The sequence below is a fragment of the Petromyzon marinus genome, chromosome 73 (genome assembly GCF_048934315.1).
Source record: "Petromyzon marinus isolate PM22_M1 ecotype Great Lakes invasive population chromosome 73, UKy_Petmar_22M1.pri1.0, whole genome shotgun sequence".
NCBI lineage: Eukaryota > Metazoa > Chordata > Hyperoartia > Petromyzontiformes > Petromyzontidae > Petromyzon > Petromyzon marinus.
The window spans coordinates 2,107,058-2,228,953 of NC_133739.1; the positions used below are offsets into that span (position 1 = coordinate 2,107,058).

Genomic DNA, 121,896 nt, shown 5'->3' on the forward strand with positions numbered 1-121,896 from the left:
ACTGTGTGTGTGTGGTGGTGGTAGTTACTGTGTGTGTGGTGGTAGTTACTGTGTGTGTGTGGTGGTGGTAGTTACTGTGTGTGTGGTGGTGGTAGTTACTGTGTGTGGTGGTGGTAGTTACTGTGTGTGTGTAGTGGTGGTAGTTACTGTGTGTGTGGTGGTAGTTACTGTGTGTGTGGTGGTGGTAGTTACTGTGTGTGTGGTAGTAGTTACTGTGTGTGTGTGGTGGTTACTGTGTGGTGGTAGTTACTGTGTGTGGTGGTAGTTACTGTGTGTGTGGTGGTAGTAGTTACTGTGTGTGTGGTGGTGGTAGTTTCTGTGTGTGGTAGTAGTTACTGTGTGTGTGGTAGTAGTTACTGTGTGTGTGGTGGTAGTAGCTGTGTGGTGGTAGTAGTTACTGTGTGCGAGTGTAGTGGTGGTAGTTACTGTGTGTGTGGTGGTGGTTACTGTGTGTGCGTGGTGGTCGTTATTGTGTGTGTAGTGGTGGTAGTTTGTGTGGTGGTGGTAGTTTGTGTGGTGGTGGTAGTTATTGTGTGGTGGTAGTTACTGTGTGTGTGGTGGTTACTGTGTGTGTGGTGGTAGTTACTGTGTGTGTAGTAGTAGTTACTGTGTGTGTGGTGGTAGTTACTGTGGTGTGGTGGTTACTGTGTGTGTGGTGGTAGTTACTGTGTGTGGTAGTAGTTACTGTGTGTGGTAGTAGTTACTGTGTGTGTGTGTGGTGGTGGTAGTTACTGTGTGTGTGTGGTGGTGGTAGTTACTGTGTGTGTGTGTGGTGGTTACTGTGTGTGTGTGGTGGTGGTGGTAGTTACTGTGTGTGTGTGGTAGTTACTGTGTGTGTGTGTGGTGGTAGTAGTTACTGTGTGGTGGTAGTAGTTACTGTGTGTGGTGGTAGTAGTTACTGTGTGTGTGGTGGTAGTTACTGTGTGGTGGTAGTTACTGTGTGTGTGTGGTGGTAGTTACTGTGTGTGGTGGTGGTAGTTAGTGTGTGGTGGTGGTAGTTACTGTGTGTGTGTGGTAGTAGTTACTGTGTGTGTGTGGTGGTGGTAGTTACTGTGTGTGTGATAGTTACTGTGTGTGCGTGGTAGTAGTTACTGTGTGTGTGTGGTGGTAGTTACTGTGTGGGTGGTGGTGGTAGTTATTGTTTGGTGGTGGTGGTAGTTACTGTGTGTAGTGGTGTTAGTTACTGTGTGTATGGTGGTTACTGTGTGTGTGTGGTGGTGGTAGTTACTGTGTGTGTGGTGATAGTTACTGTGTGGTGGTAGTTACTGTGTGTGTGTGTGGTGGTAGTTACTGTGTGTAGTGGTGGTAGTTACTGTGTGTGGTAGTAGTTACTGTGTGTGTGTGGTGGTGGTGGTTACTGTGTGTGGTGGTGGTAGTTACTGTGTGTGGTGGTTACTGTGTGTGGTGGTGGTAGTTACTGTGTGTGTGTGGTGGTGGTAGTTACTGTGTGTGTGGTAGTTACTGTGTGTGTGTGGTGGTTACTGTGTGTGTGGGGGGTGGTAGTTACTGTGTGTGTGTGTGGTTGCTGTGTGTGTGTGTGGTGGTAGTTACTGTGTGGTGGTTACAGTGTTTGGTGGTTACAGTGTGTGTGGTGGTAGTAGTTACTGTGTGGTAGTAGTTACTGTGTGTGTGGTGATAGTTACTGTGTGTGGTAGTAGTTAGTGTGTGGTGGTGGTAGTTACTGTGATAGTAGTTACTGTGTGGTGGTAGTTTGTGTGTGTGGTGGTAGTTACTGTGTGTGGTGGTGGTAGTTAGTGGTAGTGGTAGTTACTGTGTGTGTGGTGGTGGTAGTGTGTGTGTGGTGGTAGTTATTGTGTATGTGGTGGAGTGAAGCTGAGTGACTTACCGATGACCGGTACCAGCCAGTTTCAAGTGAAGGACGCTGCTACTCCTGGGAGAGACTCAGAGCCCTGGGAGAGACTCAGGACCAGTCTCAGAGCCCTGGGAGAGACTCAGAGCCCCTGGGAGAGACTCAGAGCCCCTGGGAGAGACTCAGAGCCCTGGGAGAGACTCAGAGCCCCTGGGAGAGACTCAGGATCAGTCTCAGAGCCCTGGCAGAGACTCAGGATCAGTCTCAGAGCCCTGGGAGAGACTCAGAGCCCTGGGAGAGACTCAGAGCCCCTGGGAGAGACTCAGAGTCCCTGGGAGAGACTCAGAGCCCTGGAAGAGACTCAGGAACAGTCTCAGAGCCCCTGGGAGAGACTCAGACCCCCTGGGAGAGACTCAGAGCCCTGGGAGAGACTCAGAGCCCCTGGGAGAGACTCAGAGCCCCTGGGAGAGACTCAGGATCAGTCTCAGAGCCCTGGGAGAGACTCAGAGCCCTGGGAGAGACTCAGAGCCCTGGGAGAGACTCAGGAACAGTCTCAGACCCCCTGGGAGAGACTCAGAGCCCTGGGAGAGACTCAGAGCCCTGGGAGAGACTCAGAGCCCTGGGAGAGACTCAGAGTCCCTGGGAGAGACTCAGAGCCCTGGGAGAGACTCAGAGCCCTGGGAGAGACTCAGAGCCCTGGGAGAGACTCAGAGCCCCTGGGAGAGACTCCGGATCAGTCTCAGAGCCCCTGGGAGAGACTCAGAGCCCTGGGAGAGACTCAGTGGTAGGGGTTGTGTGGTGGTGGTGGGAGTGGTGGTGTCGTGGTGGTGTGGTGGTGGTGGTGGTGTGGAGGTGGTGTAATGGTGGTGGTGTGGTGGTGGTGTGGTGGGGGTGGTGGTGTGTTGGTTGTGTGGTGGTGTCGTGGTGGTGGTGTGGTATGGTGGTGTGGTGGTGGCGACGTGTTAAGCGGCGATCGTAGGGCGGCCAGGCGGGAGCAGCGTCACTTTTATTTTACTCCAAGCACAGCGACGGGGGTTGGTTAGCAGAGTTCACGTCGCGCCTAGCCACAACTACTACTACCACTACTACTACACTACTACTACCACAACTACAACCACAACTACCACTACTACCACTACTACTACTACACTACTACTACCACCACTACTACTATCACTACTACTACTACCACTACCTCAACAACTACCACTACCTCAACAACTACCACTACTACCACTACTACTACCACTACTACCACTACTACTACTACTACCACTACACTACTACTACCACTACAACCACTACTACCACTACTACTACTACCACTACTACTACCACAACTACCACTACTACTACTACCACAACTACCACTACTACTACCACTCCTACTACTACTACTACCACCACCACTACTACTACAACTACTACTACAACCACAACTACCACTACTACTACCACTACTACTACTACCACTACTACAACCACAACTACTACTACACTACTACACTACTACTACAACCACAACTACTACACTACTACCACTACTACCACTACTACTACCACTACTACCACTACTACCACAACTACTACTACCACAACTACTACTACAACTACCACCACTACTATCACTACTACTACCACAACTACTACCACTACTACTACTACCACTGCTACTACACCACCACTACTACCACCACTACTACCACCACTACTACTACCACAACTACTACTACCACAACTACTACTACAACTACCACTAACACTACTACTAGCACTACTACTACCACAACTACAACACTACTACTACTACACTACTACCACTACTACTACCACCACCACTACTACCACTACTACTACCACCACCACAACTACAACACTACTACCACTACTACTACACTACTACTACCACTACTACCACTACTACTACCACTACAGCTACCACTACTACTACCACTACTACCACAACTACAACTAACACTACTACTAGCACTACTACTACCACAACTACAACACTACTACCACTACTACTACCACCACTACTACCACTACTACTACCACCACCACCACTACTACCACCACAACTACTACTACCACTACCACCACCACTACAGCTACCACTACAGCTACCACTACTACTACTACTACCACCACCACTACAGCTACCACTACTACTACCACAACTACTACTACAACTACCACTAACACTACTACTACCACAACTACTACACTACTACTACTACACTACTACTACTACACTACTACTACTACCACCACTACTATCACTACTACTACTACTACCACTACTACTACTACCACAACTACTAACAATACTACTACACTACTACTACCACTACCACCACTACTACTACACTACTACTACTACCACTACTACTACCACTACCGCCACCACTACTACTACCACTACAGCTACCACTACAGCTACCACTACAGCTACCACCACCACTACAGCTACCACTACTACTACCACTACAGCTACCACTACCACTACCGCCACCACTACAGCTACCACTACAGCTACCACCACCACTACAGCTACCACTACAGCTACCACTACAGCTACAGCTACCACTACAGCTACCACTACAGCTACCACTACAGCTACAGACTCCTCTCTCCAGACCTCACCCTGACTAGCTGAGGCTGTCATTGTCAGAGGAGTCGGAGTAATCCGGAACTAATGCAGCCAGACAAAAAGGAAGTCCCGTGTCTCCATGTCTCACCGTGTCTCCCTGTCTCAGCGTGTCTCCCTGTCTCACCGTGTCTCCCTGTCTCACCGTGTCTCCCTGTGTCACCGTGTCTCCCTGTCTCAGCGTGTCTCCGTGTCTCTCCGTGTCTCCCTGTCTCACCGTGTCTCCCTGTCTCAGCGTGTCTCCCTGTCTCAGCGTGTCTCCCTGTCTCAGCGTGTCTCCCTGTCTCAGCGTGTCTCCCTGTCTCAGCGTGTCTCCCTGTCTCACCGTGTCTCCCTGTCTCACCGTGTCTCCCTGTCTCACCGTGTCTCCCTGTGTCACCGTGTCTCCCTGTCTCAGCGTGTCTCCCTGTCTCAGCGTGTCTCCCTGTCTCACCGTGTCTCCCTGTCTCACCGTGTCTCCCTGTCTCAGCGTGTCTCCCTGTCTCACCGTGTCTCCCTGTCTCAGCGTGTCTCCCTGTCTCAGCGTGTCTCCCTGTCTCACCGTGTCTCCCTGTCTCACCGTGTCTCCCTGTCTCACCGTGTCTCCCTGTGTCACCGTGTCTCCCTGTCTCAGCGTGTCTCCCTGTCTCAGCGTGTCTCCCTGTCTCACCGTGTCTCCCTGTCTCACCGTGTCTCCCTGTCTCAGCGTGTCTCCCTGTCTCAGCGTGTCTCCCTGTCTCAGCGTGTCTCCCTGTCTCAGCGTGTCTCCCTGTCTCACCGTGTCCCCCTGTCTCACCGTGTCTCCCTGTCTCAGCGTGTCTCCCTGTCTCAGCGTGTCTCCCTGTCTCAGCGTGTCTCCCTGTCTCAGCGTGTCTCCCTGTCTCAGCGTGTCTCCCTGTCTCACCGTGTCCCCCTGTCTCACCGTGTCTCCCTGTCTCAGCGTGTCTCCCTGTCTCACCGTGTCTCCCTGTCTCACCGTGTCTCCCTGTCTCACCGTGTCTCCCTGTCTCACCGTGTCTCCCTGTCTCAGCGTGTCTCCCTGTCTCAGCGTGTCTCCCTGTGTCACCGTGTCTCCCTGTCTCAGCGTGTCTCCCTGTCTCCCCTTGTCTCCCTGTCTCACCGTGTCTCCCTGTCTCAGCGTGTCTCCCTGTCTCAGCGTGTCTCCGTGTCTCACCGTGTCCCCCTGTCTCAGCGTGTCTCCCTGTCTCAGCGTGTCTCCCTGTCTCAGCGTGTCTCCCTGTCTCACCGTGTCCCCCTGTCTCACCGTGTCTCCCTGTCTCAGCGTGTCTCCGTGTCTCAGCGTGTCTCCGTGTCTCAGCGTGTCTCCCTGTCTCAGCGTGTCTCCGTGTCTCAGCGTGTCTCCCTGTCTCACCGTGTCTCCATCCACAACGTCTGTCTCATCTCCCCCCCGTGTCTCCGTGTCTCTCCCCAGCGTCCCCTCCGCCTTTCTGCAGATGCTGCTGATGATGCTGCTGCTGATGCTACTGCTGCTGATGCTGCTGCTGCTGATGCTGCTGCTGATGCTGCTGCTGAGGCTGCTGCTGCTGCTGCTGATGCTGCTGATGCTGCTGCTGCTGATGCTGCTGCTGATGCTGCTGCTGATGCTGCTGCTGCTGATGCTGCTGCTGCTCATCATCATCTTCCTCCTCTTCAGGATCCCCAGGTCCCTGGGCGACACGCCGGGAACGCGACCCAGGCTGCGTTTGTGCGACGAGGAGGTGGAGGAGGTGGAGGAGGTGGAGGAGGTGGAGGAGGAAGTGGACCGGCGTAGCGTGGACAGAATCGCCGAGTGGCTCCCGGAGACGCCGGGAGATTCGGACTTGACCATCGTGGACGATGAGGAGGCGGTGGTGGAGGAGGTGGAGGAGGAGGAGGGGGTGGAGGAGGAGGTGGAGGAGGTGGAGGAGGTGGAGGAGGCGGGGGTGGAGGAGGTGGAGGAGGTGGAGGAGGCGGGGGTGGAGGAGGAGGAGGAGGAGGCTGTCGCGTTGCTAGTGAACCAGGGCCGGCAGGAGATGTCTCTGCGTGTCTGCCTCTGCCGGTCCTTGTACGCTGGAGAGGTGGGGAGGACACGCAGAGAGACACACACAGAGACACGGAGACACACAGAGACACACAGAGAGACACGCAGAGAGACACACAGAGACACACAGAGACACGCAGAGAGACACGGAGAGAGTCACACGGAGAGACACGGAGAGAGACACAGAGAGAGACACACAGAGACACACACAGAGACACAGAGACACACACAGAGACACGGAGACACACAGAGACACACAGAGAGACACAGAGAGACACACAGAGACACACAGAGACACGGAGACACGCAGAGAGACACAGAGAGAGACACAGAGAGAGACACAGAGAGAGACACAGAGAGACACACACACAGACACGGAGACACGCAGAGAGACACAGAGAGAGACACGCAGAGAGACACACAGAGACACGGAGACACGCAGAGAGACACACACAGAGACACGGAGACACACAGAGACACACAGAGACATGCAGAGACACGGAGAGAGACACAGAGACACACAGAGACACACAGAGACACGCAGAGAGTCACACAGAGACACGGAGACACACAGAGAGACACGCAGAGACACGGAGAGAGACACAGAGACACACAGAGAGAGACACGTGGAGAGATACACAGAGAGACACACAGAGAGACACGTAGGGAGACACGCGGAGAGACACACAGAGAGAGACACACAGAGACACATGCGGAGACACGCAGAGACACACAGAAAGACACGCAGAGAGACACGGAGAGTCACACAGACACACACTGTGTAGAGTGTAGAGTGATGAGTGACTCACTGTGTAGAGTGATGAGTGACTCACTGTGTAGAGTGATGAGTGACTCACTGTGTAGAGTGATGAGTGACTCACTGTGTAGAGTGATGAGTGACTCACTGTGTAGCGTGATGAGTGACTCACTGTGTAGCGTGATGAGTGACTCACTGTGTAGCGTGATGAGTGACTCACTGTGTAGCGTGATGAGTGACTCACTGTGTAGTGTGACTCACTGTGTAGAGTGATGAGTGACTCACTGTGTAGAGTGATGAGTGACTCACTGTGTAGAGTGATGAGTGACTCACTGTGTAGCGTGATGAGTGACTCACTGTGTAGAGTGATGAGTGACTCACTGTGTAGTGTGACTCACTGTGTAGAGTGATGAGTGACTCACTATGTAGCGTGATGAGTGACTCACTGTGTAGCGTGATGAGTGACTCACTGTGTAGAGTGATGAGTGACTCACTGTGTAGAGTGACTCACTGTGTAGAGTGATGAGTGACTCACTGTGTAGAGTGATGAGTGACTCACTGTGTAGTGTGTAGAGTGACTCACTGTGTAACGTGAAGAGTGACTCACTGTGTAGAGTGATGAGTGACTCACTGTGTAGAGTGATGAGTGACTCACTGTGATGAGTGATGAGTGACTCACTGTGTAGCGTGATGAGTGACTCACTGTGTAGAGTGATGAGTGACTCACTGTGTAGAGTGATGAGTGACTCACTGTGTAGAGTGATGAGTGACTCACTGTGTAGAGTGATGAGTGACTCACTGTGCTTGCTGTGATGAGTGATGAGTGACTCACTGTGATGAGTGACTCACTGTGCTTGCTGTGATGAGTGATGAGTGACTCACTGTGATGAGTGACTCACTGTGTAACGTGATGAGTGACTCACTGTGATGAGTGACTCACTGTGATGAGTGACTCACTGTGATGAGTGACTCACTGTGTAGCGTGATGAGTGACTCACTGTGTAGAGTGTAGAGTGACTCACTGTGTAGAGTGATGAGTGACTCACTGTGTAGAGTGATGAGTGATGAGTGACTCACTGTGTAGAGTGATGAGTGACTCACTGTGTAGAGTGATGAGTGACTCACTGTGTAGAGTGATGAGTGACTCACTGTGTAGAGTGATGAGTGACTCACTGTGTAGATTGTAGTGTGACTCACTGTGTAGAGTGATGAGTGACTCACTGTGTAGAGTGTAGAGTGACTCACTGTGTAGCGTGATGAGTGACTCACTGTGTAGAGTGTAGAGTGATGAGTGACTCACTGTGTAGAGTGATGAGTGACTCACTGTGTAGAGTGATGAGTGACTCACTGTGTAGAGTGATGAGTGACTCACTGTGTAGAGTGATGAGTGACTCACTGTGTAGAGTGATGAGTGACTCACTGTGTAGAGTGATGAGTGACTCACTGTGTAGCGTGATGAGTGACTCACTGTGTAGCGTGATGAGTGACTCACTGTGTAGAGTGATGAGTGACTCACTGTGTAGAGTGATGAGTGACTCACTGTGTAGTGTGACTCACTGTGTAGAGTGATGAGTGACTCACTGTGTAGAGTGATGAGTGACTCACTGTGTAGAGTGATGAGTGACTCACTGTGTAGAGTGATGAGTGACTCACTGTGTAGCGTGATGAGTGACTCACTGTGTAGCGTGATGAGTGACTCACTGTGTAGAGTGATGAGTGACTCACTGTGTAGAGTGACTCACTGTGTAGAGTGATGAGTGACTCACTGTGTAGAGTGATGAGTGACTCACTGTGTAGTGTGTAGAGTGACTCACTGTGTAACGTGAAGAGTGACTCACTGTGTAGAGTGATGAGTGACTCACTGTGTAGAGTGATGAGTGACTCACTGTGTAGAGTGATGAGTGACTCACTGTGATGAGTGATGAGTGACTCACTGTGTAGCGTGATGAGTGACTCACTGTGTAGAGTGATAAGTGACTCACTGTGTAGAGTGATGAGTGACTCACTGTGTAGAGTGACTCACTGTGTAACGTGATGAGTGACTCACTGTGTTTACTGTGCTTGCTGTGATGAGTGACTCACTGTGATGAGTGACTCACTGTGCTTGCTGTGATGAGTGATGAGTGACTCACTGTGATGAGTGACTCACTGTGTAACGTGATACGTGACTCACTGTGATGAGTGACTCACTGTGATGAGTGACTCACTGTGATGAGTGACTCACTGTGATGAGTGACTCACTGTGATGAGTGACTCACTGTGCTTGCTGTGTAGTGTGATGAGTGATGAGTGACTCACTGTGTAACGTGATGAGTGATGAGTGACTCACTGTGTAGAGTGACTCACTGTGCTCACTGTGTAGAGTGACTCACTGTGTTTACTGTGTAACGTAATGAGTGTAGAGTGACTCACTGTGCTTGCTGTGATGAGTGATGAGTGACTCACTGTGATGAGTGACTCACTGTGTTTACTGTGTAGTGTGATGAGTGACTCACTGTGATGAGTGACTCACTGTGATGAGTGACTCACTGTGTTTACTGTGTAGTGTGTAGAGTGACTCACTGTGATGAGTGACTCACTGTGTTTACTGTGTAACGTGATGAGTGACTCACTGTGATGAGTGACTCACTGTGTAACGTGATGAGTGACTCACTGTGTTTACTGTGTAACGTGATGAGTGACTCACTGTGTTTACTGTGTAGTGTGATGAGTGACTCACTGTGATGAGTGACTCACTGTGATGAGTGACTCACTGTGATGAGTGACTCACTGTGATGAGTGACTCACTGTGATGAGTGACTCACTGTGTTTACTGTGTAACGTGATGAGTGACTCACTGTGTTTACTGTGTAGTGTGATGAGTGACTCACTGTGATGAGTGACTCACTGTGATGAGTGACTCACTGTGATGAGTGACTCACTGTGATGAGTGACTCACTGTGATGAGTGACTCACTGTGTTTACTGTGTAACGTGATGAGTGACTCACTGTGTTTACTGTGTAGTGTGATGAGTGACTCACTGTGATGAGTGACTCACTGTGATGAGTGACTCACTGTGATGAGTGACTCACTGTGATGAGTGACTCACTGTGTTTACTGTGTAACGTGATGAGTGACTCACTGTGTTTACTGTGTAGTGTAATGAGTGACTCACTGTGATGAGTGACTCACTGTGATGAGTGACTCACTGTGATGAGTGACTCACTGTGATGAGTGACTCACTGTGATGAGTGACTCACTGTGTTTACTGTGTAACGTGATGAGTGACGCCAGTCTGCGGTCCTCATCGCTGAGCGGCAGGAGAGGAATGGAGACTCCGGCTCTCTTCTGCTCGGCCACCATGGAAGCCTCCGCATCACTCCGGGCACGCTTCTCTTCCTGTAGACGTGGTGGTAGTGGTGGTGTTAGTGGTGTGAGTGGTGGTGGTGGTGGTGGTAGTGGTGATGGTGGTGTTAGTGGTGTGAGTGGTGGTGGTGGTGGTAGTGGTGGTGTTAGTGGTGTGAGTGGTGGTGGTGGTGGTAGTGGTGGTGATGGTGGTGGTGTTAGTGGTGTGAGTGGTGGTGGTGGTGGTAGTGGTGATGGTGGTGTTAGTGGTGGTGGTGGTAGTGGTGTTGGTAGTGGTGTTAGTGGTGGTGGTAGTGGTGGTAGTGGTGGTAGTGGTGGTGGTCGTGTTAGTCGTGGTGGTAGTAGTGGTGGTGGTGGTGGTGGTGATAGTGGTGGTGGTCGTGTTAGTCGTGGTGGTAGTGGTGGTGGTGGTGGTGATAGTGGTGGTGGTCGTGTTAGTCGTGGTGGTAGTAGTGGTGGTGGTGGTGGTGGTGATAGTGGTGGTGGTCGTGTTAGTCGTGGTGGTAGTGGTGGTGATGGTGGTGTTAGTCGTGGTGGTAGTGGCGGTGGTAGTGGTGGTGGTGGTCATGTTAGTCGTGGTGGTAGTGGTGGTCGTGTTAGTCGTGGTGGTAGTGGTAGTGGTGGTGGTTGTAGTGGTGGTGGTAGTGATAGTAGGGGTGGTGGTGTAGGTGGTGGTAGTGGTGGCAGTGGTGGTGGTGTAGGTGGTGGTAGTGGTGGTAGTGGTGGTGTAGGTAGTGGTGATATTGGTGGTGTAGGTGGTGTAGGTAGTGGTGGTGATGGTGGTGGTAGTGGTGATAGTGGTGGTGTAGGTGGTGGTAGTGGTGGTGTAGGTGGTGGTAGTGGTGGTGTAAGTGGTGGTAGTGGTGGTAGTGGTGGTGTAGGTGGTGGTAGAGGTGAGAGTGGTGGTGTAGGTGGTGGTAGTGGTGGTGTAGGTGGTGGTAGTGGTGGTAGTGGTGGTGTAAGTGGTGTAGGTGGTGGTAGTGGTGGTGTAGGTAGTGGTGGTGTAAGTGATGGTAGTGGTGATAGTGGTGGTGTAGCTGGTGTAGGTAGTGGTGGTGTAAGTGGTGGTAGAGGTGGTAGTGGTGGTGGTAGTGGTGGTAGTGGTGGTGTAGGTGGTGTAGGTAGTGGTGGTGTAGGTGGTGGTAGTGGTGTAAGTGGTGGTGTAAGTGGTGGTAGTGGTGGTGTAGGTGGTAGTGGTGGTGTAGGTGGTGTAGGTAGTGGTGGTGTAAGTGGTGGTAGAGGTGGTAGTGGTATAGGTGGTGTAGGTGGTGTAGGTAGTGGTGGTGTAAGTGGTGGTAGAGGTGGTAGTGGTGGTGTAGGTGGTGGTAGCGGTGGTAGTGGTGGTGTAAGTGGTGGTAGTGGTGGTGTAGGTGGTGTAGGTAGTGGTGGTAGTGGTGGTGTAGGTGGTGTAGGTAGTGGTGATAGTGGTGGTGTAGGTGGTGGTAGAGGTGAGAGTGGTGGTGTAGGTGGTGGTAGTGGTGGTGTAGGTGGTGGTAGCGGTGGTAGTGGTGGTGTAAGTGGTGGTAGTGGTGGTGTAGGTGGTGCAGGTAGTGGTGGTAGTGGTGGTGTAGGTGGTGGTAGTGGTGGTAGTGGTGGTGTAGGTGTGCAGGTAGTGGTGGTGTAGGTGGTAGTAGTGGTGGTAGTGGTGGTGTAAGTGGTGGTAGTGGTGGTGTAAGTGGTGGTAGTGGTGGTGTAAGTGGTGGTAGTGGTGATAGTGGTGATGTAGGTGGTGGTAGTGGTGGTGGTAGTGGTGGTAGTGGTGGTAGTGGTGGTGTAGGTGGTGCAGGTAGTGGTGGTAGTGGTGGTGTAGGTGGTGTAGGCAGTGGTGGTAGTGGTGGTGTAGGTAGCGGTGGTGTAGGTGGTGGTAGTGGTGGTAGTGGTGGTGTAGGTGGTGGTAGTGGTGGTGTAAGTGGTGGTAGTGGTGGTGTAAGTGGTGTAGGTGGTGCAGGTAGTGGTGTAAGTGGTGTAAGTGGTGATAGTGGTGGTGTTAGTGGTGTTAGTGGTGGTGTTAGTGGTGTTAGTGGTGGTGTTAGTGGTGTTAGTGGTGGTGTAAGTGGTGTTAGTGGTGTTAGTGGTGGTGTTAGTGGTGTTAGTGGTGATAGTGGTGGTGTTAGTGGTGTAAGTGGTGGTGTTAGTGGTGTTAGTGGTGATAGTGGTGGTGTTAGTGGTGGTGTTAGTGGTGGTGTAGGTGGTTCAGGTAGTGGTGCAGGTAGTGGTGCAGGGAGCGGTGTTAGTGGTGTTAGTGGTGGTGTAAGTGGTGTTAGTGGTGGTGTTAGTGGTGTTAGTGGTGATAGTGGTGGTGATAGTGGTGATAGTGGTGATAGTGGTGGTGTTAGTGGTGGTGTAGGTGGTGGAGTAGGCAGTGGTGTTAGTGGTGTTAGTGGTGATAGTGGTGGTGTTAGTGGTGGTGTAGGTGGTGGAGTAGGCAGTGGTGTTAGTGGTGTTAGTGGTGGTGTTAGTGGTGTTAGTGGTGATAGTGGTGGTGTTAGTGGTGGTGTTAGTGGTGGTGTTAGTGGTGTTAGTGGTGATAGTGGTGGTGTAGGTGGTGGTGTAAGTGGTGTAAGTGGTGTTAGTGGTGGTGTTAGTGGTGTTAGTGGTGGTGTTAGTGGTGTTAGTGGTGGTGTTAGTGGTGCCAGTGGTGGTGTTAGTGGTGTTAGTGGTGGTGTTAGTGGTGGTGTTAGTGGTGTTAGTGGTGTTAGTGGTGGTGTAAGTGGTGGAGCAGGTAGTGGTGTAAGTGGTGTTAGTGGTGTAAGTGGTGTTAGTGGTGGTGTTAGTGGTGTTAGTGGTGGTGTTAGTGGTGGTGTAAGTGGTGTTAGTGGTGTAAGTGGTGTTAGTGGTGGTGTTAGTGGTGTTAGTAGTGGTGTTAGTGGTGGTGTTAGTGGTGTAGGTGGTGGTGTAGGTGGTGGTGTTAGTGGTGGTGTTGGTGGTGTAAGTGGTGTAAGTGGTGTTAGTGGTGGTGTAAGTGGTGGTGGTAGTGGTGGTGTAAGTGGTGGTGTTAGTGGTGGTGTTAGTGGTGCAGGTAGTGGTGTTAGTGGTGGTGTTAGTGGTGTTAGTGGTGGTGTAGGTGGTGGTGTTAGTGGTGGTGTTGGTGGTGTAAGTGGTGTAGGTGGTGTTAGTGGTGGTGTTAGTGGTGGTGTAGGTAGTGGTGTTAGTGGTGTAAGTGGTGTTAGTGGTGATAGTGGTGGTGATAGTGGTGTTAGTGGTGGTGTAAGTGGTGTTAGTGGTGGTGTAGGTGGTGGTGTTAGTGGTGGTGTTGGTGGTGTAAGTGGTGTAAGTGGTGTTAGTGGTGGTGTAGGTAGTGGTGTAAGTGGTGTTAGTGGTGGTGTTAGTGGTGGTGTAGGTGGTGGTGTTAGTGGTGGTGTAAGTGGTGGTGTAGGTGGTTCAGGTAGTGGTGCAGGTAGTGGTGTTAGTGGTGTTAGTGGTGGTGTTAGTGGTGTTAGTGGTGGTGTAGGTGGTGGTGTTAGTGGTGTTGGTGGTGTAAGTGGTGTAGGTGGTGTTAGTGGTGGTGTAGGTGGTGGTGTTAGTGGTGTAGGTAGTGGTGTTAGTGGTGGTGTAAGTGGTGGTGTAAGTGGTGTTAGTGGTGTAAGTGGTGTTAGTGGTGGTGTTAGTGGTGGTGTTAGTGGTGGTGATAGTGGTGTTAGTGGTGGTGTTAGTGGTGTAAGTGGTGGTGTTAGTGGTGGTGTTAGTGGTGATAGTGGTGGTGTAAGTGGTGGTGTAGGTGGTTCAGGTAGTGGTGTTAGTGGTGGTGTAGGTGGTGTTAGTGGTGGTGTTAGTGGTGTTAGTAGTGGTGTTAGTGGTGGTGTTAGTGGTGGTGTTAGTGGTGGTGTTAGTGGTGGTGTTAGTGGTGGTGATAGTGGTGGTGTTAGTAGTGGTGTTAGTGGTGGTGTTAGTGGTGGTGTTAGTAGTGGTGTTAGTGGTGGTGTTAGTGGTGTTAGTAGTGGTGTTAGTGGTGGTGTTAGTGGTGGTGTTAGTGGTGGTGTTAGTGGTGGTGTTAGTGGTGGTGATAGTGGTGGTGTTAGTAGTGGTGTTAGTGGTGGTGTTAGTGGTGGTGTTAGTAGTGGTGTTAGTGGTGTTAATGGTGGTGTTAGTGGTGATAGTGGTGGTGTTAGTGGTGGTGTTAGTGGTGGTGTAGGTAGTGGTGATAGTGGTGGTGTAAGTGGTGTAGGTGGTGTTAGTGGTGGTGTAAGTGGTGTTAGTGGTGGTGTTAGTGGTGGTGTTAGTGGTGATAGTGGTGGTGTAAGTGGTGGTGTAGGTGGTTCAGGTAGTGGTGTTAGTGGTGGTGTAAGTGGTGTTAGTGGTGGTGTTAGTGGTGATAGTGGTGGTGTAAGTGGTGGTGTAGGTGGTGTTAGTGGTGGTGTTAGTGGTGATAGTGGTGGTGTAAGTGGTGGTGTAGGTGGTTCAGGTAGTGGTGATAGTGGTGGTGTAAGTGGTGTAGGTGGTGTTAGTGGTGGTGTTAGTGGTGGTGTTAGTGGTGGTGTTAGTGGTGGTGTTAGTGGTGGTGTTAGTGGTGTTAGTGGTGATAGTGGTGGTGTTAGTGGTGGTGTTAGTGGTGGTGATAGTGGTGTTAGTGGTGGTGTAAGTGGTGGTGTAAGTGGTGTTAGTGGTGTTAGTGGTGGTGATAGTGGTGGTGTAGGTGGTGGTGTAGGTGGTGGTGTTAGTGGTGGTGTTAGTGGTGGTGTTAGTGGTGGTAGTGGTGGTGTAGGTGGTGTAGGTAGTGGTGGTAGTGGTGGTGTAAGTGGTGGTGTAGGTAGTGGTGTTAGTGGTGTTAGTGGTGGTGTAAGTGGTGGTGTAGGTGGTGTAGGTAGTGGTGCAGGTAGTGGTGTTAGTGGTGGTGTTAGTGGTGGTGTTAGTGGTGGTGTTAGTGGTGGTGTTAGTGGTGTTAGTGGTGATAGTGGTGGTGTTAGTGGTGGTGTTAGTGGTGGTGATAGTGGTGTTAGTGGTGGTGTTAGTGGTGGTGTTAGCGGTGTAAGTGGTGTAGGTGGTGTTAGTGGTGGTGTTAGTGGTGGTGTTAGCGGTGTAAGTGGTGTAGGTGGTGTTAGTGGTGGTGTTAGTGGTGGTGATAGTAGTGGTGCAGGTAGTGGTGTTAGTGGTGGTGTTGGTGGTGGTGTAGGTAGTGGTGTTAGTGGTGGTGTTAGTGGTGGTGTTAGTGGTGTTAGTGGTGGTGTTAGTGGTGGTGTTAGTGGTGGTGTAGGTGGTTCAGGTAGTGGTGTAGGTAGTGGTGTTAGTGGTGTTAGTGGTGATAGTGGTGTTAGTGGTGTTAGTGGTGGTGTAGGTGGTGGTGTTAGTGGTGTTAGTGGTGTTAGTGGTGGTGTTAGTGGTGGTGTAGGTGGTGGTGTTAGTGGTTGTTCAGGTGGTGTTAGTGGTGGTGTTAGTGGTGATAGTGGTGTAAGTGGTGGTTCAGGTGGTGTTAGTGGTGTTAGTGGTGGTGGAGTCAGCAGTGGTGGCAGCTCACGACCCCTCACCCGGAATCTCCGCCGTGCCAGGCTGTTGGCGTCCCCGTCGTGCCGACGTGCCGAGCGGAGGGCCACCAGCCGGGCCAGCGACGGGGCGGCGGCCGCAAGCTTGGCCCGGTCACGGTCGCCGTGCTCCAGGCGGTACATGGCGTCCGTCTCCAGCCGCCGCTTCTCCTCGTGTTCTGAGACACGGGGGGAGAGTGGGAGGGTGGGTGGGTGGGTGGGTGGGGGGGTGAGTGGGTGGGTGAGTGGGAGGGTGGGTGGGTGGGAGGGTGAGTGGGTGGGAGGGTGGGTGAGTGGGAGGGTGGGTGGAGGAGTGGGAGGGTGGGTGGGGGAGTGGGAGGGTGGGTGGGGGAGTGGGAGGGTGGGTGGGTGAGTGAGTGGGTGGGTGGGTGGGGGAGTGGGTGGGTGGGGGAGTGGGAGGGTGGGTGGGAGGGTGGGTGGGTAAATTGGTGGGTGGGAGGGTGGGTGATTGGGTGAGTGGGTAAGTGGGTGGGTGGGTGGGTGAGTGAGTGAGTGGGTGGGGGAGAGGGTGAGTGAGTGGGTGGGTGGGTGAATGGGTGGGGGAGTGGGTGGGTGGGTGAGTGGGTGAGTGGGTGAGTGGGAGGGTGGGTGGGAGGGTGGGTGGGTGAATGGGTGGGTGGGAGGGTGGGTGAGTGGGTGAGTGGGTAAGTGGGTGGGTGAGTGGGTGGGTGGGTGAGTGAGTGGGTGGGTGGGTGGGGGAGTGGGTGGGGGAGTGGGAGGGTGAGTGGGTGGGTGAGTGGGTGGGTGAGTGGGAGGGTGAGTGGGTGGGTGGGTGGGTGAGTGAGTGGGTGAGTGGGTGGGTGGGTGAGTGAGTGGGAGGGTTGGTGGGTGAGTGGGTGGGTGGGTGGGTGGGAGAGTGGGTGGGTGGGTGGGTGGGTGGGGGAGTGGGTGGGTGAGTGGGAGGGTGGGTGGGAGGGTGAGTGGGAGGGTGGGTGGGTGAGTGAGTGGGTGAGTGGGTGGGTGGGTGAGTGGGTGAGTGGGTGGGTGGGTGGGTGAGTGAGTGAGTGGGTGAGTGGGTGGGTGAGTGGGTGGGGGAGAGGGTGAGTGGGTGGGTGGGGGAGAGGGTGAGTGGGTGGGTGGGTGGGGGAGAGGGTGAGCGGGTGGGTGGGTGGGGGAGAGGGTGGGTGGGTGGGGGAGAGGGTGAGTGGGTGGGTGTGTGGGGGAGAGGGTGAGTGGGTGGGTGGGGGAGAGGGTGAGTGGGTGGGTGGGTGAGTGAGTGGGGGAGTGAGTGAGTGGGTGAGTGGGTGGGGGAGAGGGTGAGTGGGTGGGTGGGTGGGGGAGAGGGTGAGTGAGTGGGTGAGTGAGTGGGGGAGTGAGTGGGTGAGTGGGTGGGTGGGTGGGTGAGTGAGTGGGTGAGTGGGTGGGGAGTGAGTGAGTGGATGGGCGAGTGAGTGAGAGAATGAGTGAGCGACCGACCGACTGAGTGACTGAGCGACTGACTGAGCGACCAAGTGACTGACTGAGCGACTGACTGAGCGACTGACTGACTGAGCGACTGACTGAGCGACTGACTGAGCGACTGACTGACTGAGCGACTGAGCGATTGACTGAGCGACTGACTGAGTGAGCGACTGAGCAACTGACTGAGTGAGCGACTGACTGAGCGACTGACTGAGCGACTAAGTGACTAAGCAACTGAGTGACTGACTGAGTGAGTGAGCGACTGACTGAACGACTGACTGAGCGAGTGAGTGACTGACTGAGTGCCTGACTGAGCGACCGTGTGAGTGACTGAGTGACTGAGCGATCAAGTGATTGACAGCGATTGACTGAGCGATTGACTGAGCGACTGACTGAGCGACTGACTGACTGAGCGACTGACTGACCGAGTGAGTGACTGACTGACTGAGTGACTGAGCGACCGAGTGAGTGACTGACTGAGTGACTGAGTGACTGAGCGACTGACTGAGCGACCGAGTGACTGACTAACTGAGCGAGCGACTGAGTGACCGACTGACTGACTAACTGAGCGAGCGACTGAGTGACCGAGTGACTGACTGACTGAGCGAACGACTGAGCGACTGACTAACTGAGCGACCGAGTGACTGACTAACTGAGCGAGCGACTGAGTGACCGAGTGACTGACTGACTGAGCGAACGACTGAGCGACTGACTAACTGAGCGACCGAGTGACTGACTAACTGAGCGACCGAGTGACTGACTAACTGAGCGACCGAGTGACTGACTAACTGAGCGACCGAGTGACTGACTAACTGAGCGACCGAGTGACTGACTGACTGAGCGACCGAGTGACTGACTAACTGAGCGACCGAGTGACTGACTAACTGAGCGACCGAGTGACTGACTAACTGAGCGACCGAGTGACTGACTAACTGAGCGACCGAGTGACTGACTGACTGAGCGACCGAGTGACTGACTGACTGAGCGAACGAGTGACTGACTAACTGAGCGACCGAGCGACTGACTGACTGAGCGAACGACTGAGCGACTGACTAACTGAGCGACCGAGTGACTGACTAACTGAGCGACCGAGTGACTGACTGAGCGACCGAGTGACTGACTAACTGAGCGACTGAGTGACTGACTAACTGAGTGACCGAGTGACTGACTAACTGAGCGACCGAGTGACTGACTAACTGAGCGACCGAGTGACTGACTAACTGAGCGACTGAGTGACTGACTGACTGAGTGACTGACTAACTGAGCGACTGAGCGACTGACTAACTGAGCGAGCGACTGAGTGACTGACTAACTGAGCGAGCGACCGAGCATCCCCACCGGTGGCCAGGATCTGTTCGTTGTCGTTGCCGTCCCATCGCTCCTCCTTCCTGCGCGCTCCGCTCACGATGACGTAGTCACAGGAGGCGGGGTCTGTCTGCATCTCCAGGTAGTTCACGCACAGGTGGCACTTCATGCGGAACCTAAACAAACACACGCACACACACGCACACACACGCACACACACGCACACACGCACGCTCATATACACACACACACACAAACACACACAACAACAACAACCGCCATTCGCCACTAAGTGGCGGTGACGTCACCACGACGCTTGTGCCAGGCTATGTGCACCTTGAGGCCACGTGAAGTGTCGAACGCCCGCTGGCAGGAGGTCACGGGGCAGACCCAGCAGGTGCCACGGGTCGACTGACTGAGATGACTGGCTGATGCACCACCTGTGCCCCCTACTGTGCCAACCTGCTGTGCTTTAGCCACCCGGCGCTCCGCTCGTTGTTGTGAGCGTCGCTCCTCCGCCCTCCGTCGTTGTTGGAGGGCGACTGCCTCCAACTGCCCAGTAGCCTCCTCCACAGAGGCCGATCTTGACACCGCTGGTACCGGTCATCGGCAAGTCCACTCAGCTCCACGTCCTCCTGTACCACATCACTCCATCTCTTTTCTAGCCCGTGCCGCACCCGCTTAGCCCCCTCGATCCGGCCGAAAAAAAGCTGTTTCGGCATGCAGTGGCTGGGCATGCGGGCTACATGACCCAGCCATCGCAGCCTTGCCCGCCGGAGGAGCTCACCGATGGGACCTTGCACAGATCTTTCAAGGATTTATGAGCTCCTCACACAATCCAGTCTGGTTAAACCCAGGATGGATCGTAGGCAGGCCAGCCTAAATGTTTCTAACCAGCGAAGATGTTCCATTAGGGGGGTCCACGTTTCGCAAGCGTAGAGAAGGGAGGGAATGACCGTGGTCGAGAAGACCTGAAGCTTAGTGCGGAGCGACAGACCAGGTAGCTTCCACACAGCGTTACGCAACCGATGAAAAGATACTGCCGCTCGACTGATTCGGAGTGAGACCTCTGCTGTTAAATTGGAGCCGGTCATAAGCACACTGCCCGGGTATGGGAAACTCTCCACTCTCTCCACAACTGCACCATCACCGATTGGGAGTTGTGGAGGTGGAGTGTCCGATGGTACAAAATACCCAGGCAGGTGCTTAGTTTTGGTGGGGCTGATGGTAAGGCCCCACCTCTTAGTGGCACACTCCAGTCTCAGCAGCAGCGTCTCCAACTCCTCCTCTGACTGAGCAGCTATTACCAAATCATACATAACATGGTTGAGCAATATGGAGCTATCCCTTGACCGCACCCGGGCATCGATCAGCCTCCCATTATATCTGTACCAAATGGAGATTCTCCCGGTACAGCTATTGAAGGCTTCACGAACTACGTGGTCAAAATATATGTTAAATAATGTTGAAGCCAGAGGACATCGCTGTCGCACCCCAAGGTGTACAGGGAATGGCTCTGACTCCCGGCCACGTAGTTTTACCCGGGCCCGCTCACCATCATGAAGGTCCTTAATGATCGTGAGCAGAGGGTCAGGTACTCCAAAAGCACGAAGAACGACCCAGAGCCCAGGCCTACTGATGGTATCATAGGCCTTGACCAGGTCAATAAAGCAGAGATGTAGGTCTTGTTGGAATTCCCTACACCTCTGCTGTAGCAGACGGACAGAAAATATGGCATCTGTGCAGGACCGCCCTTTCCTGAAACCGCATTGGGGCTCCGCAAGCCTCTCCTCAGCATGCCTGGCAAGGCGATGCTGAATAATCCTTGCCAGGACCTTTCCCGGCACACTGAGGAGTGAGATGCCCCTGTAGTTGTTACAGTCTGTGCGGTCCCCCTTCTTAAAAAGGGGGACCACCAGGGCATCCTTCCAATCCTGCGGAACCCTTCCAGTGGTCCAGACTGTTGTTATGATGTCATATAGGGAAGTCTGTGCACAAACGCCACCCTCCCTCAGTATTTCGCTTGGGAGATCATCTCTGCCCGCTGCCTTTCCTGGTCTCAGACTCCGGATCGCCTTCAGTATTTCCTCAACAGATGGCACCTTAGCCAGCCACTCACAGGGGGTGACTTCTTCCAATATTTGAGGCACCGCAGCCTCAGCAGGGTCATCCTCACTTTGTGCCACGATGTTTTCCTGGCTGAGGGATTTTCCCTCCCCCAAGACCTCACAGAAATGCTCAGCAAATCTGCAAACCTGTTCCTGGGGGTCGGAGATTGGATCACCGTTTATTCCCCTAATGATGGTAATAGGTGTGGCGCTGCAGGTTACTTTTTTGATGGAGTTAAATAGAGATTTGTGATCACGGGCCACTGAGGCAGACTCCATCTCCTCAGCAACCTGCGACCACCACCCATCCTTGCAGCGCCTCAAGGCTCTCCGAACCTCCGAGCGAAGGCTGCGGTAAGCCTCCCCATTCTCTGACGTGGGATTCTGTAGCCGATGACAGTGGGCCTGTCGCTTGTTCTCAACCATCCTGAACACCTCCTCTGTCAGCCAGGGTCTCTGGGGAGGTCTGGACCGCGTACCTAAAGCAGCCATTGCAGCTGCATGAGTCACAGTCCTAAACCTCGCCCATTTACCCTCCACATCAGTAGGAGTCGGGGACGATGCCAATACCCAGCCGCAGGCGATGATGAAATTCTCGCTTGCAACTTTCATCAGATAACTGAGACCAGGCCACTTTAGGTCGGAATGGGGTCCTGGGTGTACACCCACCACCGGAGTGGAAGAATGGCAGGCGCATCTTACAGATGACTAGTCGATGGTCAGAGGGCAGATCAGCTCCACGGTTAGTCCTGGTGTCCAGGACATGGGCTCGCATCCGCTGGTCCGTCACTATGTAGTCCAGCAGATGTTCTTGCTTGGACCCGGCATGCATCCATGATGTTGTGTGGATGCGCCGATGCCGGAACAGCGTGTTGGTAATTACAAGCCCATGGGCTGCACAAAAATCTAGCAGCCTCCTACCGTTGTTATTGAGCTGATCTGGCCCATGCCCTCCAATCACTCCAGACCAGGTGCCAGTATCATGACCAACTCGGGCATTGAAGTCACCCAACATGATGACTCTATCCCGAGGGGCCACTTTAGCCAGCACCTGTGACAGGAGGTCATAGAAGGCATCTGACTCATCGGCTTTGCCTGCATCCCTCCACGGATGTTCATCTTCGGTGGGGGCATAAGTACCGGTCCAGCTCCCGACATTCACTCACACACTCACATTCACTCACACATACACACACTCACATTCACTCACACACTCACATTCACTCACACACACCAACACACACTCACACGCTCACACATACACACACTCACATTCACTCACACACTCACATTCACTCACACACACTCACATACACTCACACACTCACACATACACACACTCACATTCACTCACACACTCACATTCACTCACTCACTTACCACTCACACATACACACACTCACATTCACTCACACATACACACACTCACATTCACTCACACATACACACACTCACATTCACTCACACATACACACACTCACATTCACTCACACATACACACACTCACATTCACTCACACACTCACCACTCACACATACACACACTCACATTCACTCACACACTCGCCACTCACACACTCACACACTCACACATACACACACTCACATTCACTCACTCACCTACCACTCACACATACACACACTCACATTCACTCACACATACACACACTCACACACTCACATTCACTCACACACTCACATTCACTCACACACTCACATTCACTCACACACTCACATTCACTCACACACTCACACATACACACACTCACATTCACTCACATTCACTCACATTCACTCACACATACACACACTTACATTCACTCACACACTCACATTCACTCACACACTCACCACTCACACATACACACACTCACATTCACTCACACACTCACCACTCACACACACACCACTCACATTCACTCACACACTCACATTCACTCACACATACACACACTCACATTCACTCACACACTCACATTCACTCACACACTCACATTCACTCACTCACTTACCACTCACACATACACACACTCACATTCACTCACACATACACACACTCACACTCACTCACACACACTCACACACTCACATTCACTCACCACTCACCACTCACACACTCACATTCACTCACACACTCACATTCACTCACATTCACTCACATACACTCACACACACTCACACACTCAAATTCACTCACACACACTCACACACTCACATTCACTCACACATACACACACTCACATTCACTCAGACATACACACACTCACACACACTCACACATACACACACTCACATTCACTCACACATACACACACTCACATTCACTCACACATACACACACTCACATTCACTCACACACACACACACTCACACACACTCACACACTCACCACTCACAGGCACTCACCATTGACACACACACTCACCACTCACACATACACACACTCACATTCACTCACATTCACTCACACACTCACATTCACTCACACACTCACCACTCACACACTCACACACTCACATTCACTCACACATACACACACTCACCACTCACAGGCACTCACACACTCACATTCACTCACACACTCACATTCACTCACACACTCACATTCACTCACACACTCACATTCACTCACACACTCACACATACACACACTCACATTCACTCACATTCACTCACACATACACACACTTACATTCACTCACACACTCACATTCACTCACACACTCACCACTCACACATACACACACTCACATTCACTCACACACTCACCACTCACACACACACCACTCACATTCACTCACACACTCACATTCACTCACACATACACACACTCACATTCACTCACACACTCACATTCACTCACACACTCACATTCACTCACTCACTTACCACTCACACATACACACACTCACATTCACTCACACATACACACACTCACACTCACTCACACACACTCACACACTCACATTCACTCACCACTCACCACTCACACACTCACATTCACTCACACACTCACATTCACTCACATTCACTCACATACACTCACACACACTCACACACTCAAATTCACTCACACACACTCACACACTCACATTCACTCACACATACACACACTCACATTCACTCAGACATACACACACTCACACACACTCACACATACACACACTCACATTCACTCACACATACACACACTCACATTCACTCACACATACACACACTCACATTCACTCACACACACACTCACACACACTCACACACTCACCACTCACAGGCACTCACCATTGACACACACACTCACCACTCACACATACACACACTCACATTCACTCACATTCACTCACACACTCACATTCACTCACACACTCACCACTCACACACTCACACACTCACATTCACTCACACATACACACACTCACCACTCACAGGCACTCACACACTCACATTCACTCACCACACACACTCACACACACTCACATTCACTCACACACTCACATTCACTCACACATACACACACTCACACACTCACATTCACTCACACACTCACACACTCACATTCACTCACAGGCACTCACCACCGTGTGTGTACCTGTATATAGGAGTGGTGTAGTAGTTACCAACTTTCTTCTTCTCTGCATTGTATCGTACACCTACACACACACACAGACATACACACATAGACACATACACATAGACAGACATAGACACACACATATAGACACACACATATATAGACACACACACACAGACACACACACACAGACATACACACATAGACACACACACACAGACACACACACATATAGACACACACACACAGACACACACAGACACACACACATAGACACACACATAGACACACACAGACACACACACACACACAGACACACATAGACACACAGACATTCCCACACACACAGACACACACATAGACACACACACACAGACACACATAGACACACAGACACATATAGACACACACAGACACACACACAGACACACACACACACATATAGACACACACACACAGACACACACAGACACACACAGACACACACATAGACACACACACAGACACACATAGACACACATAGACACATACACATAGACACAAACACACAGACACACACATAGACACATAGACACATACACATAGACACACACACACACACACAGACACACACATAGACACATAGACACACACACACAGATACACACAGACACACACAGACACACACATAGACACACACACAAACACACAGACACACACACATAGACACATAGACACACACACACAGACACACACAGACACACACAGACACACACATAGACACACACACAAACACACAGACACACACACATAGACACATACACATAGACACAAACACACAGACACACACATAGACACATAGTCACATACACATTGACACACACATAGACACATACACATAGACACATACACATAGACACAAACACACAGACACACACATAGACACATAGACACATACACATTGACACAGATGTTGTAGGGTTAGGTGTAGGGGTAGTGGTATTAGATGGCGTCGTGGTAGTGGTAAAGTTGGTGGTAAAGTTGGTGGTAATGGTAAAGTTGGTGGTAAGGGTAGTGGTAGTGGTAAGGGTAGTGGTAAGGGTAAAGTTGGTGGTAAGGGTAGTGGTAGTGGTAAGGGTAGTGGTAGTGGTAAGGGTAGTGGTAGTGGCAAGGGTAGTGGTAAGGGTAGTGGTAAGGGTAGTAGTAAGGTGTAGTGGTAAGGGTAGTGGTAGTGGTAAGGGTAGTGGTAGTGGTAAGGGTAGTGGTAAGGGTAGTGGTAAGGGTAGTGGTAGTGGTAAAGTTGGTGGTAAGGGTAGTGGTAAGGGTAGTGGTAAGGGTAGTGGTAGTGGTAAGGGTAGTGGTAAGGGTAGTGGTAGTGGTAAGGGTAGTGGTAGTGGTAAGGGTAGTGGTAAGGGTAGTGGTAGTGGTAAGGGTAGTGATAGTGGTAAGGGTAGTGGTAAGGGTAGTGGTAAGGGTAGTGGTAAGGGTAGTGGTAAGGGTAGTGGTAAGGGTAGGGGTAGTGGTAAGGGTAGTGGTAAGGGTAGTGGTAAGGGTAGTGGTAAGGGTAGTGGTAAGGGTAGTGGTAAGGGTAGGGGTAGTGGTAAGGGTAGTGGTAAGGGTAGTGGTAAGGGTAGTGGTAAGGGTAGTGGTAGTGGTAAGGGTAGTGGTAAGGGTAGTGGTAAGGGTAGTGGTAGTGGTAAGGGTAGTGGTAAGGGTAGTGGTAGTGGTAAGGGTAGTGGTAGTGGTAAGGGTAGGGGTAGTGGTAAGGGTAGTGGTAAGGGTAGTGGTAAGGGTAGTGGTAGTGGTAAGGGTAGGGGTAGTGGTAAGGGTGGTGGTAAGGGTAGTGGTAAGGGTAGTGGTAGTGGTAAGGGTAGTGGTAGTGGTAAGGGTAGTGGTACGGGTAGTGGTAGTGGTAAGGGTAGTGGTAGAGTTGGTGGTTGTGGTAGATATGGTGGTAGTGGTAATAGTAACTCCACCACTACCACGTTGGTGGTAGTGGTAGAGTTGGTGGTAGTGGTAACGTTGGTGGTAGTGGTAGAGTTGTTGGTAGTGGTAGAGTTGTTGGTAAGGTTACCCATGCCGATGTGGTTTCCACAGCCGTCACACCAGATGTTGTAGGGCATCTCAAACCTGCACCACCACACACAGCATCACCGGGGTGAGCGGTGGTGAGCGGTGGTGAGCGGTGCTGGTGAGTTGTAATTGAGTGGTGAGTGGGTGAGTGAGTTGGTGAGTGAGTGGTGAGTGAGTGGTGAGTGAGTGGTGAGTGAGCGAGCGAGTGGTGAGTGAGTGGTGAGTGAGTGGTGAGTGAGTGAGTGGTGAGTGAGTGATTGAGTGGTGAGTGAGTGGTGAGTGAGTGGTGAGTGAATGGTGAGTGAGTGCTGAGTGAGTGGTGAGTGAGTGAGTGGTGAGCGATTGAGTGGTGAGTGAGCGAGTGAGTGAGCAAGTGAGCAAGTGAGTGATTGAGTGGTGAGTGAGTGGTGAGTGAGTGGTGAGTGAGTGGTGAGTGAGTGAGTGGTGAGTGAGTGGTGAGTGAGTGGTGAGCGAGTGAGTGAGCGAGTGAGCGAGTGAGTGGTGAGTGAGTGGTGAGTGAGTGGTGAGTGAGTGGTAAGTGAGTGAGTGGTGAGTGAGTGAGCGAGCGAGCGAGTGAGTGGTGATTGAGTGGTAAGTGAGTGGTGAGTGAGTGAGCGAGCGAGCGAGTGAGTGGTGAGTGAGTGGTGAGTGGTGAGTGAGTGGTGAGTGAGTGGTGAGTGAGTGGTGAGTGAGTGAGTGAGTGGTGAGTGAGTGGTGAGTGAGTGGTGAGTGAGTGAGTGGTGAGTGAGTGGTGAGTGAGTGAGTGAGCGAGTCAGTGGTGAGTGAGTGAGTGGTGAGTGAGTGGTGAGTGAGTGAGTGGTGAGTGAGTGGTGAGTGAGTGGTGAGTGAGTGGTGAGTGAGTGAGTGGTGAGTGGTGAGTGAGTGGTGAGTGAGTGGTGAGTGAGTGAGTGGTGAGTGAGTGGTGAGTGAGTGGGTGAGTGGTGAGTGAGTGGTGAGTGAGTGGTGAGTGAGTGAGTGGTGAGTGAGTGGTGAGTGAGTGAGTGGTGAGTGAGTGGTGAGTGAGTGGTGAGTGAGTGAGTGGTGAGTGAGTGGTGAGTGAGTGAGTGGTGAGTGAGTGGTGAGTGAGTGAGTGGTGAGTGAGTGGTGAGTGAGTGGTGAGTGAGTGAGTGGTGAGTGAGTGGTGAGTGAGTGAGTGGTGAGTGAGTGGTGAGTGAGTGAGTGGTGAGTGGTGAGTGAGTGGTGAGTGAGTGGTGAGTGAGTGGTGAGTGGTGAGTGAGTGGTGAGTGAGTGGTGAGTGAGTGAGTGGTGAGTGAGTGGTGAGTGAGTGAGTGGTGAGTGAGTGGTGAGTGAGTGGTGAGTGAGTGAGTGAGTGGTGAGTGAGTGGTGAGTGAGTGAGTGAGCGAGTCAGTGGTGAGTGAGTGGTGAGTGGAGTGAGTGGTGAGTGAGTGGTGAGTGAGTGGTGAGTGAGTGGTGAGTGAGTGAGTGGTGAGTGAGTGGTGAGTGAGTGGTGAGTGAGTGAGTGGTGAGTGAGTGGTGAGTGAGTGAGTGAGCGAGTGAGCGAGTGAGTGAGTGGTGAGTGAGCGACTCACGCCTTGCGGTAATGAGTGGTGAGTGAGTGGTGAGTGAGCGAGTGAGCGAGTGAGTGGTGAGTGAGTGAGTGGTGAGTGAGCGAGTGAGTGGTGAGTGAGCGAGTGAGTGAGTGAGCGAGTAAGTGGTGAGTGAGTGGTGAGTGAGTGAGTGAGGGGTGAGTGAGTGAGCGAGTGAGTGGTGAGTGAGTGGTGAGTGGTGAGTGAGTGGGTGAGTGAGTGGGTGAGTGGTAAGTGAGTGGTGAGTGAGCGAGTGAGTGGTGAGTGAGTGGTGAGTGAGTGGTGAGTGAGTGAGTGATTGAGTGGGTGAGTGAGTGGGTGAGTGAGTGGTTGAGTGAGTGAGTGGTGAGTGAGTGGTGAGTGAGTGGTGAGTGAGTGAGTGAGCGAGTGAGTGGTGAGCAAGTGAGTGGTGAGTGAGCGAGTGGGTGAGTGAGTGGTGAGTGAGTGGTGAGTGAGCGAGTGAGCGAGTGAGCGAGCGAGTGAGTGGTGAGCGAGTGGTGAGTGAGTGGTGAGTGATGAGTGAGTGAGCGAGTGAGTGAGTGGTGAGTGAGTGATGAGTGGTGAGTGATGAGTGGTGAGTGAGTGGTGAGTGATGAATGGTGAGTGGTGAGTGAGTGGTGAGTGAGTGAGTGATTGAGTGGGTGAGTGGGTGAGTGAGTGGTTGAGTGAGTGAGTGGTGAGTGAGTGGTGAGTGAGTGGTGAGTGAGTGAGTGAGCGAGTGAGTGGTGAGCAAGTGAGTGGTGAGTGAGCGAGTGGGTGAGTGAGTGGTGAGTGAGTGGTGAGTGAGCGAGTGAGCGAGTGAGCGAGCGAGTGAGTGGTGAGCGAGTGGTGAGTGAGTGGTGAGTGATGAGTGAGTGAGCGAGTGAGTGAGTGGTGAGTGAGTGGTAAGTGAGTGAGTGGTGAGTGAGTGAGCGAGCGAGCGAGTGAGTGGTGATTGAGTGGTAAGTGAGTGGTGAGTGAGTGAGCGAGCGAGCGAGCGAGTGAGTGGTGAGTGAGTGGTGAGTGGTGAGTGAGTGGTGAGTGAGTGGTGAGTGAGTGAGTGAGTGGTGAGTGAGTGGTGAGTGAGTGGTGAGTGAGTGAGTGGTGAGTGAGTGGTGAGTGAGTGAGTGAGCGAGTCAGTGGTGAGTGAGTGAGTGGTGAGTGAGTGGTGAGTGAGTGAGTGGTGAGTGAGTGGTGAGTGAGTGGTGAGTGAGTGGTGAGTGAGTGAGTGGTGAGTGGTGAGTGAGTGGTGAGTGAGTGGTGAGTGAGTGGTGAGTGAGTGGTGAGTGAGTGGGTGAGTGGTGAGTGAGTGGTGAGTGAGTGGTGAGTGAGTGAGTGGTGAGTGAGTGGTGAGTGAGTGAGTGGTGAGTGAGTGGTGAGTGAGTGGTGAGTGAGTGAGTGGTGAGTGAGTGGTGAGTGAGTGAGTGGTGAGTGAGTGGTGAGTGAGTGAGTGGTGAGTGGTGAGTGAGTGGTGAGTGAGTGGTGAGTGAGTGGTGAGTGGTGAGTGAGTGGTGAGTGAGTGGTGAGTGAGTGAGTGGTGAGTGAGTGGTGAGTGAGTGAGTGGTGAGTGAGTGGTGAGTGAGTGGTGAGTGAGTGAGTGGTGAGTGAGTGGTGAGTGAGTGAGTGAGCGAGTCAGTGGTGAGTGAGTGGTGAGTGGTGAGTGAGTGGTGAGTGAGTGGTGAGTGAGTGGTGAGTGAGTGGTGAGTGAGTGAGTGGTGAGTGAGTGGTGAGTGAGTGGTGAGTGAGTGAGTGGTGAGTGAGTGGTGAGTGAGTGAGTGAGCGAGTGAGCGAGTGAGTGAGTGGTGAGTGAGCGACTCACGCCTTGCGGTAATGAGTGGTGAGTGAGTGGTGAGTGAGCGAGTGAGCGAGTGAGCGAGTGAGTGGTGAGTGAGTGAGTGGTGAGTGAGCGAGTGAGTGGTGAGTGAGCGAGTGAGTGAGTGAGCGAGTAAGTGGTGAGTGAGTGGTGAGTGAGTGAGTGAGGGGTGAGTGAGTGAGCGAGTGAGTGGTGAGTGAGTGGTGAGTGGTGAGTGAGTGGGTGAGTGAGTGGGTGAGTGGTAAGTGAGTGGTGAGTGAGCGAGTGAGTGGTGAGTGAGTGGTGAGTGAGTGGTGAGTGAGTGAGTGATTGAGTGGGTGAGTGAGTGGGTGAGTGAGTGGTTGAGTGAGTGAGTGGTGAGTGAGTGGTGAGTGAGTGGTGAGTGAGTGAGTGAGCGAGTGAGTGGTGAGCAAGTGAGTGGTGAGTGAGCGAGTGGGTGAGTGAGTGGTGAGTGAGTGGTGAGTGAGCGAGTGAGCGAGTGAGCGAGCGAGTGAGTGGTGAGCGAGTGGTGAGTGAGTGGTGAGTGATGAGTGAGTGAGCGAGTGAGTGAGTGGTGAGTGAGTGATGAGTGGTGAGTGATGAGTGGTGAGTGAGTGGTGAGTGATGAATGGTGAGTGATGAGTGGTGAGTGAGTGGTGTGTGGTGAGTGAGTGGTGAGTGGTGAGTGAGTGGTGAGTGAGTGGTGAGTGAGTGAGTGGTTAGTGAGTGAGCGAGTGAGTGGTGAGTGAGTGAGTGGTGAGTGAGTGGTGAGTGAGTGAGTGGTGAGTGAGTGGTGAGTGAGTGAGTGGTGAGTGAGTGGTGAGTGAGTGAGTGGTGAGTGAGTGAGTGGTGAGTGAGTGAGCGAGTGAGTGGTGAGTGAGTGAGTGGTGAGTGAGTGGTGAGTGAGCGAGTGGTGAGCGAGTGAGCGAGTGAGTGGTGAGTGAGTGAGTGAGTGATGAGTGAGTGAGTGGCGAGTGAGTGAGTGAGTGGTGAGTGAGTGGTGAGTGAGTGGGTGAGTGGTGAGTGAGTGAGCGAGTGAGTGAGTGGTGAGTGAGTGGTGAGTGAGTGGTGAGTGAGTGGTGAGTGAGTGGTGAGTGAGTGAGTAGTGAGTGAGTGGTGAGTGAGTGAGTGGTGAGTGAGTGAGTGGTGAGTGAGTGGTGAGTGCGTGGTGAGTGAGCGAGTGAGCGAGTGAGCGAGCGAGTGAGTGGTGAGCGAGTGGTGAGTGAGTGGTGAGTGATGAGTGAGTGAGCGAGTGAGTGAGTGGTGAGTGAGTGATGAGTGGTGAGTGATGAGTGGTGAGTGAGTGGTGAGTGATGAATGGTGAGTGATGAGTGGTGAGTGAGTGGTGTGTGGTGAGTGAGTGGTGAGTGGTGAGTGAGTGGTGAGTGAGTGGTGAGTGAGTGAGTGGTTAGTGAGTGAGCGAGTGAGTGGTGAGTGAGTGAGTGGTGAGTGAGTGGTGAGTGAGTGAGTGGTGAGTGAGTGGTGAGTGAGTGAGTGGTGAGTGAGTGGTGAGTGAGTGAGTGGTGAGTGAGTGAGTGGTGAGTGAGTGAGCGAGTGAGTGGTGAGTGAGTGAGTGGTGAGTGAGTGGTGAGTGAGCGAGTGGTGAGCGAGTGAGCGAGTGAGTGGTGAGTGAGTGAGTGAGTGGTGAGTGAGTGAGTGAGTGGTGAGTGAGTGGTGAGTGAGTGGGTGAGTGGTGAGTGAGTGAGCGAGTGAGTGGTGAGTGAGTGAGTGGTGAGTGAGTGGTGAGTGAGTGGTGAGTGAGTGGTGAGTGAGTGAGTAGTGAGTGAGTGGTGAGTGAGTGAGTGGTGAGTGAGTGAGTGGTGAGTGAGTGGTGAGTGCGTGGTGAGTGAGTGGTGAGTGAGCGAGCGAGTGGTGAGTGAGTGGTGAGTGAGTGGTGAGTGAGTGAGTGGTGAGTGAGTGGTGAGTGAGTGGTGAGTGAGTGGTGAGTGAGTGAGTGGTGAGTGAGTGATTGAGTGGTGAGTGAGTGGTGAGTGAGTGGTGAGTGAATGGTGAGTGAGTGCTGAGTGAGTGGTGAGTGAGTGAGTGGTGAGCGATTGAGTGGTGAGTGAGCGAGTGAGTGAGCAAGTGAGCAAGTGAGTGATTGAGTGGTGAGTGAGTGGTGAGTGAGTGGTGAGTGAGTGGTGAGTGAGTGAGTGGTGAGTGAGTGGTGAGTGAGTGGTGAGTGGTGAGTGAGTGGTGAGTGAGTGGTGAGTGAGTGAGTGAGTGGTGAGTGAGTGGTGAGTGAGTGGTGAGTGAGTGAGTGGTGAGTGAGTGGTGAGTGAGTGAGTGAGCGAGTCAGTGGTGAGTGAGTGAGTGGTGAGTGAGTGGTGAGTGAGTGAGTGGTGAGTGAGTGGTGAGTGATTGGTGAGTGAGTGGTGAGTGAGTGGTGAGTGGTGAGTGAGTGGTGAGTGAGTGGTGAGTGAGTGAGTGGTGAGTGAGTGGTGAGTGGTGAGTGAGTGGTGAGTGAGTGGTGAGTGAGTGAGTGGTGAGTGAGTGGTGAGTGAGTGAGTGGTGAGTGAGTGGTGAGTGAGTGAGTGGTGAGTGAGTGGTGAGTGAGTGGTGAGTGAGTGAGTGGTGAGTGAGTGGTGAGTGAGTGAGTGGTGAGTGAGTGGTGAGTGAGTGGTGAGTGGTGAGTGAGTGAGTGGTGAGTGAGTGGTGAGTGAGTGGTGAGTGAGTGGTGAGTGAGTGAGTGGTGAGTGAGTGGTGAGTGAGTGAGTGAGCGAGTCAGTGGTGAGTGAGTGGTGAGTGGTGAGTGAGTGGTGAGTGAGTGGTGAGTGGTGAGTGAGTGAGTGGTGAGTGAGTGGTGAGTGAGTGAGTGAGCGAGTCAGTGGTGAGTGAGTGGTGAGTGGTGAGTGAGTGGTGAGTGAGTGGTGAGTGAGTGGTGAGTGAGTGGTGAGTGAGTGAGTGGTGAGTGAGTGGTGAGTGAGTGGTGAGTGAGTGAGTGGTGAGTGAGTGGTGAGTGAGTGAGTGAGCGAGTGAGCGAGTGAGTGAGTGGTGAGTGAGCGACTCACGCCTTGCGGTAATGAGTGGTGAGTGAGTGGTGAGTGAGCGAGTGAGCGAGTGAGTGGTGAGTGAGTGAGTGGTGAGTGAGCGAGTGAGTGGTGAGTGAGCGAGTGAGTGAGTGAGCGAGTAAGTGGTGAGTGAGTGGTGAGTGAGTGAGTGAGGGGTGAGTGAGTGAGCGAGTGAGTGGTGAGTGAGTGGTGAGTGGTGAGTGAGTGGGTGAGTGAGTGGGTGAGTGGTAAGTGAGTGGTGAGTGAGCGAGTGAGTGGTGAGTGAGTGGTGAGTGAGTGAGTGATTGAGTGGGTGAGTGAGTGGGTGAGTGAGTGGTTGAGTGAGTGAGTGGTGAGTGAGTGGTGAGTGAGTGGTGAGTGAGTGAGTGAGCGAGTGAGTGGTGAGCAAGTGAGTGGTGAGTGAGCGAGTGGGTGAGTGGTGAGTGAGTGGTGAGTGAGCGAGTGAGCGAGTGAGCGAGCGAGTGAGTGGTGAGCGAGTGGTGAGTGAGTGGTGAGTGATGAGTGAGTGAGCGAGTGAGTGAGTGGTGAGTGAGTGATGAGTGATGAGTGGTGAGTGATGAGTGGTGAGTGAGTGGTGAGTGATGAATGGTGAGTGATGAGTGGTGAGTGAGTGGTGTGTGGTGAGTGAGTGGTGAGTGGTGAGTGAGTGGTGAGTGAGTGGTGAGTGAGTGAGTGGTTAGTGAGTGAGCGAGTGAGTGGTGAGTGAGTGAGTGGTGAGTGAGTGGTGAGTGAGTGAGTGGTGAGTGAGTGGTGAGTGAGTGAGTGGTGAGTGAGTGGTGAGTGAGTGAGTGGTGAGTGAGTGAGTGGTGAGTGAGTGAGCGAGTGAGTGGTGAGTGAGTGAGTGGTGAGTGAGTGGTGAGTGAGCGAGTGGTGAGCGAGTGAGCGAGTGAGTGGTGAGTGAGTGAGTGAGTGGTGAGTGAGTGAGTGAGTGGTGAGTGAGTGGTGAGTGAGTGGGTGAGTGGTGAGTGAGTGAGCGAGTGAGTGGTGAGTGAGTGAGTGGTGAGTGAGTGGTGAGTGAGTGGTGAGTGAGTGGTGAGTGAGTGGTGAGTGAGTGCGTGGTGAGTGAGTGAGTGGTGAGTGAGTGAGTGGTGAGTGAGTGGTGAGTGCGTGGTGAGTGAGTGGTGAATGGTGAGTGAGTGGTGAGTGAGTGAGTGGTTGAGTGAGTGAGTGGTGAGTGAGTGAGCGAGCGAGTGAGCGAGTGAGTGAGTGGTGAGTGAGTGGTGAGTGAGTGGTGAGTGAGTGGTGAGTGCGTGGTGAGTGAGTGGTGAGTGGTTGAGTGAGTGAGTGGTGAGTGAGTGAGCGAGCGAGTGAGCGAGTGAGTGGTGAGTGGTGAGTGAGTGAGTGGTGAGTGAGTGAGTGGTGAGTGAGTGGTGAGTGAGTGGTGAGTGAGTGGTGAGTGAGTGAGTGGTGAGTGAGTGAGTGAGTGGTGAGTGAGTGAGCGAGCGAGTGAGTGGTGAGTGAGTGGTGAGTGAGTGGTGAGTGAGTGGTGAGTGAGTGGTGAGTGAGTGAGTGGTGAGTGAGCGAGTGAGTGAGCGAGTGAGTGAGCGAGCGAGTGGTGAGTGAGTGGTGAGTGAGTGGTGAGTGAGTGGTGAGTGGTGAGTGAGTGGTGAGTGAGTGGTGAGTAGGTGAGCGAGTGAGTGGTGAGTGAGTGGTGAGTGAGTGGTGAGTGAGTGGTGAGTGAGTGAGTGAGTGGTGAGTGAGTGGTGAGTGAGTGGTGAGTGAGTGGCGAGTGGTGAGTGAGTGGTGAGTGAGTGGTGAGTGAGTGAGTGGTGAGTGAGTGGTGAGTGAGTGAGTGAGTGGTGAGTGAGCGAGTGAGTGAGCGAGTGAGTGAGCGAGTGGTGAGTGAGTGGTTGAGTGAGTGGTGAGTGGTGAGTGAGTGGTGAGTGAGTGGCGAGTGGTGAGTGAGTGGTGAGTGAGTGGTGAGTGAGTGAGTGGTGAGTGAGTGAGTGGTGAGTGAGTGAGTGGTGAGTGAGTGAGTGGTGAGTGGTGAGTGAGTGAGTGGTGAGTGAGTGAGTGGTTGAGTGAGTGGTGAGTGAGTGAGTGGTGAGTGAGTGGTGAGTGAGTGAGTGGTGAGTGAGTGAGTGGTGAGTGAGTGGTGAGCGAGTGGTGAGTGGTGAGTGAGTGGTGAGTGAGTGGTGAGTGAGTGGTGAGTGAGTGGTGAGTGGTGAGTGCGTGGTGAGTGATCACCTGATGATGAGGATACCCTGAGATAGCTTGCGAGCTCTCTCCCGCAAGGCGTGAGTCTTGTGGTAGCCATTGAGCGAGCCGTGCTGGGGGCACAGACAGGGAGAGTGGTGGTGGTGATCATTATCATGATGATGCTGATACCACTGCTGATGATGATGATGCTGATACCACTGCTGATGATGATGATGATACCACTGCTGATGATGATGCTGATACCACTGCTGATGCTACTGCAGCTGATGATGACGCTGATGATGCTGATACCACTGCTGATGATGATGCTGATACCACTGCTGATGCTACTGCAGCTGATGATGACGCTGATGATGCTGATACCACTGCTGATGATGATGCTGATACCACTGCTGATGCTACTGCAGCTGATGATGACGCTGATGATGCTGATACCACTGCTGATGATGATGCTGATACCACTGCTGATGCTACTGCAGCTGATGATGACGCTGATGATGCTGATACCACTGCTGATGATGATGCTGATACCACTGCTGATGCTACTGCAGCTGATGATGACGCTGATGATGCTGATACCACTGCTGATGATGATGCTGATACCACTGCTGATGCTACTGCAGCTGATGATGACGCTGATGATGCTGATACCACTGCTGATGATGATGCTGATACCACTGCTGATGCTACTGCAGCTGATCATGACGCTGATGATGCTGATACCACTGCTGATGATGATGCTGATACCACTGCTGATGCTACTGCAGCTGATGATGATGCTGATGATGCTGATACCACTGCTGATGATGATGCTGATACCACTGCTGATGCTACTGCAGCTGATGATGGCGCTGATGATGCTGATACCACTGCTGATGATGATGCTGATACCACTGCTGATGCTACTGCAGCTGATGATGACGCTGATGATGCTGATACCACTGCTGATGCTACTGCAGCTGATGATCATGCTAATACCACTGCTGATGATGATGCTGATAATGATGCTAATACCACTGCTGATGATGATGCTGTTGATGATGCTGATGCTACTGCAGCTGATGATGATGCTGTTGATGATGCTGATACCACTGCTGATGCTACTGCAGCTGATGATGCTGTTGATGATGCTGATACCACTGCTGATGCTACAGCTGATGATGATGATGCTACCACTACTGATGCTACTGCAGCTGATGATGCTGTTACTACTACTACTGCTGCTGCTGTTGCTGCTGATGCTACTGCTGCTACTGCTGATGCTGCTGCTGCTACTATGACTGCTGATGCTGTTGCTACTGCTGCCGATGCTGCTGATAATGCTGTTGCTACTAGGACTGCTGTTGCTACTACTGCTACAGCTGCTGATGATGATGATGCCAGTCGGTAGCCACCTTGGCTGGGTCGAAGTCTGGAGGGTAGTACTTGTTGACTCCCTTGCGTTCACCCTGCACACAGACACACACACAGACACACACACACACACAGACACACACACACAGACACACACACAGACACACACACAGACACGTTAAATAGATACACACACAGACACACACACAGACACACACACACAGATACACACACACAGACACACACACAGACACACACACACAGACACACACACACAGACACACACACAGACACGTTAAATAGACACACACAGATACACACACAGACACACAGACACACACAGACACACACACACAGACACGTTAAATAGACACACACACAGACACACACAGACACACACACAGACACACACACAGACACACGCACACAGACACACACACAGACACACACACAGACACGTTAAATAGACACACACACAGACACACACACACGTTACATAGACACACACAGACACACACACAGATACACACGTTACATAGACACACACACACAGACACACACACAGACACACACACACGCACAGACACACGCACAGACACACACACAGACACACACACACACACACAGACACACGCACAGACACACGCACAGACACACACACAGACACACACACAGACACGTTAAATAGACACACACACAGATACACACGTTACATAGACACACACACAGACACACACACAGACATACACATAGACACACGTTACACAGACACACACACAGACACGCACAGACACGTTACATAGACACACACACAGACACACACACAGACATACACATAGACACACACACACAGACACACACAAAGACACACAGACATAGACACACAGACACACACACGTTACATAGACACACACAGACACACACATAGACATACGTTACATAGACACACACACACAGACACACGCACAGACACACGCACAGACACACACACAGACACACACACAGACACACACACGTTACATAGACACACGTTACATAGACACACACAGACACACACACAGACACACACATAGACACACGTTACACAGACACACACACAGACACACACGTTACATAGAGACACACAGACACACACACATACACACGTGTGTGTGTGTATGTGTGTGTGTGTCTTGTGGGGAGTGGTAGTGTAGTGGTTAGCGCTACGCTGCGCTAAGAACCTGGCGACCTGGGTTCGATTCCCGCTCACGGCCAACACCGTCAGTGACGATTATCTGAACCGGTCCCGGGCCTCCCCTAGGTCGACTCAGCCTCAAATGAGTACCTGGTGTAGCGGTGTGTAAACATCGCCACTGGGGAGACAAAGGCGGCCGGGCGAGGTGCTGGCCACCCACCCCCTCGTGTGCCGTTCTGGCCTTCATAGGTGCTACTAGTTAACAGCACTTGCCCCTACAGTCTGTTAAAGCTATACGGGGGATCTTTGTCTTTATCTTTGTGTGTGTGTCTGTGTGTGCGAGTCTGTGTGAGCGTGTCTTTGTGTGTGTCTGCGTGTGTCTGTCTGTCTGTGTATGTGTCTGTCTGTGTGTCTGTCTGTGTGTGTGTGTCTGTGTAACTGTGTGTGTCTCTGTCTGTGTGTGTGTCTGTGTGTATGTGTGTGTGTCTGTCTGTGTCTGTGTGTGTGTCTGTGTGTCTGCGTGTGTCTGTCTGTGTATGTGTCTGTCTGTGTATGTGTGTGTCTGTGTATGTGTGTGTCTGTGTGTGTCTCTGTGTCTGTCTGTGTATGTGTCTGTGTGTCTGTGTGTGTCTGCGTGTGTCTCTGTGTGTCTGCGTGTGTCTGCGTGTTTCTGTCTGTGTATGTGTCTGCCTGTGTATGTGTCTGTCTGTGTATGTGTCTGTGTCTGTGTGTCTGTCTATGTGTGTGTCTGTGTGTGTCTCTGTGTGTGTGTCCGTGACTGTGTCTTTGATGAGTTACCATGATTAAGTTCTGAGCACCGACAACTCCTCCTTCTTACTTCTGTGGAAAAAAATACAAATTCAGGAAACATTTTAAACCACTCGGCCTGCCTAGTAGCCTCAAGGTGCACCTAGCCTGGCACTGCCCAGTGACAGCAGCGTCCTTCACGAGCCTCCTCCACCACACAGAGGCCGATCTTGACACCGCTGGTCACTAACAAAATAAAGGTCCCCCGTGTAGCCTTTCACGGACTGTAGGGGCAAGTGCTGTTAGTGGGCACCTATGAAGGCTACCGGCACTGTGGCACACACAGAGGGGGTGGGTGGCCAGCACCACGCCCGGCCGCCTTTGTCTCTCCCCAGTGCAACTCACACACTGACTCACCTCCCAACCCACACACCCACTCATTCACCCAACTCACCCACTCACTCACTCACCCACCTACTCACCCACCCAACTACCAACCCACACACCCACTCACTCACCCAACTCACCCACTCACTCACCCACCTACTCACCCACTCAACTACCAACCCACACACCCACTCACTCACCCAACTCACCCACCTACTCAACTACCAACCCACACACCCACTCATTTACTCAACTCACCCACTCAACTACCAACCCACTCACCCACTCACTCACCCAACTCACCCACCTACTCACCCACTCAACTACCAACCCACTCACCAACTCACCCAACTCACCCACTCACTCACCCACCTACTCACCCACTCAACTACCAACCCACTCACCCACTCACCCACTCACTTACCCAACTCACCCACTCAACTACCAACTCACTCACCCACTCACCCACCTACTCACCCACTCAACTACCAACCCACTCACCCAACTCACCCACTCACCCACCTACTCACCCACTCAACTACCAACCCACACACCCACCCAATTCACCCACTCACTCACCCACCCACTCACCCACTCAACTACCAACCCACTCACCCACTCACTTACCCAACTCACCCACTCACCCACCTACTCACCCACTCAACTACCAACCCACACACCCACTCACTCACCCAACTCACTCACTCACCCACCCACCTACTCACCCACTCAACTACCAACTCACCCACCCACTCACCCACTCAACTACCAACCCACACACTCACTCACCCACTAACTCATTCACCCTACACGCACGCCCGGCCGCCTTTGTCTCTCCCCAATTGGCGATGTTTACTTGAGGCCGAGTCGACCTAGGGTCGTCACGAACACTTTCACGACACCCCCCCCAACCCACCTCGGCCTACTTCTCTCGCCGGCTCCGCGCACCCAAAGCCCGGCAGAAAAAAACAGGCAAAGCGTGGCCCGCCTCGGTCTCTCACCCAGTCACTCACTCACCCACTAACTCACCCATTCACCCACAAAGCACGCCCGGCCGCCTTTGTCTCTCCCCAATTGGCGATGTTTACTTGAGGCCGAGTCGACCTAGGGTCGTCACGAACACTTTCACGACACCCCCCCAACCCACCTCGGCCTACTTCTCTCGCCGGCTCCGCGCACCCAAAGCCCGGCAGAAAAAAACAGGCAAAGCGTGGCCCGCCTCGGTCTCTCACCCAGTCACTCACTCACCCACTAACTCACCCATTCACCCACAAAGCACGCCCGGCCGCCTTTGTCTCTCCCCAATTGGCGATGTTTACTTGAGGCCGAGTCGACCTAGGGTCGTCACGAACACTTTCACGACAACCCCCCCCCCCCCCCAACCCACCTCGGCCTACTTCCCTCGCCGGCTCCGCGCACCCAAAGCCCGGCAGAGAAACCAGGCAAGGCGTGGCCCGCCTCGGTCTCTCACCCACCAACCCGCCGCGTCTCGTCGCCTGTCGTTGTTTGTCGCGACCGCCCCGCGGTTGTTTGCTGTTTGTCGCGACCTTTCGCGACCCGTTCGCGACGTTTTATTTCTGCTTGCTCGTATCGCGATCGGCCCTCCCCCTCACCGCATCAACACCACAGCTATGTAAACTATGTAAACTATTTAAACAATAAACTCTCCTTAATCAATGAGGGATATTTGATTTATTTATTCATTACAAGGCGTTTATATCGCGTCAATATCACTGCGACGTTTAAAGTTTGTCGCGAAAGCCTCACGCGAGCTTAGAGGCCGCTCGTAGCTCTACCGGAATCGGAAGACGTCTACCAGAATGTGACGACGTCTTCTGAAATCGGAAGAGATCTACCGGAATCAGTAGACGTCCACCAGAATGTGAAGACGTCTCCTTGAATCGGAAGACGTCTACCGGAATAAACGCAATCAGAAGCCGTCTACCGGAATAGGAAGATATCTACCGCACAAATTAAATCGCAATCTTCATCTTCCGGAAGACGTCTCCCAGGAACAGCAAAACTCACTCTTCCCGCTTCCGGAAGATATCTACCCAAATCAGAAGCCGGAATCTTCTTCTTCCGGAAGATATCTACCGGAACGGTAAACACAGGGCCAATAAAACGCGAGCGTGCAAGCGACGTGACAAGGTCGCTGTAACTTTTTTACCCCCTCTCGTCAAGGCGTATTTTTTTTAATTTTTTTAATTTTTTTTTAATTTGTAAATAACAAAACTAGCTGCCATTAAATATCGCCAATAGTTACTCGAGCCGGCGACTTTGTTGAACGGAGAAAGTTCAACTCCGGGTTCGTTTATTTTTTTGGTTCCCTTTTTTTAAAATGTTTACCTCAGACGCGGCCGCGGTGGTTTAACTTGGCAATTGACGGTTTTAGCGCTGGTTGATGTTATTTGTGTTGTTGTTTGTGTTGTTGTTGGTGTTGTTTGTGTTGTTTGTGTTGTTGGTGTTGTTTAGCTTGGCGCTACAGCACCATCACCACCCTAGTCACCACACCACCACCACTACACCACCACTACCACCACCACCACATCACCACCACCCTAATCACCATCACCCTAATCAGCACCACCACTACATCACCACCACTACACCACTACATCACCACCACCACATCACCACCACCACTACATCACCACCACTACACCACTACATCACCACCACCACATCACCACCACCACTACATCACCACCACTACACCACTACATCACCACCACCACATCACCACCACCACTACATCACCACCACTACACCACTACATCACCACCACCACCACTACACCACTACATCACCACCACCACTACATCACCACCATCACCACCACCACTACATCACCACCACTACACCACTACATCACCACCACCACTACATCACCACCACCACCACCTTATTCACCACCACCACTGTCGCCATGCTGTGCCGAATGGCCCCGCGTCTCCTCCTCCGCACCGCCGCTGCTGCTGCTGCTGCCCCGAGTCCCGGGGTGAGGAGCGGGCACCGCCTGCTGCTCACCAAGTCCCTCACCAACAGCAGCAAGGGTGAGTGGGCAGGTGGAGGGAGGGGGGATGATGAACGTGGTGGTGAGGGTGGTGGTGGTGGTGGTGAGGGTGGTGGTGGTGGTGAGGGTGGTGGTGGTGGTGGTGAGGGTGGTGGTGGTGGTGAGGGTGGTAGTGGTGAGGGGGATGATGAACGTGGTGGTGAGGGTGGTGGTGGTGAGGGTGGTGATGGTGGTGAGGGTGGTGATGATGGTGAGGGTGGTGATGATGGTGAGGGTGGTGATGGTGAGGGTGGTGATGGTGAGGGTGGTGGTGGTGAGGGTGGTGGTGGTGAGGGTGGTGGTGGTGAGGGTGGTGGTGGTGAGGGTGGTGGTGGTGAGGGTGGTGGTGGTGAGGGTGGTGGTGGTGGGGGTGGTGGTGGTGGTGAGGGTGGTGGTGGTGAGGGTGGTGGTGGTGAGGGTGGTGGTGGTGAGGGTGGTGGTGAGGGTGGTGGTGGTGAGGATGGTGGTGGTGAGAGTGGTAGTGGTGAGGGTGGTAGTGGTGAGGGGGATGATGAACGTGGTGGTGAGGGTGGTGGTGGTGAGGGTGGTGGTGGTGAGGGTGGTGGTGAGGGGGATGATGAACGTGGTGGTGAGGGTGGTGGTGAGGGTGGTGGTGAGGGTGGTGAGGGTGGTGATGGTGAGGGTGGTGATGGTGAGGGTGGTGGTGGTGAGGGGGATGATGAACGTGGTGGTGAGGGTGGTGATGGTGAGGTTGGTGATGGTGAGGGTGTTGGTGGTGAGGGTGGTGATGGTGAGGATGGTGGTGGTGAGGATGGTGGTGGTGAGGGTGGTGGTGGTGAGGGTGGTAGTGGTGAGGGTGTTGGTGGTGAGGGTGTTGGTGGTGAGGGTGTTGGTGGTGAGGGTGCTGGTGAGAGTGGTGGTGGTTGTGGTGAGGGTGGTGGTGAGGGTGTTGGTAGTGAAGGTGGTGAAGGGGGTGGTGGTAGTGGTGGTGGTGATTATGATGGTGGTGGTGAGGGTGTTGGTGGTGAAGGTGGTGGTGAGGGTGTTGGTGGTGAGGGTGGTGGTGGTGAGGGTGGTGGTAATGGTGAGGGTGGTGGTGGTGAGGGTGGTGGTGGTTGGTGGTGAGGGTGGTGGTGGTGAGGGTGGTGGTAATGGTGAGGGTGGTGGTGGTGAGGGTGGTGGTGGTTGGTGGTGAGGGTGGTGGTTGGTGGTGGTTGGTGGTGATGGTGGTGTTGATGGTGAGGGTGGTGGTGATTGTGAGGGTGGTGGTTGGTGGTGAGGGTGGTGGTTGGTGGTGAGGGTGGTGGTTGGTGGTGATGGTGGTGTTGATGGTGAGGGTGGTGGGGGTTGTGGTGGTTGGTGGTGAGGGTGGTGGTTGGTGGTGATGGTGGTGTTGATGGTGAGGGTGGTGGTGATTGTGAGGGTGGTGTTGATGGTGAGGGTGGTGGTGATTGTGAGGGTGGTGTTGATGGTGAGGGTGGTGGTGATTGTGAGGGTGGTGGTGATTGTGAGGGTGGTGTTGATGGTGAGGGTGGTGGTGATTGTGAGGGTGGTGGTGATTGTGAGGGTGGTGGTTGGTGGTGAGGGTGGTGGTTGGTGGTGATTGTGAGGGTGGTGGTTGGTGGTGATGGTGGTGGTGATTGTGAGGGTGGTGGTGATTGTGAGGGTGGTGGTGAGGGTGGTGGTGATTGTGAGGGTGGTGTTGATGGTGAGGGTGGTGGTGATTGTGAGGGTGGTGGTTGGTGGTGATGGTGGTGCTGATGGTGGTGGTTGGTGGTGAGGGTGGTGTTGATGGTGAGGGTGGTGTTGATGGTGAGGGTGGTGGTGATGGTGAGGGTGATGGTGACGGTGGTGTTGATGGTGAGGGTGGTGTTGATGGTGAGGGTGGTGTTGATTGTGAGGGTGGTGGTGATGGTGATTGTGAGGGTGGTGTTGATGGTGAGGGTGGTGGTGATTGTGAGGGTGGTGGTTGGTGGTGATGGTGGTGCTGATGGTGGTGGTTGGTGGTGAGGGTGGTGGTGATGGTGAGGGTGATGGTGTTGATGGTGAGGGTGGTGGTGATTGTGATGGTGGTGTTGATGGTGAGGGTGGTGGTTGGTGGTGAGGGTGGTGTTGATGGTGAGGGTGGTGGTTGGTGGTGAGGGTGGTGTTGATGGTGGTGAGGGTGGTGTTGATGGTGGTGGTGGTGGTGTTGATGGTGAAGGGTGGTGGTGATGGTGATGTTGATGGTGAGGGTGGTGGTGATTGTGAGGGTGGTGGTGATGGTGAGGGTGGTGTTGATGGTGAGGGTGGTGTTGATGGTGAGGGTGGTGTTGATTGTGAGGGTGGTGGTGATGGTGATTGTGAGGGTGGTGTTGATGGTGAGGGTGTTGGTGGTGAGGGTGGTGTTGATGGTGAGGGTGGTGGTTGGTGGTGAGGGTGGTGTTGATGGTGGTGGTGGTGGTGTTGATGGTGAGGGTGGTGTTGATGGTGAGGGTGGTGGTGATGGTGGTGTTGATGGTGAGGGTGGTGTTGATTGTGAGGGTGGTGGTGATGGTGAGGGTGGTGTTGATGGTGAGGGTGGTGTTGATGGTGAGGGTGGTTTGATGGTGAGGGTGGTGTTGATGGTGAGGGTGGTGTTGATTGTGAGGGTGGTGGTGGTGATGGTGAGGGTGGTGTTGATGGTGAGGGTGTTGGTGGTGAGGGTGGTGTTGGTGGTGATTGTGAGGGTGGTGTTGATGGTGAGGGTGGTGTTGATGGTGAGGGTGGTGGTGATTGTGAGGGTGGTGGTGATTGTGAGGGTGGTGGTGTTGATGGTGAGGGTGGTGTTGATGGTGAGGGTGGTGTTGATGGTGAGGGTGGTGTTGATGGTGAGGGTGGTGGTGATGGTGATGGTGGTGTTGATGGTGAGGGTGGTGGTGATGGTGGTGGTGATTGTGATGGTGGTGTTGATGGTGAGGGTGGTGTTGATGGTGAGGGTGGTGGTGGTGGTGGTGTTGATGGTGAGGGTGGTGTTGATGGTGAGGGTGGTGGTGATGGTGATGGTGGTGTTGATGGTGAGGGTGGTGGTGATTGTGAGGGTGGTGTTGGTGTTGATGGTGATTGTGAGGGTGGTGGTGATTGTGAGGGTGGTGGTGGTGTTGATGGTGAGGGTGTTGATGGTGAGGGTGGTGTTGATGGTGAGGGTGGTGGTGGTGGTGATGGTGAGGGTGGTGTTGATTGTGAGGGTGGTGTTGATGGTGAGGGTGGTGGTGGTGTTGGTGGTGATGGTGGTGTTGATGGTAAGGGTGGTGGTGATGGTGAGGGTGGTGGTGGTGATGGTGGTGTTGATGGTGAGGGTGGTGGTGTTGATGGTGAGGGTGGTGGTGATTGTGATGGTGGTGTTGATGGTGAGGGTGGTGGTGGTGGTGATTGTGAGGGTGGTGTTGATGGTGAGGGTGGTGTTGATGGTGAGGGTGGTGTTGATGGTGAGGGTGGTGGTGGTGTTGATGGTGGTGTTGATGGTGAGGGTGGTGGTGATGGTGAGGGTGGTGGTGGTGATGGTGGTGTTGATGGTGAGGGTGGTGGTGGTGGTGAGGGTGGTGGTGATGGTGGTGGTGGTGATGGTGGTGATGGTGGTGTTGTGTCAGTCTGCTGCCAGTAGTAGGGGTAGTAATGGTCACTGCTGCTGCTGTGTGGTCTCGCCTAGGGGCACCCCCAGTGGCAGCTGTTTCCTAAGTTGGTGAAATGTGAATTTGTGACTGCTCGCTCACAATGGCCAAACGATGTCACTTGATCTGTGACGTTCATCCACTCGCCCACCCACTCACCTACTCACCCACCTACTCGCCCCTCCTGCTCACCCACCTACTCACCCAGCTACTCGCCCACCCACTCACTCACCCACCTACTCACCCACCTGCTCGCCCACCTACTCACCCACCTGCTCACCCACCTACTCACCCACCTACTCACCCACCTACTCGCCCCTCCTGTTCACCCACCTACTCGCCCACCTACTCACCCACCCACTCACTCACCCACCTACTCGCCCCTCCTGCTCACCCACCTACTCACCCACCTGCTCGCCCACCTACTTAACCATCCACTCACCCAACTACTCGCCCACCTACTCGCCCACCTACTCGCCCATCTACTCGCCCACCCACTCGCCCACCTACTCACCCACCTACTCACCCACATACTCACCCACTCAACTCTCCCACCCACCTACCTACTCACCCACTCGCCCACCCACTCGCCCACCCACTCACCCACCCACCGACGAATTTACCCACCAACTCATCTACCCACTCACTGACCCACCTTCCCAATCACCCTTCCTACCCACTTACTCACCTACCCACTCACCCACCCATCCGCACACCCACACACCCACCCGCACACCCACACACACTAACCTACACACATACCTGCATACACACACACCCACACTAACCTACTCACGCACACCCACACCCACCCACTCAACTCACCCACAAACGTACCCACTCACTCACCCACTCACAGACTCACCCACCCATTGACCCACCTACCCACTCACCCTTTGTACCCACTCACCCACTCGCTAACCTACTCACCCACCTGCTCACCCGCGCACTCACCCATCCACTCATCCACCTACTCACCCACCCCTCACACCCACCCACTCAACTCACCTATCCACTCAACTCACCTACCCACTCACCCACTCGCTAACCTACTCACCCACCTGCTCACCCGCGCACTCACCCATCCACTCATACACCTACTCACCCACCCCTCACACCCACCCACTCAACTCACCTATCCACTCACCCACCTACCCACTCACTCACCTACCCACCCACTCACCCACCTACCCACTCAATCACTCACCCTTTCAACCCACTCACCTTCCCACCCACTGACCCACCTTCCCACTCACCCTTCCTACCTACCCACTCACCTACCCACCCACTCAACTCACCTACCCTCACACATCCACCACTAACCAATTCACTCACCCACCCACTAACCTACCAAGCCACCCACCCACTAACCTACTCAGCCACCCACCTACCCACTCATGGGTTCACTCGCCCACTTATTCGCTCACATACCAACACACCCACTCATTAACATACCAACACACCCACAGATTCACATTCCAACCACCCAATCACCCACCCACTCACCCGCCCACTCACCAGCACATCCACTCCAAAACCCACCCATTCACCAACCCACTCACCCACCCACTCACCTACCAACTCACCAACCCACCCACTCACCCACCCACTCACCAACCCACTCACCAACCCACTCACCAACTCACCCACCCACTCACCAACCCACCCACTCACCCATCCACTCACCAACCCACCCACCTACCCACTCACCCACCCACTCACCAACCCACCCACTCACCCACCCACTCACCAACCCACCCACCTACCCACCCACTCACCAACCCACCCACCTACCCACTCACCCACCCACTCACCAACCCACCCACCTACCCACTCACCAACCCACCCACTCACCCACCCACTCACCCACCCACTCACCCACCCACTCACCAACCCACCCACCTACCCACTCACCCACCCACTCACCAACCCACCCACCTACCCACTCACCAACCCACCCACTCACCAACCCACCCACCAACCCACCCACCTACCCACTCACCGACCCACCCACTCACTCAGCCACTCACCTACCCACTCACCAACCCACCCACTCACTCAGCCACTCACCCACCCACTAACCTACTCACCCACCAACCCACTCACTCACTGACCTACCCACTCACCAACCCACCCACTCACCCACCCACTCACCAACCCACCCACTCATTCACCCACTCACCAACCCACCCACCTACCCACTCACAAACCCACCCACTCACCCACCCACTCACCAACCCACCCACCCACTCACCAACCCACCCACCCACTCACCAACCCACCCACCCACTCACCAACCAACCCACCCACCTACCCACTCACCAACCCACTCACCCACTCACCAACCAACCCACCCACTCACCCACCCACTCACCAACCCACCCACCTGCCTACCCACTCACCCACCCACTCACCAACCCACCCACTCACCAACCCACCCACTCACCAACCAACCCACCCACTCACCCACCCACTCACCAACCCACCCACTCACCAACCAACCCACCCACTCACCAACCCACTCACCAACCAACCCACCCGCCCACCCACTCACCCACCCACTCGCCAACCCGCCCAGTGTCTCATCAGCTAGGGCCAGGCTCTGCGTGGTTATCAACAACAAATGTTGACCCGCTCTTACACACGAGACTTGTCGTGTGTAACGGACGAAGGGAACGGATAAATAAACGCGGTTTAACGAACGGAATGTTGCCGGCCTCACGAAGCTCGAGCGTCTCCCCCGGGGGCGACGCCGTGCCTCCGGAAGCCTCCGGAAGCTTCCGGAAGCTTCCGGAGGCACGGCGTCGCTTCTCGTCGCGTTCCCAGACGCCTTAAGGACGTCCTCACCATTTGTGTTTGAAGCCGACGTCTTGAGCGGCTGCTTGTTGTTGTTGTGCTCAGATTGTCCTTCCGCTCGCCCATCTCTCCCCTCCCCAACTCTCTCTCTCTCTCTCCTTCCTCATCTCCCCCCCATCTCTCCTCATCATCTCACCCCACTCTCCCCTCCATCTTCCTCCCCCTCCCCTCCCTCTCTCCTCCATCTCCCCCCATCTCTCCTCCATCTTCCCCCCACCCACTCCATCTCCCCCCCTCCCTCTCTCCCCTCCTCTCCCCTCCCTCCCTCCCTCATCATCTCACCCCCATCTCCCACCCCCCCACCTACTCCATTTCCCCTCCATCTTCCCCCCACCCATTCCATCTTCCCCCCCTCCCGCTCTCCCCTCCTCTCCCCTCCCTCTCTCCTCATCATCTCCCCCCCATCTCCCACCCCCCCACCTCCATCTCCCCTCCATCTTCCCCCCATCTCCCTCTCTCCCCCCCCACCTACTCCATCTCCCCTCCCTCTCTCCTCATCATCTCTCCCCCCTCTCCCCATCTCCCCCCGTCTCCCCTCCCTCCCTCCTCATCATCTCTCCCCCCTCTCTCTCCCCCCCCTCCCTCCCCCCCCCACCCCCCAGCAGCGTCCCCCCTCCCCGCGCTCTGCTCCCCCCTCCCGGGCCGCTGGGGTCTCCGCTCCGTCTCTGGCGGCGGCGTTGACGGCGTTGGTGGTGGCGTTGGTGGTGGCGTTGGTGGTGGCGTTGGTGGTGGCGTTGGTGGTGGCGTTGGTGGTGGCGTTGGTGGTGGCGTTGGTGGTGGCGTTGGTGGTGGCGTTGGTGGTGGCGTTGGTGGTGGCGTTGACGCCAAGCTGGAGCAGCGCAGCGTGACGTTTGTGCAGCTTCGTGAGCTGCTCCGCGCCGGCGAGGCCTACGTGGTGGACGTCCGCGAGCCCTGGGAGATCCAGGAGTACGGGGGGCTACCCGGGGCCATCAACATTCCCTGTGAGCGGGAGGCAGGGGAGGGACGCGGAGACTCACACAGACAGAGACTCACAGAGACTCACACAGAGAGAGACTCACACAGAGAGAGACTCACACAGACAGAGACTCACACAGACAGAGACTCACACAGACAGAGACTCACACAGACAGAGACTCACACAGACAGAGGACTATGTGGTGGACGTCCGCGAGCCCTGGGAGATCCGGGAGTACGGGGGGCTACCCGGGGCCATCAACATTCCCTGTGAGCGGGAGGCAGGGGAGGGACGCGGAGACTCACACAGAGAGACAGAGACTCACACAGAGAGAGACTCACACAGAGAGAGACTCACACAGACAGAGACTCACACAGACAGAGACTCACACAGAGAGAGACTCACACAGACAGAGACTCACACAGACAGAGACTCACACAGACAGAGACTCACACAGACAGAGACTCACACAGACAGAGGACTATGTGGTGGACGTCCGCGAGCCCTGGGAGATCCGGGAGTACGGGGGGCTACCCGGGGCCATCAACATTCCCTGTGAGCGGGAGGCAGGGGAGGGACGCGGAGACTCACACAGAGAGACAGAGACTCACACAGAGAGAGACTCACACAGAGAGAGACTCACACAGACAGAGACTCACAGAGACAGAGGACTCACACAGACAGAGGCCTACGTGGTGGACGTCCGCGAGCCCTGGGAGATCCGGGAGTACGGGGGGCTACCCGGGGCCATCAACATTCCCTGTGAGCGGGAGGCAGGGGAGGGACGCGGAGACTCACACAGAGAGACAGAGACTCACACAGAGAGAGACTCACACAGACAGAGACTCACACAGACAGAGACTCACACAGACAGAGACTCACACAGACAGAGGCCTACGTGGTGGACGTCCGCGAGCCCTGGGAGATCCGGGAGTACGGGGGGCTACCCGGGGCCATCAACATTCCCTGTGAGCGGGAGGCAGGGGAGGGACGCGGAGACTCACACAGACAGAGACTCTAACACAGACAGAGACTCACACAGACAGAGACTCACGCAGACAGAGACTCACACAGACAGAGACTCACACAGACAGAGACTCACACAGACAGAGACTCACACAGACAGAGACTCACACAGAGAGAGACTCACACAGACAGAGACTCACACAGACAGAGACTCACACAGACAGAGACTCACACAGACAGAGGACTACGTGGTGGACGTCCGCGAGCCCTGGGAGATCCGGGAGTACGGGGGGCTACCCGGGGCCATCAACATTCCCTGTGAGCGGGAGGCAGGGGAGGGACGCGGAGACTCACACAGAGAGACAGAGACTCACACAGAGAGAGACTCACACAGACAGAGACTCACACAGACAGAGACTCACACAGACAGAGACTCACACAGACAGAGACTCACACAGACAGAGGCCTACGTGGTGGACGTCCGCGAGCCCTGGGAGATCCGGGAGTACGGGGGGCTACCCGGGGCCATCAACATTCCCTGTGAGCGGGAGGCAGGGGAGGGACGCGGAGACTCACACAGACAGAGACTCTAACACAGACAGAGACTCACACAGACAGAGACTCACGCAGACAGAGACTCACACAGACAGAGACTCACACAGACAGAGACTCACACAGACAGAGACTCACACAGACAGAGACTCACACAGAGAGAGACTCACACAGACAGAGACTCACACAGACAGAGACTCACACAGACAGAGACTCACACAGACAGAGGACTACGTGGTGGACGTCCGCGAGCCCTGGGAGATCCGGGAGTACGGGGGGCTACCCGGGGCCATCAACATTCCCTGTGAGCGGGAGGCAGGGGAGGGACGCGGAGACTCACACAGAGAGACAGAGACTCACACAGAGAGAGACTCACACAGAGAGAGACTCACACAGACAGAGACTCACAGAGACAGAGACTCACACAGACAGAGGCCTACGTGGTGGACGTCCGCGAGCCCTGGGAGATCCGGGAGTACGGGGGGCTACCCGGGGCCATCAACATTCCCTGTGAGCGGGAGGCAGGGGAGGGACGCGGAGACTCACACAGACAGAGACTCACACAGAGAGACAGACAGAGACTCACACAGAGACTCACACAGACAGAGACTCACACAGACAGAGACTCACACAGAGACTCGCACAGACAGAGACTCACACAGACAGAGACAGAGAGAGACTCACACAGACAGAGACTCACACAGACAGAGACTCACAGAGACTCACACAGACAGAGACTCACACAGACAGAGTCTCGCACAGACAGAGACTCACACAGAGAGACAGAGACTCACACAGACAGAGACTCACACAGAGAGACAGAGACAATGACTCACACAGACAGAGACTCACACAGAGAGACAGACAGAGACTCACACAGACAGAGACTCACACACACAGAGACAGAGAGACAGAGACTCGCACAGACAGAGACTCACACAGACAGAGACTCACACAGAGACTCGCAGAGACAGAGACAGAGACTCACACAGAGAGAGACTCACACAACATTCCCTGTGAGCGGAAGGCAGGGGAGGGACGCGGAGACTCGCACAGACAGAGACTCACAGAGACTCACACAGACAGAGACTCGCACAGACAGAGACTCGCACAGACAGAGACTCACACAGACAGAGACTCACACAGACAGAGACTCACACAGACAGAGACTCACACAGACAGAGACTCACACAGACAGAGACTCACACAGACAGAGACTCACACAGACAGAGACTCACACAGACAGAGACTCACACAGACAGAGACTCACACAGACAGAGACTCACACAGACAGAGACTCACACAGACAGAGACTCACACAGAGAGAGGCTCACACAGAGAGACAGAGACTCACACAGAGAGACAGAGACTCACACAGAGAGACAGAGACTCACACAGACAGAGACCCACACAGACAGAGACTCACACAGACAGAGACTCACACAGACAGAGACTCACACAGACAGAGACTCACACAGACAGAGACTCACACAGACAGAGACTCACACAGAGAGACAGAGACTCAGACAGAGACTCACACAGACAGAGACTCACACAGACAGAGACTCACACAGACAGAGACTCACACAGACAGAGACTCACACAGACAGAGACTCACACAGAGAGACAGAGACTCACACAGACAGAGACTCACACAGACAGAGACTCACAGAGACTCACACAGACAGAGACTCACACAGACAGAGACTCACACAGACAGAGACTCACACAGACAGAGACTCACACAGACAGAGACTCACACAGACAGAGACTCACACAGACAGAGACTCACACAGACAGAGACTCACACAGACAGAGACTCACACAGACAGAGACTCACACAGACAGAGACTCACACAGACAGAGACTCACACAGACAGAGACTCACACAGACAGAGACTCACACAGACAGAGACTCACACAGACAGAGACTCACACAGACAGAGGCCTACGTGGTGGACGTCCGCGAGCCCTGGGAGATCCGGGAGTACGGGGGGCTACCCGGGGCCATCAACATTCCCTGTGAGCGGGAGGCAGGGGAGGGACGCGGAGACTCGCGCACACAGAGACTCACAGAGACAGAGACTCGCACAGAGAGACAGAGACTCGCACAGACAGAGACAGAGACAGAGAGAGACAGAGACTCATACAGATAGAGACAGAGACTCACACAGAGACTCACACAGAGACTCACACAGACAGAGACTCACACAGAGAGAGAGACCCACACAGAGAGAGACTCACACAGACAGAGACTCACACACAGACAGAGACTCACAGAGACTCACACACACAGACAGAGACTCACAGAGACTCGCACACACAGACAGAGACTCACACAGAGACTCACACAGACAGACACTCACACAGAGACTCACACAGAGAGACAGAGACTCACACAGACAGAGACTCACACAGACAGAGACTCACACAGACAGAGACTCACACAGACGGAGACCCACACAGAGAGAGACTCACACAGAGAGAGTCTCACACAGACAGAGACTCACACAGACAGAGACCCACACAGACAGAGAATCACACAGACAGAGACTCAGACAGAGACTCACACAGACAGAGACCCACACAGAGAGAGGCTCACACAGAGAGACAGAGACTCACACAGACAGACAGAGACTCACACAGACAGAGACTCACACAGACAGAGACTCACACAGAGAGAGACTCGCACAGAGAGAGACTCGCACAGAGACTCACACAGAGAGAGACTCGCACAGAAACAGTCTCCGTGTGTCTCCGTGTGTCTCTGTGTGTCTCAGTGCTGCAGCTGGAGGAGTCTCTGTGTCTCTCCGTGTGTCTCCGTGTGTCTCCCTGTGTCTCTGTGTGTCTCTGTGTATCTCCCTGTGTCTCCGTGAGTCTCCGTGTGTCTCTGTGTCTCCGTGAGTCTCCGTGTGTCTCCGTGTGTCTCCGTGTGTCTCCATGTGTCTCTCTGTGTATCCGTGTGTCTCCGTGTGTCTCCCTGTGTCTCCGTGTGTCTCCGTGAGTCTCCGTGTCTCCGTGTGTCTCCCTGTGTCTCTCCGTGTGTCTCCGTGTGTCTCTGTCTCTCCGTGTGTCTCTGTCTCTCCGTGTGTCTCCGTGTCTCCGTGTGTCTCCCTGTGTCTCTCCGTGTCTCCGTGTGTCTCTGTGTCTCTCCCTGTGTCTCCGTGTGTCTCCGTGTCTCTCCGTGTGTCTCCCTGTGTCTCTCTGTGTGTCTCCCTGTGTCTCCGTGTGTCTCCGTGTGTCTCCGTGTGTCTCAGTGCTGCAACTGGAGGAGTCTCTGTCTCTGTGTCTCCGTGTGTCTCCCTGTGTCTCTGTGTGTCTCTGTGTGTCTCCCTGTGTCTCCGTGAGTCTCCGTGTGTCTCCGTGTGTCTCCCTGTGTCTCTCTGTGTGTCTCCCTGTGTCTCCGTGTGTCTCCGTGTCTCTCCGTGAGTCTCCGTGTGTCTCCGTGTGTCTCTGTGTCTCAGTGCTGCAGCTGGAGGAGTCTCTGTGTCTCTCCGTGTGTCTCTGTGTGTCTCCCTGTGTCTCCGTGTGTCTCCCTGTGTCTCTGTGTCTCTCCGTGAGTCTCCGTGTGTCTCCGTGTGTCTCCGTGTGTCTCTGTGTCTCTGTGTGTCTCAGTGCTGCAGCTGGAGGAGTCTCTGTCTCTGTGTCTCTCCGTGTGTCTCTGTGTCTCCCTGTGTCTCTGTGTGTCTCCGTGTGTCTCCGTGTGTCTCAGTGTGTCTCCCTGTGTCTCTGTGTCTCTCCGTGTGTCTCTGTGTGTCTCTGTGTGTCTCCCTGTGTCTCAGTGTGTCTCCGTGTCTCTCCGTGTGTCTCTGTGTCTCTCCGTGTGTCTCTGTGTCTCCCTGTATCTCAGTGTGTCTCCCTGTGTCTCTGTGTCTCTCCGTGTGTCTCCGTGTGTCTCTGTGTCTCCCTGTGTCTCAGTGTGTCTCCCTGTGTCTCTGTGTCTCTCCGTGTGTCTCTGTGTCTCTCCGTGTGTCTCTGTGTCTCTGTGTGTCTTCCTGTGTCTCTGTGTCTCTCCCTGTGTCTCTGTGTGTCTCCGTGTGTCTCTGAGTCTCCGTGTGTCTCCGTGTGTCTCCGTGTGTCTCCCTGTGTCTCCGTGAGTCTCCGTGTCTCTCCGTGTGTCTCCGTGTGTCTCTGTGTCTCTCTGTGTGTCTCTGTGTCTCTCCGTGTGTCTCTGTGTCTCTCCGTGTGTCTCCGTGTGTCTCAGTGCTGCAGCTGGAGGAGTCCCTGTCTCTGTGTGTCTCCGTGTCTCTCCGTGTGTCTCCGTGTGTCTCCCTGTGTCTCCGTGTGTCTCTGAGTCTCCGTGTGTCTCTCCGTGTGTCTCCGTGTGTCTCCCTGTGTCTCTGTGTCTCTCCGTGTGTCTCCGTGTGTCTCTGTGTCTCCCTGTGTCTCCGTGTGTCTCCCTGTGTCTCTGTGTCTCTCCGTGTGTCTCCGTGTGTCTCCCTGTGTCTCTCTGTGTGTCTCCGTGTGTCTCCCTGTGTCTCTCTGTGTGTCTCCGTGTGTCTTCCTGAGTCTCCGTGTGTCTCCGTGTGTCTCCGTGTGTCTCAGTGTGTCTCCGTGTCTCTCTGTGTCTCTCCGTGTGTCTCCGTGTGTCTCAGTGTGTCTCCCTGTGTCTCTGTGTCTCTCCGTGTGTCTCCGTGTGTCTCAGTGCTGCAGCTGGAGGAGTCCCTGTCTCTGTGTCTCCGTGTGTCTCCGTGTGTCTCCCTGTGTCTCTCTGTGTCTCTCCGTGTGTCTCCGTGTGTCTCCCTGTGTCTCTCTGTGTGTCTCCGTGTGTCTCCCTGAGTCTCCGTGTGTCTCCGTGTGTCTCAGTGCTGCAGCTGGAGGAGTCTCTGTCTCTGTGTCTCTGTGTCTCTCCGTGTGTCTCCGTGAGTCTCCGTGTCTCTCCGTGTGTCTCCGTGTGTCTCTGTGTCTCTCTGTGTGTCTCTGTGTCTCTCCGTGAGTCTCTGTGTCTCTCCGTGTGTCTCCGTGTGTCTCTGTGTCTCCCTGTGTCTCTGTGTCTCTCCGTGTGTCTCCGTGTGTCTCCGTGAGTCTCCGTGTGTCTCCGCGTCTCTCCGTGTGTCTCCCTGTGTCTCCGTGAGTCTCCGTGAGTCTCCGTGTCTCCGTGTGTCTCCGTGAGTCTCCGTGTGTCTCCGCGTCACTCCGTGTGTCTCCCTGTGTCTCTGAGTCTCCGTGTGTCTCCGTGTATCTCAGTGCTGCAGCTGGAGGAGTCCCTGTCTCCGTGTGTCTCAGTGTGTCTCTGTGTCTCCCTGTGTCTCAGTGTGTCTCCCTGTGTCTCTGTGTGTCTCCGTGTGTCTCTGTGTCTCCGTGTGTCTCAGTGTGTCTCCCTGTGTCTTTGTGTCTCCGTGTGTCTCCGTGTGTCTCCGTGTGTCTCCGTGAGTCTCCGTGTGTCTCTGTGTGTCTCCGTGAGTCTCCGTGTGTCTCTGTGTGTCTCTGTGTGTCTCTGTGTCTCTGTGTCTCTCCGTGTGTCTCCGTGTGTCTCCCTGTGTCTCTCCGTGTGTCTCCGTGTGTCTCCGTGAGTCTCCGTGTGTCTCCCTGTGTCTCTGTGTCTCTGTGTGTCTCCGTGTGTCTCCCTGTGTCTCTGTGTCTCTCCGTGTGTCTCTTTGTCTCCGTGTGTCTCCGTGTGTCTCTGTGTGTCTCTCTGAGTTTCCGTGTGTCTCCGTGTGTCTCTGTGTCTCCCTGTGTCTCTGTGTCTCTCCGTGTGTCTCCGTGTCTCTCCGTGTGTCTCCGTGTGTCTCCCTGTGTCTCCCTGTGTCTCAGTGTGTCTCCCTGTGTCTCCGTGTGTCTCCGTGTGTCTCTGAGTCTCCGTGTGTCTCTGTGTCTCTCCGTGTGTCTCCGTGTGTCTCCGTGTGTCTCCCTGTGTCTCTGTGTCTCCGTGTGTCTCCGTGTGTCTCAGTGCTGCAGCTGGAGGAGTCTCTGTCTCTGTGTGTCTCAGTGTGTCTCCCTGTGTCTCCCTGTGTCTCTGTGTGTCTCTGTGTCTCTCCCTGTGTCTCTGTGTCTCTCCCTGTGTCTCCGTGTGTCTCCGTGAGTCTCCGTGTGTCTCCGTGTGTCTCCCTGTGTCTCTGTCTCTCCGTGTGTCTCCGTGTGTCTCCGTGTCTCTCCGTGTGTCTCCGTGTGTCTCCCTGTGTCTCCCTGTGTCTCAGTGTGTCTCCCTGTGTCTCCGTGTGTCTCCCTGAGTCTCCGTGTGTCTCCGTGTGTCTCCCTGTGTCTCTGTCTCTCCGTGTGTCTCCGTGTGTCTCCGTGAGTCTCCGTGTGTCTCCGTGTGTCTCAGTGCTGCAGCTGGAGGAGTCCCTGCGCCTGCCTGCGAGTGAGTTTGAGCGCCGCTACTCGCGAGCGCCACCGTCGCGCTGCGGTGAGAGCCTGGTGTTCTCATGTCTAGCCGGAGTGCGGAGCCTCCACGCCCTCACCACGGCCACACGGCTAGGGTACTCGCGGTGAGAGACACGGAGACACGCAGTGAGAGACACGGAGACACACAGTGAGAGACACGGAGACACGCAGTGAGAGACACAGTGAGTGACACACAGTGAGTGACACACAGTGAGAGACACAGTGAGACACACAGTGAGACACACAGTGAGAGACACAGTGAGAGACACACGGTGAGAGACACACAGACACACAGTGAGACACACAGTGAGTGACACACAGTGAGTGACACAGTGACACACGGTGAGTGACACACGGTGAGAGACACAGTGAGACACACAGTGAGAGACACACAGTGAGACACAGTGAGAGACACACAGTGAGAGACACACAGTGAGACACACAGTGAGAGACACACAGTGAGAGACGCACAGTGAGAGACACACAGTGAGACACACAGTGAGAGACGCACAGTGAGAGACACACAGTGAGACACACAGTGAGTGACACACAGCGAGAGACACAGTGAGAGACACAGTGAGAGACACACAGTGAGAGACACACAGTGAGTGACACACAGTGAGAGACACACAGTGAGAGACACACAGTGAGAGACACACAGTGAGAGACACGGAGACACACAGTGAGAGACACACAGTGAGAGACACACAGACACACAGTGAGACACACAGTGAGAGACACGGAGACACACAGTGAGAGACACACAGTGAGAGACACACAGTGAGAGACGCACAGACACACAGTGAGAGACACAGTGAGAGACACACAGTGAGACACACACAGTGAGAGATACACAGTGAGACACACACAGTGAGAGACACACAGTGAGAGACACAGTGAGACACACAGTGACACACAGTGAGAGACACACAGTGAGAGACACAGTGAGAGACACACAGTGAGAGACACACAGTGAGTGACACACAGTGAGAGACACACAGTGAGAGACACACAGTGAGAGACACACAGTGAGAGACACACAGTGAGAGACACACAGTGAGAGACACACAGTGAGTGACACAGTGAGACACACAGTGAGTGACACACAGTGAGAGACACACAGTGAGAGACACAGTGAGAGACACACAGTGAGACACACAGTGAGAGACACACAGTGAGAGACACACAGTGAGAGACACAGTGAGAGACACACAGTGAGAGATACACAGTGAGAGACACACAGTGAGACACATAGTGAGTGACACACAGTGAGAGACACACAGTGAGAGACACACAGACACACAGTGAGAGACACACAGTGAGAGACACACAGTGAGAGATACACAGTGAGAGACACACAGTGACACACAGTGAGAGACACACAGTGAGAGACACACAGTGAGAGACACACAGTGAGTGACACACAGTGAGAGACACACAGTGAGAGACACACAGTGAGAGACACACAGTGACACACAGTGAGAGACACACAGTGAGAGACACACAGTGAGTGACACACAGTGAGAGACACACAGTGAGAGACACACAGTGAGAGACACACAGTGAGAGACACACAGTGACACACACAGTGAGAGACACACAGTGAGAGATACACAGTGAGAGACACACAGTGAGACACATAGTGAGTGACACACAGTGAGAGACACACAGTGAGAGACACACAGTGAGAGACACACAGTGAGAGATACACAGTGAGAGACACAGTGAGAGACACACAGTGAGACACACAGTGACACACAGTGAGAGACACACAGTGAGAGACACACAGTGAGAGACACACAGTGAGAGACACACAGTGAGAGACACACAGTGAGAGACACACAGTGAGAGACACACAGTGAGAGACACACAGTGACACACAGTGAGAGACACACAGTGAGAGACACACAGTGAGAGACACAGTGAGAGACACACAGTGAGAGACACACAGTGAGAGACACACAGACACACAGTGAGAGACACAGTGAGAGACACACAGTGAGAGACACACAGTGAGACACACAGTGAGAGACACACAGTGAGAGACACACAGTGAGACACACAGTGAGAGACACACAGTGAGAGACACAGTGAGAGACACACAGTGAGAGACACACGGTGAGAGACACACAGTGAGAGACACACAGTGAGAGACACACAGTGAGAGACGCACAGTGAGAGACACACATTGAGAGACTCACAGTGAGAGACTCGCAGTGAGAGACACACAGTGAGACACATAGTGAGTGACACACAGTGAGAGACACACAGTGAGAGACACACAGTGAGAGACACACAGTGAGAGACACACAGTGAGAGATACACAGTGAGAGACACACAGTGACACACAGTGAGAGACACACAGTGAGAGACACACAGTGAGAGACACACAGTGAGAGACACACAGTGAGAGACACACAGACACACAGTGAGAGACACAGTGAGAGACACACAGTGAGAGACACACAGTGAGAGACACACAGTGAGTGACACACAGTGAGAGACACACAGTGAGTGACACACAGTGAGAGACACAGTGAGAGACACACAGACACACAGTGAGAGACACACAGTGAGAGACGCACAGTGAGAGACACAGTGAGACACACAGACACACAGTGAGAGACACAGTGAGAGACACAGTGAGACACACACACAGTGAGTGACACACAGTGAGAGACACACATTGAGAGACACACAGTGAGAGACACACAGTGAGTGACACACAGTGACACACAGACACACACACAGTGAGTGACACACAGTGAGTGACACAGTGAGTGACACAGTGACACACAGCGAGACACACAGTGAGAGACACACAGTGAGAGACACACAGTGAGACACACACAGTGAGACACACAGTGAGGGACGCACAGTGAGAGACACAGTGAGACACACAGTGAGACACACAGTGAGACACACAGTGAGAGACACACAGTGAGAGACACACAGTGAGAGACACACAGTGAGAGACACACACAGTGAGAGACACACAGACTCACAGTGAGAGACACACAGTGAGTGACACACAGTGAGACACACAGTGAGAGACACAGTGAGAGACACAGTGAGAGACACAGTGAGAGACACACAGTGAGACACACAGTGAGAGACACACACAGTGAGAGACACACAGACTCACAGTGAGAGACACACAGTGAGTGACACACAGTGAGACACACAGTGAGAGAGACACAGTGAGAGACACACAGTGAGAGACTCACAGTGAGAGACACACAGTGAGAGACACACAGTGAGAGACTCACAGTGAGAGACACACAGTGAGAGACACACAGTGAGAGACACACAGTGAGAGACTCGCAGTGAGAGACACACAGTGAGAGACTCACAGTAAGAGACACACAGTGAGAGACACAGTGAGAGACACAGACACACAGTGAGAGACGCACAGATGCACAGTGAGAGACACACAGTGAGAGACACACAGTGAGAGACACACAGTGACACACAGTGAGACACACAGTGAGAGACACACAGTGAGAGACACACAGTGAGAGACTCACAGTGAGAGACACACAGTGAGAGACATACAGTGAGAGACTCGCAGTGAGAGACACACAGTGAGAGACTCACAGTAAGAGACACACAGTGAGAGACACACAGACACACAGTGAGAGACGCACAGATGCACAGTGAGAGACACAGTGAGAGACACACAGTGAGAGACACACAGTGAGAGACACACAGTGAGACACAGTGAGACACACAGTGAGACACAGTGAGACACACAGTGAGAGACACACAGTGAGAGACACACAGTGAGAGACACAGTGAGAGACACAATGAGAGACACACAGTGAGAGACACACAGTGAGACACACACAGTGAGAGACACGCGGTGAGAGACACGCGGTGAGAGACACAGTGAGAGACACACAGTGAGTGACACACAGTGAGAGACTCACAGTGAGAGACACACAGTGAGAGACACACAGTGAGAGACACACAGTGACACACACAGTGAGTGACACACAGTGACACACACAGTGAGTGACACACAGTGAGTGACACACAGTGAGAGACACACAGTGAGTGACACACAGACACACAGTGAGAGACACACAGTGAGAGACACACAGTGAGAGACACACAGACACACAGTGAGAGACGCACAGTGAGAGACGCACAGACGCACAGTGAGAGACACACAGTGAGAGACACACAGTGAGACACGCACAGACACACAGTGAGAGACACACAGTGAGAGACACACAGTGAGAGACACACAGTGAGACACACAGTGAGAGACACGCAGTGAGAGACACACAGACACACAGTGGGCCTCCCCTAGGTCGACTCAGCCGGTGTGGTGTAGTGAACACCGCTAGCACTGAGGAGAGACAAAGGCGGCCGGGCGTGGGGCTGGCCACCCACCCCCTCTGCGTGTGGCACAGTGCCGGTAGCCTTCATAGGCGCTGCTCGCTAACAGCACTTGCCCCAACAGTCTGTTACAGGCTGCACGGGGGATCTTTGTCTTTGAGTGGGTGGGTGAGTGGGTGGGTGAATGGGTGAGTAGGTCAGTGAGTGGGTTGGTGAGTAAGTGAGTGAGTGGGTGGGTGAGTGGGTGGGTGGGTCAGTGAGTGGGTCGGTGATTGGGTCAGTGAGTTGGTCAGTCAGTGGATTGGTGAGTAAGTGAGTGGGTGGGTGAGTGGGTCAGTGAGTGGGTCGGTGATTGGGTCAGTAAGTGGGTCAGTAAGTGGGTTGGTCAGTGAGTGAGTTAGTGAGTAAGTGAGTGGGTCGGTGAGTGGGTCGGTGAGTGGGCCAGTAAGTGGGTTGGTCAGTGAGTGGGTTAGTGAGTAAGTGAGTGGGTCGGTGAGTGGGTCGGTGAGTGGGTCGGTGAGTGGGCCAGTAAGTGGGTTGGTCAGTGAGTGGGTTAGTGAGTAAGTGAGTGGGTCGGTGAGTGGGTCGGTGAGTGGGTCGGTGAGTGGGCCAGTAAGTGCGTCAGTAAGTGGGTTGGTGAGTGGGCCAGTGAGTGGGTCGGTGAGTGGGTCGGTGATTGGGTCAGTGAGTGGGTCAGTGAGTGGGTCAGTGAGTGGGTCAGTGAGTGGGTTGGTGGGTCAGTGAGTGGATCGGTGATTGGGTCAGTAAGTGGGTTGGTGAGTGGGTCAGTGAGTGGGTTGGTGAGTAAGTGAGTGGGTCGGTGAGTGGGTGGGTGAGTGGGTCAGTGAGTGGGTTGGTGGGTCGGTAAGTGGGTTGGTGAGTGGGTCGGTGAGTGGGCCAGTGAGTGGGTCAGTGGGTGGGTGAGTGTGTGACACTGGGGAGAGACAAAGGCGGCCGGGCGTGGTGCTGGCCACCCACCCCCTCTGTGTGTGGCCACAGTGCCGGTAGCCTTCACAGGCGCCAACAGCACTTTCCCCTACAGTCTGTTACATGCTAACCGGGGGACCTTTGTGTGTGTCTGTGGGTGTGTGTGTGTCTGTGTGTGGGTGTGTGTGTGTGTCTGTGTGTGTCTGTGTGTGGGTTGTGGGTGTGTGTGTGTGTGTGTATCTGTGTGTGTGTCTTATTGTGTGTGGGGGTGTGTGTGGGTTGCGGGTGTGTGTGTGTCTGTGTGTGTGTGTCTGTGGGTGTGTGTCTGTGGGTGTGTGTGTGTCTTTGTCTGTGTGTGGGTTGTGGGTGTGTGTGTGTGTCTTTGTGTGTGTGTCTGTGGGTGTGTGTGTGTCTGTGTGTGGGTTGTGGGTGTGTGTGTGTGTGTCTTTGTGTGGGTCGTGGGTGTGTGTGGGTTGTGGGTGTGTGTCTGTGTGTGTGTGTCTTTGTGTGGGTTGCGGGTATGTGTGTGTGTGTCTATGTGTGTCTGTGTGTGTGTGTGTCTGTGTGTGTCTGTGTGTGTCTGTGTGTCTTGTGTGTGTCTGTGTGTGTGTGTCTGTGTGTGTGTGTGTGTGTCTGTGTGTGTCTGTGTGTCTTGTGTGTGTCTGTGTGTGTGTGTCTGTGTGTGTCTGTGTGTCTGTGTGTGTCTGTGTGTGTCTTGTGTGTCTGTGTGTGTCTTGTGTGTGTCTGTGTGTGTCTTGTGTGTGTGTCTGTGTGTGTCTGTGTGTGTGCGTGTCTGTGTCTGTGTGTGTGCAGTGCCGTCCACTTCCCTGGAGGGTGGGAGGAGTGGTCCAAGAAGGAGAAAAAATGAGCAGCAAGGACTCCAAAGCACTCGCCCATCACTCACCATCACTCACCATCACTCACCAGCACTCACCATCACTCACCAGCACTCACCATCACTCACCAAGCACTCACCATCACTCACCAGCACTCACCAGCACTCACCAGCACTCACCAGCACTCACACTATAATTTACACCATCACAACAACCGCCGTTCGCCACTAAGTGGCGGTGACGTCACCACGACGCTTGTGCCAGGCCATGTGCACCTTGAGGCCACGTGAAGTGTCGAACGCCCGCTGGCAGGAGGTCATGGGGCAGACCCAGCAGGTGCCACGGGTCGACTGACTGAGATGACTGGCTGATGCACCACCTGTGCCCCCTACTGTGCCAACCTGCTGTGATTTAGCCACCGGCGCTCACCATCATGAAGGTCCTTAATGATCGTGAGCAGAGAGTCAGGGACTCCAAAAGCACGAAGAACGACCCAGAGCCCAGGCCTACTGATGGTATCATAGGCCTTGACCAGGTCAATAAAGCAGAGATGTAGGCCTTGTTGGAATTCCCTACACCTCTGCTGTAGCAGACGGACAGAAAATATGGCATCTGTGCAGGACCGCCCTTTCCTGAAACCGCATTGGGGCCTCCGCAAGCCTCTCCTCAGCGTGCCCGGCAAGGCGATGTTGAATAATCCTTGCCAGGACCTTTCCCGGCACACTCTGGAGTGAGATGCCCCTGTAGTTGTTACAGTCTGTGCGGTCCCCCTTAAAGAGGGGGACCACCAGGGCATCCTTCCAATCCTGTGGAACCCGTCCAGTGGTCCAGACTGTTGTTGTGATGTCATGAAGGGCAGTCTGTGCACAAACGCCACCCTCCCTCAGCATTTCGCTTGGGAGGTCCTGGTGCCTTTCCTGGTCTCAGACTCTGGATCGCCTTCAGTACTTCGTCAACGGATGGCACCTCAGCCAGCCACTCACAGGGGGTGACTTCCTCCAATATTTGAGGCACCGCAGCCTCAGCAGGGTCACCCTCACTTTGTGCCACGATGTTTTCCTGGCTGAGGGATTTTCCCTCCCCCAGGACCTCAGAGAAATGCTCAGCAAATCTGCAAACCTGTTCCTGGGGGTCAGAGATTGGATCACCGTTTTTTCCCCTAATTATGGTAATTAGGTGTGACGCTGCAGGTTACTTTTTTGATGGAGTTAAATAGCGATTTGTGATCACGGGCCACTGAGGCAGATTCGATCTCCTCAGAAACCCGCGACCCCCACCCATCCTTGCACCGCCTCGCGGCTCTGCTAACCTCTGAGCGAATGATGTGGTAAGCCTTTTCATTCTCTGACGTGGGATGCTGTAGACAATGAGAATGGGCCTGTCGCTTTTTCTCAGCCAGCCTGAACACCTCCTCTGTCAGTCAGGGTCTCTGGGAAGCTCTGGACCGCGTACCCAAAGCAGCCAATGCAGCTGCATGAGTCACAGTCCTAAACCTCGCCTATTTCCCGTCAACATCAGGAGGAGTGGGAGACGATGCCAACCCCAGCCGCAAGCGATCAATTCTCGCTTGCAACTTTCATCAGCTAGCTGAGACCATGCCACTGAGTTTGAACCTGGTACTGGGTGTACACCCACCACCGGAGTGGAAGAATGGCAGGCGCTTCTTACAGATGACTAGTCGATGGTCAGTGGGCAGATCAGCTCCACGGTAGGTCCTGGTGTCAAGGACATGGGCCTGCATCCGCTGTTCTGTCACTATGTAATCCAGCAGATGTTCTTGCTTGGACCCGGCATACATCCATGATGTTGTGTAGATGCGCCGATGCCTTCCAATCACTCCAGACCAGGTTCCAGCATCATGACCAACTCGGGCATTGAAGTCACCCAACAAGATGACTCTATCCCGAAGGGCCACTTTAGCCAGCATCTGTGACAGGAGGTCATAGAAGGCATCTGACTCATCGGCCTTGCCTGCATCCCTCCACGGATGTTCGTCTTCGGTGGGGGCATAAGTAATCATGACCACCATTCCTCGCCTCCGGTTGATGGTAAGGTTAGCCCAAAGTAGCCTGGGGCTTACAGCTTCCCACACCTCACCGCCACGCTCCCACGCCCCCTTCATTCTTTTGTTCAGAAGAAGAGCCACTCCCTGTTATTTGGCGGTCTCCTGCCTCGAGTAGAGGACTGTCCACCCCTCATGGTGGCAGGAGCCAGAACCGGTCCACCGGACCTCCTGAATGCCACAGAGATCCAGGCGGTACCGGTCCAGCTCCCGACAGAGGAGTGGCAGCCTCTCCTTCGCAGTGATCGTTCGAACATTCCACGTGGCCACCCGTAGTGGCTTTTCGTTGTTTCTGGAGGAGCCCCGAGGGTAGAGATTCAATCTCCTGGCTCCGCCAATTGGGGTTTGGCCAGGAGACGTCATAGACGCCTGTCCCCCCGGGGCCATCGGCACAAGCTTAGATTTTTATTTTGTGGTTTTGTGGTACTTGGATTGAAGGTGTGGGGGGGGGGTTACCAGCCCCTCGCACCTGTCCAGAGCCCCCCTTTTGGCGGCTGTGGTGGCTCGCCATGAGGGGAATGGCCAATCGGAATTGGCCCTCCCCCAATGGCACCGCTGCTCACCACAGCGTTGCCTTCCGGCACCAATGAGGAGGTCGGGGTTGTTTTTTCCGGACTCGCACCATATACTCACCAACACTCACCAACACTCACCAACACTCACCATCGCTCACCAGCACTCACCATCGCTCACCCACCCACTCATTCAAAGACAAAGCTCCCCCGTGTAGCCTCTAACAGGCTGCAGGGGCAAGTGCTGTTAGTAGCAGCAGCAGCAGCGCCTTTGAAGGCTACCGGCACTGTGGCACACAGAGGGGGTGGGTGGCCAGCACCACCACGCCCGGCCGCCTTTGTCTCCCCAGTGCCAGCGATGTTTACTACGCTACACTGCGACACCAGGTACTCATTTGAGGCCGAGTCGACCGAGGGGAGGGCCAGGTACTGGTTCAGATAATCGCTACTGTCTCCGAGTGGTGGAATTGGTGGCCGTTGTGTGGGAATCTGTGGGGTTAGCAGCCCAGCGCTAACCACACCCAATGGTTAGTGGGTAAGCGGATGGGTTGGTGAGGTGGGTGAGTAGATTCGTGGATGGGTGAGTCGGTTGGTAAAGTGAGTGGGTTGGTGGGGTGGGTTGGTGGGTGAGTAGGTGTGAGTGTGTGTAGGTGTGAGGGTGTGTGAATGGGTGTGAGTGTGTGTAGGTGTGAGTGTGTAGGTGTGAATGGGTGTGTGTAGGTGTGTGAGTGTGTGTAGTTGTGTGGGAATCTGTGGGGTTAGCAGCCTAGCGCTAACCACACCCAATGGTTAGTGGGTGAGCGGATGGGTTGGCGAGGTGGGTGAGTAGATTCGTGGATGGGTGAGTCGGTTGGTAAAGTGAGTGGGTTGGTGGGGTGGGTTGGTGGGTGAGTAGGTGTGAGTGGGTGTGAGTGTGTGTAGGTGTGAGTGTGTAGGTGTGTGTAGGTGTGTGTAGTTGTGTGGGAATCTGTGGGGTTAGCAGCCTAGCGCTAACCACACCCAATGGTTAGTGGGTGAGCGGATGGGTTGGTGAGGTGGGTTGAGTAGGTTCGTGGATGGGTGAGTAGGTTGGTAAAGTGAGTGGGTTGGTGGGTGAGTAGGTGTGAGTAGGTGTGTGGGTGTTAGTGTGTGTAGGTGAGTAGGTGTGAGTGAGTGTAGGTGAGTGTGTGTAGGTGAGAGTGTGTAGGTGTGTGTAGGTGTGAGTGAGAGTGTGTGTAGGTGTAGGTGTGTGAGAGAGTGTATGTGTAGGTGAGTGTGTGTAGTGTGTGTAGGTGAGAGTGTGTGAGTGTGTGTAGGTGAGTGTAGGTGTATGTGTAGGAGTGTGTGTGTGTAGGTGTGAGTGTGTGTAGGTGTGTGTATGTGTAGGTGTGGTGAGTGTGAGTGGTGTTACCGATGACCACCCGCCAGGGTGCGCTGTTGCTCCGCTGTCGGCTCCGCCAGCCTCCACCACCACGCGACATTTCACGACGCCTCCATACTTTGCGGATCGAACTTTTCTCTTATCGATTGTATTTCATTAATTGACCCTAATTGTGAGTGGTACACTTTAAATTGAAGACACGTAAGCGTTGTAATGATGGTGATATTAAATTGTTAATGATATCAAGTTGTTAATGGTCACGATTAATAAATAATAATGAGACTCGGTACGGTGTTGTGGCTCCACGCTGTGGGGGGGGTCTGGGATGTTGGGGGGTAGGTGAGGGGGTAGGGGAGGGGGGTAGGTGAGGGGGGAGGGGGTAGGTGAGGTGGGTAGGGGAGGGGGGTAGGTGAGGGGGGGAGGGGGGTAGGTGAGGGGGGAGGGGGGTAAGGTGAGAGGGGTAGGGGGTCACGCTAGGGGGGTTCCCTTCTCGCAGGAGGCCGTGGGTTCGATCCCAGACCCTGACGAGGCCTGCTGAACGTAGGTCAGGTAGCGATGTTGGTAGTGGTGGTAGTGATGGTGATGTTGGTAGTGATGGTGGTAGTGATGGTGGTGGTGATGGTGGTGGTGATGGTGGTAGTGATGGTGATGTTGGTAGTGATGGTGGTGGTAGTGATGGTGATGTTGGTGGTGATGGTGGTAGTGATGGTGGTGGTAGTGATGGTGGTGGTAGTGATGGTGATGTTGGTAGTGATGGTGATGGTGGTAGTGATGGTGGTGGTAGTGATGGTGGTGGTAGTGATTGTGATGTTGGTAGTGATGGTGGTGATAGTGATGTTGGTAGTGATGGTGTTGGTAGTGATGGTGATGTTGGTAGTGATGGTGGTGATGGTGATGTTGGTGGTAGTGATGGTGATGTTGGTAGTGATGGTGATGGTGGTAGTGATGGTGGTGGTAGTGATGGTGGTGGTAGTGATGGTGGTGGTGGTAGTGATGGTGATGTTGGTAGTGATGGTGGTAGTGATGGTGGTGGTAGTGATGGTGATGTTGGTAGTGATGGTGATGTTGGTAGTGATGGTGGTGGTAGTGATGGTGATGTTGGTAGTGATGGTGGTGGTAGTGATGTTGGTAGTCATGGTGTTGGTAGTGATGGTGATGTTGGTAGTGATGGTGGTGTTGGTAGTGATGGTGGTGGTAGTGATGGTGGTGGTAGTGATGGTGATGTTGGTAGTGATGGTGGTGGTAGTGATGGTGATGTTGGTAGTGATGGTGGTGGTAGTGATGGTGATGGTGGTGGTAGTGATGGTGGTGGTAGTGATGGTGATAGTGATGTTGGTAGTGATGGTGATGTTGGTAGTGATGGTGATGTTGGTAGTGATGGTGGTGTTGGTAGTGATGGTGATGTTGGTAGTGATGGTGGTAGTGATGGTGATGTTGGTAGTGATGGTGATGTTGGTAGTGATGGTGGTGGTAGTGATGGTAATGTTGGTAGTGATGGTGATGTTGGTAGTGATGGTGATGTTGGTAGTGATGGTGTTGGTAGTGATGGTGATGTTGGTAGTGATGGTGGTGGTAGTGATGGTGATGTTGGTAGTGATGGTGGTAGTGATGGTGATGTTGGTAGTGATGGTGATGTTGGTAGTGATGGTGGTGGTAGTGATGGTGATGTTGGTAGTGATGGTGGTGGTAGTGATGGTGATGTTGGTAGTGATGATGTTGGTATTGATGGTGGTAGTGATGGTGATGTTGGTAGTGATGGTGATGTTGGTAGTGATGGTGGTGGTAGTGATGGTGATGTTGGTAGTGATGGTGGTGATAGTGCTGGTGCTGATAGTGATGGTGATAGTGGTGGTGCTGGTGCTGATAGTGGTGGTGCTGGTGTTGATAGTGATGGTGATAGTGCTGGTGCTGATAGTGATGGTGATAGTGGTGGTGCTGGTGCTGATAATGATGGTGATTGTGATGGTGATAGTGGTGGTGCTGGTGTTGATAGTGGTGGTGCTGGTGCTGATAGTGGTGGTGCTGGTGCTGATAGTGATGGTGATAGTGCTGCTGGTGAGTGGTGGTGCTGGTGTTGATAGTGATGGTGATAGTGGTGGTGCTCATGCTGATAGTGATGGTGATAGTGGTGGTGCTGGTGTTGATAGTGATGGTGGTTGACAGCTAATGATGATAATGGTCCTTGTTCACCAAAGTCCCGGTACCTGACACCATCGCTATCATTGAAGACCTGGTTCATCAAGGACTGCACACTGATGTACCCCCCCTGGTGAGACATTGCTTAACCAACACATACTTCACCTGGAATGGAACGTTCTACAAACAAACTGAGGGAACCCCAATGGGCTCCCCCCTATCTCCGGTTGTAGCCAACGTATTCATGGAAAAATTTGAAACTGACGCCATCCAGACTGCCACTCTACGCCCGACCTTATGGAAGAGGTACGTGGATGACACCTTTGTCATCTGGCCACATGGCCAGCCTGCTCTAGACCAATTCCGCGACCACATCAATTCCATACACCCAGCCATCAGATTTACCATGGAGGTCGAAAAAGATGGCAAACTACCCTTTGTGGATGTCTTAATTAAAAGGAGACATGATGGTTCAATGAGCCACTCTGTCTACAGGAAAGCTACCCATACAGATGCTTACTTGAAACCGGATTCCCACCACCATCCATCCCAGAAGAACTCCCTCATCAAGACTCTATACCATAGAGCCCAATGCATTTCCGACCAGGAACACATTACCAGTGAACTCAAGCACGTACACCAGGCTCTCAGGGCTAATGGTTACTCCGACTACACAATCCGCAAAGCCATCACTCCAGTAATGAAGAAGGATCCTCTTGTGGAGCCACTCAAAACCATCACCTTACCCTACATTGCAGGGGTCACTAAAAAGATCTCCAAAATCCTGAACAAACACAAGATCCAGGTCCGATTCAACACAGTACATAAAATCCGTGATCTGGTTCCATCTGTAAAAGATGCTGTTCCAGACATACAGTACCCGGGCGTTTACAAACTAAAGTGCCTCTGTGGTAGTAGCTACATTGGAGAAACCAAACGACATATCTCGGACCGCATCCGCGAACATAAAGCAGACTTGAAACACGGTAGAACGAACTCCTCTGCCATGGCAGATCACTGTTATAATTCAGTGGGCTCACATGACATTGACTTCTCCAAGACGGAGGTTCTTTGCAAACCAACCGGCTACCATGAGAGATTCGTTCATGAGGCCATCCACATATACAAGCACAGAGACAATTTCAACCGAGAAGATGGATTCTGGCTTAGTAACCATTGGAAAGATGTTTTGAACCATTTCCGTTCTTAATTAATTGTATTTTACGATGACCTTCAGACCGCAGCTCTTTCGCTGGCATTGACTCTTAATACCTCTCACACCACGGTTAATGGTATGGTTTACAACATGGAGTATAACAGCGCCTCGCAGCTGTCTCTCTCCCCCTCCTCTGTTCCGACCATGGATGAACTCGTCCGTCTGAACGGGGCCCGTAGCTATCCGTGTTGCTAAAGTTGAGGGTAAGAATCCACCCATTTTTTCCGCCATGTAGCATTGTGATATATAACGACTTATTGTTGGTAGCTTAGCTGATTGGAGAATATATAGAGTTTATTGATAACATTGAGGTCATTTATATTTTAGTATTTTTTATTTGTTCACTATATAGTATTCATTATATATTGTATTGTATACCCAGTTACTGTGAATAGCTCAGATGTGTAGGCCTTAACTTCAACATAGCCATTTCTGTGACCAGTCACAAATTTAATCACTCAGTTATTTCAATGCTAAATTCTCCTGTTTGATTTGTACTAGGTGCCTCGGTGAATGTATATGCTCTGACTTTAACGTAGCTATTTCTGTGACCAGTTACAAGCTAATCACTCAGCTAGTTCAATGCTAAATTCTATGCTAATTCCTTTGTCAAGGGGTGCCTTTGCAGATGTGTATGCTTTGACTTTAACATAGCTATTTCTGTGACCAGTCACAAGCTAATCACTCAGCTATTTCAATGCTAAATTCTATGCTAATTCCTTTGTCAAGGCGCTTTGTTTCTTCTCACACAGCTTAACGGTCGCGATCTGAGCTTGGCTTTTTTCACTCCAGCGCTGTCCTCCAGACAGTCTTGTCCCCTTCACCTGATGAAGGCCGCTTGTGTTGTGGCCGAAACGTCGTGAGATTATTATTGTTATTTTATTTTAGCAATTCATTATTTTATTCTCATTCTACGTGGTGGTGACTTTACCGAAAGAACCAAAGAGGAAGATGATAGTGATGGTGGTGACGGCTATGGCAGTGCTAGCGGCCTGCTGCTCCGCTACAAACCCCGGCGATGAATCTCCAGCGACCCACGCCGCCCCGGGGCGAACGAGCAGGCAGGCAGGCCATCGAGACGCTCCGCTCGCGACTCCCGTCACACGGCCGGGGCCTCCGTTGTGGCTGCGTCTCATCACCAAGCGCAGCGCGACGAGTACAAGGGCAATGCAACCTCCACCAAAACGATGAACAGCTCGGGTTCGGCGTTTTTTGTTTGTTTACACCACGGGGAACCCCCTTTGCCCTGTTTACGAATCGATTCATTTATTGTTTTCACATCTTACCCGGGCCGTCGCGAATTCTATCAGCTGAGCCGAGAGGCTGATCTCATCATCATCATCATCGTCATCATCACGTGGACATTGATAGCAGCAGCAGGCAGATACTGTGAACGCACAGAGGTACATAGAGACCCATAGACAACCCACAGACACCCACAGAGACCTGTGGTCATAAAGACCCACAGAGAGCCTCACTAAAACTAAACTAAGTTGATGTCAGCAGGTGTAAGACCCCACTCAGCTGCTGTGTAGATATTTTATCAGAAGCGAGCTGGGCCATCGCTAATTATAGCAGCTCAGCCACGTGGCTGATATCATCATCATCATCATCACGTGGAAATATATAGCAGTAAATAATCTACACGTGGTGACATTGATCTCGATATCGAACCCACGACCTCCTGTAGACCAGGCGAGGTAGTCAACATCTCAGCGTTGAACCCACGACCTCCTGTACACTTGGCGAGGTAGTCAACATCTCAGCGTTGAACGCACGACCTCCTGTACACCAGGCGAGGTAGTCAACATCTCAACATTGAACCCACGACCTCCTGTACACCAGGCGAGGTAGTCAACATCTCAGCATCGAACCCACGACCTCCTGTACACCAGGCGAGGTAGTCAGCATCTCAGCATTGAACCCACGACCTCCTGTACACCAGGCGAGGTAGTCAACATCTCAGCATTGAACCCACGACCTCCTGTACACCAGGCGAGGTAGTCAACATCTCAACATCGAACCCTCAACCTCCTGTACACCGGGCGAGGTAGTCAACAACTCAACATTGAACCCACGACCTCCTGTACACCAGGCGAGGTAGTCAACATCTCAGCATTGAACCCACGACCTCCTGTACACCGGGCGAGGTAGTTAACATCTCAACATCGAACCCACGACCTCCTGTACACTAGGCGAGGTAGTCAACATCTCAGCATTGAACCCACGACCTCCTGTACACCAGGCGAGGTAGTCAACATCTCAACATTGAACCCACGACCTCCTGTACACCAGGCGAGGTAGTCAACATCTATACATCGAACCCACGACCTCCTGTACACCAGGCGAGGTAGTTAACATCTCAACATCGAACCCACGACCTCCTGTACACCAGGCGAGGTAGTTAACATCTCAACATCGAACCCACGACCTCCTGTACACTAGGCGAGGTAGTCAGCATCTCAGCATTGAACCCACGACCTCCTGTACACCAGGCGAGGTAGTCAACATCTCAGCATTGAACCCACGACCTCCTGTACACCAGGCGAGGTAGTCAACATCTCAACATCGAACCCTCAACCTCCTGTACACCGGGCGAGGTAGTCAACAACTCAACATTGAACCCACGACCTCCTGTACACCAGGCGAGGTAGTCAACATCTCAGCATTGAACCCACGACCTCCTGTACACCGGGCGAGGTAGTTAACATCTCAACATCGAACCCACGACCTCCTGTACACTAGGCGAGGTAGTCAACATCTCAGCATTGAACCCACGACCTCCTGTACACCAGGCGAGGTAGTCAACATCTCAACATTGAACCCACGACCTCCTGTACACCAGGCGAGGTAGTCAACATCTATACATCGAACCCACGACCTCCTGTACACCAGGCGAGGTAGTTAACATCTCAACATCGAACCCACGACCTCCTGTACACTAGGCGAGGTAGTCAACATCTCAACATTGAACCCACGACCTCCTGTACACCAGGCGAGGTAGTCAACATCTCAGCATTGAACCCACGACCTCCTGTACACCAGGCGAGGTAGTCAACATCTCAGCATTGAACCCACGACCTCCTGTACACCAGGCGAGGTAGTCAACATCTCAACATTGAACCCACGACCTCCTGTACACCAGGCGAGGTAGCCAACATCTAAACATCGAACCCACGACCTCCTGTACCCCAGGCGAGGTAGTTAACATCTCAACATCGAACCCACGACCTCCTGTACACTAGGCGAGGTAGTCAACATCTCAACATTGAACCTACGACCTCCTGTACACCAGGCGAGGTAGTCAACATCTCAGCATTGAACCCACGACCTCCTGTACACCAGGCGAGGTAGTCAACATCTCAGCATTGAACCCACGACCTCCTGTACACCAGGCGAGGTAGTCAACATCTCAGCATTGAACCCACGACCTCCTGTACACCAGGTGAGGTAGTCAACATCTCAACATTGAACCCACGACCTCCTGTACACCAGGCGAGGTAGTCAACATCTCAACATCGAACTCACGACCTCCTGTACACCAGGCGAGGTAGTCAACATCTCAACATCGAACCCACGACCTCCTGTACACCAGGCGAGGTAGTCAACATCTCAACATTGAACCCACGACCTTCTGTACACCAGGCGAGGTAGTCAACATCTCAACATCGAACCCACGACCTCCTGTACACCAGGCGAGGTAGTCAACATCTCAACATCGAACCCACGACCTCCTGTACACCAGGCGAGGTAGTCAACATCTCAACATCGAACCCACGACCTCCTGTACACCAGGCGAGGTAGTCAACATCTCAACATTGAACCCACGACCTTCTATACACCAGGCGAGGTAGTCAACATCTCAACATCGAACCCACGACCTCCTGTAAGCCAGGCGAGGTGGTCAACATCTCAACATCGAACCCACGACCTCCTGCACACCAGGCGAGGTGGTCAACATCTCAGCATTGAACCCACGACCTCCTGTACACCAGGCGAGGTAGTTAACATCTCAACATCGAACCCACGACCTCCTGTACACCAGGCGAGGTGGTTAACATCTCAGCATTGAACCCACGACCTCCTGTAGACCAGGCGAGGTAGTCAACATCTCAGCATTGAACCCACGACCTCCTGTACACCAGGCGAGGTAGTCAACATCTCAACATCGAACCCTCAACCTCCTGTACACCGGGCGAGGTAGTCAACATCTCAACATTGAACCCACGACCTCCTGTACACCAGGCGAGGTAGTCAACATCTCAGCATTGAACCCACGACCTCCTGTACACCGGGCGAGGTAGTTAACATCTCAACATCGAACCCACGACCTCCTGTACACTAGGCGAGGTAGTCAACATCTCAGCATTGAACCCACGACCTCCTGTACACTAGGCGAGGTAGTCAACATCTCAACATTGAACCCACGATCTCCTGTACACCAGGCGAGGTAGCCAACATCTAAACATCGAACCCACGACCTCCTGTACACCAGGCGAGGTAGTTAACATCTCAACATCGAACCCACGACCTCCTGTACACTAGGCGAGGTAGTCAACATCTCAACATTGAACCCACGACCTCCTGTACACCAGGCGAGGTAGTCAACATCTCAGCATTGAACCCACGACCTCCTGTACACCAGGCGAGGTAGTCAACATCTCAGCATTGAACCCACGACCTCCTGTACACCAGGCGAGGTAGTCAACATCTCAGCATTGAACCCACGACCTCCTGTACACCAGGCGAGGTAGTCAACATCTCAACATTGAACCCACGACCTCCTGTACACCAAGCGAGGTAGTCAACATCTCAACATCGAACCCACGACCTCCTGTACACCAGGCGAGGTAGTCAACATCTCAACATCGAACCCACGACCTCCTGTACACCTGGCGAGGTAGTCAACATCTCAACATTGAACCCACGACCTCCTGTACACCAGGCGAGGTAGTCAACATCTCAACATCGAACCCACGACCTCCTGCACACCAGGCGTGGTGGTCAACATCTCAACATTGAACCCACGACCTCCTGTAGACCAGGCGAGGTAGTGAACATCTCAACATCGAACTCACGACCTCCTGTACACCAGGCGAGGTAGTCAACATCTCAGTATCGAACCCACGACCTCCTGCACACCAGGCGAGGTAGTTAACATCTCAGCATTGAACCCACGACCTGTATACCAGGCGAGGTGGTCAACATCTCAGCATTGAACCCACGACCTGCTGTAGACCAGGCGAGGTAGTCAACATCTCAGCATTGAACCCACGACCTCCTGCACACCAGGCGAGGTAGTCAACATCTCAGCATTGAACCCACGACCTCCTGTACACCAGGCGAGGTAGTCAACATCTCAACATTGAACCCACGACCTCCTGTACACCAGGCGAGGTAGTTAACATCTCAACATCGAACCCACGACCTCCTGTACACTAGGCGAGGTAGTCAACATCTCAGCATTGAACCCACGACCTCCTGCACACCAGGCGAGGTGGTTAACATCTCAACATTGAACCCACGACCTCCTGTACACCAGGCGAGGTAGTCAACATCTCCCTCGACAGGGCTGGTGGCTCACATCGCCTGGACAAGCTCCGAGTCTGGACAGCAGGAGGGGGTTTTGATTCCATAGAAAGATTCAGACTTTTATTTCGGATTATAAAAACATCGCAATGGTCGAAAATCACACGTTAGGCCGGTGGTGGCGGTGGTTGATAGTGGTGGTGACAGTGGTGGTGGTAGTGGTGGTGATAGTGGTGGTAGTGGTGGTGATAGTGGTGGTGATAGTGGTGGTAGTGGTGGTGATAGTGGTGGTAGTGGTGGTGGTAGTGGAAGTGGTGGTTGTGATAGTTGATAGTGGTGGTGGTGACAGTGGTGGTGGTAGTAGTGATTTACAGTGGTGGTAGTGGTGGTGGTTGTGGTAGTTGATAGTGGTGGTGACAGTGGTGGTTGTGGTAGTTGATAGTGGTGGTCGTGGTGGTAGTGGTGGTAGTGATAGTTGATAGTGGTGGTGGTGACAGTGGTGGTGGTAGTAGTGATTTACAGTGGTGGTAGTGGTGGTTGTGATAGTTGATAGTGGTGGTGGTGACAGTGGTGGTGGTAGTAGTGATTTACAGTGGTGGTAGTGGTGGTTGTGATAGTTGATAGTGGTGGTGGTGACAGTGGTGGTGGTGGTAGTGGAGATAGTGGTGGTGATAGTGGTGGTGGTGACAGTGGTGGTGGTAGTTGTGACGTAGGCGGTCGTGGGTTCGATCCCAGACCCTGGCGATGATGCTGCTGCTGCTGCTGTGTATTTGGAATCTGCGTCTCTCTCCCCGCGGTGGTCGATGTGTGGATTTTTCACTCCGCGTCCTCCGGTTTTCCCCCTCCACATTTAGAATCACGAGTTCAGAGTCTTTGTCTGCTGCTATCAATGTCCACGTGATGATGATGATATCAGTCACGTGATGATGACGATGATGATATCAGCCACGTGGCTGAGTTGCTGTCATTAGTGATGGCCCAGCTCGCTTCTGATAAAATATCTACACAGCAGCTCAGTGGGGTCTTACACCTGGTGACATCAACTTAGTTTAGTTGGGGTCTCTGAGTATGGGTCTCGATGGGTTTCTATGGGTCTCTGTGGGTCTCTGTGGGTCTCTGTGGGTCTCTCTGTGTCTCTGGGTGTATGTGGGTCTCTGTGTGTCTATGTGGGTCTCTGTCTCTGTGTGTCTCTGGGTCTCTGTGTCTCTGGGTCTCTGTGTCTCTGTGTCTCTGTGGGTCTTTGTGAGTCTCTCTGTGTATATGTGGGTCTCTGTATCTCTGTCTCTGTGTGTCTCTGTGTCTCTGTGTCTATGTGTCTATGTGGGTCTCTCTGTGTCTCTGTGGGTCTTTATGAGTCTCTCTGTGTATATGTGGGTCTCTGTCTCTCTGTGTCTCTGTGTCTCTGTGTGTCTCTGTGGGTCTCTCTGTGTCTATGTGTGTCTATGTGGGTCTCTGTGGGTCTCTCTGTGGGTCTCTCTGTCTCTCTGTGTCTCTGTGGGTCTCTCTGTGTCTATGTGGGTCTCTGTGTCTCTGTGGGTCTCTCTGTGGGTCTCTCTGTCTCTCTGTGTCTCTGTGGGTCTCTCTGTGTCTATGTGGGTCTCTGTGGGTCTCTCTGTGTCTATGTGGGTCTCTGTGTCTCTGTGGGTCTCTGTGGGTCTCTGTGGGTCTCTCTGTGTCTGTGTGTTTGTGTCTCTCTGTGGGTCTCTGTGTCTCTCTGTGTCTCTGTGGGTATCTCTGGGTCGTAGTATTTAGGGAAGTTGTTGGTTTATAGATTTGCCACGATGGCACAAGGCTGGCTTCAATCCTTCTACCCTGGTCCTTGAGGGCTCAGCGGGATCATTGGGGTTGCTGTTTGTGGGAATGTTGGGCTCATTGGGATTCTGTTTATTGGGATTCTGTTTAGTGGGATTATTAGGTTTACTAGGATTCTGTTTAGTGGGATTATTGGGTTTACTAGGATTCTGTTTAGTGGGATTATTGGGTTTACTAGGATTCTGTTTAGTGGGATTATTGGGATTCTGTTTAGTGGGATTATTGGGTTAATTGGGATTCTGTTTAGTGGGATTATAGGCATTTTGTTTAGTGGGATTATTGGGTTTACTAGGATTCTGTTTAGTGAGTTTACTAGGATTCTGTTTAGTGGGATTATTGGGATTGTTTAGTGGGGTTATTAGGTTTACTAGGATTCTGTTTAGTGGGATTATTGGGTTTACTAGGATTCTGTTTAGTGGGATTATTGGGTTAATTGGGATTGTTTAGTGGGGTTATTAGGTTTACTAGGATTCTGTTTAGTGGGATTATTGGGTTAATTGGGATTCTGTTTAGTGGGATTATTAGGTTTACTAGGATTGTGTTTAGTGGGATTATTGGGATTCTGTTTAGTGGGGTTTATTGGGTTAATTGGGATTCTGTTGAGTGGGATTATTAGGTTTACTAGGATTCTGTTTAGTGGGATTATTGGGATTCTGTTTAGTGGGATTATTGGGTTTATTAGGATTCTGTTTAGTGGGATAATTGGGTTAATTAGGATTCTGTTTAGTGGGGTTATTAGGTTTACTAGGATTCTGTTTAGTGGGATTATGTTTAGTGGGATTATTGAGTTTACTAGGATTCTGTTTAGTGGGATTATTGGGTTAATTGGGATTCTGTTTAGTGGGATTATTGGGTTAATTGGGATTCTGTTTAGTGGGATTATTGGGTTAATTGGGATTCTGTTTAGTGGGATTATTTGGTTAATTGGGATTCTGTTTAGTGGGATTATTAGGTTTACTAGGATTCTGTTTAGTGGGTTAATTGGGATTCTGTTAGTGGGATTATTAGGTTTACTAGGATTCTGTTAGTGAGATTATTGGGATTCTGTTAGTGGGATTATTGGGCTCATTGGGGTTTATATTTAGTGGGATTGGGCTCATTGGGATTCTGGTCACGGGATTCTTGGGGTTCTGTTAATTGGGATTATTGGATTAATTGGGATCATGTTCATTGGGATTCTTAGGTTTCTGTTCATAGGATTATGTTTATGGGATTCTTGGGTTTCTGTTCGTAGGATTATGTTTATGGGATTCTTGGGTTTCTGTTCATAGGATTATGTTTATGGGATTCTTGGGTTTCTGTTCGTAGGATTGTGTTTATGGGATTCTTGGGTTTCTGTTCGTAGGATTATGTTTATGGGATTCTTGGGTTTCTGTTCATAGGATTATGTTTATGGGATTCTTGGGTTTCTGTTCGTAGGATTGTGTTTATGGGATTCTTGGGTTTCTGTTCGTAGGATTGTGTTTATGGGATTCTTGGGTTTCTGTTCGTAGGATTGTGTTTATGGGATTCTTGGGTTTCTGTTCTTGGGTTCCTCTTCATCGGGATTTTTGGGTCTCCTGCCACGCGGTGATCACTGCGGTTTAGGCGGCTTGAAGTGAAGCCTGCAGCGTTCATTAAACACCTGGGGAGACACGGGGAGAGACACAGGGGGGAGACACGGGGAGAGACACAGGGGGGAGACACGGGGGGAGACACGGGGGGAGACACAGGGGGGAGACACGGGGGGAGACACAGGGGGGAGACACGGGGAGACACGGGGAGACACGGGGAGAGACACGGGGAGACACGGGGAGAGACACAGGGGGGAGACACGGGGGGAGACACGGGGGGAGACACAGGGGGGAGACACGGGGAGACACGGGGAGACACGGGGGGAGACACAGGGGGGAGACACGGGGAGACACGGGGAGAGACACGGGGAGACACGGGGAGAGACACGGGGGGGGGGGGGGAGACACTGGGAGACACGGGGGGAGACACGGGGAGAGACAAGGGGGGACACGGGGAGACACGGGGAGAGACACGGGGGGGAGACACGGGGGGAGACACGGGGGGAGACACGGGGAGAGACACGGGGGAAGTGAACAAGGTGGTAGTGATGGTGGTGGTGATGGTGGTGATGGTAGTGGTGATGGTGGTGATGGTGATGGTTGTGATGGTGGTGGTGATGGTTGTGATGGTTGTGATGGTGGTGGTGATGGTTGTGATGGTGGTGGTGATGGTTGTGATGGTGGTGGTGGTTATGATGGTTGTGATGTTGATGGTGGTGATGGTGGTGGTGATGGTGATGGTGTTGTTGATGGTGGTGATGGTGGTGGTGATGTTTGTGATGGTGGTGGTGATGGCTGTGATGGTTGTGATGGTGGTGGTGGTGATGGAGATGATGGTGTTTGACGTTGTTGATGACATTGTTGATGACGTTGTTGATGTTGTTGTTGATGTTGTTGTTGATGTTGTTGTTGTTGTTGATGTTGTTGATGTTGTTGATGATGTTGTTGTTGATGTTGTTGATGTTGTTGTTGATGTTGTTGTTGATGTTGTTGATGATGTTGTTGTTGATGTTGTTGATGTTGATTTTGATGTTGTCGTTGATGTTGTCGTTGATGTTGTTGATGTTGATTTTGATGTTGTTGATGTTGATGATGTTGTTGTTGATGATGTTTACGTTGTTGATGTTGTTGTTGATGTTGTTGTTGATGTTGTTGTTGATGTTGTTGTTGATGTTGTTGTTGATGTTGTTGATGTTGTTGTTGATTTTGATGTTGTTGTTGATGTTGATTTTGATGTTGTCGTTGATGTTGTCGTTGTTGTTGTCGTTGATGTTGATTTTGATGTTGTTGATGTTGTTGATGTTGTTGTTGATGTTGTTTATGTTGATGTTGTTGTTGGTGTTGATGTTGTTGTTGTTGATGTTTATGATGTTGATGTTTATGTCGTTTATGTTGTTGATGTTGCTGTTGTTGATGTTGTTGATGTTGTTGTTGATGTTGTTGTTGATGTTGTTGTTGATGTTCTTGTTGTTGATGTTGTTGTTGATGTTGTTGATGTTGTTGTTGTTGTTGTTGATGTTGTTGATGTTGTTGTTGATGTTGTTGATGTTGTTGTTGATGTTGTTGATGTTGTTGATGTTGATGTAGTTGTTGATGTTGTTGATGTTGTTGATGATGTTGTTGATGTTGTTGTTGATGTTGTTGATGTTGTTGTTGATGTTGTTGTTGATGTTGTTGTTGATGTTGTTGTTGATGTTGATGTTGATGATGTTGATGTTGTTGATGATGTTGTTGTTGATGATGTTGATGTTGTTGATGTTGTTGTTGATGTTGTTGATGTTGTTGTTGATGTTGTTGATGTTGTTGTTGATGTTGTTGATGTTGTTGTTGATGTTGTTGATGATGTTGTTGATGTTGATGTTGTTGTTGATGTTGATGATGTTGTTGTTGATGATGTTGTTGATGTTGTTGTTGATGTTGTTGTTGATGTTGTTGTTGATGATGTTGTTGTTGATGTTGTTGTTGATGTTGTTGTTGATGTTGTTGTTGATGTTGATGATGTTGTTGTTGATGTTGTTGTTGATGTTGATGATGTTGATGTTGTTGATGATGTTGTTGTTGATGATGTTGATGTTGTTGTTGATGTTGTTGTTGTTGATGTTGATGATGTTGATGATGTTGTTGTTGATGATGTTGATGTTGTTGATGATGTTGTTGTTGATGTTGATGTTGTTGATGATGTTGATGATGTTGATGATGTTGATGATGTTTATGTTGTTGTTGATGTTATTGATGTTGTTGTTGTTACCTTCCACGTCTGGTCGTTCACCACCTCCTCGACATTCAACTCCGACTGCATCAGCTTCAACTGGGAGAGACAAAGACGGAGTTGTGTGACGTCACGGTCAGAGTGGGCCAATATCACATGGCAGCGTCTCCTAGCGTGTCTCCCAGTGTCTCCCCGTGTCTCTCAGTGTCTCCCAGTGTCTCCCCGTGTCTCCCAGTGTCTCCCCGTGTCTCCCAGTGTCTCCCCGTGTCTCCCAGTGTCTCCCCGTGTCTCCCAGTGTCTCCCAGTGTCTCCCAGTGTCTCCCAGTGTCTCCTAGCGTGTCTCCCAGTGTCTCACCGTGTCTCCCCAGTGTCTCCCCGTGTCTCCAAGTGTCTCCCCGTGTCTCCCCAGTGTCTCCCAGTGTCTCCCCATTGTCTCCCCGTGTCTCTCAGTGTTTCCCCGTGTCTCCCCAGTGTCTCCCAGTGTCTCCCAGTGTCTCTCAGTGTCTCCCCGTGTCTCCCCGTGTCTCCCAGTTTCTTCTAGCGTGTCTCCCCGTGTCTCCCAGTGTCTCCCCAGTGTCTCACCGTGTCTCCCAGTGTCTCCCTGTGTCTCCCAGTGTCTCTCAGTGTCTCCCCGTGTCTCCCAGTGTCTCTCAGTGTCTCCCCGTGTCTCCCGAGTGTCTCACCGTGTCTCCCAGTGTCTCCCCAGTGTCTCCCAGTGTCTCCCAGTGTCTCCCCGTGACTCCCCGTGTCTCTCAGTGTCTCCCCGTGTCTCCCAGTGTCTCCCCGTGTCTCCAAGTGTCTCCCCGTGTCTCCCCAGTGTCTCCCAGTGTCTCCCCGTGTCTCCCCAGTGTCTCCCCGTGTCTCACAGTGTCTCTCAGTGTCTCCGCAGTGTCTCCCAGTGTCTCTCAGTGTCTCACAGTGTCTCCCCGTGTCTCCCCGTGTCTCCCAGTGTCTCCCAGTGTCTCCCCAGTGTATCCCCGTGTCTCCCAGTGTCTCCCAGTGTCTCTCAGTGTCTCCCAGTGTCTCCCCGTGTCTCCCAGTGTCTCCCCGTGTCTCACCGTGTCTCCCCGTGTCTCACCGTGTCTCCCTGTGTCTCACCGTGTCTCTCCGTCTCTCCCCGTGTCTCTCAGTGTCTCACCGTGTCTCCCAGCGTCTCCCCGTGTCTCTCAGTGTCTCCCAGTGTCTCTCAGTGTCTCCCCGTGTCTCTCCGTGTCTCCCTGTGTCTCACCGTGTCTCCCCGTGTCTCACCGTGTCTCCCCGTGTCTCTCCGTCTCTCCCCGTGTCTCTCAGTGTCTCACCGTGTCTCCCAGCGTCTCCCAGCGTCTCCCCGTGTCTCTCAGTGTCTCCCCGTGTCTCCCAGTGTCTCTCAGTGTCTCTCAGTGTCTCCCCGTGTCTCCCAGTGTCTCCCCGTGTCTCCCCGTGTCTCCCCAGTGTCTCCCAGTGTCTCCCCGTGTCTCCCCGTGTCTCTCAGTGTCTCCCAGTGTCTCCCCGTGTCTCCCAGTGTCTCCCAGTGTCTCCCAGTGTCTCACCGTGTCTCACCGTGTCTCACCGTGTCTCCCAGTGTCTCCCCGTGTCTCCCAGTGTCTCCCAGTGTCTCCCTGTGTCTCCCCGTGTCTCCCCGTGTCTCTGTCTCCCCGTGTCTCCCAGTGTCTACCCGTATCTCTCAGTGTCTCCCCGTGTCTCCCCGTGTCTCTCAGTGTCTCCCCGTGTCTCCCCGTGTCTCTCAGTGTCTCTCAGTATCTCCCAGTGTCTCTCAGTGTCTCCCAGTGTCTCTCAGTGTCTCCCAGTGTCTCCCCGTGTCTCTCAGTGTCTCCCAGTGTCTCCCCGTGTCTCTCAGTGTCTCCCCGTGTCTCCCCGTGTCTCTCAGTGTCTCTCAGTATCTCCCAGTGTCTCTCAGTGTCTCCCAGTGTCTCTCAGTGTCTCCCAGTGTCTCCCCGTGTCTCTCAGTGTCTCCCAGTGTCTCCCCGTGTCTCTCAGTGTCTCCCCGTGTCTCCCCGTGTCTCTCAGTGTCTCCCCGTGTCTCCCCGTGTCTCTCAGTGTCTCTCAGTGTCTCCCAGTGTCTCCCAGTGTCTCCCAGTGTCTCCCAGCGTGTCTCCCAGTGTCACTCAGTGTCTCTCAGTGTCTCTCAGTGTCTCCCAGTGTCTCCCCGTGTCTCTCAGTGTCTCCCAGTGTCTCCCCGTGTCTCTCAGTGTCTCCCCGTGTCTCCCCGTGTCTCTCAGTGTCTCCCCGTGTCTCCCCGTGTCTCTCAGTGTCTCTCAGTGTCTCCCAGTGTCTCCCAGTGTCTCCCAGTGTCTCCCAGCGTGTCTCCCAGTGTCACTCAGTGTCTCTCAGTGTCTCTCAGTGTCTCCCAGCGTGTCTCCCAGTGTCTCTCAGTGTCTCCCAGTGTCTCTCAGTGTCTCCCAGTGTCTCCCAGCGTGTCTCTCAGTGTCTCCCAGTGTCTCCCAGTGTCTCCCAGTGTCTCCCCGTGTCTCCCCGTGTCTCCCAGTATCTCCCCGTGTCTCCCCGTGTCTCCCCGTGTCTCCCCGTGTCTCCCCGTGTCTCCCCGTGTCTCCCAGTGTGTCCCACTATCTCCCACTATCTCCCAGTGTCTCCCAGTGTCTCTCAGTGTCTCCCAGTGTCTCTCAGTGTCTCCCAGTGTCTCCCAGTGTCTCCCAGCGTGTCTCCCAGTGTCTCTCAGTGTCTCCCAGTGTCTCCCCGTGTCTCTCAGTGTCTCCCAGTGTCTCCCCGTGTCTCTCAGTGTCTCCCCGTGTCTCCCCGTGTCTCTCAGTGTCTCCCCGTGTCTCTCAGTGTCTCTCAGTATCTCCCAGTGTCTCTCAGTGTCTCCCAGTGTCTCCCAGTGTCTCCCAGTGTCTCCCAGTGTCTCCCAGCGTGTCTCCCAGTGTCACTCAGTGTCTCTCAGTGTCTCTCAGTGTCTCCCAGCGTGTCTCCCAGTGTCTCCCAGTGTCTCCCCGTGTCTCCCCGTGTCTCCCAGTATCTCCCCGTGTCTCACCGTGTCTCCCCGTGTCTCCCCGTGTCTCCCCGTGTCTCCCAGTGTCTCCCACTATCTCCCACTATCTCCCAGTGTCTCCCAGTGTCTCTCAGTGTCTCCCAGTGTCTCTCAGTGTCTCCCAGTGTCTCCCAGTGTCTCCCAGCGTGTCTGCCAGTGTCTCTCAGTGTCTCTCAGTGTCTCTCAGTGTCTCCCCGTGTCTCCCAGTATCTCCCCGTGTCTCCCCGTGTTTCCCCGTGGCTCCCCGTGTCTCCCCGTGTCTCCCCGTGTCTCAGTATCTCACCACGGTGTGTCTCCCCGTGTCTCCCCGTGTCTCCCAGTGTCTCCCACTATCTCCCAGTATCTCCCCGTGTCTCCCCGTGTCTCCCCGTGTCTCCCCGTGTCTCCCACTATCTCCCAGTATCTCCCCGTGTCTCCCCGTGTCTCCCCGTGTCTCTCAGTGTCTCCCCGTGTCTCCCCGTGTCTCCCCGTGTCTCCCCGTGTCTCCCAGTGTCTCCCCGTGTCTCCCACTATCTCCCAGTATCTCCCCGTGTCTCCCCGTGTCTCCCAGTGTCTCCCCGTGTCTCCCACTATCTCCCAGTATCTCCCCGTGTCTCCCCGTGTCTCCCACTATCTCCCCGTGTCTCCCACTATCTCCCAGTATCTCCCCGTGTCTCCCCGTGTCTCCCACTATCTCCCCGTGTCTCCCACTATCTCCCAGTGTCTCCCACTATCTCCCACTATCTCCCAGTGTCTCCCACTATCTCCCAGTGTCTCCCCGTGTCTCCCCGCGTCTCCCCGTGTCTCCCCGTGTCTCCCCGTGTCTCCCCGTGTCTCCCCGTGTCTCTCACCGTGGTCTGCTGGCTACGCAGGGCCTTGTTGAGTGCCGGCCGGTCGGCCTCCTCCTCGCCCCGCCGCTCGCTGAGCCGTGCCAGCGTGGCGCTGGTGAGCGCCACGCAGCGCGAGATCACCGCAGCTCGGCCCGCGTGGGCCTCCTGCAGCTGCGGGGGACACGTTGGTGTAGTGTATAGTGTAGTGTAGTAGTGTAGTGTATAGTGTGTAGTGTAGTAGTGTAGTGGTGTAGTGTGTAGTGTAGTAGTGTGTAGTGTAGTAGTGTAGTGTGTAGTGTAGTGTGTAGTGTAGTAGTGTAGTGTAGTAGTGTAGTGTGTAGTGTAGTGTAGTGGTGTAGTGTAGAGTGTAGTGTAGTGTGTAGTGTAGTAGTGTAGTGTGTAGTGTAGTGTGTAGTGTAGTGTGTAGTGTATAGTGTGTAGTGTAGTAGTGTGTAGTGTAGTAGTGTAGTGTGTAGTGTAGTGTGTAGTGTAGTAGTGTAGTGTAGTAGTGTAGTGTGTAGTGTAGTGTAGTGGTGTAGTGTAGAGTGTAGTGTAGTGTGTAGTGTAGTAGTGTAGTGTGTAGTGTAGTGTGTAGTGTAGTGTGTAGTGTATAGTGTGTAGTGTATAGTGTAGTGTAGTAGTGTGTAGTGTAGTGTATAGTGTAGTAGTGTAGTGTAGTAGTGTGTAGTGTAGTGTATAGTGTAGTAGTGTAGTGTAGTAGTGTGTAGTGTATAGTGTAGTGTATAGTGTAGTGTAGTAGTGTAGTGTGTAGTGTAGTCTAGTAGTGTGTAGTGTAGTAGTGTGTAGTGTAGTGTGTAGTGTAGTGTAGTGTGTAGTGTAGTGTGTAGTGTAGTGTATAGTGTAGTGTAGTAGTGTATAGTGTAGTGTGTAGTGTATAGTGTAGTCTAGTAGTGTGTAGTGTAGTAGTGTAGTGTAGTGTGTAGTGTAGTGTATAGTGTAGTGTAGTAGTGTGTAGTGTAGTAGTGTAGTGGAGTGTGTAGTGTAGTGTGTAGTGTATAGTGTAGAGTGTAGTGTATAGTGTAGTGTATAGTGTAGTGTATAGTAGTGTATAGTGTAGTGTGTAGTCTAGTGTATAGTGTAATAGTGTAGTGTATAGTGTAGTGTAGTGTGTAGTGTTTGACGGTGGGGATGGTGTTCTTTGGGTCATAGGCAGCATTCCTCCTCCTCCAAACACGGCGAGTTGAGTTGATGCCAAAGAGCTCCATTTTGGCCTCATCTGACCACAACACTTTCACCCAGTTGTCCTCTGAATCATTCAGATGTTCATTGGCAAACTTCAGACGGGCATGTATATGTGCATTCTTGAGCAGGGGGACCTTGCGGGCGCTGCAGGATTTCAGTCCTTCACGGCGTAGTGTGTTACCAATTGTTTTCTTGGTGACTGTGGTCCCAGCTGCCTTGAGATCATTGACAAGATCCTCCCGTGTAGTTCTGGGCTGATTCCTCCCCGTTCTCATGATCATTGCAACTCCACGAGGCGAGATCCTGCATGGAGCCCCAGGCCGAGGGAGATTGACAGTTCTTTTGTGTTTATAACATTTGCGAATAATCGCACCAACTGTTGTCACCTTCTCACCAAGCTGCTTGGCAATGGTCTTGTAGCCCATTCCAGCCTTGTGTAGGTCTACAATCTTGTCCCTGACATCCTTGGAGAGCTCTTTGGTCTTGGCAATGGTGGAGAGTTTGGAATCTGATTGATTGATTGCTTCTCTGGACAGGTGCCTTTTATACAGGTAACAAGCTGAGATTAGGAGCAATCCCTTTAAGAATGTGCTCCTAATCTCAGCTCGTTACCTGTATAAAAGACACCTGGGAGCCAGAAATCTTTCTGATCGAGAGGGAGTCAAATACTTATTTCCCTCATTAAAACCCAAATCAATTTATAACATTTTTGACATGCGTTTTTCTGGATTTTTCGTTGTTGTGGTTGTTGTTGTTGTTATTCCGTCTCTCACTGTTCAAATAAACCTACCGTCAAAATGACAGACTCATCCTTTCTTCGTCAGTGGGGCAAACGTACAAAATCGGCAGGGGATCAAATGCGTTTTTCCCCCCCCCCTCGCTGTAAGCTGAACATCTCCGTCACTGTCCGTCGCCATGCGTCCTAACGAGTGTGGATCCTTGACTGCCTGCGAGGATCCACACTCTCAGGTTCCGTTCGGTAAAGTTCGTCCCCGACGGTCCCGTTCCCTCTTCCTGAAGAAGGAACCGCTTTGCCGTTTTCGGCCCGAAAAACGCAAAGCGGTTCCTGCCGCCCTATTTCCTTAGTCAGCCACGCGGCTCTGCCCGGAGCGGAACCCGGGGTGGGGGGGGGGTGGGGGGTGGGGGGGGGGGGGGGGCGTCGCCGCGCGTCCCGATCGTAGCGCCGCACGGCACTCACGGTAGGGGGGGGTTTAGTGGACGCTGAGACGCAAAGCACAACCCTTGTTGCGGGCCAGGAATGAACCATTCATAAGTGCCTCGGACAGTCTGCGTGTTGTGTGGGGTCCCGGGGTACTGCAATGAGGATCGTAGAGCGGAGACACGAAGACAAGGGTGGTGGTGGTGGTGGTGATGGTGGTGGTGGTGGTGGGAGTGGTGGTGGTGGTGATGGTGGTGGTGGGGGTGGTGGTGAAGGTGGTGGTGGTGGTGGGAGTGGTGATGGTGGTGGTGGTGGTGATGGTGGTGATGGTGGTTGTGGTGGTGGGGGTGGTGGTGGTTGTGGTGGTGATGGTGGTGGTGGTGATGGTGGTGGAGGTGGTGGTGATGGTGGTGGTGGTGGTGATGGTGGTGGGGGTGGTGGTGGTGGTGATGATGGTAGTGATGGTGGTGGTGGTAGTGGTGATGGTGGTGGTAGGGGTGGTGGTGGTGGTTGTGGTGGTGATGGTGGTGGTGGTGTTGGTGGTGATGGTGGTGGTGATGGTGGTGGTGATGGTGGTGGTGATGGTGGTGGTGATGGTGGTGATGGTGGTGGTGATGGTAGTGATGGTGGCTATGGTGGTGATGGTGGTGGTGATGGTGGTGGTGATGGTGGTGATGGTGTTGGTGGTGATGATATGGAGGAGGCTCGTGAAAGATGCTGCTGGGCAGTGCCAGGCTAGGTGCACCGTGAGGCTACTGGGCAGTTGGAGGCAGTCGCCCTCCAACAACAACGGAGGGCGGAGGAGCGACGCTCACAACAACGAGCGGAGCGCTGGGTGACTAAAGCACAGCAGGTTGGCACAGTAGGGGGCACAGGTGGTGCATCAGCCAGTCATCTTAGATGGTGGTTATGGTAGTGATGGTGATGGTAGTGATGGTAGTAGTGGTGATGATGATGGTGGTGGTGATGGTAGTGATGGTAGCGATGGTGATGGTAGTGATGATGATAATGGGAGTGGTGAAGATGATGGTGGTGATGATGGTAGTGGTGACAGTAGTGATGGTAGTGACGGTAGTGATGGTGGCGATGGTGGCGATGGTGATGGTAGTGATGATGGTGGTAGTGATGGTAGCGATGGTATTGATGATGGTGGTAGTGATGATGGTAATGGGAGTGGTGAAGATGATGGTGGTGATGATGGTAGTGGTGACAGTAGTGATGGTAGTGACGGTAGTGATGGTGGCGATGGTGGCGATGGTGGCGATGGTGATGGTAGTGATGATGGTGATAGTGATGGTAGCGATGGTATTGATGATGGTGGTAGTGATGGTAGCCATGGTGATGGTAGTGATGGTAGTGATGGCGATGGTAGTGATGGTAGTGGTGATAGTGATGGTAGCGATGGTATTGATGATGGTGGTAGTGATGGTAGTGATGGTAGTAATGATGGTAGTGATGGTAGTGATGATGGTGGTAGCGATGGTAGTGATGAAGATGGTGGTAGTGATAGTGATGGTAGCGATGGTAGTGATGGTAGTGATGGTGATGGTAGTGATGTTGGTTGATGGTAGTGATGGTAGTGATGATGGTGATGTTGGTAGTGATGTTGGTAGTGATGATAGTGATGGTAGTGATGGTGATGGTAGTGATGGTAGTAGTGGTGGTGGTGATGGTAGTGATGATGGTGATGATGGTAGTGATGGTAGTGATGATGGTGGTAGTGATGGTAGTGATGGTATTGATGGTAGTGATGGTGGTAGTGATGGTGGTGATGGTGGTGATGGTAGTGATGGTAGTGATGGTGATGGTAGTGATGGTGGTGTTGGTAGTGATAGTAGTGATGATGGTAGTGATGGTATTGATGGTAGTGATGGTGGTAGTGATGGTAGTGATGGTGGTGATGGTAGTGATGGTAGTGATGGTGATGGTAGTGATGGTGGTGTTGGTAGTGATAGTAGTGATGATGGTAGTGATGGTGTTGGTAGTGATGGTGTTGGTGGTGAGAGTGACTCACGGCCGAGTGGAGCTGCCCACAGGTGTGTAGTGATGGTGGTGGTAGTGATGGTGGTAGTGATGGTGTTGTTGGTAGTGTTGGTAGTGATGGTGGTGATGGTAGTGATGGTGGTAGTGATGGTGGTAGTGGTAGTGATGGTGGTAGTGATGGTGGTAGTGATGGTGGTAGTGATGGTGGTAGTGATGGTAGTGATGATGGTAGTGATGATGATGGCAGTGATTGTAGTGTTGGTAGTGATGGTAGTGATGATGTTGGTGGTGATGGTAGTGATGGTGATGGTGGTAGTGATGGTGGTAGTGATGGTGATGGTGGTAGTGATGGTGTTGGTAGTGATGATGGTAGTGATGGTGGTGTTGGTGGTGATGGTAGTGATGGTAGTGATGGTGGTGTTGGTAGTGATGGTAGTGATGGTGGTGATGGTAGTGATGGTGGTGTTGGTAGTGATGGTAGTGATGGTGTTGGTAGTGATGGTGGTGATGGTAGTGATGATGTTGGTAGTGATGGTAGTGATGGAAGTGATGGTGTTGGTAGTGATGGTAGTGTTGGTAGTGATGGTAGTGTTGGTAGTGATGGTAGTGATGGTGGTAGTGATGGTGGTAGTGATGGTGTTGTTGGTAGTGTTGGTAGTGATGGTAGTGATGATGATGGTGGTGTTGTTGGTTGTGAGAGTGACTCACGGCCGAGTGGAGCTGCCCACAGGTGTGTAGTGATGGTAGTGATGGTGATGGTGGTAGTGATGGTAGTGATGATGGTAGTGATGGTAGTGATGGTGTTGGTAGTGATGACTGTGATGGTAGTGATGATGATGTTGGTGTTGGTTGTGAGAGTGACTCACGGCCGAGTGGAGTTGCCCACAGGTGTGTGCCAGGTTGACGGCGCGGGCGATGGAGGCGGTGGGCACGGAAGCGTTCAGCTCGTGGGCAATGCGGTCGTCAATCTGACGCATGGAGCGAAGCGCCTCCTGAACACGGACACAAAGTACCCCGCTCACTCACCACTCACTCACTCACCCACTTACTCACCCACTCACTCAACCACTCAACCACTCACTCAGTCACTCACCCACTCACTCACTCAACCACTCACCCACTCACTCACTCACTCAACCACTCAACCACTCAACCACTCACTCACTCACTCACCCACTCAACCACTCAGTCACTCACTTAATCACTCACTCACTCAACCACTCACTCACTCACTTAACCACTCACTCAATCACTCATTCACTCAGTCAATCACTCACCACTCACTCACTCACTCAGTCACTCAGTCACTCAACCACTCACTCACCACTCACTCACTCACTCAACCACTCACTCACTCACTCAGTCACTCAACCACTCACTCACTCACTAAACCACTCAACCACTCACTCACTCACTCACCCACTCAACCACTCACTCAACCACTCACTCACTCACTCACCCACTCACTCACTCACTCAACAACTCACTCAATCACTCACTCAACCACTCACTCACTCAACCACTCACTCAACCACTCACTCAACCACTCACCCACTCACTCACTCACTCAACCACTCACCCACTCACTCAACCACTCACTCACTCAACCACTCACTCAACCACTCACTCACTCAACCACTCACTCAGTCACTCACTCACTCAACCACTCACTCACTCGACCACTCACTCACCCACTCACTCACTCATTCAACCACTCACTCACTCACTCACCCACTCACTCACTTACTCACTCAACCACTCACTCAATCACTCACTCACTCACTCACCCACTCACTCACTCAACCACTCATTCACTAAACCACTCAGTCAATCACTCACTCACTCAACCACTCACTCACCCACTCACTCACTCAACCACTCACTCAACCACTCACTCACCACTCACTCACTCAATCACTCACTCAACCACTCACTCAACCACTCACTCAACCACTCACTCAATCACTCACTCACTCACCCACTCACTCACTCAACCACTCACTCACTCAACCACTCAGTCAATCACTCACTCACTCAACCACTCACTCACTTACTCAACCACTCAGTCAATCACTCACTCACTCACCCACTCACTCAACCACTCAACCACTCACTCACCACTCACTCAACCACTCACTCACTCAACCACTCACTCACCCACTCACTCACTCACTCAACCACTCACCCACTCACTCAACCACTCACTCACCACTCACTCACTCACTCACCCACTCACTCACTCACCACTCACTCACTCACTCAACCACTCACTCACTCACTCAACCACTCACTCACTCAACCACTCACTCACTCAACCACTCACTCACTCAACCACTCACTCAACCACTCACCCACTCATTCACTCAACCACTCACTCAACCACTCACTCACTCAACCACTCACTCACCCACTCACTCACTCACCCACTCACTCACTCAACCACTCACTCACCCACCCACTCACTAACCCACTCACTCACTCACTCACCCACCCACTCACTCAACCACTCAACCACTCACCCACTCACTCACTCACTCACCCACTCACTCAACCACTCACTCACCCACTCACTCAACCTCTCACTCAACCACTCACTCACTCACCCACTCACTCACCCGCTCACTCACTCAACCACCCACTCACCCACTCACTCACTCTTTCAATCACTCACTCATTCATCCACTCACTCACTCACTCAACCACTTACTCAACCACTCACTCACCACTCACTCACTCAATCACTCACTCACTCAACCACTCAACCACTCACTCAATCACTCACTCACTCACTCACTCACCCACTCACTCAACCACTCAGTCAATCACTCACTCACTCAACCACTCACTCACTCACTCAACCACTCACTCACTCAACCACTCACTCAACCACTCACTCACTCACTCAACCACTCACTCACTCAACCACTCACTCACTCAACCACTCACTCACTCAACCACTTACTCAACCACTCACTCACCACTCACTCACTCAATCACTCACTCACTCAACCACTCACTCAATCACTCACTCACTCACTCACCCACTCACTCAACCACTCAGTCAATCACTCACTCACTCAACCACTCACTCACTCACTCAACCACTCACTCACTCACCCACTCACTCACCCACTCACCCACTCACTCAACCTCTCACTCAACCACTCACTCACCCACTCACTCACCCGCTCACTCACTCAACCACCCACTCACCCACTCACTCTTTCAATCACTCACCCACTCACTCATTCACCCACCCACTCACTCACTCTTTCAATCACTCACCCACTCACTCACTCACCCACTCACTCACCCACTCACTCACCCACCCACTCACTCACCCACTCACTCACCCACCCACTCTTTCAATCACCCGCCTACTCACGCCTGCCCCACCCACACGATCCACGCGACCTTCAGGGGTCAAGGGGACACGTGCTAGCGTTGATAGCGGTGTCGCAACACAGCCCGTGGTGTGTCTCACTAGCAGTGTCTCACTACCCAGTGTCTAACTACCCAGTGTCTCACTACCCAGTGTCTCACTAGCAGTGTCTCACTACCCAGTGTCTAACTACCCAGTGTCTCACTAGCAGTGTCTCACTAGCAGTGTCTCACTACCCAGTGTCTCACTACCAAGTGTCTCACTACCCAGTGTCTCACTACCCAGTGTCTCACTAGCAGTGTCTCACTAGCAGTGTCTCACTACCCAGTGTCTCACTACCCAGTGTCTCAGTACCCACTGTCTCACTACCAGTGTCTCACTACCCAGTGTCTCACTACCCAGTGTCTCACTAGCAGTGTCTCACTACCCAGTGTCTCACTACCCAGTGTCTCACTACCCAGTGTCTCACTACCCAGTGTCTCACTACCCAGTGTCTCACTACCCAGTGTCTCACTACCCAGTGTCTCACTATCAGTGTCTCACTACCCAGTGTCTCACTACCCAGTGTCTCACTACCCAGTGTCTCACTACCCAGTGTCTCACTAGCAGTGTCTCACTAGCAGTGTCTCACCACCCAGTGTCTCACTACCCAGTGTCTCACTACCCAGTGTCTCACTAGCAGTGTCTCACTAGCAGTGTCTCACTACCCAGTGTCTCACTAGCAGTGTCTCACTACCCAGTGTCTCACTACCCAGTGTCTCACTACCCAGTGTCTCACTACCCAGTGTCTCACTAGCAGTGTCTCACTACCCAGTGTCTCACTACCCAGTGTCTCACTACCCAGTGTCTCACTAGCAGTGCCTCACTACCCAGTGTCTCACTACCCAGTGTCATTCTAGCAGTGTCTCACTAGCAGTGTCTCACTACCCAGTGTCTCACTACCCAGTGTCTCACTAGCAGTGTCTCACTAGCAGTGTCTCACTACCCAGTGTCTCACTACCCAGTGTCTCACTAGCAGTGTCTCACTACCCAGTGTCTCACTACCCAGTGTCTCACTAGCAGTGTCTCACTAGCAGTGTCTCACTACCCAGTGTCTCACTACCCAGTGTCTGTGTGTGTAGGTGTCTGTGTGTCTGTGTGTGTAGTTGTCTGTGTGTCTGTGTGTGTAGGTGTCTGTGCAGACACCTACACACACAGACACCTACACACACACCTACATACACAGACACCTACATACACACACAGACACCAACACACACAGACACACAGACACCTACACACACAGACACCTACACACACACAGACACCAACACACACAGACACACAGACACCTACACACACAGACACCTACATACACAGACACCTACATACACACACAGACACCTACATACACACACAGACACCTACATACACACACAGACACCAACACACACAGACACAGACACCTACACACACAGACACACGCGTGTCACACACGCATAAAGACAAAGATCCCCCATATAGCCTTAACAGACTGTAGGGGCAAGTGCTGTTAGCGAGCACCTATGAAGGCCGGAACGGCACACGAGGGGGTGGGTGGCCAGCGCCACGCCCGACCGCCTTTGTCTCCCTAGTGACAATGTTTACACACCGCACCAGGTACTCATTTGAGGCTGAGTAGACCTAGGGGAGGCCCGGGACCGGTTCAGATAATCGTCACTGGTGTTGGCCGTGAGCTGGAATCGAACCCGGGTCGCCAGGATCATAGCGCAGCGTAGCGCTAACCACTACACTACCGCTCCCCACACATACACACACTCACACACACTCACACACACACGGACACACACACAGACACAACAACTGCCATTCGCCACTAAGTGGCGGTGACGACACCACGACGCTTGTGCCAGGCTATGTGCACCCTGAGGCCACGTGAAGTGTCGAACGCCCGCTGGCAGGAGGTCACGGGGCAGACCCAGGTGCCACGGGTCGACTGACTGAGATGACTGGCTGATGCACCACCTGTGCCCCCTACTGTGCCAACCTGCTGTGATTTAGCCACCCGGCGCTCCGCTCGTTGTTGTGAGCGTCGCTCCTCCGCCCTCCGTTGTTGTTGGAGGGCGACTGCCTCCAACTGCCCAGTAGCGTCCTTCACGAGCCTCCTCCACAGAGGCCGATCTTGACACCGCTGGTACCAGTCATCGGCAAGTCCACTCAGCTCCACGTCCTCCTGTACCACATCACTCCATCTCTTCTCTAGCCCGTGCCGCGCCCGCTTAGCCCCCTCAATCCGGCCGAACAAAAGCTGTTTCGGCATGCGGTGGCTGGGCATGCGGGCTACATGACCCAGCTATCGCAGCCTTGCCCACCGGAGGAGCTCACCGATGGGACCTTGCCCAGATCTTTCAAGGATTTGTGAGCTCCTCACACAATCCAGTCTGGTTAAACCCAGGATGGATCGTAGGCAGGCCAGCCTAAATGTTTCTAACCGGCGAAGATGTTCCATTAGGGGGGTCCACGTTTCGCAAGCGTAGAGAAGGGAGGGAATGACCGTGGCCGAGAAGACCTGAAGCTTAGTGCGGAGCGACAGACCAGGTAGCTTCCACACAGCGTTATGCAACCGATGAAAAGATATTGCCGCTCGACTGATTCGGAGTGAGACCTCTGCTGTTAAACTGGAGCCAGTCATAAGCACACTGCCCAGGTATGGGAAACTCTCCACTCTCTCCACAACTGCCCCATCACCGATTGGGACAGAGACACACACACACAGACACACACACAGACACACACACAGACACACACACACAGACAGAGACACACACAGACAGAGACACACACACACACAGACACACACACAGACCGAGACACACACACAGACACACACAGACACACACAGACACGCACATACACACAGACACACACAGACACACATAGACACACAGACACACACACAGACACACCCACAGACACGCACACACAGAGACACACACACAGACACACAGACACACACACACAGACACACAGACACACACACAGACAGAGACACACACACAGAAACACACAGACACACACACAGACACACACACACAGACAGAGACACACACACAGACACACACAGACACACACACAGGCACACAGACACACACACAGACAGAGACACACACACAGACACACACAGACACACACACAGACACACACACACAGACAGAGACACACACACAGACACACACAGACACACACACAGGCACACACAGACACACACACAGGCACACACAGACAGACACACATACACAGACACACACACACAGACACACACACACACACAGACACAACTGCCATTCGCCACTAAGTGGCGGTGACGTCACCACGACGCTTGTGCCAGGCTATGTGCACCCTGAGGCCACGTGAAGTGTCGAACGCCCGCTGGCAGGAGGTCATGGGGCATACCCAGGTGCCACGGGTCGACTGACTGAGATGACTGGCTGATGCACCACCTGTGCCCCCTACTGTGCCAACCTGCTGTGATTTAGCCACCCGGCGCTCCGCTCGTTGTTGTGAGCGTCGCTCCTCCGCCCTCCGTTGTTGTTGGAGGGCGACTGCCTCCAACTGCCCAGTAGCGTCCTTCACGAGCCTCCTCCACAGAGGCCGATCTTGACACCGCTGGTACCAGTCATCGGCAAGTCCACTCAGCTCCACGTCCTCCTGTACCACATCACTCCATCTCTTCTCTAGCCCGTGCCGCGCCCGCTTAGCCCCCTCAATCCGGCCGAACAAAAGCTGTTTCGGCATGCGGTGGCTGGGCATGCGGGCTACATGACCCAGCTATCGCAGCCTTGCCCACCGGAGGAGCTCACCGATGGGACCTTGCCCAGATCTTTCAAGGATTTGTGAGCTCCTCACACAATCCAGTCTGGTTAAACCCAGGATGGATCGTAGGCAGGCCAGCCTAAATGTTTCTAACCGGCGAAGATGTTCCATTAGGGGGGTCCACGTTTCGCAAGCGTAGAGAAGGGAGGGAATGACCGTGGCCGAGAAGACCTGAAGCTTAGTGCGGAGCGACAGACCAGGTAGCTTCCACACAGCGTTACGCAACCGATGAAAAGATATTGCCGCTCGACTGATTCGGAGTGAGACCTCTGCTGTTAAACTGGAGCCAGTCATAAGCACACTGCCCAGGTATGGGAAACTCTCCACTCTCTCCACAACTGCCCCATCACCGATTGGGACAGAGACACACACACACAGACACACACACAGACACACACACACAGACAGAGACACACACAGACAGAGACACACACAGACAGAGACACATACACACAGACACACACACAGACCTAGACACACACACAGACACACACAGACACACACAGACACGCACATACACAGACACACAGACACACACAGACACACACACAGACACACAGACACACACACAGACACACCCACAGACATGCACACACAGAGACACACACACAGACACACACACACAGACACACACAGACACACACAGACACACACACAGGCACACACAGACAGACACACATACACAGACACACACACACAGACACACACACACAGACACACACACAGACACACACAGACACACAGACACACGGACACACACACACAGACACACAGACACACACACACAGACAGAGACACACACACAGACACACACAGACACACACAGACACACACACAGACACACACACAGACACACACACACACAGACACACACACACAGACACACACACACAGACACACACACACACACACAGACACACACACACACAGACACACACACAGACACACACACACACACAGACAAACAACAACAACAACCGCCATTCGCCACTAAGTGGCAGTGACGTCACCACGACGCTTGTGCCAGGCTATGTGCACCCTGAGGCCACGTGAAGTGTCGAACGCCCGCTGGCAGGAGGTCACGGGGCAGACCCAGGTGCCACGGGTCGACTGACTGAGATGACTGGCTGATGCCCCACCTGTGCCCCCTACTGTGCCAACCTGCTGTGCTTTAGCCACCCGGCGCTCCGCTCGTTGTTCTGAGCGTCGCTCCTCCGCCCTCCGTTGTTGTTGGAGGGCGACTGCCTCCAACTGCCCAGTAGCATCCTTCACGAGCCTCCTCCACAGAGGCCGATCTTGACACCGCTGGTACCAGTCATCGGCAAGTCCACTCAGCTCCACGTCCTCCTGTACCACATCACTCCATCTCTTCTCTAGCCCGTGCCGCGCCCGCTTAGCCCCCTCAATCCGGCCAAACAAAAGCTGTTTCGGCATGCGGTGGCTGGGCATGCGGGCTACATGACCCAGCCATCGCAGCCTTGCCTGCCGGAGGAGCTCACCGATGGGACCCTGCCCAGATCTTTCAAGGATTTGTGAGCTCCTCACACAATCCAGTCTGGTTAAACCCAGGATGGATCGTAGGCAGGCCAGCCTAAATGTTTCTAACCGGCGAAGATGTTCCATTAGGGGGGTCCACGTTTCGCAAGCGTAGAGAAGGGAGGGAATGACCGTGGCCGAGAAGACCTGAAGCTTAGTGCGGAGCGACAGACCAGGTAGCTTCCACACAGCATTACGCAACCGATGAAAAGATATTGCCGCTCGACTGATTCGGAGTGAGACCTCTGCTGTTAAACTGGAGCCGGTCATAAGCACACTGCCCAGGTATGGGAAACTCTCCACTCTCTCCACAACTGCCCTTTCACCGATTGGGAGTTGTGGAGGTGGAGTGTCCGATGGTACAAAATACCCAGGCAGGTGCTTAGTTTTGGTGGGGCTGATGGTAAGGCCCCACCTCTTAGTGGCACGCTCCAGTCTCAGCAGCAGCATCTCCAACTCCTCCTCTGACTGAGCAGCTATTACCAAATCATCAGCATACATAACGTGGTTGAGCAATAGGGAGCCATCCCTTGACCGCACCCGGGCATCGATTAGCCTCCCATTATATCTGTACCATATGGAGATTCCCCCGGTACAGCTATTGAAGGCTTCACGAACTACGTGGTCAAAATAGATGTTAAATAATGTGGGAGCCAGAGGACATCCCTGTCGCACCCCAAGGTGTACAGGGAATGGCTCTGACTCCCGGCCACGTAGTTTTACCCGGGCCCGCTCACCATCATGAAGGTCCTTAATGATCGTGAGCAGAGGGTCAGGTACTCCAAAAGCACGAAGAACGACCCAGAGCCCAGGCCTACTGATGGTATCATAGGCCTTGACCAGGTCAATAAAGCAGAGATGTAGGTCTTGTTGGAATTCCCTACACCTCTGCTGTAGCAGATGGACAGAAAATATGGCATCTGTGCAGGACCGCCCTTTCCTGAAACCGCATTGACACAGACACACACACACAGACACACACACACAGACACACACACACAGACACACACACAGACACACACACACAGACACACACACACACAGACACACACACACAGACACACACACACAGACACACACACACAGACACACACACACAGACACACACACAGACAGAGACACACACACAGACAGACACACACAGACAGACACACAGACACACACAGACACACACACACAGACACACACAGACACACACACACAGACACACACAGACACAGACACACACACAGACACACACAGACACACACACACACAGACACACACACAGACACACACACAGACACACACACAGACACACAGACACACACACAGACACACACACAGACACACACACAGACACACACACAAAGACACACACACACAGACACACACACAAAGACACACACACACAGACACACACACACACAGAAACACACACAGACACACACACAGACACACACACACAGACACACACACAGACCCACACACACAGACACACACACAGACACACACAGACACACACACACAGACAGACACACAGACACACACACACAGACACACACACACACACAGACAGACACACACACACACAGACAGACACACACAGACACACACACAGACACACACACACACACAGACACACACACACAGACACACACACACAGACACACACACACAGACAGACACACAGACACACACACAGACACACACACAGACACACACACACAGACACACACAGACACACACACACAGACACACACACACAGACACACACACACACAGACACACACACACAGACACACACACAGACACACACACAGACACACACACAGACACACACACAGACACACACACAGACACACACACAGACACACACACACACAGACACACACAGACACACACACAGACACACACACAGACACACACACAGACACACATACACAGACACACACACACAGACACACACACAGACACACACACACAGACACACACACAGACACACACACAGACACACACACACACAGACACACACACAGACACACAAAGATACAAAGACACACACACACAGACACACACACACAGACACACACACAGACACACACACGCGAGTCGTACACGCACAGAACGCCCCCCCGCCCCCCCCCGGGCCAAGACCACCGGCCGTAGCGGCGTGGTGACCCCGAGCGAGAGAGGAGAGGGTGAGAGGGTGAGTGAGAGAGTGAGTGAGAGGGTGAGTGAGAGGGTGGGTAGGTGAGTGGGTGAGAGGGTGAGTGAGAGGGTGAGAGGGTGAGTGAGTGAGAGGGTGGGTGGGTGAGTGGGTGAGAGGGTGGGTGGGTGAGTGGGTGAGAGGGTGAGAGGGTGAGAGGGTGAGTGAGTGAGAGGGTGAGTGAGAGGGTGAGTGAGTGAGAGGGTGAGTGAGAGGGTGAGTGAGTGAGAGGGTGAGTGAGTGAGAGGGTGAGTGAGAGGGTGAGTGAGAGGGTGGGTGAGTGAGAGGGCGAGTGAGAGGGTGAGTGAGTGAGAGGGTGAGTGAGTGAGAGGGTGAGTGAGTGTGTGGGTGAGTGTGTGGGTGAGTGGGTGGGTGAGTGAGTAAGTGAGTGAGTGAGTGGGAGAGTGAGTGAGTGGGTGAGTGAGTGAGTGGGTGAGTGAGTGGGTGAGTGGGTGAGTGAGTGGGTGAGTGAGTGGGTGAGTGAGAGGGTGAGTAAGAGGATGAGTGAGTGGGTGAGAGGGTGAGTGAGTGGGTGAGTGAGTGGGTGAGTGAGACGGTGAGTCAGAGGGTGAGTGAGTGGGTGAGAGGGTGAGTAAGGGGGTGAGTGAGAGGGTGAGTGAGTGAGTGAGTGGGAGAGTGGGTGGGTGAGTGAGTGAGTAAGAGGGTGAGTGAGGGGGTGAGTGAGAGGGTGAGTGAGTGAGTGGATGAGAGAGTGAGTGCGAGGGTGAGTGAGTGACAGGGTGAGTGAGTGGGTGAGTGAGAGGGTGGAAGGCTGAGTGAGGGTGAGTGAGTGGGTGAGAGGGTGAGTGAGTGAGCGAGTGAGTGAGTGGGTGAGAGGGTGAGCGAGAGGGTCAGTGGGTGAGAGGGTGAGTAAGGGAGTGAGTGAGTGGGTGAGTGAGTGAGTGGGAGAGTGGGTGGGTGAGTGAGAGGGTGAGCCAGAGAGTGAGTGAGTGGGTGAGAGAGAGTGAGTGAGAGAGAGTGTGAGTGATTGAGTCGGTGAGAGTGAGCGAGCGAGTGAGTGGGTGAGCGAGTGTGAGTGAGGGCGTGTATGAGTGAGTGTGAGTTTGTGAATGAGAGAGTGAATGAGTGAGAGTGTGAATGAGAGAGTGAATGAGTGAGAGTGAATGAGCGAGTGAGCGAGTGAATGAGAGAGTGAATGAGTGAGAGTGAGGGCGTGTATGAGTGTGAGTTTGTGAATGAGAGAGTGAATGAGTGAGAGAGTGAATGAGTGAGTGTGAGTGAGGGCGTGTATGAGTGAGTGTGAGTTTGTGAATGAGAGAGTGAATGAGTGAGAGTGTGAATGAGAGAGTGAATGAGCGAGTGAATGAGTGAGAGAGCGAATGAGTGAGAGCGAGTGAGGGCGTGTATGAGTGTGAGTTAGTTTGTGAATGAGAGAGTGTGAGTGAGTGAGAGTGTAAGCGAGTGAATGAGTGAGAGTGAGGGCGTGTATGAGTGAGTGTGAGTGAGTGTGAATGAGAGAGTGAATGAGAGTGTGAATGAGTGAGAGTGAATGAGTGAGTGAATGAGTGAGAGAGTGAATGAGTGAGTGAGCGAGTGTGAGTGAGAGTGTGAGTGAGCGAGTGTGAGTGAGAGTGTGAGTGAGCGAGTGAATGAGTGAGATTGAGTGAGGGCGTGTATGAGTGAGTGTGAGTTTGTGAATGATAGAGTGAATGAGTGAGAGTGTGAGTGAGAATGACAGAGTGTAAGAATGAGAGAGTGAATGAGTGAGTGAGAGAGTGAGCGAGTGTGAGTGTGAATGAGGGCGTGTATGAGTGAGTGTGAGTGAGTTTGTGAATGAGAGAGTGAATGAGTGAGGGTGTGAATGAGAGAGTGAATGCGTGAGAGTGTGATTGAGAGAGTGAATGAGTGAGTGGGCGAGTTTTAGAGTGAATGAGTGAGAGTGAATGAGTGTGAGTGAGGGCGTGTATGAGTGTGAGTTTGTGAATGAGTGAGTGTGAATGAGTGAGAGTGTGAATGAGTGAGTGAGCGAGTGAATGAGTGAGAGTGAGTGAGGGCGTGTATGAGTGTGAATGAGTATGAGTGTGAATGAGTGAGAGTGTGAATGAGTGAGAGTGTGAATGAGTGAGAGTGGGAATGAGTGAGAGTGAACGAGAGAGTGAATGAGTGAGTGAGCGAGTGTTAGAGTGTGTGTCCTGGGCCTCACATAGGTCGACTCAGCCTCAAATGAGTACCTGGTGTAGCGGTGTGTAAACATCGCCACTGGGGGAGACAAAGGCGGTCGGGCGTGGTGCTGGCCACCCACCCCCTCGTGTACCACAGTGCCGGTAGCCTTCACAGGTGCTGCTCGCTAACAGCACTTGCCCCTACAGCCTGCTAGAGGCTACACGGGGGATCTTTGTCTGTGTAGGTAGCTACCACTAACAGCACTTGCCCCTACAGCCTGTTAGAGGCTACACGGGGGATCTTTGTCTGTGTAGGTAGCTACCATTAACAGCACTTGCCCCTACAGTCTGCTAGAGGCTACACGGGGGATCTTTGTCTGTGTAGTTAGCTACTACTAACAGCACTTGCCCCTACAGCCTGCTAGAGGCTACACGGGGGATCTTTGTCTGTGTAGGTAGCTACTAGCTACTACTAACAGCACTTGCCCCTACAGTCTGCTAGAGGCTACACGGGGGATCTTTGTCTGTGTAGGTAGCTACTACTAACAGCACTTGCCCCTGCAACCTGTTAGAGGCTACACGGGGGACCTTTGTCTTTGTGTGTGACAGCGAGATTGTATAATAATTGTATAATAACAAGTCGTAGTAGTATAATAATCGTAGTTGTATAACAATAAGAGTAAAATAATTGTATAATAGCAACAACAATAATAATTGTAGTTGTATGACAACAATAAAAGTATAATATTAATAGAAGAATAAAAATAAAAATTATAATCTTTGACCTCCCACCTGGAACTCTGAGAAGTCCTCGCAGTTCACGGCTGCCATGGGCGCCGCCATGACACCGGGAGGAGGGGGCGGGGCTTCCCGGCGGGGTCCTCGCATGCCGGGGAAGACCTCGACAGAGGTGGCCGCGGCCGGTGCCTGATTGTAATTTTAATTAACTTAATTTATTATTCCTTGCTCAGAAGTTGTACATTTATTTTTCTACCTACGCGACTATTGCCGAAATAACTGAGCAGGAAAGGGTGATCTGGTCTAAACGCCATCATCATTAGATCTCCTTTGCCAGTATCAAAATGTAATAATAATAGAGAGGTTTTTCCCCTTTTTTCTAGCAACAAAACTGAAACCTTCTTACAAGGATCCATGCCTACTGCATTAACCACAATACCTGCAGTCGAAATGCGAACAAAAAACACCACACTGTGATAATATGATGATGCATTGTCCTTGAAGCTGATTGGTCCACACCGAGGGACGGCTTTCCTTTGAGCCTCGACCCAATTGGTGCCCGACCAGATGACGTCAGAAGGCGTCACGCAGCTCAAAGACAATGGACTATCAGAGTAATGAGGGCTCGGGGTGAGCATCTGTATCATCATTAGACCTCCTTTGCCAGTAACAAAATGTAATAATAATAGAGGTTTTTCACATTCCCTATTACCGTACAAAAACCGGAGGAAGGGCCTTTGCTATTGATGCCCCCAGAGTCTGGAATGCTATTGCCAATAAACTGCAACTTGAATCGGTACCAATGAAATCTTCACTCAAAACTGCTCTAGAGTTGTACACCCCTAGCTGCCACTGCTATTCATTGGCGTAAAATCAAATCAAATGTTTCGCTCCGGATGACGCTGCAAAGTATTATCTGTATTTTGATTATCTGTATTTTGATTTAGCGTCCTGATCTTAAAGGTGCATTGAAGAATGTGATACTCCGACTGATGCTTCTGTTGTTGTGGAGTAACTCATGCAGCCAGCTATGGCTCAAGGATTTGGTGTTACATGTTATTTATGTAGTTTATTGTAAAAATTCGGTCACAGTCCTTGTGATCACTGTTACGTTGCAATTATGGCTTTATTTTTTGGTGATTTGGAAAACGTTTTTTGGTTTGGACATGTTTGTTTGGCTGTAGTACGGAGTTAGACTGATGGCCTTAATCTAAGTTGTCTTGTGGTTGTTGTTGTTGTTTGACTTGCATCCCACTGGGATTTTTTGCACACAGCGTTGGTAGTGTACGCTGCTTTTTTCAGGAATATTTTTGCTTTTTTTTATCATGGATTTTCTGTTTGCACAGTCAACACAAAGTCACTTTAAGATGTTTCTCTTGTTCTGGACACTCTCTGTTTCAGCTACTCCCCTCCGGCAGAAGGCTTCGGTCCATCAGGACCAAAACCTCACGCCATAAAAACAGTTTCTTCCCATCTGCTGCTGGCCTGTTAAACAAGGCCAAGGGTAACACTGATTTTAACATTTTATCTACATGATGACACCTTGCCGATATTAACTATGTTAACCTATTTGTATTTTTAAATTATATCTTAAAGCTATCTTATATTCGATATTTATTCAATTTTATATACTTCAGCCCCTTGGTGTTAGTTAGACTTTTAACCCTTATTATTATAGTAAGACTTAAATTTTGATTTAAAACTTTCGTGACTGCAGTAATTCATATTCTTAGTTTTTTCGGTAAAGTCACGTTGAAGAGAAACAACAAAATAACAAAATATATATAAAACAATAAAAAATTCTCACGACGTTTCGACCATAACTCAAACGGTCATCATCAGGTGTGTCGGTTTGCATAAATTTATTTTGAAAACGGCATATTTATTTATTTATATTTATATAAAAAAAAATAACGTTTGCGTCACGCGCAACTATGGCAGTTTGCCAGGACTAGTCCATCTATTTTTTGAAAAGAGGAGGGGGGAGACGAAATTTGTTTTTATGTATGCTGTCTGAAAGGCACTGTAAGCGTGAACAATCAATCAAGAACTGAAATGATTTATCAAATCTTTCCAATGATTGCTAAGATAGAATCCATCTTCTCGGTTGAAATTGTCTCTGTGTTTGTATATGTGGATAGCCTCATGAACGAATCTCTCATGGAAGCCAGATGGCTTACAAAGAACCTCCGTCTTGGAAAAGTCAATGGCATGTGAGCCTACTGAATTAGAACAATGATCTGCTACGGCCGAGGTGTTGGTCCTACCGTGTTTAAGGTCTGCTTTATGTTCACGAATGCGGTCCGAGATATGGCGTTTGGTTTCTCCAATGTAACTACTACCACAGAGGCAACTTAGTTTGTAGACACCAGGGTATTGTATGTCCGGAATCACATCTTTTACAGACGGAACCAGATCACGGATTTTATGTAATGTGTTGAAACGGACCTGGATCTTGTGTTTATTCAAGATTTTGGAGATCTTTTTTGTGATCCCAGCAATGTAGGGTAAAGTGATGGTTTTGAAAGGCTCCTCAAGAGGGTTCTTCTTCATGGTTTGAGTGATAGCTTTGCGGATTGTATAGTCGGAGTAACCATTAGCCCTAAGAGCTTGGTGTACGTGCTTGAGTTCACTGCTTATGTGTTCCTGGTCGGATATGCATTGGGCTCTATGATACAGAGTCTTGATGAGAGAATTCTTCTGTGATGGATGGTGGTGGGAATCCGGTTTCAGATAAGCATCCGTATGGGTAGCTTTCCTGTAGACAGAGTGGCTCATTGAACCATCAGGTCTCTTTTTAATTAAGACATCCAAAAAAGGTATCTTGCCATCTATTTCGACTTCCATGGTAAATCTGATGGCTGGGTGTATGGAATTGATGTGGTCGAAGAATTGGTCTAGAGCAGGCCGGCCATGTGGCCAGATGACAAAAGTGTCATCCACGTACCTCTTCCATAAGGTTGGGCGCAGAGTGGCAGTCTGGATGGCGTCAGTCTCAAATTTCTCCATGAAAATGTTAGCTATAACTGGAGAAAGGGGGGAGCCCATTGGGGTGCCCTCAGTTTGTTTGTAGAAAGTTCCATTCCAAGTGAAGTATGTATTGGTTAAACAGTGTCTCACCAGGGGGGGTACCTCAGTGTTTAGTCCTTGATGAACCAAGTCTTCAATGATTGCAATGGTGTCAGGTACAGGAACCTTGGTGAATAAGGAAACTACATCAAAACTGACAAGCAGGTCGTCTGGGGACAGGGAAATACCCTTGATTGTTGATACCAGGTGAGTAGAATTTTGTACCGCAGAGGTGGTCTTTCCAGTGAAAGGACGCAGGATTTCAGACAAAAAACGAGCTAGTTTGTAGGTGGGGGAGCTGATAGTAGAGACTATGGGACGAAGAGGTGTATCAACTTTATGTATTTTTGGTAAGCCGTATAATCTTGGTGGCCTGGCAGCAGAAGGTTTCAACGAAAACTGTTTAGATTGATCAATTAATGCGGTTGAATCAGAAATTATTTTGTTGGTTTGTGTGACGAGGCTGTTGGTGGGATCTCTTTTTATTTTTGTATAACTACCATCGTCGAGTAATTCTTTAATTTTGTTGTTGTATTCTATTTTATCCATGATAACAGTAGCATTGCCTTTGTCAGCTGAGAGAACTACAATATCATTCCTCTTTTTTAATTTATATAATTCAAAACGCTCATCTTTGCTGAGGTTGCTAGCTGGCATCTTAGCGTTTTTGAGGGTTGCAGCGATTTCAGATCTTGCTACGTCTGCAGCGATGTGACCCAGGCCCCTGAGAGCAACGTCTACTTGGGCAATTATATCATTAACTGGTATGTGTTTAGGTGTGACTGCAAAGTTTAGACCTTTAGCTAAAACGGATTTCAGACCATCGGAAATAGAACTGTTACTGCGATTAATTACGACTTTATTAACGTCTAACTTTTTGGTGTGTGGGTCCGGTCTTTTGTTTAAGAGGAGGTTAAATTTGGAAATCAGGTTTTCCTTACATTTGGTCGACATAGTAGCAGCTGAAGAGGCAGTCATATTGTCTACATGTTCCCAATCCGATGTGGACATTATTGCCGTCAATGATAAGTGTGATTTGTAGAGTGTCTTGTCTAACTGATCTAGTTCTGTGCGTATAAGTCTAATTTTTTCTGAGATAAGAGCTAAGCTAGTTTTGAAAAGAATTCGTTTCGCATTAGAAGAAGTTACAGTAGCAGAGGTGAGTGTAAATGCGATTGGTATTACCCCAGAGTCGCGGCATCTCTTCAGGAAGGTGAGAGACTCGATCAGCTGAGCTTTCTTATCCCGGAGTTTGTTGAAGGATCTTAAAGTTATGTGAAAACCCTCCCCGTAGAGGCGATTAAATTTTGATTTAAAACTTTCGTGACTGCAGTAATTCATATTCTTAGTTTTTTCGGTAAAGTCACGTTGAAGAGAAACAACAAAATAACAAAATATATATAAAACAATAAAAAATTCTCACGACGTTTCGACCATAACTCAAACGGTCATCATCAGGTGTGTCGGTTTGCATAAATTTATTTTGAAAACGGCATATTTATTTATTTATATTTATATAAAAAAAAAATTACGTTTGCGTCACGCGCAACTATGGCAGTTTGCCAGGACTAGTCCATCTATTTTTTGAAAAGAGGAGGGGGGAGACGAAATTTGTTTTTATGTATGCTGTCTGAAAGGCACTGTAAGCGTGAACAATCAATCAAGAACTGAAATGATTTATCAAATCTTTCCAATGATTGCTAAGATAGAATCCATCTTCTCGGTTGAAATTGTCTCTGTGTTTGTATATGTGGATAGCCTCATGAACGAATCTCTCATGGAAGCCAGATGGCTTACAAAGAACCTCCGTCTTGGAAAAGTCAATGGCATGTGAGCCTACTGAATTAGAACAATGATCTGCTACGGCCGAGGTGTTGGTCCTACCGTGTTTAAGGTCTGCTTTATGTTCACGAATGCGGTCCGAGATATGGCGTTTGGTTTCTCCAATGTAACTACTACCACAGAGGCAACTTAGTTTGTAGACACCAGGGTATTGTATGTCCGGAATCACATCTTTTACAGACGGAACCAGATCACGGATTTTATGTAATGTGTTGAAACGGACCTGGATCTTGTGTTTATTCAAGATTTTGGAGATCTTTTTTGTGATCCCAGCAATGTAGGGTAAAGTGATGGTTTTGAAAGGCTCCTCAAGAGGGTTCTTCTTCATGGTTTGAGTGATAGCTTTGCGGATTGTATAGTCGGAGTAACCATTAGCCCTAAGAGCTTGGTGTACGTGCTTGAGTTCACTGCTTATGTGTTCCTGGTCGGATATGCATTGGGCTCTATGATACAGAGTCTTGATGAGAGAATTCTTCTGTGATGGATGGTGGTGGGAATCCGGTTTCAGATAAGCATCCGTATGGGTAGCTTTCCTGTAGACAGAGTGGCTCATTGAACCATCAGGTCTCTTTTTAATTAGGACATCCAAAAAAGGTATCTTGCCATCTATTTCGACTTCCATGGTAAATCTGATGGCTGGGTGTATGGAATTGATGTGGTCGAAGAATTGGTCTAGAGCAGGCCGGCCATGTGGCCAGATGACAAAAGTGTCATCCACGTACCTCTTCCATAAGGTTGGGCGCAGAGTGGCAGTCTGGATGGCGTCAGTCTCAAATTTCTCCATGAAAATGTTAGCTATAACTGGAGAAAGGGGGGAGCCCATTGGGGTGCCCTCAGTTTGTTTGTAGAAAGTTCCATTCCAAGTGAAGTATGTATTGGTTAAACAGTGTCTCACCAGGGGGGGTACCTCAGTGTTTAGTCCTTGATGAACCAAGTCTTCAATGATTGCAATGGTGTCAGGTACAGGAACCTTGGTGAATAAGGAAACTACATCAAAACTGACAAGCAGGTCGTCTGGGGACAGGGAAATACCCTTGATTGTTGATACCAGGTGAGTAGAATTTTGTACCGCAGAGGTGGTCTTTCCAGTGAAAGGACGCAGGATTTCAGACAAAAAACGAGCTAGTTTGTAGGTGGGGGAGCTGATAGTAGAGACTATGGGACGAAGAGGTGTATCAACTTTATGTATTTTTGGTAAGCCGTATAATCTTGGTGGCCTGGCAGCAGAAGGTTTCAACGAAAACTGTTTAGATTGATCAATTAATGCGGTTGAATCAGAAATTATTTTGTTGGTTTGTGTGACGAGGCTGTTGGTGGGATCTCTTTTTATTTTTGTATAACTACCATCGTCGAGTAATTCTTTAATTTTGTTGTTGTATTCTATTTTATCCATGATAACAGTAGCATTGCCTTTGTCAGCTGAGAGAACTACAATATCATTCCTCTTTTTTAATTTATATAATTCAAAACGCTCATCTTTGCTGAGGTTGCTAGCTGGCATCTTAGCGTTTTTGAGGGTTGCAGCGATTTCAGATCTTGCTACGTCTGCAGCGATGTGACCCAGGCCCCTGAGAGCAACGTCTACTTGGGCAATTATATCATTAACTGGTATGTGTTTAGGTGTGACTGCAAAGTTTAGACCTTTAGCTAAAACGGATTTCAGACCATCGGAAATAGAACTGTTACTGCGATTAATTACGACTTTATTAACGTCTAACTTTTTGGTGTGTGGGTCCGGTCTTTTGTTTAAGAGGAGGTTAAATTTGGAAATCAGGTTTTCCTTACATTTGGTCGACATAGTAGCAGCTGAAGAGGCAGTCATATTGTCTACATGTTCCCAATCCGATGTGGACATTATTGCCGTCAATGATAAGTGTGATTTGTAGAGTGTCTTGTCTAACTGATCTAGTTCTGTGCGTATAAGTCTAATTTTTTCTGAGATAAGAGCTAAGCTAGTTTTGAAAAGAATTCGTTTCGCATTAGAAGAAGTTACAGTAGCAGAGGTGAGTGTAAATGCGATTGGTATTACCCCAGAGTCGCGGCATCTCTTCAGGAAGGTGAGAGACTCGATCAGCTGAGCTTTCTTATCCCGGAGTTTGTTGAAGGATCTTAAAGTTATGTGAAAACCCTCCCCGTAGAGGCGATTAAATTTTGATTTAAAACTTTCGTGACTGCAGTAATTCATATTCTTAGTTTTTTTGGTAAAGTCACGTTGAAGAGAAACAACAAAATAACAAAATATATATAAAACAATAAAAAATTCTCACGACGTTTCGACCATAACTCAAACGGTCATCATCAGGTGTGTCGGTTTGCATAAATTTATTTTGAAAACGGCATATTTATTTATTTATATTTATATTAAAAAAAATAACGTTTGCGTCACGCGCAACTATGGCAGTTTGCCAGGACTAGTCCATCTATTTTTTGAAAAGAGGAGGGGGGAGACGAAATTTGTTTTTATGTATGCTGTCTGAAAGGCACTGTAAGCGTGAACAATCAATCAAGAACTGAAATGATTTATCAAATCTTTCCAATGATTGCTAAGATAGAATCCATCTTCTCGGTTGAAATTGTCTCTGTGTTTGTATATGTGGATAGCCTCATGAACGAATCTCTCATGGAAGCCAGATGGCTTACAAAGAACCTCCGTCTTGGAAAAGTCAATGGCATGTGAGCCTACTGAATTAGAACAATGATCTGCTACGGCCGAGGTGTTGGTCCTACCGTGTTTAAGGTCTGCTTTATGTTCACGAATGCGGTCCGAGATATGGCGTTTGGTTTCTCCAATGTAACTACTACCACAGAGGCAACTTAGTTTGTAGACACCAGGGTATTGTATGTCCGGAATCACATCTTTTACAGACGGAACCAGATCACGGATTTTATGTAATGTGTTGAAACGGACCTGGATCTTGTGTTTATTCAAGATTTTGGAGATCTTTTTTGTGATCCCAGCAATGTAGGGTAAAGTGATGGTTTTGAAAGGCTCCTCAAGAGGGTTCTTCTTCATGGTTTGAGTGATAGCTTTGCGGATTGTATAGTCGGAGTAACCATTAGCCCTAAGAGCTTGGTGTACGTGCTTGAGTTCACTGCTTATGTGTTCCTGGTCGGATATGCATTGGGCTCTATGATACAGAGTCTTGATGAGAGAATTCTTCTGTGATGGATGGTGGTGGGAATCCGGTTTCAGATAAGCATCCGTATGGGTAGCTTTCCTGTAGACAGAGTGGCTCATTGAACCATCAGGTCTCTTTTTAATTAGGACATCCAAAAAAGGTATCTTGCCATCTATTTCGACTTCCATGGTAAATCTGATGGCTGGGTGTATGGAATTGATGTGGTCGAAGAATTGGTCTAGAGCAGGCCGGCCATGTGGCCAGATGACAAAAGTGTCATCCACGTACCTCTTCCATAAGGTTGGGCGCAGAGTGGCAGTCTGGATGGCGTCAGTCTCAAATTTCTCCATGAAAATGTTAGCTATAACTGGAGAAAGGGGGGAGCCCATTGGGGTGCCCTCAGTTTGTTTGTAGAAAGTTCCATTCCAAGTGAAGTATGTATTGGTTAAACAGTGTCTCACCAGGGGGGGTACCTCAGTGTTTAGTCCTTGATGAACCAAGTCTTCAATGATTGCAATGGTGTCAGGTACAGGAACCTTGGTGAATAAGGAAACTACATCAAAACTGACAAGCAGGTCGTCTGGGGACAGGGAAATACCCTTGATTGTTGATACCAGGTGAGTAGAATTTTGTACCGCAGAGGTGGTCTTTCCAGTGAAAGGACGCAGGATTTCAGACAAAAAACGAGCTAGTTTGTAGGTGGGGGAGCTGATAGTAGAGACTATGGGACGAAGAGGTGTATCAACTTTATGTATTTTTGGTAAGCCGTATAATCTTGGTGGCCTGGCAGCAGAAGGTTTCAACGAAAACTGTTTAGATTGATCAATTAATGCGGTTGAATCAGAAATTATTTTGTTGGTTTGTGTGACGAGGCTGTTGGTGGGATCTCTTTTTATTTTTGTATAACTACCATCGTCGAGTAATTCTTTAATTTTGTTGTTGTATTCTATTTTATCCATGATAACAGTAGCATTGCCTTTGTCAGCTGAGAGAACTACAATATCATTCCTCTTTTTTAATTTATATAATTCAAAACGCTCATCTTTGCTGAGGTTGCTAGCTGGCATCTTAGCGTTTTTGAGGGTTGCAGCGATTTCAGATCTTGCTACGTCTGCAGCGATGTGACCCAGGCCCCTGAGAGCAACGTCTACTTGGGCAATTATATCATTAACTGGTATGTGTTTAGGTGTGACTGCAAAGTTTAGACCTTTAGCTAAAACGGATTTCAGACCATCGGAAATAGAACTGTTACTGCGATTAATTACGACTTTATTAACGTCTAACTTTTTGGTGTGTGGGTCCGGTCTTTTGTTTAAGAGGAGGTTAAATTTGGAAATCAGGTTTTCCTTACATTTGGTCGACATAGTAGCAGCTGAAGAGGCAGTCATATTGTCTACATGTTCCCAATCCGATGTGGACATTATTGCCGTCAATGATAAGTGTGATTTGTAGAGTGTCTTGTCTAACTGATCTAGTTCTGTGCGTATAAGTCTAATTTTTTCTGAGATAAGAGCTAAGCTAGTTTTGAAAAGAATTCGTTTCGCATTAGAAGAAGTTACAGTAGCAGAGGTGAGTGTAAATGCGATTGGTATTACCCCAGAGTCGCGGCATCTCTTCAGGAAGGTGAGAGACTCGATCAGCTGAGCTTTCTTATCCCGGAGTTTGTTGAAGGATCTTAAAGTTATGTGAAAACCCTCCCCGTAGAGGCGATTAAATTTTGATTTAAAACTTTCGTGACTGCAGTAATTCATATTCTTAGTTTTTTCGGTAAAGTCACGTTGAAGAGAAACAACAAAATAACAAAATATATATAAAACAATAAAAAATTCTCACGACGTTTCGACCATAACTCAAACGGTCATCATCAGGTGTGTCGGTTTGCATAAATTTATTTTGAAAACGGCATATTTATTTATTTATATTTATATTAAAAAAAATAACGTTTGCGTCACGCGCAACTATGGCAGTTTGCCAGGACTAGTCCATCTATTTTTTGAAAAGAGGAGGGGGGAGACGAAATTTGTTTTTATGTATGCTGTCTGAAAGGCACTGTAAGCGTGAACAATCAATCAAGAACTGAAATGATTTATCAAATCTTTCCAATGATTGCTAAGATAGAATCCATCTTCTCGGTTGAAATTGTCTCTGTGTTTGTATATGTGGATAGCCTCATGAACGAATCTCTCATGGAAGCCAGATGGCTTACAAAGAACCTCCGTCTTGGAAAAGTCAATGGCATGTGAGCCTACTGAATTAGAACAATGATCTGCTACGGCCGAGGTGTTGGTCCTACCGTGTTTAAGGTCTGCTTTATGTTCACGAATGCGGTCCGAGATATGGCGTTTGGTTTCTCCAATGTAACTACTACCACAGAGGCAACTTAGTTTGTAGACACCAGGGTATTGTATGTCCGGAATCACATCTTTTACAGACGGAACCAGATCACGGATTTTATGTAATGTGTTGAAACGGACCTGGATCTTGTGTTTATTCAAGATTTTGGAGATCTTTTTTGTGATCCCAGCAATGTAGGGTAAAGTGATGGTTTTGAAAGGCTCCTCAAGAGGGTTCTTCTTCATGGTTTGAGTGATAGCTTTGCGGATTGTATAGTCGGAGTAACCATTAGCCCTAAGAGCTTGGTGTACGTGCTTGAGTTCACTGCTTATGTGTTCCTGGTCGGATATGCATTGGGCTCTATGATACAGAGTCTTGATGAGAGAATTCTTCTGTGATGGATGGTGGTGGGAATCCGGTTTCAGATAAGCATCCGTATGGGTAGCTTTCCTGTAGACAGAGTGGCTCATTGAACCATCAGGTCTCTTTTTAATTAGGACATCCAAAAAAGGTATCTTGCCATCTATTTCGACTTCCATGGTAAATCTGATGGCTGGGTGTATGGAATTGATGTGGTCGAAGAATTGGTCTAGAGCAGGCCGGCCATGTGGCCAGATGACAAAAGTGTCATCCACGTACCTCTTCCATAAGGTTGGGCGCAGAGTGGCAGTCTGGATGGCGTCAGTCTCAAATTTCTCCATGAAAATGTTAGCTATAACTGGAGAAAGGGGGGAGCCCATTGGGGTGCCCTCAGTTTGTTTGTAGAAAGTTCCATTCCAAGTGAAGTATGTATTGGTTAAACAGTGTCTCACCAGGGGGGGTACCTCAGTGTTTAGTCCTTGATGAACCAAGTCTTCAATGATTGCAATGGTGTCAGGTACAGGAACCTTGGTGAATAAGGAAACTACATCAAAACTGACAAGCAGGTCGTCTGGGGACAGGGAAATACCCTTGATTGTTGATACCAGGTGAGTAGAATTTTGTACCGCAGAGGTGGTCTTTCCAGTGAAAGGACGCAGGATTTCAGACAAAAAACGAGCTAGTTTGTAGGTGGGGGAGCTGATAGTAGAGACTATGGGACGAAGAGGTGTATCAACTTTATGTATTTTTGGTAAGCCGTATAATCTTGGTGGCCTGGCAGCAGAAGGTTTCAACGAAAACTGTTTAGATTGATCAATTAATGCGGTTGAATCAGAAATTATTTTGTTGGTTTGTGTGACGAGGCTGTTGGTGGGATCTCTTTTTATTTTTGTATAACTACCATCGTCGAGTAATTCTTTAATTTTGTTGTTGTATTCTATTTTATCCATGATAACAGTAGCATTGCCTTTGTCAGCTGAGAGAACTACAATATCATTCCTCTTTTTTAATTTATATAATTCAAAACGCTCATCTTTGCTGAGGTTGCTAGCTGGCATCTTAGCGTTTTTGAGGGTTGCAGCGATTTCAGATCTTGCTACGTCTGCAGCGATGTGACCCAGGCCCCTGAGAGCAACGTCTACTTGGGCAATTATATCATTAACTGGTATGTGTTTAGGTGTGACTGCAAAGTTTAGACCTTTAGCTAAAACGGATTTCAGACCATCGGAAATAGAACTGTTACTGCGATTAATTACGACTTTATTAACGTCTAACTTTTTGGTGTGTGGGTCCGGTCTTTTGTTTAAGAGGAGGTTAAATTTGGAAATCAGGTTTTCCTTACATTTGGTCGACATAGTAGCAGCTGAAGAGGCAGTCATATTGTCTACATGTTCCCAATCCGATGTGGACATTATTGCCGTCAATGATAAGTGTGATTTGTAGAGTGTCTTGTCTAACTGATCTAGTTCTGTGCGTATAAGTCTAATTTTTTCTGAGATAAGAGCTAAGCTAGTTTTGAAAAGAATTCGTTTCGCATTAGAAGAAGTTACAGTAGCAGAGGTGAGTGTAAATGCGATTGGTATTACCCCAGAGTCGCGGCATCTCTTCAGGAAGGTGAGAGACTCGATCAGCTGAGCTTTCTTATCCCGGAGTTTGTTGAAGGATCTTAAAGTTATGTGAAAACCCTCCCCGTAGAGGCGATTAAATTTTGATTTAAAACTTTCGTGACTGCAGTAATTCATATTCTTAGTTTTTTCGGTAAAGTCACGTTGAAGAGAAACAACAAAATAACAAAATATATATAAAACAATAAAAAATTCTCACGACGTTTCGACCATAACTCAAACGGTCATCATCAGGTGTGTCGGTTTGCATAAATTTATTTTGAAAACGGCATATTTATTTATTTATATTTATATAAAAAAAAATAACGTTTGCGTCACGCGCAACTATGGCAGTTTGCCAGGACTAGTCCATCTATTTTTTGAAAAGAGGAGGGGGGAGACGAAATTTGTTTTTATGTATGCTGTCTGAAAGGCACTGTAAGCGTGAACAATCAATCAAGAACTGAAATGATTTATCAAATCTTTCCAATGATTGCTAAGATAGAATCCATCTTCTCGGTTGAAATTGTCTCTGTGTTTGTATATGTGGATAGCCTCATGAACGAATCTCTCATGGAAGCCAGATGGCTTACAAAGAACCTCCGTCTTGGAAAAGTCAATGGCATGTGAGCCTACTGAATTAGAACAATGATCTGCTACGGCCGAGGTGTTGGTCCTACCGTGTTTAAGGTCTGCTTTATGTTCACGAATGCGGTCCGAGATATGGCGTTTGGTTTCTCCAATGTAACTACTACCACAGAGGCAACTTAGTTTGTAGACACCAGGGTATTGTATGTCCGGAATCACATCTTTTACAGACGGAACCAGATCACGGATTTTATGTAATGTGTTGAAACGGACCTGGATCTTGTGTTTATTCAAGATTTTGGAGATCTTTTTTGTGATCCCAGCAATGTAGGGTAAAGTGATGGTTTTGAAAGGCTCCTCAAGAGGGTTCTTCTTCATGGTTTGAGTGATAGCTTTGCGGATTGTATAGTCGGAGTAACCATTAGCCCTAAGAGCTTGGTGTACGTGCTTGAGTTCACTGCTTATGTGTTCCTGGTCGGATATGCATTGGGCTCTATGATACAGAGTCTTGATGAGAGAATTCTTCTGTGATGGATGGTGGTGGGAATCCGGTTTCAGATAAGCATCCGTATGGGTAGCTTTCCTGTAGACAGAGTGGCTCATTGAACCATCAGGTCTCTTTTTAATTAGGACATCCAAAAAAGGTATCTTGCCATCTATTTCGACTTCCATGGTAAATCTGATGGCTGGGTGTATGGAATTGATGTGGTCGAAGAATTGGTCTAGAGCAGGCCGGCCATGTGGCCAGATGACAAAAGTGTCATCCACGTACCTCTTCCATAAGGTTGGGCGCAGAGTGGCAGTCTGGATGGCGTCAGTCTCAAATTTCTCCATGAAAATGTTAGCTATAACTGGAGAAAGGGGGGAGCCCATTGGGGTGCCCTCAGTTTGTTTGTAGAAAGTTCCATTCCAAGTGAAGTATGTATTGGTTAAACAGTGTCTCACCAGGGGGGGTACCTCAGTGTTTAGTCCTTGATGAACCAAGTCTTCAATGATTGCAATGGTGTCAGGTACAGGAACCTTGGTGAATAAGGAAACTACATCAAAACTGACAAGCAGGTCGTCTGGGGACAGGGAAATACCCTTGATTGTTGATACCAGGTGAGTAGAATTTTGTACCGCAGAGGTGGTCTTTCCAGTGAAAGGACGCAGGATTTCAGACAAAAAACGAGCTAGTTTGTAGGTGGGGGAGCTGATAGTAGAGACTATGGGACGAAGAGGTGTATCAACTTTATGTATTTTTGGTAAGCCGTATAATCTTGGTGGCCTGGCAGCAGAAGGTTTCAACGAAAACTGTTTAGATTGATCAATTAATGCGGTTGAATCAGAAATTATTTTGTTGGTTTGTGTGACGAGGCTGTTGGTGGGATCTCTTTTTATTTTTGTATAACTACCATCGTCGAGTAATTCTTTAATTTTGTTGTTGTATTCTATTTTATCCATGATAACAGTAGCATTGCCTTTGTCAGCTGAGAGAACTACAATATCATTCCTCTTTTTTAATTTATATAATTCAAAACGCTCATCTTTGCTGAGGTTGCTAGCTGGCATCTTAGCGTTTTTGAGGGTTGCAGCGATTTCAGATCTTGCTACGTCTGCAGCGATGTGACCCAGGCCCCTGAGAGCAACGTCTACTTGGGCAATTATATCATTAACTGGTATGTGTTTAGGTGTGACTGCAAAGTTTAGACCTTTAGCTAAAACGGATTTCAGACCATCGGAAATAGAACTGTTACTGCGATTAATTACGACTTTATTAACGTCTAACTTTTTGGTGTGTGGGTCCGGTCTTTTGTTTAAGAGGAGGTTAAATTTGGAAATCAGGTTTTCCTTACATTTGGTCGACATAGTAGCAGCTGAAGAGGCAGTCATATTGTCTACATGTTCCCAATCCGATGTGGACATTATTGCCGTCAATGATAAGTGTGATTTGTAGAGTGTCTTGTCTAACTGATCTAGTTCTGTGCGTATAAGTCTAATTTTTTCTGAGATAAGAGCTAAGCTAGTTTTGAAAAGAATTCGTTTCGCATTAGAAGAAGTTACAGTAGCAGAGGTGAGTGTAAATGCGATTGGTATTACCCCAGAGTCGCGGCATCTCTTCAGGAAGGTGAGAGACTCGATCAGCTGAGCTTTCTTATCCCGGAGTTTGTTGAAGGATCTTAAAGTTATGTGAAAACCCTCCCCGTAGAGGCGATTAAATTTTGATTTAAAACTTTCGTGACTGCAGTAATTCATATTCTTAGTTTTTTCGGTAAAGTCACGTTGAAGAGAAACAACAAAATAACAAAATATATATAAAACAATAAAAAATTCTCACGACGTTTCGACCATAACTCAAACGGTCATCATCAGGTGTGTCGGTTTGCATAAATTTATTTTGAAAACGGCATATTTATTTATTTATATTTATATAAAAAAAAAATAACGTTTGCGTCACGCGCAACTATGGCAGTTTGCCAGGACTAGTCCATCTATTTTTTGAAAAGAGGAGGGGGGAGACGAAATTTGTTTTTATGTATGCTGTCTGAAAGGCACTGTAAGCGTGAACAATCAATCAAGAACTGAAATGATTTATCAAATCTTTCCAATGATTGCTAAGATAGAATCCATCTTCTCGGTTGAAATTGTCTCTGTGTTTGTATATGTGGATAGCCTCATGAACGAATCTCTCATGGAAGCCAGATGGCTTACAAAGAACCTCCGTCTTGGAAAAGTCAATGGCATGTGAGCCTACTGAATTAGAACAATGATCTGCTACGGCCGAGGTGTTGGTCCTACCGTGTTTAAGGTCTGCTTTATGTTCACGAATGCGGTCCGAGATATGGCGTTTGGTTTCTCCAATGTAACTACTACCACAGAGGCAACTTAGTTTGTAGACACCAGGGTATTGTATGTCCGGAATCACATCTTTTACAGACGGAACCAGATCACGGATTTTATGTAATGTGTTGAAACGGACCTGGATCTTGTGTTTATTCAAGATTTTGGAGATCTTTTTTGTGATCCCAGCAATGTAGGGTAAAGTGATGGTTTTGAAAGGCTCCTCAAGAGGGTTCTTCTTCATGGTTTGAGTGATAGCTTTGCGGATTGTATAGTCGGAGTAACCATTAGCCCTAAGAGCTTGGTGTACGTGCTTGAGTTCACTGCTTATGTGTTCCTGGTCGGATATGCATTGGGCTCTATGATACAGAGTCTTGATGAGAGAATTCTTCTGTGATGGATGGTGGTGGGAATCCGGTTTCAGATAAGCATCCGTATGGGTAGCTTTCCTGTAGACAGAGTGGCTCATTGAACCATCAGGTCTCTTTTTAATTAGGACATCCAAAAAAGGTATCTTGCCATCTATTTCGACTTCCATGGTAAATCTGATGGCTGGGTGTATGGAATTGATGTGGTCGAAGAATTGGTCTAGAGCAGGCCGGCCATGTGGCCAGATGACAAAAGTGTCATCCACGTACCTCTTCCATAAGGTTGGGCGCAGAGTGGCAGTCTGGATGGCGTCAGTCTCAAATTTCTCCATGAAAATGTTAGCTATAACTGGAGAAAGGGGGGAGCCCATTGGGGTGCCCTCAGTTTGTTTGTAGAAAGTTCCATTCCAAGTGAAGTATGTATTGGTTAAACAGTGTCTCACCAGGGGGGGTACCTCAGTGTTTAGTCCTTGATGAACCAAGTCTTCAATGATTGCAATGGTGCCAGGTACAGGAACCTTGGTGAATAAGGAAACTACATCAAAACTGACAAGCAGGTCGTCTGGGGACAGGGAAATACCCTTGATTGTTGATACCAGGTGAGTAGAATTTTGTACCGCAGAGGTGGTCTTTCCAGTGAAAGGACGCAGGATTTCAGACAAAAAACGAGCTAGTTTGTAGGTGGGGGAGCTGATAGTAGAGACTATGGGACGAAGAGGTGTATCAACTTTATGTATTTTTGGTAAGCCGTATAATCTTGGTGGCCTGGCAGCAGAAGGTTTCAACGAAAACTGTTTAGATTGATCAATTAATGCGGTTGAATCAGAAATTATTTTGTTGGTTTGTGTGACGAGGCTGTTGGTGGGATCTCTTTTTATTTTTGTATAACTACCATCGTCGAGTAATTCTTTAATTTTGTTGTTGTATTCTATTTTATCCATGATAACAGTAGCATTGCCTTTGTCAGCTGAGAGAACTACAATATCATTCCTCTTTTTTAATTTATATAATTCAAAACGCTCATCTTTGCTGAGGTTGCTAGCTGGCATCTTAGCGTTTTTGAGGGTTGCAGCGATTTCAGATCTTGCTACGTCTGCAGCGATGTGACCCAGGCCCCTGAGAGCAACGTCTACTTGGGCAATTATATCATTAACTGGTATGTGTTTAGGTGTGACTGCAAAGTTTAGACCTTTAGCTAAAACGGATTTCAGACCATCGGAAATAGAACTGTTACTGCGATTAATTACGACTTTATTAACGTCTAACTTTTTGGTGTGTGGGTCCGGTCTTTTGTTTAAGAGGAGGTTAAATTTGGAAATCAGGTTTTCCTTACATTTGGTCGACATAGTAGCAGCTGAAGAGGCAGTCATATTGTCTACATGTTCCCAATCCGATGTGGACATTATTGCCGTCAATGATAAGTGTGATTTGTAGAGTGTCTTGTCTAACTGATCTAGTTCTGTGCGTATAAGTCTAATTTTTTCTGAGATAAGAGCTAAGCTAGTTTTGAAAAGAATTCGTTTCGCATTAGAAGAAGTTACAGTAGCAGAGGTGAGTGTAAATGCGATTGGTATTACCCCAGAGTCGCGGCATCTCTTCAGGAAGGTGAGAGACTCGATCAGCTGAGCTTTCTTATCCCGGAGTTTGTTGAAGGATCTTAAAGTTATGTGAAAACCCTCCCCGTAGAGGCGATTAAATTTTGATTTAAAACTTTCGTGACTGCAGTAATTCATATTCTTAGTTTTTTCGGTAAAGTCACGTTGAAGAGAAACAACAAAATAACAAAATATATATAAAACAATAAAAAATTCTCACGACGTTTCGACCATAACTCAAACGGTCATCATCAGGTGTGTCGGTTTGCATAAATTTATTTTGAAAACGGCATATTTATTTATTTATATTTATATAAAAAAAATAACGTTTGCGTCACGCGCAACTATGGCAGTTTGCCAGGACTAGTCCATCTATTTTTTGAAAAGAGGAGGGGGGAGACGAAATTTGTTTTTATGTATGCTGTCTGAAAGGCACTGTAAGCGTGAACAATCAATCAAGAACTGAAATGATTTATCAAATCTTTCCAATGATTGCTAAGATAGAATCCATCTTCTCGGTTGAAATTGTCTCTGTGTTTGTATATGTGGATAGCCTCATGAACGAATCTCTCATGGAAGCCAGATGGCTTACAAAGAACCTCCGTCTTGGAAAAGTCAATGGCATGTGAGCCTACTGAATTAGAACAATGATCTGCTACGGCCGAGGTGTTGGTCCTACCGTGTTTAAGGTCTGCTTTATGTTCACGAATGCGGTCCGAGATATGGCGTTTGGTTTCTCCAATGTAACTACTACCACAGAGGCAACTTAGTTTGTAGACACCAGGGTATTGTATGTCCGGAATCACATCTTTTACAGACGGAACCAGATCACGGATTTTA

At 51.2% G+C, this 121,896-nt stretch overlaps 3 protein-coding genes across 11 annotated transcripts; 1 reads left to right on the forward strand and 2 right to left on the reverse strand.

Annotated features, from left to right (window-relative positions):
• Positions 1 to 2,797: 2,797 nt before the first annotated feature.
• Positions 2,798 to 48,215, reverse strand: LOC142907005 (uncharacterized). Of its 4 annotated transcripts, XR_012930618.1 has the most exons (11): positions 40,010 to 40,496; positions 38,287 to 38,328; positions 36,356 to 36,409; positions 34,989 to 35,071; positions 26,474 to 26,529; positions 24,439 to 24,499; positions 18,779 to 18,921; positions 16,025 to 16,197; positions 10,457 to 10,595; positions 4,094 to 6,488; positions 2,798 to 4,060 (listed from the first exon to the last, which is right to left on the reverse strand). XR_012930618.1 is itself a non-coding variant. In XM_076055906.1 (10 exons), the coding sequence occupies exons 2-10, from the start codon at positions 38,287 to 38,289 to the stop codon at positions 4,462 to 4,464; spliced, it is 2,739 nt and encodes a 912-aa protein (XP_075912021.1). In that variant the 5' UTR covers positions 38,290 to 38,328; positions 48,115 to 48,215; the 3' UTR covers positions 2,798 to 4,461. The 4 variants fall into 4 exon arrangements, 3 of the variants coding, with proteins under 3 accessions (XP_075912021.1, XP_075912019.1, XP_075912020.1); XM_076055906.1 differs by lacking the exon at positions 40,010 to 40,496 and adding an exon at positions 48,115 to 48,215 and having other exon boundaries at positions 2,798 to 6,488; XM_076055904.1 differs by having other exon boundaries at positions 2,798 to 6,488.
• Positions 40,711 to 67,230, forward strand: LOC116958152 (uncharacterized). 5 transcript variants are annotated; one of them, XM_076055910.1, is made up of 5 exons: positions 40,711 to 40,930; positions 41,098 to 41,678; positions 48,726 to 49,085; positions 56,844 to 57,006; positions 62,987 to 67,230. In XM_076055910.1, the coding sequence occupies exons 2-5, from the start codon at positions 41,552 to 41,554 to the stop codon at positions 63,039 to 63,041; spliced, it is 705 nt and encodes a 234-aa protein (XP_075912025.1). In that variant the 5' UTR covers positions 40,711 to 40,930; positions 41,098 to 41,551; the 3' UTR covers positions 63,042 to 67,230. The 5 variants fall into 5 exon arrangements, 4 of the variants coding, with proteins under 4 accessions (XP_075912025.1, XP_075912026.1, XP_075912024.1 ...); XM_076055911.1 differs by having other exon boundaries at positions 48,729 to 49,085; XR_012930620.1 differs by lacking the exons at positions 40,711 to 40,930; positions 41,098 to 41,678; positions 48,726 to 49,085 and adding an exon at positions 51,265 to 52,600 and having other exon boundaries at positions 62,987 to 63,110; positions 63,182 to 67,230.
• An 8,702-nt stretch (positions 67,231 to 75,932) lies between these two features.
• Positions 75,933 to 103,834, reverse strand: MIX23 (mitochondrial matrix import factor 23). Of its 2 annotated transcripts, none has more exons than XM_076055823.1 (5): positions 103,412 to 103,834; positions 90,405 to 90,530; positions 85,215 to 85,358; positions 81,438 to 81,497; positions 75,933 to 79,260 (listed from the first exon to the last, which is right to left on the reverse strand). In XM_076055823.1, the coding sequence occupies exons 1-5, from the start codon at positions 103,505 to 103,507 to the stop codon at positions 79,210 to 79,212; spliced, it is 477 nt and encodes a 158-aa protein (XP_075911938.1). In that variant the 5' UTR covers positions 103,508 to 103,834; the 3' UTR covers positions 75,933 to 79,209. The 2 variants fall into 2 exon arrangements, with proteins under 2 accessions (XP_075911938.1, XP_032836544.1); XM_032980653.2 differs by having other exon boundaries at positions 85,215 to 85,364; positions 103,412 to 103,821.
• Between the last annotated feature and the right edge of the window lie 18,062 nt (positions 103,835 to 121,896).

Bases quoted from the DNA above. Each gene is read 5' to 3' on its own strand.
- LOC142907005 (XM_076055906.1), bottom strand. The intron at 24,500-26,473 runs GTAACCTTACCA...GTGTGTGTGTAG, and splicing joins TGGAAACCACATCGGCATGG to GTGTACGATACAATGCAGAG. The intron at 18,922-24,438 runs GTACACACACGG...GTGTTTGTTTAG, and splicing joins TACACCACTCCTATATACAG to GTTCCGCATGAAGTGCCACC.
- LOC116958152 (XM_076055908.1), top strand. From the start codon at position 51,406: ATGACTCACACAGACAGAGACTCACACAGAGAGACAGACAGAGACTCA. The intron at 52,601-53,358 runs GTGAGCGGGAGG...TGTGTGTCTCAG, and splicing joins CGGGGCCATCAACATTCCCT to TGCTGCAGCTGGAGGAGTCT.
- MIX23 (XM_032980653.2), bottom strand. From the start codon at position 103,507: ATGCGAGGACCCCGCCGGGAAGCCCCGCCCCCTCCTCCCGGTGTCATG. The intron at 90,531-103,411 runs GTGGGAGGTCAA...GTCCGTGTTCAG, and splicing joins AGGACTTCTCAGAGTTCCAG to GAGGCGCTTCGCTCCATGCG. The intron at 85,365-90,404 runs GTGAGTCACTCT...TGTCCCCCGCAG, and splicing joins GTGGGCAACTCCACTCGGCC to CTGCAGGAGGCCCACGCGGG.